This window comes from Phodopus roborovskii, unplaced genomic scaffold (genome assembly GCF_943737965.1).
Source record: "Phodopus roborovskii unplaced genomic scaffold, PHOROB, whole genome shotgun sequence".
Classification (NCBI taxonomy): Eukaryota; Metazoa; Chordata; class Mammalia; order Rodentia; family Cricetidae; genus Phodopus; species Phodopus roborovskii.
In genome coordinates, this window is record NW_026126446.1 from 539,504 (window position 1) to 668,177 (window position 128,674).

Genomic DNA, 128,674 nt, shown 5'->3' on the forward strand with positions numbered 1-128,674 from the left:
CCACAGGTATCATTTTCATTAGCTCATGGGTACTTTTACTGCTGTCTTATGTGGGTAAACACTTGTATGTTCTCTTAGTCTCTTACACAAAGTTAGCATGTTACATGTTTATTATTACTGATTTAATTTGATTTATTTATTTACTTATTTATTTTGCTTTAAAAAAAATACCTGAGAGATGTCTCCATTTGGAGGTTTGTGTATTGGGAGTAGATAGGGTGTGTTTGTGTGGACACATATGTGCCTGCACATGTGGAAGCCAAGGATAATCTGTGTCATTCCCTGGGGGCTGTTCACCTTGCTCTTTGAGACAGGGTCTGTCCCCTAGCCTACTAGTATATCAAGTGCCAGGCTCTAGCTATCTATGCCTCTCCACACTGGGATTACAAGTGCATGCCACCATGCCCAGATTTTTTAAAAATACACGTTCTGGGGACTGAACTCAGGTCATCATGTTCGTGGTTGAGCTGTCTTCTCAAACCCCTCATTTGGTTATTTTTAATTCTCCAGCCACATTGGATAACCTTTAACCATTTGCTCCCCCTTTTAAAATTCTGTCTTGATCCATGTGTTCACTTTGAATTCTCTGTGTGTTCAGTAGCTGAAGTCCCTGGAGCAGCTGCATGACAACTGTGGGCCTGGCTCTGAGCCCCAGTGTCTCACTTCCTCAAATGTCCACTGACCATTGAAATGTAGTTCTTAATAACAATGAAGCTCTTGAGGCTCTAACAAGAGATTATTTCCTCCAGAAAGTCCACCAGGATCCAGGGGCAAAGGGTGCTGCTGATCCACAGTAACGTCAGTATTATGTAAGATCTTTTTATCCAAGTCTCTCATCTGCCCCTGCTCCCCAGGCCTCTCACAGTGGGACCAGAATTTAGGTCTATATGAAAGTCTTGGCAGGGTCGCCCTGAATACGGGTCTGGACTTGCATTTAACAGCTCTGCTTCGTCACCAGCATCAATATATTTCCTGCAAGCTTATTACAGTTTACCACCTGGTAGGAACCCCCTTCTTTCCTTTCCCCTCCAAAATGTTCTAAGTTCTCCACAATTGTTTCATATTCTGAATGAATCCTGAACCCTTAAATCTTGAATTATTTTACGTTATCTGCTCTGACTTTCTCAAAGTGAAACCATCTGTGAGGATCAGGGATGGCACGTTAGTAACCAGACCCTACACCAACACCAATGGGAATGAACCGAAAAACAAAGAATAAGGAAAGCGACTTGGTGTTATAGGAAGCAAAGGTCCCAGTGTTGTGTTACATGTTCTAAGGAATCCAGCCAGATAACACTTGGAACAAATCAAGGGAGTCTCATGACCTTACTCCGACCTCTAGCTCATAAGCACAGGACAGTGCTGCAAGTCCTAAGAGAAAGAAATTCCAAATGCCTTGCCAATGTCAGAGCTGTGAGAATGAGCAAGTCCTCAAAGAGTAAGACATCCCCCCCCCCCCACACACACACCTTGGAAGCCACTGACTCACCATTGATCATTGAGGAATGTTGTTTTGCAGGACACACTGTCCTGCCCAGCACAGTGTACCCATTCTACATCAGATTATGGTGCAGGCTGGAGGCAAAGCCTATTACTATCACAGAGTACTGAGCAATCCTGTGCTGACACAACTGGAAAATGTAAAATAGTTCATTCCTATAGTCTAGACACTGTTTTAAAACAAAGAAAGGCCATCTTGCCAATTAACAAGAACCAATAAGCTTCTGTTCCCTGTAGACAACACACAAAACAAGATGAGAGATAATGTAAACTGTTGCCCCCAAGGAGTCCAGGAAAAGGAGCAGGCAGGGAAGATGGGCCCATTGGTACAATAGTGGCATCACTGTCGGGGGTGGGGGAGGTAACCACTCACTTTCTGACCAGCTCTGAAGTCTGCTCCAGGAGAGGGAATATATGTCTGTTACTGAAAACCTGGTCAAAAGCTTATAGCTAAGTTGCTAGAGGTGAAGCTACTGCTAAGGTTATGATAAAGGAACATCAAACTGCCTTCTGAGTGTTTGTGCTTACATACCCTGATTAGTGGTGTGCTCAGCCTCGGTCAGAGAAGCTTCTCCTTGCAATGGGCCTTGATTAATACAGAGACTCAAAGGTGATCAAAGTGCTGAACAGTGGCTGGTGAATGTGATATACATTGTATATGTATATGAAATTGTTAAACATTCCAAAAGAAAGGCAGAAAGATCTTTAGTATTAAACAAGCATGTTTATTGGCTAATGGAAAAAAGGAGGGCATGTTGCAGGATAGCAGACTCTAACCCTGCTGTGATTATCTTATCCCTTGCTCTAGAAGAAAATTTTTATATCAATTCTTATAGGAAACTATGTGGGTCCCAAACAGATGAATGGGTCAGATACCCAAATGTGGGTTTTAAATAGCTTCTTTTGAAGTGTGGGCTCTGTACACCTTATTTCATCCACATGACCGAGCAAGAGTCACAAGCCAGTGGATCCAAGTACATAAAGAATCCAAGTTTGTGTGTGGATTAAAGTGACTTGTGTCTGACAAACATCTTCGAGGTGACCTTCTCCCAAAACTTGAAAGTACAGAGAGCTTGATTCATCTTCCCCTGCAGTTCAGTTAGGTTTTTGTGAGTGATTTAGGGAGATTACCTGATTGTTAGTGACTGCCTTAGGAGCCACCAGCAAGACAGCAGCCCTGACCACAAGCTGTCATACAACAGCTTTTCCAACCACAGTGATTAAAAACAAAAGCCCAGGATGTAGATATAGATGGAACACCATGTCTTCCCATGGAGGTGCCACACTGTGGCTGCTCAGAATGCTGGGCCATCTCTTTGAAGATTGCTATCCTAGTTTGGAGTATGTACACACCTTCTTGTGTGTGTGTGTGTGTGTGTGTGTGTGTGTGTGTGTGTGTGTGTGTGTATTCTACATCTACATGTGAACAATACTTCCCAGGTTGTATTTTTTTGGAAAGCAGATAAAAGCAATTTGCCACATACGTTTAGTTGTAGAAGAAATGTCCAACCAGTCAAATTTAAATTGAATACATTTTTTTTTGTTCGTATATTGTGTTCTCACCATATACAGGGAAACAGAGACAGTTTCCTGAGGCAATAATGCTGACCTTCATTTGTGCATCATAAAGATATTGGGAAGGCAATTACCAAAGGGGATCTCTCAAGGTCTTTTTTAATAGTGCCACTGTAATAAGTGTTTAGTCTGTCTAAATGACTACTTAAAAGGACAAATACAATTTAGATGGATATCTAGCATGCCTGAAGACAAAGTCTCATTAGTCATGTTTTCTCTCTCTCTCTCTGCCTCCTCCCTTCCTCCCTCTCTTTTTTCCCCCTGTGTCTTCTTGCATTGCTGAGGATTGAACCCAGGCCCCTGTACATACTAGGTAAGCACTCTACCACTGAACTTGGCCCTGGCCAGATGTTCTCTTTAAATGTTATTTGGAAAGGCTTAATAAGCAAATCTTCTCCCCCCTTTTCCTACCTTCTGGCCTCCTCCAATGAGCAACCCAAGGAACCTGCACGTTGTCTTTGCACTGGTGATATTTCTGCTACATTAGTCCTTTCTTCTCTAGCTCCTTGGTTTTAGTCTTTTATAGTACTTTTCTTACAGCTTGGTGCTTTTGTTTATATTCTTATGTAGACTCACACACACTAATACACACTGCCCCAGGTTTCCCTTCTAGTCTTTGCCCAGTTAAATTCTACTAGTCCTTCAAAGTTGGTTTAGATTCTGCCTTCGCTGGCCTCCAGCCATGATTCTCTCCATTTTTTGTGTTACTCTACCCTACCCACAGTGTAATAATCCCACCAAGGGGGGGGTGGGGGGAGATAAATACCAATTGAATAATGTGAAATAAAGATTAGATCAATTTCCCAATCACAAGGGGGAATTCAGAGTTACAATTAAAGGAAATTTCTTTTAGTTACCAGTCCAGTTTGCCAAGAATGCATGTAAAATCAACAAACAAAAAGACTCAGTTTTAAGCTTTCTTTGGGACCTATATTGGGAGCTGCATGGTGGTACTTGTCTATAGTCAGGAGGCTATAACAGGAGGATTGTGGGTGAGGCTAGTTTGGTCTACATGACAAGTTCCAGGGCGAGCTGAGCTAATTAATGACACACTGTCTCAAAAGAAAAAGAAGGAGGGAAGGAGAAGGAGGAGGAGGAGGAGGAGGAAGAAGAAGAAGAAGAAAAGATAAAAGAAAAAGAAAAAAAAAAAAGAAGCTGTGCCAGAAAGCTTCTGATAAGTCAAGCATAAGAAGTAAACACATCTGGTCTTCATTTCTGTGGAGGAAAAAGAGCCAGAAGAGATGTGGTCAATTGCAAGTCATCAATTAGAAAACAAAAGTATTGACACAAAAGAAAACAATGCATCTGAGGGCAGAAAGGGCGGAGAAACATCCTTGCCAACCAAGGTGAAAGCCACCAGCTTTTCATCTCACCCCTACTTTAGACCCCATGCTCTCATCCTCTTCATTTATCGCTCTGTTGTCACCAGTACAAGAAAAAGAAAACTGAAGCTACAATGCTGAAAGTCATAATGTTTTCTCTCTCCCTTAGCAAAACCTTCAAGATGTGATTTGTCAAACTAAAGAGTTTCTACACATCAATCAACGAAATGATGAAAACAACACAGGGCTGGGGAAAAAAATAGTCGAAAACTATAAACCCAATAGAAGTTTGACAATAGTGGTGAAACTGGTTGTTTTTAAATGGAAAATGATCTAAGCAGATATTTTCCCCCCATGAATACATATAAATGACTGGCAAGTGTATAAAGATGTGTTCAACATTATCGATCACCAGGGAAATCAAACCACGATGAGGTTCACCTCAGATCTGCTCTCAAACCAAAACAAACGTTAAGCACTGTCGAGGATGCAGAGAAAGGAGAAGCCTCGGCCAGGTGTAGTGACCCATGCTTGTATTCCTGGCATTTTGGAGGCTGAGGCAGCAGGATTCCCATGAGATCTAGGCCACCCTGGGCTAGAGCAAGAACCTGTCTCCAAAAGAAAGTTTGTTCATGTTTGCCGAGAATTGGTGTCAGCAAACACATTACACAATATAATAGGGAAATTTCCTTAAAAATCAAATAGAATTTCAATATGACCCAGCCATTCTTCTTCTCAGTTTACATTCAAAGGAAATGAAATCCTGATGACAAGCAGATCTCTCCACCCCTGTGGTCTTCACAGGGTAATTCACACAAGGCAGAATATGGAAGCAATCTGAATCCTCACCAACTGAGGAATGGGTCAAGAAAATGTAAGTCAGTCGCTAGGATGCACTGCAGAATCATCACATGTTTGTGCGATCTAGAAATGAATGCACAGAGACAGAAATGAGAACAGCGGTTCTGAGGGCAAGAGTGGGAAAAGGGAAGTTGCTGGGCACAGGAAGGGGGCGCAGGAAGATAGATTAGTCTTAGCGATCCGATCAGCAGAGTTGTTGGGTGATAACTCATTTTATATTTGAAATTTCTTGTGAAAGCACCTTTAACCATTCTTTCCTGTGTGTGTGCGCACGTGTGTGGGTACATGCGTGTGTGGAGGGGTGCGCATGTTTATGTACATGTACCCGTGGAGACCAAAAATCATCATCAGATTTATTCATTCCTCCATCATCCCCTTCTTTTTTATGACAAAGTCTCACTGAACCTGGAGCTTACTAATTCCCCTAGCTAGACTGACTGGCAAGCAAATCACAAGGATGTATCTCTAGTTCCTCCCAGCACTGGGATGATAGGTACATACCACCATGTCCAACTTTTTATGTAGGTGATAAGGTTCCAAACTCAAGGCCCCCAGAGTGGTAGCTCATTGGGTAGAGTGGTTGTCAAATGTACAGGAGACGTTGCTTTGATCTCCGGCACTGCAAAAATGAAGTGTGGTGGCATACACCTGTAACCCCAGCACTTACTCAGGAGTTAGAGATAGGAGGGTCAGAAGTTCAAGGTCATCCTCGACTACATAGGGATTTCAAACTAGTAAGACTCTGTTTTATTGAGTGAGTGATTGATTGATTGATTGATTGATTGATTGATTGATTGATTGACAACCTAAATTGTATCCTGGGCTCATACACTAAGCATTTTACTGAGCCATCTTCTTAGGCTCTAATTCTAAGTGCTCTTTCTATATTAGCTTGACTATAGTCATTATTTCACAATGTATGCATGAGGGACATCAGCAGTTGTTCACTCTAAATACACACAATAAAACTAGGGGAAATGACATCCAGAGAAAAATATCAGTAGCTCATTGTAAAGTATATCATTTTCCCCAACACAAACAGAGAAGAAGATCTTACAGATCTTGCTACCTGAAATGTGAAATAGCCCATTGACTCTTCATTAACCACACACAAGTTATCTTCACATGATTAGACACTCTTGTGTTTCCCTAATAAACCTCTATTTCCCACAGATGTGAAGATGCCTCAGGTTTTTTGCTTGTTGTGTACTTGACAAGATAAAGGATGATGGCTAGCAATGCACTTCTTCAAGGGCAGATGGGTTCCAGCTGCAAGCTCAAGTGTGGGCCTAGAAGAACCACAAGCCAGTTGGATAACATCATCAGGAACCCAGCACTTAAAAAGGAAATAAAAACTGTTGATGATTCAGTAAACTTATTCCTGGAAATAATAAAAGACAATAGTCTGCACACTGGCCTCAGAGCACATAACATAAATATTGAGTTTGGGCCATTACCAATGTCTAATCTAACTTTGACTTAAACAATGATCCCTTCACTGTGCGCCTCTGTGTATTCCACAAGGTGTCATAGGAAAATAACTTAGGAGACTCTAAGGATCTTTGTCACCTTTGCAATGGTGTTCCCTTGGACTTGGATTGAGAATTTGTTGAGATCAGAGACTGTTTGAACACTGGAGGGTTTGGCATGACTAGATTCTCCTCCTTATGCTCAATTTCAGGGACTCCTGTCACTTGGGAGTATCTGCTCAACAAGTCCTTTCTGTTGCTCAACATGCTACAGGGGTCTAGAAGTAATGCCCACCTTATCGTTTTGGGAAACCAGTGATGCCCCCACACTTGAAAACAATGACCTAAGAGGCCAAGAGGCTGGCCAATAAAACTCCAGCCAGTTGAAAACCAAATGGCAGAAAGAGCTGAGGCAGGTCAGCTGGGTTGGTCAGTCTTAGAAAGCCAGTTGATGGATGCAAGGAAGTTACATGGCAACTGTAAACATCCTTAGCCTTGTACGGAGTCCTCCAAGGTTCCACCAGCCCTCCGAAGCTCATAATCAGCTGTTCAAGGCTTTCCTGTGGTATGTGTTACCCCCCTCTTCCCTCTCACCCCATCTTAGTTACTTTCTTATTGCTGGGAATAGATGCATGGCCAAGGCAACTTAAAAAAATGAAGTGTTTATTGGGGCTCATGGTTCCAGAGGGTTTGAGTTCATGACCATCATGGTGGGGAGCATGGCAGCGGGCAGGCAGGCAGGGTGCTGGAGCAGTAGCTGAGAGATTACATCCTCATTTACAGGCATCAAGGTCGTAACTAACTAGAACTGTGTGGGGCCTTTTAAAACCTCAAATTCTACACTCGCAAACATGCTCCAACAGGCCATACTTCCTACTTCTTTCCAAACAATTCCACCAAATGGGAAACATGTATTCAAATGTGTGAGCCTATGGGGGTCATTCTCATTCACACAATCACACAATTTATCCAAGAAAGGCAGATTTCTTCCTCCCCTCACGTCTTTCTTTCTGCTGTAGTGAGAAGCCTGATCTCACCGATGCTCCCTCAGCAGGATCACCAGTGCAGGTTCCCGCCCAGTACCTAGCCCCTACCTTGAAGGACCTCTCTACAGGAGGTGAGGTGGGGTGGCAGCAACTTCCGTGTTGAAAGGGCAACAGCCAGTTGCATGCAGAAATGAGAGAAAGGGAGGCTGGAAAATTAGCCCGGTGGGTAAGAGCATTTTCTGTTCTTTCAGAGGAGCAAGGTTCAATTCCCAGCACTCATGGTGTCTCATAACCATAATTCCAGATCCAGGGGATCCAATGCCATCCTCTGAACAGTAAGGGCACCAAACACATAGGTGGTACACAGTCACACATGCAAACCAAGCACCCAGGTACATAAAATAAAAAGTAAATTTAAAAAGTTCTTTCATGGAACGAGGGAAAAGGGGAATAGAGTGGCTGACACAGGAGATGCTTCGCACATGAAGATGAGGAGGTTGGATGTCTGCAGATTATGATGGGGGCTGATCTTTTCTCCTTGATGGGGTTCCTCCAGTCTCTGTCTTATCCAGGGAACTGATTCAACCACACCAGGCTCAGACTAACATTGAGACCAGATGGATATGAGTCAGTTTGCAGCACACATAAAAATAAAGTAAGAATGTTCATCAGAGCAAACCACAGGACGCCGAGTCAGCCTCAGGGAACAGCAGCCCAAGTCTCTGGAGGCAAGGACGAGGAGCACTGGTTAGTTTCCAAGGCTGTCAGTCACATGTTCTCTCTTACAGGGCTGCGTGCAGTGTGGATATCTGTCCTCACCCTCTAGCCAAGACAGTCTGCTGCTCAGTGAGCTTCCTCTGCCCATTCTCTCATTTTTAGTGGCCTCTGCTGTGGATCCCCAACACTAACTCTCCCTTTGTAGGTGCTGCCCTTCTCTAGGCAGAAGACAGTATGATGGGGAGTCCTCTGTTATATCCTCAAACCATCAGCTCATCTGCTGCTCCCCAATACTGGTGTCCTACCTGATGTCTCAACCCACAGTGGCCATGCCAAGACAGCCCAGGTTCACTCAAGCCATTGGGTCCACCCTTCATTAGAAGCCACAGTGCCCTTGGATGGGCATTATGCTTATGCTCCCCACCCCACCCTGACCCTGTCTCTATACACAGCAACTGCCAGCATCTCTCAAAGGTTTGGATGCACTTAAAGCTGATCGGTGTGTCAAGCCCCCACTCAGGATAGTTCTAGGGTGGGGTGGGATGGGGGTGGAGGGGTGGGGCTTGGGAAAGAGCTTGCTCCTTAGAGCCACAAACCAAGGTCTCCTCAATTTGTGGAGCCTGAATTCTGATTCAAATGCTAGGGGACAGGGCCCACGCTCATGACTCAAAGGGATGGGGTGCCTGTCCCTGCCCCCAAATGGGTGATAGATATTCAAGTGAATTCATTCGGTCGAAGGTGACAAAGTCACTTTACAGAACTAGCATTGAGGTTGTTGGCTGCTCCCACTCCTGACAGTTATGGCAACCGTTCCCTTGCTAATCAAGAATCAAGCCCTGAGCTTGTGCTGTAAAACAAGCCACTCAGCCGAAAGAGCTCACAAAATCTTACAGGAAAATCGAAAGTTTACAACAAACCAATTCTCATGCAGCTTTGCAGGCCGGGTCAGAAAATGACCCTCATAAACCCTGTGCCCTGGAATGTATAGCTTTCGCATAAAATGCCCTTGGAGTATGATTTGCTTCTAACAGAATTGGCAAATGAAGGGATTTTTTTCTTTTTATTTTTTTCCTGAATGTAATTGAGATTCCAAATTAGCTCATTTTCAGCTAGTTCAAGAGGAGTCTTTCCGGGTCTCAGGAGACCTGACTTTGTCAGATAGAGATGACCTCCTCCCTCCTATCAGAGGTTCTTCTTTCTGACTTGATGATGTAATTAGTAAAGTTGCAGAAGCTCACATGGCAACCAGCAGGTGGTTTCTAGGATCTGTAGAGACATGTAGGTCATGAGGTCAACCTCTAGTTGTTCGCTGGTGGCTCTGCCCATGCAGGCATGGGGAAATGGGGTATGCCAACATGTTCAACAAGCACAGAAGGAAAGTCTCTCCAGATGACAATGCAGCCCAGCCATTGTCTTCATTGTGGCTTGTGATGTTTGAGCAGAAGGCCACTCCTGAATTCCTGATCCTCCCTCCCCAAAACACCAAGGGGCAAATAGTGTAATAGACTTTGTTCTCTGTTCTCTTGCAAATACTTCACATCCCCCAAAAATCGCATTCCCAAAGATGCATAAGTGATATTAAGATTTCTGAGTCAACAGTGCATACCAGGGAGGAATGTATTCAGACATCAGAAACTTTGGGAGAATTTCTGAAAGCTCAAAAATAAAAAAATAATTTAGGTCAAGCACGGTGCATGCCTTTAGTCCTAGCACTTAGGAGGTGGAGGCAGGGACATTTCTCTAAGTCTGAGGCCAGCTTGGTCTACAGTGAAAATTCCAAGCCAGCCAAGGATACAAAGTACACTGTATCTCAAAAAAAAAAAATTAAATGTGTGTGGTTTAAGTTAACGTCTGGAAATAGATGATGCTTTCTTAGAAAAGCTGGGTTTTGCTTGTTTGTTTGGAAAAAACACTTAGACTACTTGTACAACTGTTGCTTAGGGCATACACTAGCAAAAACTAAGATATATCTGAGCTTTTCTATATTTCAAGAATTTAGAGGTGTGACAGCCATTTTCATTAGTTCAATGTTATTATCCCAGAAAAAAACTGAATGTTTTTATTCACCTTCTTTTTTTATTTAAATAACATACAATATATGCTGCCACATCTTGGTTTTTCTCATTTAAACAATACATTTTGGAGGTCTGTCTGTATCCATACATAGACTTTCTTTGTGTCTTTTTTTTTTTTTTTTTTTTTTTTTTGCTACAGTATAATATGCCATTGTGTATGTAGAAGTACCATAGTTGATTCAACTAGTTTCTTCCCAGAGACATTTGGATTGCGTATAAGCTTTTTTTTTTTTTTCCTATTATACACTATGCAGAAGGAATAAATGCACTGCTTATTTTGAACATGTGCAGAACAGTCCACAGGACAGGTCCCAGAAGGAGACTTCTGGGTAGATGGATGAAGACATGTGGAATTATATAAATACTGACAAGTTCCATTCCTAAAAGTTGGATTTTTTACTCCAACCACCAATGAGCATCTGTTTCCCCCAGAGCCTCTAGGTATTATCAAACTGGGTTTCTTCTGGCTTTTAAGGTGAAAAAGACACCTCACTATGAGTAGGTTTTGTTGTTTACTTTTTTAAGAGATGCTTACAAATCATAGGACCATGGGAGGGACGGGTGAATGGAAAACAAACTGGAAGATGTACATACTGGAGTATTATTCAACAACTAAGACTGTAAAATCCTTTATAAGAAAGTGAATGGAACATGTTATCATGATGAGAGAATTAAACAAGAATCGGAGAGAAAAGTGTTAAATGTTTGTGTTCATGGATAGACTCTTTTTTTTAAAAAGGTGGGGGGAACTTGGCCCAATTTTTAGCTTATGTAAATAAACACCTATAAATAAATATGTTAAAAAAGCTGAGAATCCTCTGGGGGTAACAGAAAGAATGGCACTATACTTAGTATTTTTTAGAAATCTATTTTAAAGTGACAGAAAGTCATACTGGCACAGGGCAGATTAACAGAAGTTTCAGATGAGGAGGAAATCAATGGACATGTGGAAAACCAGTTAGCAGCAATAAAAATCATCCTCCCTGCCACTCATCCCCATGCCCAAATCAATTCCTAGTAGATTAAAGATTTAATTTTTGAGATCTCATTTTTTATTTAATATCTTGAGTTTGGAGATGCTTCTGAGCATAGCAACAAGGCCATTTAAAGGGAAAAGACCAGTAAATTTGACTTCACAAATGTGGAGAGTCTGTGTGACATGTAGAATCCAGTTTTAAAACAATACTCTTCCTTCTAAAAATGACACACTAGAAAAAAGTTAACAAAATATATAACAAGTAAGCATTAAAATCACACTGATATAAGGAGTTTTTTGTTGGCAGGTGGGGGGGGATGCATGTGGGGAGAGGGTAGTCCATGTGAGTGCAGGTTTCCATGGGGGCCACAGGCATCAGATTCCCCTGGATCTGGAGTCACCTGTGATTGTGAACCACTAGATGTGGGTGCTGGGGACTGAGCTCATGGTCTCCGCAAGAGCAGAGAGTGCTCCTAACCACTGGGCCACCACTCCAGCTCCATAAAGAGCTTGTTCAATCAGTATCTTATGGAGAAAAAAAAAAAAAAGCAATGGTTCTCAAAGACCAAACTACAAAGGGCCAGCCAGCATGCTAAACTGTCAAGACATGCAAGCAAAACATCAAAACATTGTTTTCCACCAACCAGAGGCATCGAGATGAATGGTGTCTGTAAGGATTCAGGCATTGTGCTGGCCTGTCCCTGTCCCCTGGCAGAATGCACTCAGGCAGAACCCAGGGTTCCATGACTACTAGTCTGCTCACAAGGCAAAGGACCCCTTTAAAAGAAGGACCCGTGCCCACTTACACTCCCGTCTTTCCTTCTCTTTTTCCCGGCTGTTCCCCTGGGTCAGACAGTACTTTTCCTGTCTCCCTCTTCTGTCCTGTCTGCCTCTGTGTCCCTTTGCCTATTCTCCCTTTCCTTCCCTCCCTCCCCTCTCTAATAAAACCTCTCACTTAAGCTCTGTCTGCCTGGCATGTTTGTCCCCCCACCTCGGTCACCTTCACCTGCCATGGAATCCTCCAAGGATTCCCTCGCACTTTATCACAACAGTATCACAACAGTGTCGACTCCAGCTGCTGGAGTTGAGGCTTTCTACTGGTGAGCGCATAAATTGACTTCTCTGTGAAACTTGCCCAGCAATGCATAGTTCAATGCAAAATACATAGTTTTCATTCCAACAACCTTATACCTATGAGTTTAATCTAAGTAATAACTGCATGCCTTTATAGACTTGTATAAGGAAAAATCAGGAAACACTTCAGATATACATGCATGGTAGAATGCTATTAAATAAATCACAGTATAGACTTATAAGTCAATCACTACTGACAATGTCCAGGAAATACTAATGAGTGAAAGCATACCACAAACACACTCATAGCCTGAATCCTTTTTGAGGAACCTGAATGATGTTCTCAAAAGGTAGGGGTGTCAAGACTCATACCACCATGGGCACCATAAGTGAAGTGACCCATTCTCTCTGCGCCCAGAGCATACAGTGCTCAAAGCTTTAAAAAAAAAAAAAATTGGATTTGCTGTGGGCTGGAAAGATGGCAGGATTAAAGGGTTAAGAGCATTTACTGTTCTTGCAAAGGACCCAAGAATGGTTCACAGAACCCACATGGTGACTCATAACCATCCAAAACTCTAGTTTCAGGGGATCTGATGCCCTCTTCTGTCCTGCACGTGGTACACATGCATACATGCTTGCAAAATACTCATATACATAAAGTAAACCTTTACCACACTCTCCTTCCCTTCCGAAGCAAGCACCTGGCCTTAGGCAATGACCATCATAGACTGCTATGACTGGTTCATAGAACAGAATGGAAAAATAGATCTTGAAAATCAGAATGAGGGTTTAGCCATCAAAAAGGTTCACTGAGCATTGCTTTTTACTTCCTCTAAAATAAATTTAAATATTAACTTTATTCCAAGCTGCCGTGGAATTTCAAGATAATCACCACTGCTCTGATATATCTCAAGTGCTCTGCTGCAATCCCAGGTCTTAGATGGAAAACACTGTTTTGTTTTTCCTAATCTGCATTCATTTGCTTGGCTGTTTGCAGCTCCTTCTAGAAGTGATGGGTAGTGGTACGTAACTGTCATAAGATAGGCAAGGGGACTCATGGCCAGATAATATAGAGACTAACCATAAGGTAATAGAAAGTTGATGGGATATTATGCAGAAATCTAAAGACATGGCTTCCCCAAAACCAAATAGGCAGTCTACAAATTGCCTCAGTGGCTAATTCAAGGGCTAGCAAATGCCGGGGGGGGGGGGGGGGACACTAGATTTACATTAAAAGATTCAAGTCACAACTCAACCTACACCCATTTCTCCCTTTAAAATGGGAACCTGAAACCCCTGTCTTCCTACTACAGAGAACCTAGGGAGGATGGAATGAAAGAGGTGCCTGTTGCACAGCTAAGGGTGTACTCACAAACTATAAACACATACAAAGAAAACAACAACAATAACATCCCAAAGCCAATGTGTTTGTTCCATGACTGAGCAATACCTCAATTCTAATTCCCAGTCTGGAAGATAATTTAAAGCCAGATCTAAGCTGTTCCCAAGGTTGGTCATGTGGGGGAAAAAAAAACCTTCTTCCACCCCACATTAAGATCTCACTATATTTTAAAAATTACATTTATTTCGTGTGCATGCATATATGTGTATATGTGTGGGTGTGCACATGCCAGAGAGCACATGTGGTGGGCATTCAGGGAACAATTTACAAGAATCTGTTTTCTCCTTCCACTGCATAGGACCCAAGGCTCCATGCGAGGTCCTCAGGCTGAGCCATCTCTCTGGCTCCAGATCTCTTTTTAGTTAGTGAACTCAGAAGCCAGCTCAACACTGTGGTCTACAGACACCCCTTGACCCTCTACTAATTGGGAATCCAGTTAGAGAGGTGAGTAAAGTATTATGGTGTAAAATTTAGTGCTTTCCTCAAGCTTATGGGAAAACTAAAAAGAACAGCAGGGAAAGGAATCGCAAATGCCCACCACCTGCTCCTGCTGAGTACTTGCATAGAGCAATTCCATACCATAATTTGGAACAATCAGAGGAAATAACAAAGCCTGTGTGTTTTCTATTTTTGTATCTGTAAATGAACTGTTTTTACATTTCTACAAGCTGATAATTTACTTAAGGAGATAATTTACTTGAAGGAGAGGCTTTTTTATTTTTTATTTTTTCATTAGATAAGATTTCTTTCTTTCAGTGGTAATTATGCCAAGTCCCCACATGGGCAACTATATCTTGGACAGTTATCCTAGAATGCAAAATTCGGGAACTCTAGAAATATTGGTCCTACATAACTCAGTGAACAGAGAACTAGCAAGGTCTGGCAGCTGCCATTGCATATACAAGCCTGGGTATTGCCTCCCTCTGCCTGACTTTTCCCAGTTGAGTAGAACAGCAGGATCCACCCCCCCCCCCAGGTTGGAGATACTTTTTGGGCAGTTCGATCATGTTTTAGTCTGTTTTCTGTTGTTCTAACAGAATAGCTGAGTATCAATGATTTATAAAGAACACCGAAGCGGTCAACTTGGGCTCCTGGTTCAGGAGCCTGGGAAGCCCAAGTGCATAGCATGGGCGTCTTCACAACATCTGATGAGGTTCTCTAGATGTTTCAGAGAACAGTGGGAACTAAGCCAGTCCCAGGAGAAAGAAAAGTACTAACACCTTGTAACATTCAACTCAGCTTGTAAAGGTCCCACCCCAATCAAATCCCACCATGAATTTTGTGGAGACAAACCACATATAAACCATAGCACTGGCCACTCACCTATGACCTCCACCCCAGACACCCCCACAAGCCAGCAGAGAACACACCAGCCATGGATGGGCCTGGAAAGATGGTCTGTCTTCCTCAGGACCACAGTGGTGCACAGTGCCAAGGCCACAGTCGCTGCTCCACCCTGAGGTTGTACCGTGTAACCACGCCCCTTTTCTTTCCCATGCCTTTGATTCTGTAGGTCTAGCAAGGGAGGGAGGGAGGGAGAAGGAAGAAAGAAGCCATAGCTTTGGAGTCGAGGTGTCATTAAAGGAAGCTGAAGAATGCCAAGTAGGTTTTAAAAGTCAAACTGAATACACCCTACCTGTACATTCACTGAATGGACATTAGGCCAGCCCTGCCCATCTCAGTCATGGTTGCTGAGGTGGAGATAAGGTATGTCAATCACCATTATCCCCCCTCCCCCAAAACTCACGTAGATGCTGGCCATGAACTGGGTGGATGTTGCTTCAACCCACTGTTTCTGTATTGCCACCAAACCCAAACTTCTCAAGGGAGGCAGAGAACAATTTTACAGATGGTGAGTAAGGAAAAACCAAAACCAGGGGCAGAATGGTCAACATTACAGGATGGGTTCTACTGGAAAACAGACATTACTTGTGATCTCACATAAACAACTGGAATTGTATCAAAGCAATGCTGCCTAGCAGTCATGCAGGGAGCCTGGGAGAGTGGCCAGGCTACTGCTATAGTTTCTAATTGGCTTATGGGTTCACTGAGGGCAAGGGCTACTTCTAAAATGCTTGAAACATTTATTCACGCCTGTGTTCTTTATCTAATAGCCTCCTTCATAAAGCCAGATTCCAGCCCATCTGACTACCTACTGTGAAAGAATGGATCCTGAACTAATTAGCGGGGTACATAAAGGAAGACCGGTGGCTTCACATCCAGTGTCTGCAGGAGCTGACGCTCAGGGCTGTGGCCTGTGGTTAGTATTACATTGGACATGAGTGTCAAGTTCATGGACACACACTGACTCTGAAAACAGGAAGCACATAAACAGTTGCCAAGTTTTCTCCTTTTGGAAGATTCCACAGAGATGGTGCCATCTTGAATTCAGGAATGAGCCATGCTGGGATGGAGAAAGTTCCAGGTCCACACATGGGCTCTGGATGGGAGCCACACAGTCCAGGCTCCTGAGAAGCTGTAGGAACAGATGTTCATCCCCAAGGCAGTCTTCCCATGCAGCAGTCACCAGCCATCTACACGTAGAAGAGGAAGAAAAGGTACAAACATTGCACACTCGTCTGTGTCTTCACTGCAGCCCCTACCCCACCCCCCATGTGCGGCTCATACGCATGTCCACAGGGTCCCAGCCGTGAAGCTGCCTGCCGGAGTGATCAGGGCTGTCATCGCTATCCCTGCTTCCCCCTGGTCAGGAGGGCATCCCCTTCCTCCTTCCGAGTTAGTCACACTGGCTACCTGCCACCTGTGCCCTGGCCCTCCTCATGCCCAGCTGTTCTGCATGACTCCCGCCCCAGCCTCCCCTCCATTCCACTCATTTTTCAAAAGTGACAGTCTCACATACCACACTGCTGAGAAGGACAGGAATGCAAGAATGGTCACAAAAGCCACGGAGCCCAGTCCAACACCCACCATCTGCTGCGGTGTGAGTGACGAATCTGTGGGAAGAAACCGCATGATGAGCCCAGAGCTCATCCCATCACGGCCTTCCCAGGAGCTCTACATCCAAATGTGAGCATTCCATCTTAACCCAGAGCAGGGCTTCATTTAAGAAAGAATCCCAAGAATGCCCCCACAGTGCCTCTGTGTCCCCAACAGGTCCTGCACATGTCAGACCTCAGGAAACCACAGTTTCAAAGTATTTCTAAAAAGCATGCCTAAAGCCAGATCACGTTAAGGTTACAAGGGAGAGAAGAGCAAAAAGCCGGCGGACACACCAAAGCTACGCGACACATGCTGTGTGTAGTTCTCTCAGGCCAGCTTATGCTCGGCAGATGTTTATGAGCCATAGCCTTTCACATGGAAGAAGTCACCCTGACATCATTTGAACTTGGGCTGACTGTTAGTCATATAAACTCGTTTGCTGAGCAGAGTTGCCTCCATTTCCCTGCATCCTAGGCAGGGCAGTGCCGCTCTACTCTGCTCAGCAGGCTTCTCTGGGGACTTTTAAAAGTCCACATAAAAGCATTTGGAACACATGTTCTATTTGGGGGAATGTCACATGATAATTCCAGGGAGATCCCTGATTACAAACTGAAAACACTCACATCTGTGGTACACATTTCGGGCCAAGAGACTTAATTCAGAGCTTCATGACTTCAGCAAAGGCTCATTATTATTGTTGTTGATGTTTTCATTATTATTATTATTATTATTATTGGGAAACAGCCATCACTGTGCGGCATGCACTGCTGGAAGGACCTCACACAGGTTAACTCAGTCTCCTGTGGCAGTTAATCCTAAATGTCAGTTTGATTGGGTTGAGAGACACCTAAGGGAATAGGAAACTACACTCCTGGGTGTGTCTGTGAGACAGGAAGACCTACCCGGATATGGGCATCACCACCCAATAAGCTGGGGGTCTAGATGAACAGATGCAGAAGGGGGCTGGCTGGCGTGGGCTTGCCTTCTCTCTCTTTGCCCCCTGGCTACCATGAGGTGAGCAGCCTCCTCTAGCACATTTTATGCAGCCTCATTCAAGCCGAAGCAATGGAGCTGGTTGAGTATAGGCAGACACCCCAATAAATGTTTCACCCATGGAAGCTGTTTGTTCAATTACTGTGTTACTATGGTAAAAACACCCATATATCTCCTAATGAATAGTTATACCAAAAATTTTATTATTCCCTCTTTACAGATGAGGGTCCTGAGCACAGAGGAAGTAAGCACAGCTCAGATGTCTATGATCAACTTAAGGGAAATTTGGTTCCAGTGGAAACTCCATAGGATCCCAGGCACCTACAAGCACAGCCATGGACACACCACCTTTAATAGTCAAGCAAAACTCATTGTCCCAGGATGTGTTGCCACAAGACTGTCTAGAAAAACATGAACTGGCCAGGTATGTGGTATACATCTATAACCCCAGCACTTGGGAAGTTGAGGCAGGAGCATCATGAGTTTGAGGCCAAACTGGGTTGCATAGTAAGACCCAATCTCAAAGTAACAACTAATAAAAGAGAAAGAATTATACTTTGTGTATTCAAACCAAGAGAATCGTGACACTTTATTGAGTGGAAAGTGGAGCAGTGGGGAAATGGAAAGTTACTAGTATCTTATATATGAGAAGACCCAATCCCCGGACATAAAGGCAGTAGAATGTTAGCACAGGGAAGAATATGCTAGAACAAAACAGAGTGTCTAGGAACAAAGCCAACTCCATGAAGCCATTTCACAGCTTGAACACTGGAACGATGATGTCCAAGTTTTTATCTCAACACCACCCCTCTCTACCAGTGGAACTTCAAGTCAGCTCATCAAGCATGTGTGTTTCGGTTTCCACTCTGAGGGATACTCTCAGCAGACAGAAGCTGTAACATTAGCACCTTCCAGGGCTACTATGAGAAATAATGATTTCCCACACAGCACCAACCATCCAGTAAACAATCAACAACTATCAGCTACCGTTACTGAGTGAAATGATAAATTACCTATAACTGGTAGGGAGAAAAGAAGCGGCTAATTACTATAAAGTGATTTTGACCACTAAAGCTTATTCCTATATTACCAACACAAAATTCAGTAAAGACTTAAATTGAAATATAAAGTAACAGAAAAATGTTGGTGAATATTTATATACTATTAAAGTGGGTGAGACTTGTCTGATTATATTTATTAAATCGGGGGCCTTATAGATTTAACCACATTCAAAGGCATGCATTTTCTATACATGAAACTGCCATTAGGAGGGCTAAAAGGCACCATTTGCACAATTAGTGAAGTTTTAGGTTTTTAAGAGAAAATGCTGCCTTTAATCCCAGCCATTGAATAGCAGAGGCAGGCAGATCTCTAAGTGCAAGGCCAGATTGCTCTGCAGAGCAAGTTCCAGGACAGCCAAGGCTACACAGAGAAACCCTGTCTTAAAGAGAGAGGGAGGGAGGGAGGGAGGGAGGGAGGGAGGGAGGGAGGGAGGGAGGGAGGGAGGGAGGGAGGGAGGGAGGGAGGGAGGAAGAGAGAGAATTCAGCATTGGAGATGGGGTGGGGTGAGGGCTGGTACTTTCACAGTGTGTCATGCAGCTAACTCCTCTCCAGTTCTCATTATCAGTATTTTCCCCATATGCTCCCTCTACATTTTAATCTTTGATAAATGAAAACACGTACTGGAGTCCACGCTCTGTGTGTGTCCTGGATCTGCTATTCGTTCATCAGAAGTTACTAGTGAGGTGATGTCAGCTTTGCATCATTATCCCACCCATTTCTAAGCCCATATGCAGCCTTCCTACCCCCACTGTGTTCACAGGAGGGGGGTGGGGGTTGGGAGATGGAGGGTAGGGGTGATAACTGTTAATAGAAATCCAAACACACAGTTTCTCCACCCTGCTTCCTTGGCCAGTGAGTGAGTCTGTGGGAGAAGGAGAGACACCCGAGTGATCTCATGCTCGGTGCTGACTCACTAGAAACACTGTCACTGTTGCTATCAGAGAGCCAAGCCATCACCTGATGATCTGGCCTGCCCTTGACCTCAAGCCACGCTCAGGAACACTTGAGGTGGTTCCTCCTTTGTACAAAGTCCTTGTCCACTCCCCAGCCCTAGCGTTCTCTTCCGTATCTCACAAAGGTCACCTGCAGTTGTTTATCTGTCTTATTCGAAAACTGTACGAATCTGCTCTGATGGGCTTCAGCTAGGTGGAAAGACATTACCCCTTCACAATGGAAAAGGGCAGAGGCAGAGCAGGAGCTGCGGAACCAGCATTCCCTGACCGTCCACCTGCAGCATCCGCCTCAGCAGCGGGCCCAGCTATCCTTTGCTGTAGACATTAGTATTGCAACGTGACCTTCGGGGCTGGTGAGGATGACGATGAGAGGAAAAGACCACAGCGGCACACACCCAGCCATACCTCCAGCTCCAGGGCACCTGACACTCTCATCTCGCCTCTGAGGGTACCACGCTCAAACGGCACACACTCACAGACACAGATGCAAGCAAAAATAAAAAGAAATAAGGAGTGGCCTTGGTTTATTTGCGTAACATAATTTGGACTTGGGCTCCCAGCATTTCAAGTTCTGGGTGACAGGTTTTTTCAGTTCACTCTGCGTGCATTCTCAGTCTAAGCACGCTCAGGGGGTGTAGCCTCGCGGCTTCTTCCTCCGAGAATGCCTTACTAATAACATTTACAAGTGGTCAATTTGAATTATAGTATTTTCATAGTCTTGCCATTCTCTGGCTCCCCTCCCTTCCACAGTCTCATGCTGTGGGACCTTTTATTTCCCTTCTGAATCATCTGTAGAATATTCTCCTGGAAACTCAGCTGAGTGAGTCATGCGCTGTGTTAGTCATTCTGAGAGAAAGTAAATAGCTTTGAACTGTAACCCTCTTCTCCACAGAGACTCTACTTAGGGAGCAAACAGTAAACGGGCCTCTCTTTAATCCTTTACTGAGAGACCACAGGTGCTGAAGAGGAAGTTAGACCTGGGACACCCTTGACAACTTCCTCTGGGTGTGGACATGTTGTTTTCAGAACTGTACACAGGTATATGGTCATTTCCTGAACGCAACTGTTGTCCATCAAATGGTGCAAATAAATTGGCACCATGACTCGGGCTGGCTTGGGACACACATGCAGAGGGCATTCAGTGCCTCAGTTTGAACACGGAAGAACAAGAGTAAAAATTCAATGTGTTTAGCCTATCTTTGTTACCTAAGGCCTTCCTTCCTATTTGAGCTCCCCCCCCCTCCACTGCAGGGACGGACTAGAAAGGGGTTGCAAAGCAGGAAATAAATTCAGAGGTAATTAATGTTTGATAAAGCAGCAACAATGCTGTATTTGTCCAGTGATTCGCTCACAGACCCGTGGTTCCAGGTTCAGATACACTCTGACAGGCTTTCCCCTCAGTACCTTCCTTCACAGTGCTGAAAGCCCTGCCTTTCCTTATGGAGGCTCTGGGGAAGAATCTGTTCCCATGTTCATTCTCACTGTCAGCTAAATTCACCCCCTTGAAGTTACAGAACTATGGTCTACATTTTCTTATGGTCGTCAGCAAGGGCTTCTCTTCTGCAGGCCACCTGCAGCCCTTGCCATGGGGCTTTTCAACACTAGCAGGAAACTGCCAGTGTCAAACCGGTCTCATCCTTAGGCTTTTCCTAGCCCCTGACCTGTAGGCCCAGGTTCAAGGGTTTGTGTGATAGGTTAGGCCTGTTGGAACACTCCCCTTGCTGAAGACTCAACATCAAATCGCCTCCCCAATAGCACCACTTAGAATAATAGCGTTCGAGACTCACCAGGGTCCATCGATGTAAGAGACCACCTTATAATTAATTCTACCCACCACAACTTTGAGGGTGTTTTAATGAATGTATGTGTGAGAGAGAGAGGGGACCAGGGAAGATCCCCCAGTATCCCTAGGGGATTCATTCCAGAAAATCCTCCTCTAAGATGTCAGAATTTTTAAATGTTAAAGCTTCCCATGAGATGTGCTTGCACACCTGTCTACAACTTATTTCGTACTTTTTATTTGTCCCTGCATTACTTAGAATGCTGAAAACAATGTGAATGCTACACAAATAGCTGATGTACTGTATTGTTTTAGGAATAAGGACAAGGGAAAAGGCCAGCCTATTTTCAGCACAGCTGCCATAGTTTTCTGGAATATTTCATCTCCACAGATGCAGAACCCCAGACACAGGTGGCTGACTGTATACCTGCATCTTCGATTTTTCTCTATTTATGGAATTTGACAAATATTAACTCTATGCTTCCTTCTTCATAAAACTGATGGCTGCCTACCTGCTGGATTCAAGGCACTGTGAGCATCTAATGTACGCCAGGCAATGATCCAGTTTTTTTTGTTTTCAATATCCTCTCCAAGTGTCTGAAAACCTCGTAGGAAAAGATAATTGCCAGCTGCTTTTCAGTGTGGGAGAAGAGCTAAAGAAAAAGAGAGAGGAAGGTGTGATCCTAAGGAGTTCTAAGGAGCTTCGGGAAGAGGGTGTTTGGTTTTCATCTTGAGCAGGCAGGTGACAACAAGCAGCAAGTCACAGGTAGCTGACAGGGTATTTGGGTGGGAGTCATCAGGTCATTGTGTGAGCAAGGACCTTAAAGAGAAAGGCAGGGAACAGCTCGGACACCTATCTGGATGGAGAAAAAAGACAGAAGGAATCATCAGTAGGTGTGCTGGTGTCAAACTGAGGCCTCAAGGCGCAAGGCTGCAAGGCAATGGAAGAATCTAGAAGAGCTACTAAAGGAAATGCTAAAGTGAGTGGTATACTTCAGAAGTGAGTCAGGTTAGCAGGAAGGCTAGAAGAGAGAGGGGAAACTCGAACTCCCGTAATGGGAGATGAACAAGGAGGCTTTGCCATCTGTCCATGCAACAGGGATGGAGGTGTGAGCTCTGCATGAACAGAGATGAAAGCCAGTGCAACATGCAGGCTGAGAGAGAACTGGGGAGTCACCAACCACTTGGGTTCCATCCCTGTGCCTGAAGAATGCTCCCTGATTATAGCTCGCCATCATCTCAGTGACTCAAGAAATCGCAGACTCCCAGTACTTTGTGGCTGGATGGAATCTCAGACCAGGAAGAGGCAACTGAGGACTAGCCAAGTTAAATACCATTTCAAAGACACTGTCTGAGCAGGAGCTTGACTCAGGCCAGGAAGCCCAGGCCTCTGCAGTACCCTGGCTATAAAGCTTTCTTAGTGGTGGCACTGTGCAAAATATAAATACAAAACTCAGCACTGAGCAAAGGCTGAGGCAATGCATCAAGGACCTGGAATGATCTGGAGACAAACCTGGATCACACTTCTCTCTGAATTACCTTCTGAAATGGGAATAGTCCTAGTTAGGGTTTCTATTGCTTTTACGAAACACTATGACCAAAAAGCAAGTTGGGGAGGAGAGTTTATTTGCACTTCCACATTTCATTGAAGAAAGCTAGGGCAGGAACTCAAACAGAGCAGGGACCTGGAGGCAGGGGCCATGGAGGAATATTGCTTACTGGCTCGATCACCTGCTTAGCCTGCTTTCTTATAGAACCCAGGACCACAATGGTCTGGGCACAGTCTTATCAATCACTAATTAAAGAAATGCTCTCTGGCTTGGCTACAGCCTGATCTTACTGTAACATTTTCTCAGTTGAGGCTCCCTCCTCTCCAGTGACTGCAGCTTGGGTCAAGTTGACATAAAATTAGCCAGCATAGAAGTCTTTGCTTTTTATTTATTCATCATCACCATTATTATTATCATTATTTGGGTTTTTGAGACAAGGTCTCACTATGTAGCCTTGGCTGTCCTGGAACTCACTATGTAGACCAGGATGACTTAGAACTCAGAGATTCACCTGACCCTCCTCCTGAGTGCTGGGATTAAAGGTTCTAGGTACTGATTTTTAAGAGTTGAGAGAGGGAAGGACACTTGCAAAAGCCATTCAGATGTTCTCAAACCCCTTCCTAGTCACCACAGAAGAACCACAGCCTCCTCTTTGGCAGTTTCTCCTGCCTGATTTGAACATCAAATACTTCCTGGATAGGGTGGATTCCAGAAGCTGGGGTGTGTGTGTGTGTGTGTGTGTGTGTGTGTGTGTGTGTGTGTGTGAGTGAAAGCTTGCATATCTGAATTCACAACCCTTTTCCTTGTGAGAACTCTATTCTGTCCCTGGAGCCTCAGGGAGTGGACTGCCTGAGAGTGTTTTGGATGTTGGAATGTGTGATTGTTTCCTGTACCCTTCATTAAACCGCTCCAGAAAAGAGAGCCCAGCCACGCAGCACACGTCTCTGCTAAGTTGGCAATCTACAACACAAGCAGGCTGCCAGATAACTCACCTGGCCCAGACCCAAAATCAACTTCTCTACCCCTGTTGAAGAAAGTCTGAGCAGAGATAAAAAGGTGAAGACAGAGGCAGACAGACAGAAGCCTCAGTCCCTCCGCCCCTCCTCCACTCATCCCACTAAGGCCCCTACTGGCAGAATAACAGAGCACCATTGTGAAGTCCATCTCTGGCAATCCTGGAAGCAGACATACTTCAAGGCCTCGCCACTACAACCCATTGTCTCTTGTGGCTGTGCTCAGAAGTGCGGATGGGATATAAGGAGTTAAAGTGACAGTGTGGCCCGAGGGCAGAGGGCAGCATTCCTCAGCCGGAAAAGATCCATACTCAAAGGTTATAAATTTAACAAGATTTCTGGAATTAGCTACAAACTAATGAGATTCCTGGGAATCAATTCCACTGGCTGGCTGCCCACTGGTTTTAAAGAAGTGTCCTGCCAGGGAGGCCTGACAAACAGGGATCTACAATTACTCAATGCCAGAGGGAGGCAGTTTCCCACCCCCTTAGATAACTCTGTCCACGGAAAGGGAAGGTTTAAAACGCTTAGCACCAATCAGCAAGAGCCAGCTCTGGAGCTACCAGAAGGGAGGCTGGACTGCCCCATCTGGCAGATATAAGCAGGAAGCCTGACTCATCACGTGCTGCCACTAGGTGGTCACTGTCAAGGGCACTGCTGTTTGCCATTTGATGTCATGTAAAGTTTGGGAATAATTATGTTTTCCATGTATCGTGGTTGCACATCTGGATCTGATCAAGAAGAACGCACAGCCCCTGGATTCCTGGCCTTGGAGCTGGATGCAGCAAGCAACCTTCGAACTGCGTTCTTTTCTTACATTCCTTTTGGGCTTTTGTTTTACTTACTTTCTTTCCCTTATATGTAGGATAATTCTATTTTGTTAATAAATTATTTTTCTTACTATATTACAATTATGCATCATTTAATAGTGGAGACAATTCTGAGAAATGTGTCAATGGGTAAGAAATCTTCATTGTGAAAATGTCACAGAATGTTCTTTAGCAAAATAACATGAATGGCTATGTCTCCAACTGACATTAATTTTTTTTTCCTTTAGGCCGGGTCTTGTTATGGATCCCAGGCTGACCTCAAACTCATCCTTTTCCTACCTCTGTCCCCTAAGTGCCAGGGTATGGGCATATAGGAGCCACACCAAGCTTTAGGAGATGCAATCTTGTGTGCCCTCCCCTACATTTGTGGTCCACCACTTGACTAAACTGTCATTATGTTGGTATGTGACTGAGGATGTGCATGTGTGTATACATGGTGTACAGCCAAATAGCAGGCTTCTGTAGCTCTTATTCTGGTCTATAACCAGTGCCCTTAAACTCGATAAGTCTTTCCTCCTTCTCAGAGCCACTCTGGTGGAACAACTGTTCACACTGCTCTGTCTGCAACAAGCCAAAAACACAAAACTCAACCAAGACTGATCCCTATCTCAAATCCACAGTGACTCAGCCAGAGGTCACTTAACATAGGATGAATGACTCCTCTAAACTGTAAAACATTGTCCCCACTGACGGTGCTCATGTGGAGTACCTTGGGGGCCCACCTCTCCTATCACATGGCTACAGTAGACACAGGCCAGCTGACACAGCAGAGACAAGATGCTGATAGCAAAGATGGTCCCCACTTGTGGCATTGAGTCCAAGTTGAGACATCTTGAAGCTGGTGACACAGCTTTTTGTATAATTCCACAAGCTCCCACCTCTTTGGTTAAGGCTTTGAGCTTAAATATGTCACACCCTGAGGCAGGAGAATGTCTACATTATCCTGATGATACCTTAACTGGTATATTGTTGTCACCTATCACAATTTTAAAAAAGTCCTCAATATGGAGTTAGTGCTGCAGCTTGAACATGGGAGAATGACAGCATGCAGAGAAAGAACATGGTTTTACCTTTTACCTCAGCCCAGACGGCACAGGAATATCTTCTCACCTGGAAGGGAAACAGAACCCTATCTAAGTAGGAGGCTCAGGACATCATCGTAAACAATGTAACACAGACGCTAAAGCCCTCCGAGTCTCAGCCTTTCCATATCGTAATTTGAAATCTTTCAAGTGGCATCTAGCTTTTATAAGCATGTGTGTTTGTTTTGTGTTGCTGAGTAATAAACCCATGGCTTCACACATGCTACGCAAGTGCTCTACCACTGAGCTACATCCCCAGATTCACCTCTACCACATCATGATTCAGCCACACATCACCAGTGTTCAAGGGCTGTCATGGCTGACAGGTATAGGAATGGTTCTGAACACCACTTCCATAGGTTTCCAAAAGATCCCGGAAAGATCACACCATGCATAGACGACAGAATGTCAGAGACATTATCCTTGCTGCTAGATCAGAACAACTGGCATGGACTGCTTGGGGACTATGTTGACCACACCTAAGGTCAACGAGAAGCAGTGATGTGTGCTACAGGCAAGCAGTGAGAAGCTCTGGTATGTAATAATATTTTGTCTATATCAAAATGTGTCCAAAAATTAGGAGGAAGTCAACAGGCAGAAGCAAGAAACCTACAAACTCACTGGAATGGAGTGCCTTGGCAAACTATGGACGATGCTGGCTTTGGGGCGGGGGAATGATTTTAAAATATCATTCAGGCGACAGAGCTGGCCCAATTTGGTGACAGAACAGGCAAGAAAGTGAGAAAGAGGGACAGGATGAGAATTATTCTTAGCATCCTCTCTTGGCTACAGGACACAATAGGGCATTGATTAGGACACATGTGGAAGAAAAATGAAAATGGAGATGTTGGAAGACTTACACTTTCAAAATATGCTGTGAGGATAGTATAATACTAGCATGAAGACAGACATACAAGTCAACCAAGCAGACTATAGCATCCAGCAATGAATCCTGCACGTATGTCAAGTGTTTTTGAAAGAAGCAGTTACAAAGTTGGTTTGGTCAAATCAGTGCAATCTAGAATCACCTAAAAAGAGTCTCAATGAGGGACCATCTGGACCAGGCTGGTCTATGGGTGTGTCTGTATGCACGTATGGGTGATTGTTTTTATCATTTTAATCAACAGGGGGAAACCCAGCCTCCCATGAGTGGCGCCATTCCCTATATTTGGGTCCTGGACTACCTAGTAGTAAACAAAATGTGCTGAGTAATAATATGCATACACGCACACATGCATACATGCATTCTCTCTCTGCTCTTGACTGACTAGCTACTTCTGGTTTCTGCCTTGACTTTCCCGAAATGATGTGCTGGAATTGTGAGCTGAATAAACTCCTTTTCCCTCAAAGTTACTTTTTGTCAGGTTATTTTATCATCACAGAAACTAGAACAAATACCAAGAACTCAAGTAGTGTTCTCATATAAAAGCAAAAACAAAACAAAACAAAAAAAAAAACCCAAAACTAGGCTAGACTGTTACCTAATGCCAGATGTAAAAATTAATCAAAATGAATCAAATGGCCAAAAGTAAGACTTAAACCTACAAAACTCTTAGAAGCCAACACAAATGAGAAGTTTCATGTCAATGGCTTCTTGTGACTCCAACAAAACAGGAAACAAAAGAAAAACAGACAAATTGGACTTCAACAAAATTTAAATTTTTGTGCATCAAAGAACATTTATTAAACATATAATGGAAAATATTTCCAATTTTAATCTCATAAGAGATTAATATCCAAATTATGAGAGAACTCCCCCAAACAGTAGCAAAAAAAATATCAAAATACTCAATTTAAAAATTAGTAAGGTACTATGGATGTCAGTGGTAGCACACACCTTTAATCCCAGCACTCAGGAGGCAGATGCAGGTGGATCTCTGAGTTTGAAGCTAGCCTGGTCTACAGAGCTAGTTCCAGGACAGCCAGGACTACCCAGAGAAATCCTGTGTCAAAAAAAAAAAAAAAAAAAAAGTAGAGTACTTGAATAGACACTTATTCTAAAGCCACCAGGCACATGAAAAGATGCTGAGCATCCTTAATCTTAAGGGAAATGCAAAACAAGACTATGGAGAGGAACTACCTCACACCCATCAAGGTGCCTGTTACATTAACATTCTGGGCTTTAGCTTCCCAACTCTTAAGCCCTATATTATCCTCACAAAGTAGTCCTCGGCCTCTCTTTTCCTCATAGTCTTAAAAAGTAAGCCTTGGTTTGCTGTCAGCACACCAGCGCACATCAGACTTCTGTGCCTGGCAGAGTTTAATAGATGCCTGTTATAAATAGGAAGAACCTTACAACTGAGATGGCTATGTACTTTTGCTTCAAAGGTATCACTCAAGTTGTTTTGTTAGTTTTTATGTAATTTCCTAGTTTCCAGCCCAAGAGGTTTTACACCAAGTGCAGCATTCTCCTAGCTTGTCCAGCTCATGACATTTGCTAACTATTGAGAGAAACACAGCTTGTGGAGATGAGGCTTGCTGAAGAGTGGGGTGGGGAGGATGCGGCCTATGAGAAATAGCACAGTGCTCTCTTACTTTTGTGTCTGCCACTCCTCCTGCTTCCCTGGAAAATTAGGGAAGGCAGCATCCTGGGAGAGCACAAAGGAAGCAGTGCTGTCGGATTCTGGTTCTCGTGACGCCTGAGACACACTCAAAGGAGATCAGTCCTGGGGCAGATGCAGTAAGACTCCAGAAGTGTGGGCTGTCATCTTTGCAGGTCTCACCCACCCACACTTTAGAAAGCCAGCACTCATGAGGGGAGAGTCATGAGTGCTGGTTAGCCCATGTGGCATCTACTGCCAATCATCACCTTAAAAACTATACCTTATTCCATTCGCTTGTGATCCGTAACAGAATGCAGTAATCATGTCCTGGTTTCAAAGGTGCATTGTAATATTCCCCATAGTACAGCCTGTCTCCGATAGGTATCTCCAACATGTCATCTGGAACATCACTGGGCAGTATTTCTGCAGCCACATATCCGGCAGCCAGAGAGGTGTTGCCGAAAAATGAAGTCATGCCTTCAGAACCACAGGAAAATGTGCTTTCCAAGGACAGGGGAACGACCAACACCTGATATGAACTAGGAGAGGGGGGAAGAGCAGAGAAATCGGCAAGGGCTTCGTTAAGATGGGACATTTTATTCATCATCAGGTCCTTAGCCAGATGTGCATTTTATAAAGCTACTATACACTCCTGTTTGGAGGACAGTGTGCTTGGGTTTACTGAACTCATACTATGCAATAAGCACTTTGGAAACACCAGAGACACAAGAGTGGGCAAGAAAAACTGCTGGCTCACACTGATTTAGTGTCTGGCAGTCACAGACCTCCCATTTACCTACAGGCACATGAGAAGGTAAGTCCCAGCTTCCCCATCTGGGAGAAACTGGTGCTTGCATCACCTACTGCCTTGTGTCTGTCATATGGCAGTTCTTCACGTGGGCAAGCAGAGCAGTAGGGAGGGTTTAGATGTCATGTGAAGGCCAAGCACCTACAACTGTGAATGTGCTAAGTCCGAGAAACAGCTCCAGACAGTCATGTGGGGACTTAACACAGAACTCATATGATTTACATTCCCTGCAGCTCAGAGCCTCACACCAAAGTTCATGACAAACCAATGAGCAGCCAGGAGTGAAAAGTCACCACTGAGTTAATCTAGGCTGACAGGATCCTGAGAAAGGAAGAAGTTGTATGGGTCTGGAGGAAACGTCCCCTAAATGAGGACACAGGAACACACTAGCAATTGGGTGTCCTTTTGTCCCATATTTTAGCAGTATCTATCCACCAAAGAGGAAAAACCAGCCAGTGGGGAGAATGAGACACACTGATGGAATCATGCCTCCCTTTCCATCCCCACCGGCTCCGCCTTCATCCCCCACCTCTGGCATCATAAATGTGTGAACATCTGTCTCTACCGAACTTGACAACGGCGGTTTGCGGAGCTACCTCCTACATCTTCCGGTCCTTTCACGTTTCTTTAGCCATGATCGACTCCCCATAATTGCTTGTTGAGTTGAATTTTCAATAAAGGGAAAAAATGCCTGGATCAGCATCAAATATGATTAGGGTGATTTCCAAAACTCATTAGGCCACGTAATTCTATTTCACCACCGAGTTTGTGCTTCCTGCTCCACATTCCTAATGCCCCATTTCCTGCTCCTGAAAAGGACATGAATCACCAGGTTCGGAGCGGGGGGGGGGGGGGGGGAACCCTCCCCACAGTAGCTGTTGTATTTGGAAAGTCTCCAGCCACCTGCTATGTACCCAACCATGTTAGGTGTCCTCAGGACCCCAATTTCCACAGAGTCTGGCTCACATTCAGAAAAGAATTTTGAACAAAGGAGATTAAGTAAAACCTGCAGGGTAACACGTAGTCACCAGCAGCAACAATAAATATTGACTGAGTTTCCACAGCCCGTGGGGAACACTAGTGACAGTTCTTCTGGGGACTTGAAAGTATGATGGCCATGGGCAAGAAGCCCCACGCTGTCGAGGCGCACACTCTCGACCTGTCTCATCCTGCTAGGTATGTGATCATGGAGAAGTTCAAGGTTTCCCTGCACCCAGTTGACTCTGTACACTGCCCATTACAGGGCAGGAAGTGGCCTCCTGTGTAGCCAGGTAATTATAGAAATAAATTCCCAGGTCCTATCCCAAACCTACTGGATCAAAGTCTCCGGGACTAGAGTTGGGAATGTTTACTGCTGATGAAGCATGCCAGCTGATTCCTGTTAGTAAAGATAAGAGACGTTAGCCTCAAGGGAGCCCAGGAACAGGTCTGACCATCCGCCTAAGCTCTGCATGCTCCATGCCAGGATTCACACAAAAGACCCAGAGCAGACTCTGGCCTGGGGAAGCTGCTACCTGCAGCTCTAGCCAGGCAGCCAGGCTGGGGAAAGGCATGCCCACCTTCTGGTAAACAGCCCTGGTGAAGTAAAAGAAGCAGCTGCAGTGGTTTGGATCCTGACCACTTGACCAGTTTGCAAGGACTCCTCCCCATCGCCCTCCCTGGATGACTCACAGGTCTCTACTTCCTGTTTTGAAAGCACTGGCTGATACACTGCCACAAGGGTAGGCTGTCATTTGGCTTTTCTTTTTGCCTTATGCAATTATTTGGCTTAAGTATCACATCTGCCTGGCAAATTCATTCAGGCTATGATACCATGACTTCTGTTCCTCTTGCAGCAACAGAATTACAATACTTTCCAGTAACTTACCAGGAATCAAGAAACAGAGCTGTCTGGGCAATGTCTGTCCCTAAAAAGTCGTGAACTTAACCCAGTCTGAAAGCAGGGCAGCCCTATCTCCAGAATTGCTTGCCTTTCCATACTTTTGGAATATCTCATACTTATTTTTACCTTGTTGCACTGAAAGGACCACTGCACTGAAAGGTCAGGAATGACAAAAGGCCCTGCAGGTCAGACCGTAACTCCCTGACCGGTACTGCTGCTCTCATCTGTAGGCCAATCTTAACCGTCCTCTCTGAGAAGGGGGGTAATTCAACTTCCCCAGGTCCTTCTATAACCTTTGTAAATAAAATGCAAAACTGAGCAAACTATGGTCCTCCAACAGTGGTAAATTAATTCCATCCTAATGCCATCTGGAATCCCAGCAGGTCACTAACTACACAGTGTCTTGTCTGTAACTCAAAATGTGAACAGGTAAAAAGAGTTCTCTAAATGACCTTTTCAGAAACCACTACACATACCCTAAGATCAGAAGAGAGGACGTCCTGTCTCTGGGAAATGAAACAATCCTGTGTCCCACCATGGTTAAAGTGAGAAGTGAATCCAAGGGCCTGTCTGTGACCACAGTAACACTTAATTTCTTGAGCTATGCTGCCCAAATGCTTGCCTCTGGTTCCTCATAAGTCTCATTCTTGACTCAGAAGAATGCTAGTAAGATGAAATGCCCAGCATGCTCAAGGAAACAAAGCAAGAGGTCCTGCTGCATTGGGCAGTGCAACTACCCAAGTTCAGCCATCCACAGAGACGTCTTCTCACATAGTGGGACCACTGGTACTCACCTGATAGGTCCATTTATCTCCTTGGCTTTCCTCAGCCTGAAGTGTGGTAGAGGCCCTCCTTGAACAGTGAAAAATTCTACTTCTGGAAGTGGGGGCTCTGAAAACATTAAGAAGGAGAAAAGACAAGGGACGGGAGGTCAGATGAATTAAAAAAAAAAAAGAAAGAAAGAAAAAAAAAAAAAACACAAAGTGATCCTCCAGGATGCCATGAAAATTTTAACCCAGAAAGTGAAATATCCATACACAAAAAAAGACAAATATTATATGAGTCCACTTTCGTGAAACATCTAGATTAGTCAAATTCAGAGAGCGAGTGGCCAGGAACTGATGGGTGTGACTCACTGCTTCTGTGCAGAGGTTTTGTGTGTATTGACAAAAAGTTTGGAAAAAGTAGTGGCAAGTACCCTAGAGCTAATAAAGTATGTATTTAAAGTAGCTAATAGGTTACATTTTATGATATATATATATACACACACACACACACACACACACACACACACACATATTCACAATAAAAAGAAGTGATGAGCACTCCAACACCCACAGGGGATGGTTCCTGGGGTTTTGATGTTTGCTGGACAAATTCTTATTTGGTAGGTGCTCTGGTTTAGAGATGGTTTAAAGCATCTCCCAAAACTTCGGACATTGGAAGCTTTATTCCCAGAGTGATGATGTAAGAGGGGGTGAATCTTTTAGATGCAGAGCTGATGGAAGGGAAGGCCTAATTGGTCACTGAGGGTAATGCCCCTGGGAGTGATTGGTACTGGTTTCAAGGAGCGAGTTTGTTCCCAAGAAAGCAGGTTGCCATAAAAGAAACGAGACAGGACCCACCCTGTATGTGCTTACTGCTAAGGCAGGTGGACACTTCCCTACATAATCCGTTGTGAAGCCATTTACCATGGAGCCCTCACCTGGGGCCCATCCCATGCAGCGGCCCCACCTCGAACCTTTAGCATCCTAAAGTGTGAGCTAAAGAAGCCTGTTCCTTTTTCAGCTTTGCACATTTTATTATAGCAATAAAAAGAGGACTAATGTGGTGCAAAAGGCCAGCACGTCAGACTTCTCTATCCTTTATAATCACGGTGTTTGGTGTGTCACCCTCCCTGCTCCCCAGCCCCTGACAACCAGACTCCTGGAAGTTCCTCACTGACTGAGAAAAAAATGCCCTGACTGGCTGACCCCAGTGTTCTACCTGGTCCCTGTAGCTACATCCAGATGTCAAGGCACCAGCTGCCCGTTTGCCCAAGTGCAACAGAGGAAGAACAAATTGGGCACTGGTGTTGCATACAAGATGTCCTGTTGGTGTTTCACTTTAATGGCGCTCCTCAGTAACAGTACCCAGAGGGCAGCATGTATGGACACTGTCATCCCCCCCCCCCATCTCTGCAATGGGAACTTCTGTCCTCTCCAAAGCACAGTGGCACTTGCCTTTCTATCCACGTGATTCCTGAGACGAGCTATGTCTGCCTAGTAACCCCCTCTGGTCCCACCTTTTTTATTTTTTCTTCCTTTTGGGGTGTCGCCTGGACACAGGACAAGTGTCTTCACTCCACTTCCCCCATCCACACACTTGACAAACAGAGTCAAGACAGGTAAGAAGCAAGTGAAGGGGCATATATTCAACTTCTCCATGAGTGGAGTTCCAAGTTTAAGGTAGCAGAGTTCCAGGAGGGTTTCTTTGATCACACCAGCAACAAAACCCGTAACCGGGTACTATCTTACATTTGTTTGGTTTTGTTTTCCTAAGACAGGGTTCCTCTGTGTGGCCCTGTTTGTCCTAGAATTCACTGTGTAGCCCAGGCTGGCCTCGAATTTGGAGATTCCCCTTTCTGTGCCTCCCGAGTGCTGGGATTAAAGTGCCGGCCTCTATCTCACTCTTACGTATATGTTTAAGTTGTCCTAAACTCAGAGGTGATACAAGTGTGATTAATACTCTTGGCATCTGTACTTTTGACAATTTACATATGAGGAAACTGAGTGTAAGTTCTTTGCCCAATAATACACACCCTATGGCAGAGGCAGGGTGGGAATGCATTCTCTGTTAGTCTCCTTTCTCCGTTCCCCTCCCTCCTACAGGTCTCTTAACTACCTGGCTCCACCAAATCTTCCACTCAGTGAATTGATAATATCCATTTTTAATACACTGAATGCCAACCCCAGGGAAAGAATCTGTTTTCAAAATTACACTGTAGTAACAGAGGTCTCCCCAGTGTGACTCACATTGGAGCCCAGACGGAGTGAACGAGCAGAAATAATCATCTATGCAGTGGATGCGACCAAGGGCTTATGCTTCTGTGATTTTCATCTCTAGCTGCCCATCTATAAAGTAGGAGTAGGAGCAACATTGAAGAATCAGTGCCTGTAATGCTGGGTGCCTTCAAGGGGCCACGGCTGCTTAACCAAGAAGGTCACCCTGGAGGAGGCCAGCACTTCGTCTTTAAAGGTGATTGTCCGCCAAGGGGTACAGATAGCTTAATGGAACTTGGTACAGAAAGGAAGATCTGTGTCATTGATGCTGTTGACTAATGACATCCACGAGAGCCTTCATTAACCTGCCGTGGTCAAGTTAGGGGTATTCGGATGAAAAGTTCTGAGCATTCCCCTCTTCATCCCATCAAAAATCTGAAATACAAACTCTACTGAGCTATCACACCAATTTAAATGTGTTATAAACACCTTCCTTGTGTTATGTTTAAAACCCACTTTTCTTAGAAGCAGCCCCTCCCCATCCCACACAGTTCCTGTGGGGCTGTCACTCAAGATTCTCCAAACCCTGTGTGGCCTAGGCCCTGGAGACCATGGATCACCACACTGAGGACTAACAAGAAGAGTGGTCTTTTCATCTTTGAGAGAAGACAGCACCTTGTCCTTACTCTTGGATGACAGCTTAAGTACCACATAAGCCGGGAATGCCCATCTTTCCACGTCTCTGTGAAAGACCTCGGGCAAAAAGAAGGCAGAACAGCTGAGGAACAGCCACAGGAAGGACACTGGCAGCCCATTTGTGGCTGGATCTCACTGTGCTTCAAAGTGAGAGCTCTTCCTGGACCTCCATCTGCAACCCAACACGTTCCACAGGCTTAATCTGTTTTGAGTTGGTTCCTGTCATTTACAACCCAAAGAGCCTTGACTAATTTTAGAATGCTTCCAGCCACCCTCATATTCTGCTGAAGAGCAGAAAACACAGCTGCGTGTGCATTTGAGGGAACGCTGGCACCAGGCCAGAAGGGCTCTTACGTGTTTTGTGAGAACTACTGTGAATCTAGGCATATCCTTGGCTAACCAGCTGAGTGAGCTCTGGCAGGGAAAGGGTAGGTGGGCATAGGTCAGATCCGAGGTTCAGGAAATAAGAAGTCACTGAAAGAGCTAAAGAAGATCTGAATTAGAAATACAACGTTAAGAGCACCAGAGGGGGTGAGTTGGAAAAGAACAAAAGTCAGTGGTCTAGGTAAGAAATGCTTGCAGTCTGAAGAGGGCCAGTATAAGAGACACCAGAGAGGTAGGACAACATGCAAGCCAGACAATGGAGGAACATAGGCTGCTACTATAGCTACTAAGTCAGCCATGATGTCACTCACCAGAGCTTGGAGAAAGTTTTGAAGTAGCTCATGGCTAGTCCCTAGTGCAGAACTGCCAGGCAGCGAGGGAAGGCAAAGGAAACAGCCCAGGCCCCTTCATCTGAGACTCTGCCCTCCGGCCTGAGTGCATCAGCAAGCTAGTGGAAACAGTGAAATAACTGTCCCTTATCTCACAACTCCTCTGATTCAGCCCAAAGGGAGAAACTGATCATGCTTATTGATCAACCTTTCTCATGTTCTGCTCAGTTGCTCCTCTGTTCTCCTCCAAGACAAACGATCCTAGTTCTGCTCATCTCCTGACAACCCTTTCAATCCATCCAGTCTCTTCACAGCCTCAAGAGGAGCAGAACCAAGTTCACTGGGCTTGGAGAAGGCAGGTCTAGAGCAACAACAGAAAGGTTATCCCCATTGTGTTCTGAGCCACCCAGCATGGGATACAGCTTTCAGTTTCAAAAGTGCCACTGTCATCTGGGAGCCATTCAACATGCAATTTCCAGGTAGCTTCCTGCTTTGCTTACACAAGGCCTTCCCCCATGCGCTACAATTCCTATTCAGTGTAGAAGCCTGAACCTCATGCTGATTCTTGCTACATTTTGAGGTGAAGTAACCTTGACTTCCTGCTCTGTGAACCAGTGTTGTTCCTCAGCTCCCAAGTTACTGTCTGGGGCAAATCTGCTCCTTTCTGTGGTCCTTCTTACTGATCTAAACTACACCCAACTCAAAGCAAAGCCACACAAAACAGTCCTATCTGGGGTAGGAAACAGTCCTTCACCCTGGGTGCATGACATGGGAGCAGGACCAGAGGCGGACTTCCCATGCCATTCAGAGGCTCCAGTAGTTCAATCCTCTGCTAAAGCAAACCGCCAAAGCTTAGCCGGGGTTACCGTGTGGGAAAACCTTGAAGATTCCAGAGAAAAGTAATGACAAAATTACAAACAGAAACAGTACAGGCAGGTGACCGAAGAGCACAAAATCCAGGAAGGCCACAACCCAACAAGCTGAGAATGTAATAGACACCATTTCAAAAGGCAAGTGAGAGGTGCAGATTCTGCTTCATGTCTTAAGTCAGACACAGTCTAACCAAGCCCAGATTGTTACAAAGGTAAGAAGAGAACAAAGAGAACAGAAATTACCCTACATTTCAGAGATGGGACACCTTTTTTTTTTTTTTTTTTTTTTTTTGTTATTGTTGGAGGATGAAACTCTAAGACATCAGTAGAATTTGTTATATGAAATTTTCAAGTATCTGTTTGGCTAGAGAGATGCTCAGGGGCTATAACACTTTCCCCATTGCTTGAGAGTCTGAATTTGGATCCCTGATGCCCATGTAAAAGCCAGATGCTGGCATTGGCCCTGAAGTCAAACATAGAAAATACTTCCATCCTTCCATCCTTTTTCCCTTTTCTCCTCCTGCTTTCTTGGTCCCACAAGAAACAACTGACTCCAAACAACAACAGCGTGCTGTGTGGAATGACCTCAGTACTGTATCATCACATCCAAAGTACACTTACTTTTGTTTTCTCCTCCTCCGCCCCCCCCCCCGCCCCCCCCCAGCACCCATCCCCACCACCACTTTAGCCTTCTCTGGCTTCCTGTCGTGTCTCTATGAAAAGAAAATTTTGCTTATAAGCTTTTAGACTCAACAACAAAACAGTACAAACGATGTGTGAGAGCTCTCCCTTCTGCCTCTTTGGGGTGGACATCAAAGATAAAAGCCTGTTTGTTCTCTTCTCTGCCCTAAAGAGGAGCATGAAGGAGCCTGTTCTAAAGAATTCCGTTCAATGCCGCCTTAGGCCACACAAGAGCCAGAAACTTCTGCTATCTCCACCCCACCCCCACCCCACCCCATGCCCCATGCCCCATGCCCCATCCCCCCTCCCGTAAGCACCAGCTGTCAAGCTTTCTCCTGCTTCTTCCCTCCACTTTCCTCTTCATCTCCTCTGACTGAGGTCAGCAATATATTTAAAGCTCTTGTTTTCATCCCGTTCCCATCAGTAAGATTTAGTTTAATGGGAGGCTCGCCGAAGGGAAATTCCAGCTGCTTTTCTTCTGGGAAAGCATCCGCTCTGTTTTCCAGATCCAAATCCTTAACCTAACATTTCTGGTAACATTTGAAAGTTCCTGGTTTTGCTGAAACAATGCCACACACACATCTGGAGTATCCTTATACATCAGCATATCAGGTTGTCTTTTCTCTCACTTTTATGGGATGAAAGGGTTTTTCTTTCTTTCTTTATCCCCCCCATCAACTCTTTAATAAAATCATGACAATTTGAATTTTCATGCAAAAAACAAAAAACCCAAAAGCAAAAACAAAAATCCTGCCAAGTCTAAAATCAAGTTCCTCCAACAACGATGGTCTCAATGCACTTCAACTGCTTGGCTGCCTGTTCCAGTGAACTTGAACGGCTCAACAGTGTCCCCTGGTGGCTGTGAGCATAGACACAGGACGTTTGCATGACAGCCTCAAAACAAGGTGAAAATACACAAATAAAGTCAAAATACACATCGAAAGCTGTCCTCTGACTTACACATATATCCCATAGTCAGCCCCCTCCTGCTCCACACACAGAAAATAAAAATAATAAAGGGTAACTGAAATATTTTTAAACCAGTACAACCCACCCAAGTATGACAGGGACCAGAAAATAGGAGATGGAACAGCTACTCTAGTCTATAAATATTCCATTGGACATCACTTGTCTCCCCCACAAAATACTCAGAATTTCTCTTGATATAATACCTAACTCCTCAGCATCAATTACCCCCTGACCATTATTCAACAAATATGGATTTATCGTGTAAAGTGTCATTAGCATTTGTTGAGGACAAAGGAAAAAAAGAAACTTTGCTTTCAAAAAACTCCCTTTTAGAGGGTGAGGAAGATTTAAAAAAAAAAAAAACAGTTTTTAAGCTCCAAAACCCAAGTTCTATGAATAAATTCAAGAAAGTAATAGAATGGGGTTGGAGAGATGTCTCAGGGGTTAGGAGCACTGGCTGCTCTTCTAGAGGTCCTGAGTTCAATTCCCAGCACCCACACGGCAGCTCACAATTATCTGTAACTGTAGTTCCATGGGATCTGATGCCCTCTTCTGGGATGCAGATGAACATGCAAACAAAACACCCATATACATAAGTAAAGAAATCTTTAAAAGAAAGGTAGAGAGTGAGGAGGATGTTTTTGGAAGGAAGGTCAGGTGAAGCTTCTCTAAGGGTGTTATGGCTTAAATATGTTGCCCTGATATCATGTGTCAAAAGCCAAGACCGTACATTAGCAGTATGTGAGAAGCAGGACTTTGGGGAGGCGATGGAGTCATGAGGGTCTTATCCTTATGGTGAGCTAACCTATGGATTCCTGGGTTGTCGGGAGAGTTGGTCTGAATAAAACCTAGCTGTCTTGTTATGCTTTCTCCGCAGGCCATGGCCCAGGTGAAGGTCCTTGATACCTCTAACCAGATGCTGTCCTCCAGTCCACACTTACCAACATCCAGAACAGTGGACTGAAGGAAACTATTCTTTGTGAATCCCCCAGTCTGTGCTCAGTTGTATTGACAGAGAGCAGAGTGAGACAAGGTGGTACCAATCACACTGAGTGCTCATGGGAAATCACAGAGAGATCATGCAGGAAAGAGTTTACAGCAAAGCCTGGAGCAGGGACAGTTCTGACCCATTTCAGAAAAAGCAAGAAGGTGAGAGAGGAGGCAGCTGGCACCTGGTGAGGAAGAAGGAAATGAGGGAGGGCCAGTTAAAGGAGGTGGTGGTCCAGGGTCAGAGTAGATTCCCTATGCCAAAAAAAAAAAAAAAAAAAAAAAGGATTCTAGTCTAGCTTTAGAACTCGCTGGAGACCTTTGAGTGGGCACTGTCATGTTCTTACTCTTTAGAAGACACCATAGCTGCTGAGTGATCCTTTTAAAAGTATGGTTAAAGCTAAGGTTAGAGTTTGAGATGGAGAGCGACAGCCATGAGTGACAGCAGGAAGACAGCTACAAAAGCCAGGCATGGTGGTGCATGCCTGTAACCCCAATACTTGGAAGAGTGAGGCAGGGGGATCACGAGCTTGAAGTCAGCCTGGGCTACACAGAAAGTATGATGGGAAGCTGAAGAGGACAAAGTAACTGGGGGTAGAGGTGGGAGCTCATTGCTAAATAAGACGTTGCAATGGCCTTAGTGGCATTAGGAATAATTCTGTGCTGGATGGAAGATGGCAAGATGGGATGGGATCCAGCACGCACTTGAGGGGATGGCAGCTTTAGACAGGTACAGGGACATGAGGGAAGGCGATATATATGGAGGGAAAGTAGGAATGGAAGGTGTGGAGAAATGAGTCTCCACCTCAGCATTTTTAATTTCCCATTGAGACAAAAAGCAAGAAGCTACATTCAGGCTGGAGATCAGGGCTCAAAGATTTGAAGACATCAGGGAAAGTTAGCAGAAGGTGAATTTGCTGGGGGTCTAGAGGGAGACGCCTAGTATGCTCCTGGCACTAAACTACACCTAAGGCAGTTGTGCCAGAAGGCCAGCCTATTGATACATTCACTGCGTGGGTTTGTGTGCATGTGTGCTCATGCCACAGCACTTGGGTTTGAGTCAAAGGCCAACTAGGGGGATTGATTCTATCCTTCTATCATGAGGGCTTCAGGGTCAAATCCCAGTCTCAGGCTTAAGGGCACTTAGAGGGGAATCATCACCTTATTCTTTGAGACAAGGTTTCTCACTGAACCTGGAGCTCACCCATTCAGGTAGCTACCTGACCAGCAAGCCTTGGAATCTGCCTGTCTCCAACTACAGCACTGAGTTACATGCCTGACTTTTTTAATGTGAGCACCAGGTCCCCCAGTGTTTGTGCAGCGAGCTATTTGACCACCGAGCCATTTCACTACAACGACAACCCTAGTTTAATGTGTTACTAGAAAAACAATAACAAGAAATCTTTTCAGGTACGAAATGTTTTAGACTTGTTGGTTGTTATCATCGCTGCTGTTGCTGTTTGATTTATTTGGGGGTTTAAAGGCCCAGACTGACCTCAAACTTGGTATGAACTCCTGACCCTCTTGTCTCCATCTCCCAAATGCTATGACCATAGGCATGAAGGAAGCATCCTGCCTGGCTGGAATGTTTTGAATGTATCCGACACCAAGAAGGGACTTAACTCCCAGGTTTATACTATTTAAACTTAATTGACATTTTGTTTCAGATAATGAAACAGTACAGACACAGCTGTCAGCCTCTTCTTAACCCTCTCCAATCCCACATCCTTCCTCCCTTCTCTTTCAAGCTTTATCATGACAGAATGCAACAGTATTCCTTATCTGGGCTACCTACAGCTCTGTGGTAACTCCATCAATACACATGCTGTTGTTCAAGATTTACCTGTTATCTGGGTTGTCAGGTAAATGACCACAGGAAGTGCTGAAGACAAAGCCTGCAGGCTGACATTGTAGTTGGTACCTGGATGCAGATCCAGGCATATCTCAGGGGCCTGACTGCGGCTGCTGGTATTGAAGACTATTTCCGGAACAAATGTCTTCTGATACCATCTCTGGCCCCAGATGTGGAACTGAAAGATAAAGGGCTCACAGGGTGAATTACTGTCTTGAAAGTTCTAAACGCCTCAAGACCTGTACTCTTCCAGGAGCTTCCTCCCCACCCCTTCTCTCTCCCTCCTATAGAGTTTTTGTTTGTTTGTTTGTTTGTTTGTTTGTCCTCTGCAAGAAGTAAATGCAACAATAAGCTAATAGTAACTTTTCAATGCTATACACATTTCGTACATATAATGATTACAATGCCATGAATATAATACATATACTTTATAGTAAAAGTACACCAATTGATCATTATGGTTGATAGCTGGAATCGCAGCCCTCGGGAGGCTTGACTTATCTATATTTTTATATTTTATTTATGTGTGTAAGGAGTGGGTATGTGTGCCTCTGTGCAAGTGTCCACAGAGGCCAAAAGAGGGCACTGGATCTCCTGGAGTGGAAATCACAGGCAGGCGTGAGCTGCTGGGTGTGGGTCCTGGGAACCCAACTCTGGTCTTCTGCAAGAGCAGCAAACACTGAGTATTTTATGTCATGAGGGTCTATAAAGGCCAGCCTAGGCTACATAGTGAAACTGTCTCAAAAATAAGATAAAATTCCCAGCACTCTCTGGAGGCAGAGGCAAGTGGCTCTCTGTGGGTCTACAAGAGCTAGTTCCAGGACAGCCTCCAAAACCACAGGGAAACCCTGTCTCAAAAAACCAAAAACCAAAAACAAAAAATAAGATTAAAATAAAAGAGCAAAGCTCAGAGGCCCCTACACAGGCAGCTTTCTCTTTTTTTATCCTTGCATACACAGTGTGGAAGCCTGCTGGCTAAAGCACAGAAGGAAGACCGAAGGACATTTTCCTAGACAGAAAGTTAGGAAGCTAACCAGGCATAACCTGATTAGGGGCTCCTTTTGGTGACCTCCCAGTAGCTGAAGTTGGAGACCTTTTTCTTCCCGTGACCACCTTTCTTTCAGTAGTCATCTAACTTCACATATCCTCTTTGACTGTCCGGGCAACACACCCAGACCCTGGGCTCCGTGGAGACACCAGTGTGGCTACAGACAACTGGAGTCCTACCATAGACTCTGCACCAGGAGACACACACAACTCAAGAAACTTGCACGCTTTCTTAGTACTCCTAAGGAGTCTATCTGAAGACAAGCAGCAGGAGTGGCTTTTCGGTGTTTCTTATTCAGTCGCCATGATACATCTTCTGCCAATGGTGGCTACAAGTGTATTTTTTAGTCTTATAGGTTTAATTTATTTAAGATTTATTTATTTTATATGCATGAGTGTTTTTACCTGTGTGTGTGTGTGTGTGTGTGTGTGTGTGTGTGTGTGTGTGTGTGTGTTCATGGGATGCCTTGGGCCCACAGAGGTCAGAAAAGGTAGTGAATTTTCTGGAAACAGAGTTATAGATGATTGGGAGCCGGTCATGAGGATGCTGGGAATTGAACTGAAAGAGCAGCTGAGTCCTCTTTTAACTGCTGAGCTGTCTCTCCAGCTCCTAGACAGGTTTTTAACCTACTACACACATCTGCAAGTAAGGTAAATTTTAGGAACTCACTAAATACATCTCTTCTACATTGGCCATCTTCAGACTCCTCCATCTGAGGCAGGTTTCATTGTATATTGAAATATTCGTGATGGTCTGTTTTGCTGCAGAGGGGAAAGAAAGAACTGAATTTACACTATAGGAAAGGGAAAAAAAACCCACAAAACCACAACTTTTCACTGAAATATTTTCCTAGGAAAAGCATTTACATAGGATGAGTTCAGCAATATTTTAATTCAGAAGTCGGTGACAGCAGTTTTCAAGAAACAGCACGTCCATGTTTAAGCAAATGAGACCTGGTGAGGATTTAAGAACCAAACATACCCAGTCAGAAGATCCCTCTTAAAATATTTTGGCTAGCCACTGCCAACCCACTTGGCTTACTAGGTTTAAGTTAGTAAGCCATTATTGCCATGGATGGCCTTTGGAAATCATTTGAACAAAGTAGGCATCAGTCTGAAACCCTGAACTAAAGGGGATGATATCTCAGTAGAATTGCTCTCTGAGGAACTGAAGACTGCCTACTCAAGCAGCCCGGCCTTTTGTGATAAAGTGGGATTTCCCTGCCTTGGATGTCCACATCACGTTCTTGAAATCTGCTCACTTCCATGCTCGTGGATCTAAATGTTAATGCAGAACCTCATGTGATTTGTTCCAGACGCGCAGCTCCCAGACAGGCTTACTTAGTGCAAACCCTGATATCAGAGATGACTATAACAATGCCTGACCCTAGACTGGAAATAAATAGCTGAAATGCTAGGCAGTTTCATAGGAACACTGCAGGCACCTGAAAGGAAAGTTCCATGGGTAGCAGGGCTTCACTGAGCAAGACAGGCAGGGAAGGAAGTACCCAAGCCCACTGCTGGGTAACTGATGGTGGTAGAGAGTAAGAGGAGTGTGACCTAAGTCTCTGGACACTTCAAACTGCAAGTAATACTTAGTGCCATTGCTAATGTTATTGCTTGTTTTGTTTTGTTTTTGTGGTGCTAGGGTTCACCCTAGAACCTCACACAGGCTAGCAAGCATCCTACTACTGAGCTACATGCCCAGTCAAAATGCCAGCATGAACAATACTACCCCACTAGTTCTTGATCATGAAAAGTAGAAAGTTTTCCAGTTCACTCAGTACAACCAGATGACTCACAACACCCAAGCTGTACAAGGGATGGCAAACTAAACAGTCTATGCCAAACTCACTTGCTAATGTACACACAGGAGCACAAAACAGTAAATAGGAGCTGGAGGAGATGGCTCAGAAGTTAAGAGCGCTTGTTGCTCCTGCAGAGGACCTGGGTTCAGTTCCCAGCATCCACAGGGTGGTTCACAATCATCCATAACTCCTGTCCCAGGGAATGCAATACCCTCTTCTGACCTCCATGCACACCAGGCACACACATGGTACACATACATACATGCAGGTACAAAACACTAATACACATAAAATTTTAATTTAACTTTTTTGAGATAGGGTCTCACTATGTAGACCAGGCTAGGCTGAAACTCATATCTGCCTCTGCCTTTTAAATGCTGGGATTGAAGGTGCATGCCACCACACCCAGTTTCTTTATTTTTTATTTTATTTTATTTTATTTTTTTACTTTTGAGTAAAATTGTATGCACATATCAGCACACAGAAGTGGGTAGTAGTTCACAAAACAAAACATCATAACCAAGAAAAATTGATTCCCAGAAGCCACACTCATTATTGGAAAAGCTATTAGTAGAATAAAAGAGATTACGTGGTTACTTTTATATTCCTAATGGCTACTACATCTAAATATATTCCGTACTTAAAATCCTGGTTTACAAGGACTCTACTTCTCAGAAACCCTTTAGCTTAATCATGTTTATTAGACTTTACCATGCTCGGTGGTAAAATAATTAAGCAATTCCTTGTAAAAATTACCAACAATACAAGGATGTGTGGTCTCAAGGCTATTATTTGGCATTAGTCAGGACACTCTAGACAAGAAACAAGAAAACAATGAGGTACAAATGCCAAAAGGAAAGCGCGCAACTGCCAGTAAGTCTGGGAGAATGAAGAACACACCAAACTGCCTGCAGACAACAGAGAAACAAGACAAAATCACTGGATCTTGGCAAAGGTGCCTTCAAACAGATGAAGCACAAAAGCAAGCCGTTTTCTTTCTGTGAACAAGGAAAAGCCCGATTGCCACAGATGTGAGATTCCAGCCCCTGGATGGATGGTTGTGTGACCTACAAGGCAGCTGGCCTGGTGGGGGTGATTGAGATAGGGATTCAGTGGAATAACAAGGATCTTTATAAAACCGGATCAGGGTTAAAGAAAGGTGTAAAAACGGGGTGGGGGCGCTCAGTCAGTGAAGTGTTCACTGTGAAGACATGAGAGCCTCAGTTTGGACCCCCAGCATCCATATGAAAAGCCAGATGAGTGTATCAGTAACCCCAGCACTGGGAAGGCATGGGGAAGAGATAGGCCTGTCCCTGCAGCTCATTCAGCCCGTCCTGCAGTGAGCCCCAGGTTCAGTGGGAGACTCCCTGTCAAAACCTAAGGTGGAGAGTGGCTGGGGAAGACACTTGATGTTGACCTCTGACCTCCACATGCATGGCCACGCACAAGCACACACATGTGCGCCCATGGGCACACCCACACACCCCATATGGGGAGGAAAAAAAGGGATGAAGGGGGGACGATGAAGAGAAGGAGGGAGAGGAGGACTGAGAGGAGAAGAGTATGGTGGCATACGCTTGGAATCCTGGCGCATGTTTAAGGCTGAGGCAGAGCAGTGGGAACTATGCAGTGAAACCTTGCGAGTGGAGTAGAGGACAAACTGGTGCAAGGCGGGCCCACAAGCTGGAGCTAAGACACATAAGCAGACTCTGGATGCTGAGAGCAAGGAGATGGGGTCTCCCGTTGGACCGGTGACGGCACATGGGCTTGTTCACAAACTGGCTGCAGCCCATGGGACAGATGTCAAGGTCTGACCTTCAAGAGCCTGACCTCTGACAGTCAACCTGTGCCGTTTTTAACCCTAACCCTATAAGCCACCGGGTTTTCAGTGACTTACCAAACCAGCAGGAAAGTTGTCCAAAGCAACAAAACACAGAACTGAAAAACCCAACCACATGAAGATATTACATCATAACCAACTCCAAGTAGCCTAAAAGAACTCTAACAGAAATATTAAAAAAGTCAGGCAGGTGTGGCGGCACAGGCCTTTAATCCCTGCAATCAGCAAATTCCAGGACAGCCAGAGTGGCGCAGGGAAAGTTTGTCTTGAAAAAGAAGAAAAAAGGAGGAGCAGGAGGAGGAGAAGAAGGAAAAGAAGAAGAGGAGGAGGAGGAGGAAGGTAAAACATAAAGTTGTTAAGGATTATAAAAGAAAATAACACGCATAGAGAAATGCCGTGAATGGGAAGATAGAGGAAACCACAGGAAGAAATAGAACCAGCAGAAGCCAGCTTGCCACACTCAATAAACAGAAAACAGATAGCTGCTCAGTTTTCTTTGGGGAGAGTAATGGAGGGGGGGAGGTGTTAATCAATTGACAGGGGACATGCCCAGACACAATAAAACTATAAGGGCCAGGCAGCTCACAACAGCCTATGACTCTAGACACAGGGGAATCCAACAAGCTCTTCTGGCTTCTGAGGGCACTGCACTCACGTGCAAATGCCCATATACATACAAATAATTACAAATAAAGTCTAAACAAAAATACAGCAGTATCTTTCCGTGGTCTTTGTGACGGTCCCAGCAAGCAATTTTTGATTATTTTGTTTTTGACACAGAGTTTCTTTGTAGCTTTGGAGCCTGTCCTGGAACTCACTCTGTAGACCAGGCTGGCTTAGAACTCACACAGATCTGCCTGCCTCTGCCTCCCAAGTGCTGGGATTAAAAATATGCATCGCTACAGCCCAGCTCCAGCAAGAGATCTTTTTTGATATTTTTCCTAGTTGCTTATCTCATCCCCTATAAAATTTTCAAACCATAGATGTTCTATATACTGTTTGTCTATTCTTTATACTTTAAAAAGGGTATCCTGGAGCAGGGTGTTGGTAGCACAAGCCTTTAATCCCAACACTTGGGAGGCAGAGGCAGACAGATCTCTGTGAGTTTGAGGCCAGCCTGGTCTACAAGAGCTAGTTCCAGGACAGGCTCCAAAACAACACAGAGAAACCCTGTCTTGAAAAACAAAAACAAACAAACAAAAGAATATTCCCCCCTGTAAAAAGTAACCTTTGGGGTTTTGTGGAAGGTTTTGCCCCTCTGGGAGTGGTATCAGCCATAATCAGAATGCTGGAGTAATTGAATAGTTTTTGTTAGTAAAGCAACAAAAAAGCTGATCAATGGAAAGAGAGGAATCAATAAGTAGGCCTCCCACTCAGGGGAGGAGAAAACAGCACTTCAATTCAGTGGATAAGCAATAGTAGATTTCTATCTTGATATAATTAGGGAAAAAATGTTCTCAACTGGAGCAAAATTTAATTTAAGACATACTATAAATATATGGAAGAATAGTTCTATAATCCTAGCTAGGAAAGACATACTAAGAAAACAGAAAATCTAATTGTAACATTATTTTTATTGTATGTGAATGCTGCCTGCACGTATGTTTGTGCACCACATAAGCACCTGGTGTCCACGGGGCTCACGGATGGTTGTGAACTGCCAGGTGGGAGTTAGGAAACAAACCTGCGTCTTCTGAAACGTGAGCCAACTGCTCTTCCGCACTGAGCTATCTCTTTGACCCCTAGATATTCATTTTAAAGATGTGACATAAGAAAGTTAATTTTCCTGTGTGGCAAAAGATATAATACCCCCATTTGAAAGGTAAGACACTGGCAATGGCGGGACGGGGTTGAAAAAGTGATGACTTAAAATTTGGATCTGAAATGACGCCCACGGCTCTCGTTCCACACATTAATCTCCAACCGCTGGTGATGCTACCAAGCTGGCTGGGCAGGCAATGAAGGCACAGTCCTTTAAACCCAGCGCGCAGAAGTCAGAGGAAGTGAGCCAGCCTGGTCTACAGAGCCAGTTCCAGGACAGCCAGGGCTGTTTCACAGAGTAACCCTGTCTCTAAAAACCAACCAACAACAAACAAACAAACACTGGCTGGCTGAAGTAGGACATGAGGGGTGGATCTGTGTAAACTGTAGCCTGTCCCTTCCTTCCAGCTGTTCTCTGCCCTAGTCCAGCCGCCTCCACATGAACAGCTGCCACCACAACTCCCACCACAGTAGATACTGCTCTGCCATGCCCTCCCCACCAGGAGGAACAGAAACTTCTGGAACCATAAGCCAAAAAACCCTTCCCTCCCTTAAACCATCTAGTGCATGTGTTTGGTGACGGGCACTCAAAAGCCACTAACCCAGCCTGATAGCTAGAGTGCTAAACACAACACAAAGATGGGAGAAAGCAGAAGGTGCGACTCTCAGGGGAAGTCTACCAGGCCGTAAAACAACAAAGTTTCAAGTTAAGATAGTAAGGGGCTGGAGTGTAGCTCAGGGTTAGAGCACTTGCCTAGCCATATGCAAGGGTCTAGGTTCAGTCCCTAGCACTAAATGAAAGCAGTTATTATTTACTGGATTCTCAAACACTAAGAGTGGTCATACATGATGTTAGTGAAAATGTTTTCCTAACAAGCTTTCATTTACCATTGGTATTCGTGTAACTGACACAACCTCTGTGAAGGTGATTTATAAGGACCATATCTTGGTAGCCCCACTCCTGAGACACAATTTTACTGAGATATGGGGCCCACCTATGTATACAAAGATCAGCCATAACTCATCAAATTTAAGATAATATTCTTTTATGAGACACCAGTATCTCGACTATATAGTATTTAAAAAAGAAAAACTTCTACCCAATGAATAATCACTAGCATTTTCTTATCAAATTATGCTGCTTGAAAGGGCTTTTTCAGACCCATGTAAACACTACATATTTTATCATGTTCTAAACAAAAATGTAACGAAATTTGAGTAAATATTCTACAATGTCTTTATATTTTCTATCTAAGATGTCTCACTTTTTAATTGCAGTACCAGTGTCTGTGCTGGGTGCACGGTGAGGAGTGTACCCATATGTGTGGAGGTCATAAGAGGACTTCAGATGCCTTGCTCTATCAGTTTCCACCATATTCCCCTTGACAAAGCTGAACCCATACCTACGATGGCAGCCAATAAGCCCCAGTAATACTCCTGTCTTGGCCCCAGCCCCCACCAGTCTTGGCCCTGGCCCCCACAGTGCTATGCTTATGGGAACACACACGGATATGCTGGCTGTTTACATGGGTTCTGCAGACTTGAACTCTGGACCTCATGCTTGCACAGTATGGCAGTTTGAATGAGACTATCTCCTACTGGCTCCTTGTTGTGGTGCTATTTGGAAAGGTTCAGGCAGTGCAACTGCCTCATGTCACTTCTAGCTTGCTCTCTCTGCCTCCAGCTTGCTTTGGAAGAAGCGCTCCGGCTTCTTGCTCCGGCTACCATGTCTGAGGCTTACTGCTCTCCCTCCCCACCACAATAGACTCTTGCCCCTCTGGATCCGTAAGTCCAAATAAACTCTCTCTTCCATAAGCTGTATTGGTTATGGCGTTTCATCACAGCAACAGAAAAGCAGCTAGGACACACAGCACCCTAGTTAGGGCTTCTATTGCTGCAATGAAACACCATGATCAAAAGAGTAGAAGTGCGATGGCTGTTCTGGGTTGTCAACTTGACTACTTCTGGAGTGAACCACAATCAAGAAACGAAGGGCACACCCATGAGAGGCTTTTGCTTGGTTTGAAGTGAGTGAATCCACTTCTAGTCCAGACCTTTGAGGTAGGAAGACACACAGCTTTGATCTGGATCTTAAGGCAGGAAGACACAAGTCTTTAATTAGGATCTTGAGATGGGAAGACGCACCTTTAATCTGGGCCACGCCTCCTGCTGGAAGCCCATGTAAGGACGCGGAAGCAGGAAGCTTTTGCTCTTTGCCTGCTTGCCCTTGCCTCGCTAGCAAGTTCATTCTTTCACTGGCATTCAGCCTACTGCTTTGGAATTCATAGTCTACCACTGTTGAATTAGTCAGACCATAGACTTTAAATGATTCTAATAAATCCCACATACACATACATTCTAGAAGTTTTGCTACTCTAGAGAACCCTGACTAATATAGGGCGAAGGCAATTATTAGTCTTACACTGCCAGATCACTGCTCATCATCAGAGGAAGTCAGACAAGAATTCAAGTGGGGCAGGAACCTGGAGGCAAGAGCTGATGCAGAGGCCATGGAGGGGGTGCTCCTTCTGGCTTGTTCCCCATGGCTTGCTCAGCCTGCTTTCTTATAGAACCCAGGACCACCTGCCCAGGGGTGGCCCCACCCACAAGGGGCTGGGCCCCTCCCCCATCAATACCCTACAGGCTTGCCTCTAGACCCACCTTATTGTGGCTCCCTCTTCTCTGATGACTCTAGTTTGTGTCAAGTTGATATAAAACTAGCCAGCCCACACAGCAAGCTCTTTTACCCTCTGCCCAGCCCATGTGCTATCGTTATATGTACTATCTAGAGTTTTAGTGAAGGGCCCTTTCTTCCTTCCCTCCCTTCCTCCTTCCTTTCTTTTTCCTTCTATCCTTTCTTCTTCCCGTGTGTGTGTGTGTGTGTGTGTGTGTGTGTGTGTGTGTGTGTGTGTGTGACGAAGATGGAACCCAGGGTCTTCTGCGAATCATGCAATCACTCTGTGATGGAGCTACATCCCCAGTCCAGGGCTTCTTTAGTGCACCCCACATTTCCCGGCTTCTCCTGTGAGCCCTGACAACCATTCTGATGCTGGCACTTGATAACACACCTTGCTGTTTTTTCTATGATTTTCTATATGTAGCATGTATTGTTTCCATGTCAAACCACTTTGAAAATTTTTTTAAGATAGCAATGGAATTCCAGACACAAACATCACTAATGTCTGTAACTAAACACATTAAATGACACCATAGACAGCCTGAAAATGCTGTTAGGACCAATTTGAGGTACACATGGGCAAAGACAAGTTTACAGCAGACAGACACCTGATGGTAAGGCAAGTCTAGGAGTTTACAGATGTCAAAATGTGAAAATGAAGATCTTAAAATCAGTAGGACATACTATACACATGCATATTAACAGACATACTATACACATGCATATTAATAGAAGTGTTTCCCAAAGGGGTTCCCCTTCAATATCCTTCAATAACATGCAAGTTAATAAATTAGCACACCTTTACACCGTAGGATTTTATCCTCTCAAAAAGAATGAGATGAAAATATATGAACTTGTAAGAAAGTATGCCTATAAGAATACTAAAAGGACAAAAAAAAAAAAAAAAAAAAAAAGGAAGGAAGGAAAAGAAAAAGCAAGATGCCCCTTCGATGTCTGCTACTGGAAATGCTGTCATGTGCCTCTTGCTCATACAAACCTCTGGTCCCTGGCAACCCCTCCATTCCCCCTCTCCCCACGCCCTGGGTCAATTGAATGTAGACTAATGGAGCTGAAAAACCAGACCTGCAAGAATGTCTCACAGAAACCTGGCTCTCTTCAGCACTCTGGAAGTCTGCCTTCCTTCACACTGGGGAACTCAGGTATTCCTCGCTCTGCTCAGCAGAGCCCCACAAACTTTACACAGGGGATTGCTGGTCTTTGTCAATGGTCCTCATTAAACTCTGGGGTTGGGGCCGGTGGGTTTCTTTGTCACCTTTACCCCCTATCCACCCCCCCCCACACACACACACAGGTGAGGAGGCGCTGTTCTGGTCATTTAAATGAAGCCATCAGCAGTAAGGAGACTGTCAAGCAGCTGACATTAGCCTGGCAGAATAGAGGTGCTAGGATACTTGGTATCTGCCTGGTGATGGCTAGTGATCATTGCCAACTTGACAAAAGCGGCCTAGAGACTGGTCCGAGGAACTGACCTAGCTACTGGGCATGCCTGTGAGGGACTGTTGATTAAGTTAGCTGGTAGGGGAAGACCCATCTGAACTATGGGCAGGACCACTGGATGGGCAGAGCCCCTCACTGTATAAAATGGAGAAAGCGGGCTGAATGACAACGGTATTCGCTGCTCTGTGCTGCTGGACTGGGGTGTGATGGTCCAGCTGCTCCAAGCCTCTGCTGCCTCAGCTTCACCACCATAATGACTATACCCTTCAACTGGAGCCAGAATTAGCCCCTTCTCCCTTAAATTGCTTTGGCCAGAGTGTTTTATCATGGCAACAGCAACAGACGTTAATACACGCTCTTAGTTTTACTTAGGACAGGAGTCACTCATTACATAAGTGTAACAAAAATACAAAGAGGCATGTGACAAATCCAATTAGATAAAATTAAGTAATGCTTAACATTTGACAGAAACACGTGAATTCCACGTGAATTAACCCATGCAAGTGCTCATCACAAACCCACCATGTAAGCACATCACTCCCATAGTCACGGCTGAGGTAACAAAGTACAAACTAGTTAAGTAACTTATTCGGATACACAGATTTGAATTTAGACAGTCTGGTTCCAGGGAAATGCTGCCAACCCAGCTGAAATCAATAGTGGGAATCCAGAAAGAAGAAGACTTATGTAAAGGAAGCAATATATGAACTACAGAAAAGAAGGAGGGGTTCAAGGTAGAAAAAAAATTGAGGCAATAAGACACAGATCAGATGGAAAGTCCGGCTTAAAAACATATTATAGGTCAAAATTCTAATCAGTCCAAGGAAAACCTCGGTCCCTTGAATCTGAATCTCTCCACATATTCCCCAAAATATTCCTCAGGTCAAAAGGAGAAGCCGATGAAACAGCACAAAAAGCAGTGATGGTGGGGCTGGGAACATGGCTCAGCGGGTAAAACGTGCACTGGGGACCTGAGTTCACATCCCCAGAACCCATGTAAACGCCAGCATCAGTAGCTTACATCTGCAACTCCAAGGACCAGGTGCGGGTGGGAGGGGGCAGAGGCGGACACTGAGGCTGCAAGAGTGAGCTCCAGTTTCAGTGAGAGAACTTGTCTCAAAAAAGAAGGTAGAGAATGACAATCAAAGACATTCACACTAACCCCAGGTCTGCACACATGCAAATACAAGTGAATACACTCCCATGCACGCCCAGATGCATACACCACAAACACACACCCACAGCCACCATTCTAACTGGAAAGCAGAGAGGACACAAGTTTTAAACAGAACAGTAAGTACCAAACTCCTGCCAAGTTCTCTCAACTTCCAAGTGGTTTGTGCACAAAGCTGTGTGTGTGTGCACGTGTGTGCGTGCACACACACACACACCGTGGGCAGGGTGGCACTCAGTGTGAAATGCCACTCAGTGTGAAAACATAGGAAGAGAGACCAGTGTGTCACTAGAGCCCTGGCTGCAGAGAAAGGGCATTGACACATGAAGGTGCTCGGGAGTAGTTGAGGAAGTCACTGCTCCTGGAAAGAAAAGGTGAAGAAGGAAGAAGCATGTGCCCGTGGCCTTGGAGTTTGTCTCGATAGGAAGAAACATGAGCATTAGTGCAACATCCCATGTAGCAGTAGAACCCCACACTAGAACAGAGGATTCGTGCCCAACCAAAGCACAAAACACAAAAGAAACTTTTCCAGCAACAGCACTTCACCCCAGGACTAAAGAGGGCGCTCTTAACCTGGCTAAGCTCATTAGCCACCACTGCAGCCATGACTGATAGATGGCAGAAGTCTGTCCAAAAACAAGGTTTTATAACCACAACCTTGCAGCTTGGACGAATTATCTTTGTTTTAAAACCCACAGACAAGAAAAAAACAATACACAATAAATAATCATTTGAGGATATGGAGAAGATGTCTCCAGTCAGGAAATCAAAACTAAGGACAGAAATGGACATAAAGTAGGAAGGAAACGAAACAGAAATGGCTGAATTCAGGAAATCAATGAAAGGAAGGGATGAGAGGGCATTGGGAACAAAAGCTAAATTTCTTGATGTCTATGAGAGAATATATTTGATTAAAATTTAATAAAAAGATAGTACAGAAAATTTAAAAGCAAAATGAGATTTTCCTCCTTCTCCTCCTCCCCCCCCCCCCCCTCCTTCTTTTTTCTTCTTCTTCTTCTTCTTCTTTTCAAGACAGGGTCTGAGTATGTAACCTGGCTGGCCTAGAACTCACTATGTAGACCAGGATAGCCTCAAACTCACAGAAATATGCCTACTTCTGCTTCTAAGAGCTGGAATTAAAGGTTAAAATATGTTGAGTTTTTCTTTCTTTAAAAAAAAAAAAAAAAAAAAAAAAAAAAAGCACAAAAGACCCAAACTGAAGTGGCTGAAACGAAATACAGGCAAAAAAAAAAAAAAAAAAAAAAAAGTCCACATATGCATAACTAGGGTCTCTGAAGTGGGGAGAAAAACATTGAGGCAGAATTAATATTTAAAAGTATAATTCAAGATAATCTTACAAAAACCAAACATACATTGAAATGGTACTCCAGGTACCCAAGAAAGCTGAGTCAAAATGACCTCAAAACTTCCCCAAATACAATGATTACATTTTAAGGATAAAGGAAAAATCTGCAGGTGCTCTACTCAAAGAAATAAAAAGACTGGAGGGTTAAATGACCTACTTCTCAGTGAAATGAAAAGATTAGACGTTTCTAAGCGTCATTCCCTGGAAACAATGGCAGCTACCACCTCTTTTAATGTGTCTAAATTTTTATCAAGCTTATTCTAGGAATAGTTAAACACATATAAACATGTATGTCCCTGCTGAAGAGAGTGAGAGGACAAGCATGTTCTTAAACATACATGACGTGGCCTTAAGGAACCTGAAAGTAATGTGAATTACTTTCCTAACGTAGATTCCTGGGGTGACCATGGATATCCGTGTTCAAGCCCTGACTGACGTTCAGCACCATGAAGGTCAGCTTTTGCTCAAGTGTGCTAAGGGTGACCACTTACTTCCCTGTCACATTCATTCCACAGAGGAAGAGACAATTCCTCACTCAGTCAACCTCAAGGAACAGTAAATACAGGACCTGACTGACAGGAAGCTACCATTCTTTGGGTCACATTTCCTATTGCACAGAGTTTCTGTGTTACAGGTCACTGAGCAAACATGATGCAGACTGCTGATCTCTGCAGCCTGTGGTATTTCACGTAGCCCTAGCCTCCAAGAAGTGGGTAATAGGTTATCTGCCCATAACTATTCCTCTGCCATTCAGCCCAAGACAGATTGGACACGCCCATTATCCTCCTCCTCTAATATAACTTCATGACAGAATCAGTGTTGAGGGCCATTCTGAGAATTGTCCAGAACAGTGAAGATGATACTTTGTTTACTAATCCTGTGCAATCCCATGGGGAAAGGAAGATTGAGACTTGCTTTCTCACTATAAAATGTGACTACCCTGAATAGACAAAGACAAAGAACTGCCCCAGCTACATGGCAGCCGTGTCTCTGAATCAGGAATGCAGAAACAGAGTGAGTATTTGATCATCGGGAAAAGTGCATAATCAGACCAATTCTACACCAGCTTCTTAGACATGAGCATATAGTACTGTTTTTTGTTATTCCTTCCTCCCTCCTTCCCTCCCTCCCTTCTTTCTCATATCCCTCCCTACATGGACCTTGCAATTGCCCAGAAGTAGCTAAGTTGCATGTGGCTAAAGCAACATGCAACTGAGATGTGGACTAGCAGAGTCAGCAGGGCAGAGCTGACTAGAAATTGGACTCTGGGTGCACACCTGTACCTACTGACTTGGAATTCCTGGGACAGAGCCTGTGAACTTACTTTAATATCTCTCCTGGTAATCCCAAGCTTGCCAACTCATGAGGCAGACGGTGAGAATTATAGTCCCCTAAATACAAAGGCCAAACTACCCGCCCCCTACCCACTAGGAACAAAGGGGAAGCAGAAACAGAGGTCCCAAGAAAACGGACACACCCTTCATTCTGCTGCTTCCTTCAGAGGGGCAGCCTCTTTCCCCGGATGCCCCAAAATATGACTATTAAGCCCAGAGAATGAAAGAAAAGGTAGAAGGGGCCTGGCAATGTGGCTCAGGGGGGCACTTGCCTAATTTGTGCAGAGTACTGGGCAGCTGGGTTCTCTAAGGAAAAGAAGAGAGGAGAGGGAAGGAGAGGTGGGAGAGACCTTGTGACCCTCGGCACTGGCCGGGAGCAGTGTGGTTAACACTGTTGGACTCTGTGTGGCTTCCAGGAAAATCCACAAAGGAAGACAGACTTTCCAAGGAGCCTGAGTGTCATACTGCTACTCTGAGTCAGGTTGTTGGAAGTAAGATAATAAAAACACAAAGCAGTTTTTAATATATCATTCTGCAGAAAAGGCAAAAAAAAAAAAAAAAAAAAAAAAAGGCCTAATCACTGATCTGGCATGACAGTGGCTTTTAAAATCCTTGACAAATCTTCTCCTATAGTTTAGAAATTGTACCTCTTCCAAACTGCCCATCTCATAGACCTGGGACACAAAGCCTCATCTCCTTTTTGGATCCTGGACTCAGTCACATGGAACTTGACTAACCCTCAGAGACCTGAGACAAACAGACCCCTGCCACCAGCTAAGGGAGAGAAGGAATGAATGCCTCCTGGAACACCCAATACATTCATGCTTACCTCATACTGAAAATGGACCCTAACATTCTTTAAAAGTGTTCATGCCCCTGCAGGGCCCAACTGTGAGCCCCTTAGTTCTGCCAGTGCTGGACAGAGCAGGCATGCTATTCTGTCTCGTGGAATGTTTCTCGTTGTCTCTATCAACATCCTCAGAGCCAGAGCCATTTTGAATTTGAAATGAGAGAAGGAGGCTTCCAGAATTCTTACTCTAAGGTTGTCTGAATCTCCCGTATGAAGCAGCATCTCCTTGCGTGGACCCTCTAGAAGCCAAAATGCTGCACAAAGGAACTGAATGGCGAGATTAGAGCATCCCGAACACAAAGCAAAGTTGGTAGTTTGTTAAAACTAGAACACAGGGCTCTTGACCCTGTCCTGTGTGCTCCCCACATTGTACTGTTCAGCTCTCGTAGCTAATTTGTTGTCCTGAGGTACAAAACAGAAAGGCATCATGCCTACCTGTTAGTGCGGTTGTTATGGTTATTTGGGCCGAGCATGGCTCAGTGGTTCGCAGAAGGGTGATATTTATTGTATAATCTGTGGCTGGGTACAGATCTAAACACACTCTCGGAGTTCGATCTCTTGTTGTGAAGTTAAAGAAAGTTGCATGATGAAAGTTCTCCAGATACCACCTCTGACCCAGAACTTTCACCTGTCACAAGATGAAAAAGGAGTGTTGCATTAGCTTCCTGTCTGCTTGCAGATTTCTAGACTATATAAACCAAGTGGAGGTAGCACAAGAAACTTCCTTCTGTTGATCTTCTTAGAATTATCTTTTAGACACCAGTGAGCTAAACTGAGAACAAGCTTTACAAAGCCACTGTACATATCCTACCCAGTTTCCCTCTCAGCCAGGTGTAGGACTAAGATTGCATAACCAGTGACTGCTAGAAATGAACATATCTCAGATGAATAAGATGGCAGGCTATTCTAAAGCAACCCCTTAGTGCCGCTCAAGTGAAAGAGACTGTACTGAAGCTACTGGGAAAAATTCTTTCCCCTTTTCTTATCATGAGAAATCCACAGACAAGCCCCGCCATGTAGGTACTTAAGCACAGTGAGAACTAACCCAGGCTAAGCTTTTAAAGCAACAGTGCAATACCCTTGCTCCTTCCTTTCCATCAGAGCTTGGTAAAAGCTGATGACATCTCACATCAGTGAGTCAAAAGGAAAACACTTTTGTGATGGTCCCAGAGTAATAGGATCCAACATGCAGACAAAACATACACATTAAAATAAAACATAAATATTTTTTAAAAATTACACCTGAGAATATGTACCGTGCACATGCTAACACCACACACACACACACACACACACACACACACACACACACACACACACACACAGAGTCTCATTCCATTATTTATTGCATTTTTATCAAAGACTCATTGTACCACACTACAGTTGCTTGTTTGTTTGTGCATTTTTATTTATTTGAATTGAAACTTTTAGGTCATAGTATATGATATTCTCTTACTAAATATTTATGGAATGAATTATTATTAATTTTAACTTTATTCTACACTGCCAGGGTTGCCAGACACTAAATATGACACCAAAGTAAATCCAGTATCTTTCCTAAACTTGCTTATGATTTGAGTTTGGATGTAGAAGAAAACTAAAGTTAAATGAGAGCCATCAGCCACACAAAAAGCTTCTTTAAAGCATATGTCCAATGTGTAGATTTGAAGGCAAAGTAAGATATTAAAATGTAATCACAGACAGGAGAGTGATAGAAAATCACCAAGTACCTTCTTTCAACTTAGTCCCTCCTTGTGCCATCTAACATTCATTCATCTCTAGAAACAGCATCACAAGCAGTGTAGACAGTCCTCCCATCAGGAGTCTTTAAATATTCTGGACCATCCATTGGAGATAGCCCGAGTGTTTTGTAAGAAGAGTTGTGGTTTTACTAAAGATATTGTAATGCAGACTTGATGCTAGGACACACCCAAAGCATGGGCTCTGCAAAGGACAGTCACAGTTCCCGGGAAAAGACGTGTTATTAAAGATTTTAATAAAGATGCTCAGGGAAAGAATAATGCACACCCTGAGCAGGAATGAATCACTCAATTCTTTGAACGACGAATTCTGTAACAGATAAGAATAAGGGTCCATCTTACTTGGTACGTTTGTTCCGATCCATCCTTCCTAGAATGCCTGTTCAACTTCAGACAAGTTTCATTAAATATTGAAATATTGAAAATTCCACCATCTTCTAAGAGATCACCTTCTAAAAGACAAAATAACATATAAAAAGGTCAAATCACCAAGGAGATAAATCATAGCTGAATATAAGTGCAGCACGTGCACACACCTGTGTGTGTGCGTGCGTGCGTGCGTGTGTGTGTGTGTGTGTGTGTGTGTGTGTGTGTGTGTGTGTGTGTTCTCAATTGCTCTCCACCTTATTCTTTGAGGCAGAGTCTCTCACTGAATCTGGAACCCCCTGATTCTGTAGAAGCCCCCAGGATCCTCCTGTCTCTGCCTTTCCTAGGGCTAGGATTACAGGTGTGTTCAGCTTCTCCTGGGTGTTTTACATCGGCTCTAAGGATCAAACTCAGGTTTACATGCTTACACAGCAGACACTTTAACTACCGAGCCATTTTCCCAGCCCCCGTCCTTTTTCTGGTTTTTCATTTGTTTGGGGTTTGATTTTATTTTTAAGATTTATTTTCAAGCTGGAGAGATGGCTCACTGGTGAAGAGCACTGACTGTTCTTCCAGAGGACCCAGGTTCAATTCCCAGCACCCACATGGCAGTTCACAACTGTAACTCCAGTTCCAGGGAATCTGACACCCTCATACAGAAATACGTATAAGCAAAACACCAATACACATAATACAAAAAAAGTAAACCTAGAAAAGTTGTGATCAAAATGTGTGTGTGGTTATGAAGTAATAATTTTTTAAAAGGTGTATTTATTTTCATTTTATGACTGTTTGTTTTGCCAGCATGTATGGCTGTGTACCACATGCCTGCCTGATGCCCTTGGAGGCCAGAAGAGGGCATCAGATCTTCTGGAACTGGAGTCACAGATGGTTGTGAGCTGCCACAAAGGTGCTGGGAACCAAACCCAGGTTCTCAGCAAGAGCAACAAAAGCTCTTATCCACTGAGCCATTTCTCCAGCCCCTTCATCTTGCTTTGGGAGACAGGGTCTCACTTTGTAACCCTGGCCTCCTTGGACTTGCTATGTAGCCCAGTCTGGCCTCTCCTCTCACTCCTAAGCCGTCTTCCTCACTCTCTCCCAACTGTAATGACAGGCACACTCCACCACACCCAGAAATGCATCTACTCCTGAGTTGTATGAACTCAGTGAGGTTCAGAAGAGTTTCTTATAAACTTTAATTTTCTCATTTGTGGACAATTTGTTTACCTACATCATGGGCAGTTGGGAGAACTGAGTGAAATATTGCTACTACTAAAGCTATGACCTTTGTAGCAGGTGTACTTAGATGGGCCATGCTAAAATGCCCTGAAGCCTATCTGTGGACACAGGTTTTGAGAATGAGGGAAACAGTGAGTAAAACTGTGGGTTAGGCACCTCAGAGCTGGTCTTTCCAACAGAAAAATGACCAGAAAGTAGATGATGTAGCAGAAGATATGCTCTCACAGCAGACAGCACATCTCCAGCTTATCGGTGCCCAGCTAGGGCAATTAGCAGTCAGGAGGCAGGCTTGTCCTAACCATTATCTAGAAAAAGTCATCCCTACCTCCTGCGGGTGGGACATTTCTGCAATCCTTTATTTTCTTAATGCAGTCAAAAAGAAGAAACCCCACAGGATGAATTAAAGAACTCACTTTAAGTCCAGGAGTCATCTCTACAGAAAAGCAAATTTCTTAACAAATAAGCCTTTACATTCTCTACCAATGAAAAGGGAGTAGTTTGTTTGCTTGTTTTCTTTCTAAAGTGCTGGGGATCAAACTCACAAGCTCATGTGTGAAACCATGCACTCTGCCCTGAGCTACGTCCACACCCCAAACAAAAGTTTAAACATCTATCAGGGATATTCTCTTTAACAACAACTTTTAATATGTAAGTCTCCCCTGGGAGTCTGTGTCACCTAAGATAATGGCAAATTATTCCAGTCAGAATGAGGATTGCCCAAAGCATTTTAATATTGCTAACACATGCAGCACAAGGCAAATAGCTGAGAGACAATACTCCTGACTATAACCGGGAAATGTGAAAATACGGTTCTAAGAATTTGAAGGCCTGTCATAGCTCCTTTATCTTCACAGTGTTTAAAGTTTTCACAAGGACATCAGAGGGGGAAAACAGCCATGGGATTTTGAGAAGCATCAAATGCATATGTGTGTGAAATATCTGGAAGAAACAGCACATAATGCCTGACTGTATACAAACAAAACCCAAGCAGAAGTGCTGTTTGCAGGTTCCCATGCAGCATAGCCACTATAGTCTGAATTCAGAGGAAGACAGTGCTGGGAACAAAGGCATCTGGCTTTACTTCCCACGCCCACTCCTGACAGAAGTGACTGAGAATAACTAAAAATGGGTCAAAATTTGCATCTGGGTCGGAAGGAAAGGTTGGTTGCCATATGCAAGGCAGACACACGAAGACATCTACACTCAGCCCAGCATGAAAGAGACCATACTAGGGGAGGTCAGAGCAACAATTTGATCTGCCTTCCCAGCAAATGTTCATGATCTCTGAATTTCAAAGGAAGGACTAGAGAACTTGAGCCCGTGGAAGAATCTGGGCAGGACACTAGTGACAAGTGTCCCTGTGGAGCCACCGACCACTAGCCCCCAAATCTAACTGCACATCAGAACACACAGACACTCTAGATGGTGTTGGACACCTAAAGGGTGTCTCAACGCTCACTAGGCAGTTTTCACGACCAAGGACTAAGTCAGTCCTGCTTAGCTTCTCTGACAGATGAGACCAGGCACATTCTGGGTGGTCTGGCTGTAGACTCACCTGGCAATTCTGAGAGGCAGCCAGGGCAAAACATGCATTCACTACCATTGCTAAGGCCAATGGTCATTCCTTAGCACACTGGAGAACCAGCGACAAGGAAGAACATCCAAGTGGTGACCCAGGACCATGTGACAAAAACCCTGGGTTGCCAGGACAGCCTGACTCTGCTGCTGCAACCTGAAGCCAGGCAGTAACCCAGCGCTCAGCAAGTCAGAGAAACCGGGGAGGCATGGAGTCGGCAAGCTACTGGCCAGATCACAGACACACAGGGAGGCAAGACTTAATCCTCCATTTCATTTCTCTCTTGCTGCTGCTTCTACTGTTCTTTCTCTGTTCCGTTCTTCTTCCCTGTTGCTCCGCTTCTTCTCTTAGTTTTCCTTGCCCCTTTTATGCCTCCTAATACAGAGAGTTCTACGCAAAAGCAAAAATCACAGCCACAAGTGACATCTTTTCCAAAAACAAATTAGAATCACAGTATGATCACAAGGTGGATGTTTTTCTTGGAAGCCCACAGGTAGTTAAACATTTTCTTTTGTATTAATTCTCCCACCATAACATCTTCATCTCAAAGCAATGACTCTTTTACTACTGATTAACAGAGTTTTAAGCAATCCAGTATATTTCATCCATTTCCTTTTGGACTAGCAGGCTGCTCTTTGCAGTTTCAGTGTAGCAGATTCCTACAAAACTTTACTCAAGTGGGCTAGCTAACCATCTATTTTTCTTTACACTTTTTTTTTTTTTTACACACAATAGGGTCATTTAATTACCTTTCACAACTTCATTTTCTTGTTGTTGTTGCTTTTTTTTTTTTTTTGATGCATACTGAAACCTGTGATTAATTCTGTAAGCTACATGACCAAGGAATTCAGCAGGCCTCACCTTGGGTGTAGGGACATAATTGCTTTCTTTGATCATCAGCCTGTTTTTTCCACAGGCAGAATTCATGGGTCTATAATGCATGAAACTTTTTTGTTCTTATTTTCCATCTTCTGTAAATCTCACCTCTAACAAAAAGGGAGGTAACTTATAGCCGATTTTTGCCTTTTCTGTATCTCTACTGGAGCAATTGGCAGAATAACCTAAACCATTTTATTGATCATCTTTACTAACTGTCCTAACCACCTGTATCTTTTAGGCTGACTCACTCATCTAACTAATCATCATTGCTCGTATAAAAACCATTTCCATTATGTTCTGCAAGTAAATTGCCCAGTGGGGAGTGGGATTTTTGCATGAAATAATCATGCTATACTAGATACAGCGGGACCCTTTCACATAGTAATCACACCAGGCCAGCTACAGCAGGAACATAACACCAAAAGCAGGAGAAAGTACAGCAGGAACAAGGGGCATCCTGGAGACAACCCCCACTCGCCCCCCCCCAGTGACTCTCCATGGTTTTATTCATCACAGCTCTGCTATTTGGTGAATTGAGCTCCATATGGTGCTCCTGGACACCGACACAGTGCACAGCTGGCCAAGACTAACTGCTTCACAAGTGAACAGAACAAGTGGCTCAGAAATTAAACTCAGGCAGGTGAGCATCCCCACAGCTGTTCCTCAAAGGGGGCAAGCTCACCCGACCTTCATAGGAAGGCCTGAGATTGATCGGCACACTAACATTTTCCAGGGAAAAGTAGGGTCAAAGGGAATGATGTCCATCCTATGAGGAAGCATCCATTTAGACAGAGCTTTATCATCCTGGATAAGTAATCTAGGAGCCTGGGAGACAATGGTTCTATCGCACTAAGTAGAAGAAGGCATGTGTACGTACGAGGTCCAGGATTTTTGTTGCTGTTGTTTTGTTGTTGATAGTGAGATCAAGCAGTACCCACCCATTCTGCACTTTCCATAATAATTTCTTTAAAACATCTGAAATGATTCTAATGAAAGAGGAATGTGCTTGAAAGGAAATATTGAAAGAGGTGGAAATAAAAAAGAGAACTAGCTGAGATTCTTTGCACACTCCTCAAAGAGGAAATGTCCAGGGACCTACAAGACTGACCCCAACTAACATTTGAGCATTGACACTAGTAATCAGAGAAAAATACAGCCACATAGGTTCTTTTAAAAAATGTGGTCAACCCCCTCCAGGAAGGCATCACCCTACATGTGGAGTGGGGGGGGGGAGAAATGGGATGGAAAGGTGGTCAGGGGGCCATGGGAGGGTGAAAGAGAAGGAGGGAGGGAGGGATGGGGAGGGAACTGGGATCAAATAAGAATAATTAATTAATTAATTTTTTAAAATGTGGTCAACTAGCCAGGCAGTGGTAGCACAAGCCTTTACTCCCAGCACTCAGGAGGCAGAGGCAGGGGGTCTCTGTGAGTTTAAGGCCAGCCTGGTCTACAAAGCGAGTTTCAGGACAGCCAGGGCTGTTACACAGAGGAACCCTGTCTCAAAAACCTAAACAAACAAACAAAAAAAAAGTGCCAACTGTAGAAGAAAAACAAAATCTGTACTGTCCATGTACTGTCCAACTCACTGAAAAAAGAAAGCCATGGAGCTGATAAAAACGAAAGAAACAAAGACATGGGGAAATGCCGTGAAAAAAGAAACTAAAATGTTAGATGGGAAATCATAGCCCAGGAAACAATAATGCAAGCCTGATTGCTTATCTGCTCAAATACAAGCCTTTCCCCAGAAATGTTGTGTGTGTTCTGATTCCTAGAATTAGTCAAGGCAGCCTCATCCAGACATCTTTGGAGTATAGTTAACCCAAGTTATGCAAAAGCAAAAGCACAAAGAAACTGAGCCGGTCAGTACTGCACCCAAGTATAGTGTAAGGTAAAGGGTGTTAAGCAGATAGAGTGGACCATTTGCTGCTAGTGAGTGACTCTGTCCATGTGTCAGGAACACTGAAATCCATAGCATCAAATCATGCGAGAGAAACCAACTAGCATCTACAAGAGAAATGAGGGAAACAGAAAACAACCCCTGAAGTCCCGACTCATCTGGTAACTCAGACATGAGGCAGATCTCACTCCACCTACATGCCAACACTCCACTCTCTTACCCAGCATCCACTGCAATGAAAACAGCCTGACCAAGCACACAGGTGGCCATGACTCCTCAGAGCATGGTAAAATGTAACACGACTACAAATTATCATTGAAGTGTAATTATTAAAAAGAAAGGGCTGGGGGGGGCGCTAAAGAGACCCCTAAGTGGTTAAGAGTCCTTTCCACTCTTCCAGAGTTCCCAACACCCACTTCAGATGGTTCAAAACCATCTGTAACTTCAGCTCCAGGGGATCCAAAACATAAAACAAAAAGCAAAATAAATATAACAATAACAATAAGAAGAAGACTGGAGGTGTGGCAAGGAATTTACTAGAAGAGACAGACAGGAGATAACCAACAAAAATAAACTACATAAAAATACCACAAGGAAACAGGCAACTCCATATACTAATTTAAATATGCATGTATACATTGTAGTAGTTTGAATGAAAATGGGAGTGGCATTATTGGAGGCGTGGCCTTGCTGGGGGAAAGTGTGTCACTGGGGGTGGGTTTTGAGGTTTCAGAAGCTCACGCCAGGCCCACCTCTCTTCCTGCTGCCTACAGAGCTTGATGTAGAACTCTCAGCTCCTTCTCCAGCACCATGCATGCCTGTGTGCCACCACGCTTCCTAGCGTGATGATAATGAACTAAACTGTAAGCCCCAATCAAATATCTTCCTTTAAAAGAGTTGCAGTGGTCATGGTTTCTTGTCACAGCAATACAACCCTAAGACATATCTATCAAACTAATAGTGTGATGTGATACAATTATAATCCTTAAAAGGGGAAAATCAGCACAGCAACTGCACAAGTAATGAAAGAGCAGAGAGGACATATATTGGCACATTTTAAAATAATTATTTAAGTCAAAGGGAAACCAGCACAGCGATTAAGTCATTCCTTGAATGCAAAGACAAGGGAATAACTGACAATGTCTCAGGGACTCTGTCAAAACTTAAATCCACAAGGGAGAGGGGAGCCTTTCATTATTAAATAGGAAAATGTGGGTGTATGTTGAGTTTTGCATCCAATTCCAAAATTTGAAACTGCTCTGGGTATGATGGTATATCTATAATCCCAGCACTAGTGAAGTGGAGGCCAGAGGATCAGGAGTTCAAGGCTAGCCTCATAATAAGTTTGAGGATAGCCTGAGCCACATGTCTCAAAAACAACAATCCCAAGAATTTACGAATGTATCAATAAAATCAACTTAAGAGAAGCATGGAAAGGAGACAATAAAAACTAGAATGGATTTAACAAAGCAGAAATAGAGAATACCGTTTAGAAACCAGAGTCCATTCTCTGGAAAAGACAATAAACAGATTGTCTTGGGCTTGTGGTTAAGAGCACTGGCTGCTCTTCAGAGCAAGGCATAATAGCGCACACCCTTAACGCCAGGAAGAGCTGTCAGTGAGTTCAAAGCCAACCTTGCTGTGTATGTAGTGAGCTCAGGACAGCCAGGGTTACACACACAGTGAGACCTGTCTCAAAAACACCAGAAAAGGTGGAGAAAAACGGAGGAAGACACCCAAGGTCAATCTTGGGCTTCCACACACGTACATTCAAGTAGGTGGTTACTCTAACACACACACACACACACACACACACACACACACACACACACACACACTCATACATACACATTTTTAAGAATTCTAAAAAACTTGAGCTGACAAAAGTCATGAAAGAAACTGACAAAGGGGACAACAAATCAACTTCCTAAAGGGGTAAAGCTTAAATAATCCTATGAGCAACTTCGCCTAGTCATAAATGAAGAGGAAAATTCCAGAACCATCAAACTTTCTCAGAGCAGTCTGTGTGTATGTGTGTGTGTGTGTGTGTGTGCTGTGTGTGGTGCATGTGTATGCACGAGTTGTGTGTGTGTGTGTGTGTGTGTGTGTGTGTGTGTGTGTGATACATGTGTATGTAAGAGTTGCATGTGTGTGTGTGTGTGTGTGTGTGTGTGTGTGTGCTGTGTGTGGTGCATGTGTATGTACGAGTTGTGTGTGTGTGTGTGTGTGTGTGTGTGTTATATGTAAGCCAGAGGGCAACACTGGGTGTTCTAAATCATTTATGTTTTGAGATAGTCTGTCACTAAGCCTTCAAGCCCCAGGGATCCTTCTGTCTCTCTGTGCTGAGATTCCAGATGCATAACTACTCAGGGTTTTTAACGTGGGGGCTGGGGATCTGAATTAGGGTCCTTGTCCTGAGTGCCCAGCACTTTACCAACTGAGCCACCACCCCAGCCCTTATTCCTCCTTCTCATCCTCCTCTTTCTTTTACACAGGGTCTCACTATGCAGCCCTGGCTGGCCTGGAACTCACTATGTAGATTATGCTGGCCTCAAACTCACAGAGATCCATTTACTTCTGCCTACAGAGTGCTAGGGTTAGAGGTGTGCACCACCACATCTGGCTCCTGTTCCTACTACTTAAAGCTCCTTTGGGTCCACTTCCCCTTTTGCCAACATGGACCTTTCTGCACCCTAGCGCTGGCTCTGGCTCCCACTTAACCACTCTTGATGCCCCATCCAGAGCAGCTCATGGAAAATGAAAAGGTGACCTTGAGCCTCTGTTCCTCCTCTTCCTTAAGTAAGGGAAAGAAAGGCCTGTGGGGCTTCCTAGCAAACATAAGCCTTGAGACCTGCTACTCCCTGTACACCTGCCACTCCATAGCATCACCATCTAATGTCCCTTCTGTTGCTGCCTGCTTCTCTCCCAGGACTCAACTGAGAGATAGTCACCAGTGCCACTCATCTGGATGACAATAGAATAACAATCCATCCTCCCATTGCTCTGGCTCTACACACGGAGCAGCCGCACCCCTCCACTCACACCTGCAGAAATGCGCTGCCCTGCTGATTTCCCACGTCCTGTGCTCAGAATTCTCCAGAAGGAAGTGCCTTCCTTTCCACCTACCAGGAGTCTGGAAACCAAGGATGGCGGGCACAGAGTGCCAGGGAGGGGCTGCAGAAATGCTCATGGTGTAATTGGCACCTTGTTGGAGGTGAAGGCACACTTCTGGGGTCCTGCTGTCTGTGCTCACATTGACTGTCTCCTCATGAACGGATTCCACAGCATCTGGCTGCTGTCTTTCAATGTGTATCTTTAGAAAAGGAAAGACAAGAGAATCCACCATGACTCCCGTCAGACCAAGACTTCATGGTGCTGGGTGCTGTTTCTCTGCTGTCCCATTTCAGACACTGTGTAACCAGGGAGGAGAGATAGGTCCAATTCTGCGACGAGGGACCTGAGGTCAGGGTCTAATCATCCCAGGACCAATGGGTCCTAAGTTATGACAGAAGTGAGAACTCTACTTGGGAGTGCTCTCCTGACCACAAATGACAATAATTAAAGGAGTCCCTAGTACCAACTCGGCCTATGCTTCCAGCCTTGCTTGGGGAGAAAAGGACAAGTGCTTGGAAACAAGCACTATGAGGATGCCAAACATAAATGCATGTTCCACAGCCACACTCTATTGGATGATATATACATTAAACCTAAGTCTGCAAGTGCCTTAAAAATCCCATCCACTTTTGAAAGAAGCCCTGGAACTGGAAAACAATAACACTGACAAAGTGCCTTCCCATTTCTCATTCAAACCATAGAGTTGACAGATGGCAGCATTAAACAGTATGGCTTGGGGTTGAACCAACTTATGGAAACATCACCATTTTACCTTCATGGTTACTTATAGAATAGCATATAAGACCCATAAAAGAAAATGATTCTTCTCTAATGAGGGAGATTACAAGTATCTTCTAAACTTGCTTTAGCTTTGTGTTGGCTCTAGCTGAAATGTCAACGGGTGTTTTCAAGAATCTTCGCTTAAGGAGGTATCCCAGGAAAGTTTGCAAAATGAAGGAAGTTCACCCAAACTTAAGCATGCAAGCATGCTTCTGCACCAAGACATTGACTCTGCTACTTCATGAGGTAAAATAGTGGTAGCCTGTTGTTATACATTTGCAAACAAATGTGATTTCACTTTATGTGACCTGAGGGAGGGAGGGAAGGAGGAAAGGAGGGAGGGAGCAGAGGGGTGTGTGTGTTGGGGGTGAAGCTCCTATGTGAGCCATGGCCTTCTGGCTCACTCATTTCTGCACTGGAGGGTAAAACAGCTCACTTTACTTACCATGTATACGATCTCAGAGTTTATGCTCTCTGGGCTTATTTGCCACCTCACACAGGTGTCATTAAACACAGACACATCATGAATTTCTATCATCATTTCTAGAATAGAAAAAAGAAAAGAAAGGAATTAACTCATGAACTGCATCAATGGGCTTTGGGAAAATCCTGGTGGACTGGGTGCATCTGTCCAGCTGGTGTCTCCCCTGCTCCCCAGTCACACTGTGATTCAGATGCAGAATTGAGCAATCCAAGCAATCCCAGATGGTAAATCATGAATGAGCCTGGCCCACTGCCTGGCCAGACAAAAAAGAAAAAGATTACTGCCTGAGGGTAGGGAAGAACTCCAACTGTGATTAGTCTGATGGGCCACTGGATGCCACTGGTGTTCCACTAGGTAGGCTGGAGCAAGGTCCAGAACTGAGTTCCCTTTGGAAGCCTCCTTAAAACCACACAGGGAAGATGGTCATCTGACCCCATGTCCCCAACTTACCCAGGGTGGCAGAGCATTCATTCAAGCCACTGCTGTTCCCAAAAAGGGAGAGGGCATGTTCACCATGAAGGATGATTTTTCAGAAGCTTGGGATGAACTGAGGAAGTTCCCCACAGAGTCCCTGATCAGCCTGGGACTATTCTAGAAGAAACCATACAATCTTGATCTGTTGAGAAGCCATGATTGCACTGGGGTCTGCTTATTCTAAATAACCTGCATTTCCATTTCAAGTGATGTACCTGGCAACGTGGGAAAACATAAGGGCTCCCTTAACTGACAGTTTCCAATGGACCCAGCCAGCCTACTACTCACATAGTTGTTCAGCGCGGTGTGGGGAAAATCTACCTTTTCATTTCTTAAGATAAAATTTCCCACAAATATGTAAAGCTATTTCTATTTGCAAATGATATGGTCTTATTTGCATATACTTCTAAGGAAATAAAACTTAAAAAATAAATGGAGGCTAAGAAAAGAGGTCAGCAAGGCTGAGGTTGATATGCGTTTCTGTACAAGAGACAAGAATGATTCAAGAAAATAAAGTGATTTCTTTTACAATAAAATCAAAAAGGAGGAAAAAACAAAACACTTTTAAGTTGGGCATTGCACTCTCATCCCTGGAGACAGGAATTCCCATTTCATCCAAAAAGAATAAAGACTATTTCACGGCCCTGTTCCAGCTTTCCTGTGGAGCCAGACACATAGGTTCCTGGGTCCAGTGTGAGCCAGTCCTGCGTGCACTTTGACAACATGACTGTGCCATGCCTCCTGACCTGGGGCTTCCTTGCTGTGGCTCACACACTCCTAGAAGGGGACAGGGGCTACCGTCTGGGGACAGGAGCTAGTGGACTGGTCACTGCCTTTTCCTCAGAACGCTGTCCTAGCAGTGGAGTGGTCCCTCCTACCAAGGGGAGACTGAGATGTGGCATCCTCACACAGGTTCTTCCTTTCCTTCTTACCTCTCTTGGTCCCCAATTCTGCTTCCTGGGACTTTACTCCCTGTTACATAGTAATACAAATTCCTGGTTCTGTTTTGGGAGAAATTAAAGGTAAGACCTGCATCAAGGTAAGTGAGAAGGGCTGCTTACCTCATAAGTATGAGGACTTATGCTTGGTCCTCAGAAGCAACACTTGTTTGTTTGCTTATGTATTTACTGTGGTTAGCCTAATGGGTCACTGGATACCACTGGTATTCCACTCAGGGAGGCTGGAGCAAGGCCCAGAATCAGGTTCAGTGTTATATGCTTATAACCCCAACATGAGGAAGGTGGAGTCTGCTGCGTCCCTGTCCCATCGAGTAGGTGAGCTCCAAGTCAGTGAAAGATCTCATTTCAAAAGCCCAAGTTTGGCTCCCAGCACCCAGAGCAGACAGTTCACAACCACCTATAACTCCAGCTCCAGGGGATTTGACACAGACACCAGCAATCATTGCACACCCACACAGACACATAAAAATTAAAACAGAGGTCTCCTGTGGAAGAATATCCACAGTTGACCTCTAGCTGGGCATGTGTACATGCTTGTGTGCATGTGTGTGTGTGTGTGTGTGTGTGTGTGTGTGTGTGTGTGAACTATTGTTTACCTTGGGGATAGCAATACTCTAAGTAACCCCTGTTCCTTCCCTATAGTAATTCTCAGTCACCACAAGGAAAAAGGAGCCTGAACCTTAAACACCTGCAGAGCTAACACAATTCTCTTGTACAGAACCAAGCTCAAAGCTGAATTCACCTGGTTTACTGATCTTATGCCCATCAATGCTTTTATACATTTACTAAATCTTCCTATCCTGGCATTACCTAGGTTCTACTTCCGACCATATTTGTGTCTGGATAAATCCAAGCTGTCTATAAATAAGTGAGAATAAATTGAGGTAGAGACAAAAACACAAATTTCTGTAGAGATATCAGCGTATCGGGTCTCTACATCGATGATAACATGAAAAAAAGAATACAGTTGCCAGCACGAATCAGCAAAGATACATGAGGACCTTGTTGGTTCACCTCCTTGGGTGGAAAGATGATGTTGACACCGGTGTGACAGCCTGGATAAGCTTCAATTACTACTGGCCACTTCTGCTGCTGCCCTTCAAAGCCCCAGAACTTCCAACATCTCTGCTCACTCACACAGCCTTCTGATGATAGCTTAGCAGCTGGTCCAGGGAAACAGAAGTACCCCGCCCCCAGTTTCGCCCTGAATTGCCAATAAAGCAAACAGCCTTCCTGTTCGGATTGCCTGTGTCACTCAAGTAGAGATTAGAAAAGGGTTTCCTTTCTTGGTCTTCCTTTTTGCTCATTCACTATGACAACTGTAAATGACGTCTCAAAGATGCCATCTGCCTCTAGCCTGTGCCACGCTCTGCACAGATGGGACCCAGATCTGATTATAGAGATGCCAGATATTCCACCCCAAAGAGAAGCTGAGCAAAGTTGGTGACTCTTCCCACCATGTACCTACAAACAGGAGGAAAAGATGTTTTTATAAAATCATCAGGTGTTAACTGTCGGCATCAGTGCTGCCCTTTGAAAATACGACACTGGTACGCCAATTCTAACTATGCCAGCAACTGAAAAACACATACAGGCTGACAAGATGGCTCAGGGGATAAAGGCAGTTGCCAACCAAGCCTGCTGACCTGAGTTTGATCTCTGAGCCCATAGGTTGTCCTCTGCCCTCCACATGTGCAGTGGCATGAATGCACACACACACACACACACACACACACACACACACACACACACACACACACAAATGCCTAAACAAGTGTCATAAAAATTGAAAAGAACGAAGAAAAGAAGAAAAACACGTGGAAAAGCCTTTGAAGCCACCTCATTTCCATTCACTGCTCACTATGTACAGAACCGCTACCCAGTGCCAAGCATCCTAGCGTGTCAAACACTGGGCTGTGAGGAACACTAGGCTTGAGTTTTTCCCTCAAGGAGCATGTTGCCTAATGGAAGGGGCAAACACAGATGCAGACAAATCACAGCTCAGTAGCATTATCACAGGCTCTGCACAAACGTTGAAGGGTACGGAACAGGAAGATTAACAGCTCTAACCAGAGGACCTAGGGAATTCAGTTTCATGGAGAGCCCAGCCTAGGTAGATAAATGGCTGCAGAGTAGGGAAGACATGTGAGCAGAAAGAACAGCAGGTCTGAATAGCATGCTAGTGGAAGGGTGAGGCGGTAGAGTAATGAGGGGGATGTCAGTTGTACAGAAGGGAGGCTGCAGAGGAAGCACGGGATGGAACAGGGGAAGGGCTTGCTTGCCGGATTCAAGACAGACACTCCTCCAAACTGAGACAAGCCGAGGATAATGATAGGGGCAGTTTTCCCTTTGGAAGGAAGTACTAGAGTGCAGAAGGACCGGAGGTCATAAAATAGAGTGTAATACTATTTACTCCATGACAACTACATGTCAGGCTCAGACTGCTCTCGACAGGCTTGATCTCATTTTCCCAGCAGTCATAAGGAGCAGTAATAAAAACAGTAAGAGTGAACACTTATTGAGTTATAACTATGGACCAGTGAGTGTGCACAGGACTTTAACCTTCAAAATAACCTTACAACTAGACATCACCATGTCCATTTTTTAGACCTCAGACTTGGACACTAAAGGATAGACAGTATGAGGGACTGAGTCTGGACTCAAAATTAGACATATCACACCCTACCACTAAGAGCTCTGCACTGGAGTCTGCACTGAAGTAGATACTCCGGCAGGAGGTTAAGGCATGAAATTGGGGTGCTGTATTATGAAACGAGAAACAGTTCTGAGGGAGATGGATGGGAGGTGAGGGAGCGGGAGCAAAGAGGAGTCCCGGCTGACTGCCAGCCTTTGAGCTGAATGAAGGGCCCTTCACTGCTCTCCAAAGAAACACGAGCGAGTGGAGGCAGAGCCGGCTTGTAAGATGTGATGATGAACTGTGTTGAGGACCTGCTAGGTGCCAGCTGTCTGCTAACCGTCCAACGGGAAAATAGCTTTAAAAGCAATGGGTTTGTGGTTGGAAGTAGAAGACATGGGCGAGTGAAAGCAAGACATGCAAGTAGGTCACGGAGAGGGGCTTGGTGCAGGGAAGAGGAAGGGGAGTGGCTATAAGAAAGTATGCCCAGGAAGCGAAGGAAAGGAAGGGCATGGAGGCATGACTCTTTCTTGAAAGCAGCTTCCCTTCATTCTCACTCAGCTCCCTCTCTCCATCCAGGTTGGGTTAGCATATGTCATTAGGCCCAGGAGCAAGGTCAACCTCCCTCTCTCCCACCCTTTATCATTTCTCCTTGATGAAATGCCCACTCAGTCATGCTTAGACTTGGGGTTTGACCTTGTATCTGTCCAGTTGCAGGACATATAGGCATGTCCAATTTGACAAAAAAGAAGGACCCTTGACTATAAACAGTCTAATTCTTCCTTTCTTTTTGTTAAATCCTAAGTCAAAGTTATGTAAAATGGGTAAAAGGGGCATACCTAAATTCCTAAAATGAATTACATAGTTTAGGTGATTTTTTGTGGCATATAAATAAATGTTTATATGTTCATTGGGTGTTAATTTTTTGTGCACATTAGGAAAAATACATCTAGCTCATCAGCATCATGATATACCACATACTATTAAGAATTCTTGGTTGGTACATTCAAATTACAAATTTAAATTGTTCATGAGATGCCTTAGTTATGCTTTCTTTTGCTATGAAGAGACACCACAACCACAGCAACCCTTATAAACATCTAATCAGGGTGGCTCCCTTACAGTTTCAGAGGTTCATTTCATAAACATCATGGCAGATAGCATGGCAGCATGTAGGTAGATGTGGTGCTGGAATGGTAGCTGAGAGCCCTACATATTACAGGCAACAGGAAGTCAACTGTAACACTGAGCAAAGCTTAAGGAAAGACCTCACAGCCTGCCTCCACATGACACACTTCCTCCAACACGACCATCCCTACTCCAACAAGATCATACCTCCTAGTAGTGTCTTTCTCTTTGGGGGCCATTTTCTTTCAAACCACCACATCAGGCATGGTGATATAGACTTAGCTGCTTGGGAGGCTAGGGCAGGGAGATCCGAGAACAGGAGTTCAAGACCAGCTTGAGCAATATAGCAAAACTCCATCTCAAATGTGCCTGTGTGTGTATAAAATGTGCGTGTATATATATGTATATATAAATGTATATGATATTTTAAAAGAACAAGTGATGCAAATAATTCTTTATTCAAAGGTCATCAGGGTGGTATGCAAAGAATTCAAGCTTAGAAGAACATGAATAGAAAGTGTGGGATTCCAGGGCCCCCAGACTTGAGTTCAAATCATAACTCCATCAAGTACTAGTTACAGAATGACCCTAAGAAAATTGCTTAACTGCTGAGTCTCAGATCACTCAGCTATGAAATGAAAATATTTGCTTTACAGATTTCTCTGAGGATGAAATGAAACCAAGCATTAAGGTCCCCAAGAGAACCCTGGGTGTGCAAGCTGGTGTTCAGTGAACACAGCAATGATGTTGATAATCCAAACGTTATACACATATCCAGACCCAATCCAGCTGTATCTGTTGTAGTAATGTGCCAATTTACCCCAGCCAGACTTTCCTGTCCATTTAAAATGGACAGGGCTGCAAGTGAGCACTCACTGGGCTGGCGAGGAGGGTTGGCAACCAAGGAGGGACAGAGAAAACAGGAGCTTGGTAGCATTTGCAGTAGTATGCAGCAGAAAGGATCCTGGCAGATCAGCAGTCTGTGTTTCAACAGAGTCATTGCCCTCCCAAGAGCCTGGAATGATGGAGAGCCAGAGCATGGAGGGTTAACCTTGTAATTATTAACCCAGACTCTAAACATAAAAGCTAAATGACCTGTGCAGGATGGAAGCTGGGGACAGCCTTATCAAGAATGAATCGGCCTCTTTGATCTTGAAGTAAACTGACTCACTAAGGCAAAGCTTCCACCTCGGGTTTTTCCAGACACTAAAGTACTTGCCTAATTCCCAGCTGTCTGGAATTTCTAGTTCAAACTGGCCTGAGAGAAAAAAGTCCCACCACTTGGGCCTTAGGGAAGAAAGTCCTACCACCTTGGCAGAGTTCATGCTCCATGAAAAACATTCCAGCTCTGGGCCACTAACGCAGAGGCATGGGGGCTCCAAACACATTTGACAGTAAATAGAAACAAACCGTGTACGGATAATTCATTCCACCCAGCTCAGAATTCGACATAGAAACATAGAAAGAGGAGTGAATGGAGTGGGAACAAGGGAGGGTAATAACAGGGTAAGAAGCTAACCGTGAGCACTGAGGGAAGCAAACACAAGATGAACTGGGGGAGTCAGGCTGGGGGACAGAGACATTGATGAAAACCAGGGGAGAGAAAAAAAGAAGAGGGGGCAGCCAAGCAAGAGCCATGACAACCAGCATCTCTCTCGCTTTTCCAGAAGCTTCTCCAGCCTCCCCTTCCATGAATTAATCAGCATGTAAATCACTCCCTTTATCTGTGAAAATCGAATTTAGCTGCCAATCCTGATGGAGGGCACACAAGCCTCCTCACAGAACGAGCCTAGCTCCCAGGGAGAATGCCTTTTTCTCTCCTTAAATCAAAGCTTGCATAAGCCCATGGAACAGCGGCAGCTGGAGCCACAGCCTTAGTGAAAGGTAGAAGGCTGAGGACAGCAATTATAATTAGCCGTTACATAACATGTTTGTTCTTCAAAGTGCTGTACAAGGATCAGCTAATTAATAGCTCACTGTGCCCCATGCAGATCCCCTGGTTTTTCATGTACTGAGTAATCCTTGTGCCCCCACTGAATTCTGAATGGTGGTAGCAGAGGACCTTGAGCAACGGGGCAAATGGCAAAGAGGCCACAGCTATACCTAGCTCTCTTTCCTGGGGAAAGCTGCCTTACCCTCCAGGTAAGTGTTGGAGCTGCTGGCAGAGATGTGACAGAGACCATCAGCCTAGTTCAGTTTGGTCTTAGAGAAGCAGGAAGACCAGGCCCTGGGGTCCTCCTTGGTGTGTGCTATAGACTTGGCCTTGCTTCTCTGCTCAGCCAGCGAGACATCTCCAGAACAAGCTGGCCTAAGTCTCTGGGTCCTCATCTTCTTTTTTCTCCCCACTTTCTAGGCTACATAATTTGCATGTATGATGGTGATAGCTGAATGTAAGAATTTTCTGTCTACTTCAGGGAGTCTTTACCCACAGACTTCAGCAGTCTGTGATGATTTGAATTTATTTATAAAACATTACAAGGACATATGAACATGCATTTCCTTGGGGAGAGGTCTGATTCTTTTACCACACTGTAAATTCAAAAAAAAAAAAAAGTAGTGCTTCACACACAGTACACACTACATAGATATGGGATGAATGGATGGGTAGGATAGATACCATCAAATTCCATCTCAGGGATGGGGAGATGGCTCAGTCCATGAGGTGCTTGCCACACAAGTGTGAGGACCTGAGGTCAACACCCAGAACTCTCATAAAAAAGTAGGGCATGGTGGCCTACTCTTGTAGTCCTAAGAAGACAGGTACAGACAAATCCCTGGGGTTTACTGGCCAGTCAGGTTATTCTTATTGGTGATCTCTGAGTCAATGAGAGACCCTGTTTCAAAAAAATAATAATAAGGTAGATGGATCCTGAGAAACAACATCTGAAGTTGACTTCTGGCCCCCATGCACACACATGTACATGTACAAATGCATCTGCATAAACACATACACATAAAGAAAGAACAATATAATTAGAGCTGTAGTGTTGTGAGGGGATAATCTTTCCATACACTGTGAAGATGTGTCTCTGCCAAGTCAAGTTATGATTGCTTTAATAAAGAGCTGAACAGCCAATAGTTAGGCAGCAGAGTATAGATGTGACTTCTGGACAGAGTTAGGAACTCTGGGAAGAAGCGAGGCAGGGATTTGCCAGAAAGACATAGAGCAAGTCAGATGTATAGTATGGAGGAGACAGAATGGCCCACATGAACAAGCCTAAGCTAAGGCCAAGCTTTCATAATTAATAAGAAGTCTCTATGTCATTGTTTGGGAGCTGGCAGTCCAAAAACAACGTCCAAGTACATAGTGTTTTGTGTGTGCGTCTGTGTGTATACAACAGAATATTTCTCACCTTTAAAAAGTAGTGAAAAAGGCATATCCTACATTGTTGGTGTATCTTCAAAATAGTATGCTAAAGCGGGGAGGTGGCGGTATACACCTTTAACCCCAGAACTTAGGAGGCAGAGGTAGGTGGATCTCTGTGAGTTGAAGGCCAGCCTGGTCTACAGAGTGAATTCCAGGACAGCCAGAGCTACAAAGAGAAACCCTGTCTCAAAAAACAAACAAACAAACAAACAAACAAACAAAAGTATTCTAAGTGAAATAAGGCAAGCTAAAACCAGACAAACAAAAAACCAAAATAAAACTTAAGGACCACATGATTCTACTTCTATGGAATGCCAAAAGTGGTCAAATTCCTTCGAGATGGAAAGCACAATGGAAGGGTCTATGGGGAGGAAGGAATTCCAAGTTCCAGTTTTAAAAGATAAAAAGTTCTGGAGATTGGCTATACAAAAATATGGATGAACATAATACCAATGAATTGTATGCTGAAAAAGAATCAATACAGTTTTTGTATTTTGTGCTTTGACACAATTAAGTAAAACTTAACTCCTTGTATGTTGCTGTCTTTTGTCTGAAAAGCTGTTGGGCCAAAATATGCTAAGAGTCTGAGAAAAAGGTTCATAGACTAGATTGTCTCAGCTGGTTAAGATGAAAAGGCAAAAACAAACAAACAAAACATAGTGAATTATAATATTTCAAAACATGAACGTGTAAAATTCTCTATACATCTTATTTTCCCAATGTACCTTCTAAATCATCAAGATTAAGCTAATACATCTAAGCACAAGAGCCCACCCATATAAATGGCAGAGGCAGGCACAATCCACAAGGAGGCAGCTTTATACTCCACGCTCCTTCTGCTGTTGTGTTCCCAGGTAGGAGGAGCCCAGCAGAATGGAATCTGTACCTGTGCACAAGTAAGTGATTTCACTCCAGGAGCCTTTCTCTGTGCAAACAGAAGAGATCGTTTCTCCAGGACCCTCAAAGCCTTCCTGACAGACGTAGTGAGCAACACTGCCCAGGCTGGAACTGTGATTCCCCACCAAGATGGCGTTCTGGACTTCGGGAGGGCTACCACAGCTGATCTCTGCAACGAGAAGCAACAGTACACCTGCTATGAGCCCTGACTTCCATGCCAGCAATTAGGATCTCAGAAATAAACATTTCATGATGACAAGGGCCATTCATCTGGGAAAAGAGAAAACACAAACTCCCTCAAATAACTCAAATACAATTATATAAAATTAAGGTTGCTCAGAAGTACAGGAAACCGGTATGTCTGGATCTAATGAAATTTTCAAACGTGCACACAGAGAGAAGAGCCGAATTATAAGATGGCTTACTTATAGAGCTCCTTGTCCGTGAAATAATACTTCTCAGGGTTCATTTGCATACTAAAGTTCCATAGAACGTTTTACTGTGTATCGTCAGATCATTAAATCTTGAGTCAGTGATAGGGCATTGGAGCAACTGTTGTCAGCTGAATAGTAAATAAAATATTACAAGATCCTTGACATTCTTAAAGCAAAGTGATGCAGAAAGTGTTTATCTTTCTACATTCAAGGTACAGGCTATTCTCAAGGGGAAAGGACATTTGCAGAAAGGCAGATTGGAAAGTGTTAAGCTGGTGTAAAGTTTCTCTTCCACAACCTTAAAAGACAGGCACAGAATTTTGCGTGGAAGAAAGAGTATGATGTAATCGTCTTAGTCCATCCATCCAAACCAGACCTCAGAACACAGGCAGTCGCCTTCAGGTACTTTTAACTTTCAAAACATCCTGTGTATCTTTTCTGACAAAAATTCAAAAAAATCTAATAAAATATTGACTTAATAAATACTTCTAAGCCCAGCACTTAACCTGGACTGCACAGTGAAACACTGTCTCCAAAACCAAATACTTGTTGAATGAACAGATCTTTTCTTAGCCTCCTCCTCTCACCCTCTGGCTGCAGACATTGTTCATGGCCTCTTAGCTTTCCTGTTTTCTTCTTGAAATCTCACTGATTGGGTGGCATCAATGACGGAGTTCAGCTTTTAGATCTATGCCTACTTTGCCAGCATCCTTTGCCCGCCTTTTTAATCATTTCAGAAAAAAAAGGACACAAAACAAATGCAAATAAATATGAATAGATATGCAATTCTGTCTTTAATATTGAAACATCAGAAACTATATTTATCAAAAGAGAACTGGGCTTTATGTGTGGTGGTCCTGTCTACAATGCCAGCACCCGGGAGGGGAAGGCAGGAAGAAGAGGCATTTACAGCCAGTCTTGGCTACAAGAAGCTCAAGGAGAGAGAGAGAGAGAGAGAGAGAGAGAGAGAGAGAGAGAGAGAGTGAGAGAGAGAGAGAGAGAGAGAGAGAGAGAGAGAGAGAGAATTAGGCAAATAAACCACAAACACTGCTGAGCAAGTCATAGAAAGAGAAATATTCTCACACTGATGTGAAAAGACACCCATGATATAAAGACATGGTATTGAGTCAAACAGCGGACTTCATCTACATACATAGAAGACTCTTTGCATGTTTTCCTTTCTTTGATTCCAAAGTTAATTGCATACATATGTTGAGAAATGGATGGAAAAAGTGTGTTTCAAAAAATATATAGGAACTTGGAAAATACTGGTTAATGTCTGTTAATAGACTCTTATAGTTCCTACTCACTCTCCAATCAAAAGTAATCTAGTCTAATAAGAAAAGGAATCAGAATAGGCATATCTTAAGAAGTAGGGCAGGGAGCCAGGCAGTGGTGGTGTACACCTTTCATCCCAGCACTCAGGAGACAGACACAGAAGGATCTCTGCAAGTTCCATGCCAGCCTGCTCTACAAAGTGAGTTCCAGGACAGGCTCCAAAGCTATAGAAAAACATATCTGGGTGGGGGGAGGACAAGGAAAGGAAAGGAAAAGGAAGGGAAGGAGGAAGGAAGGAAACAGGAGGGGAGACAGGTATTCACATGGATGAACACTGAAATTGGCAAGGTACACAGGTAACTCTCTGTAGCCATTTAAATTGGATCACTTGATACGACACTATTAAATGAGTCTAAAGGTTGAGCAACATCAAAATATTAGTAACAGAAACACAACTCCAAAGTTTTCCAGTAAATCTTGATCAGTGAGGCTTAGGGACCAGGTAAAAGTAAGTCTGTCACTGAGGTGACAGTGAGCAGTTCACAGGAACAGTGCTACTCCAGAAAGAACGGCGAATGTAAGAGGACAGGGGATGCAGCCCAGTTCTAGAGCATCCTCAAGAGCACACCACTAGACAGAGAGTAAGGTGCCTGCCTGCACCCCCGCATGGAGGAAGAAGCAAGAGAATCACAAGTTCAAAGTCAGCTTTTAATCCCAGCACTTGGGAGGGAGAAGCAGGATTTCTGTGAGTTCAAGGCCAGCCTGGTCTACATAGTGAGTTCCAAGACAGCTGGAGATAGACTGAGAAACACTATCTCAAAATAAATAAAAAGTTCAAAGTCACACACACACACAGCACAAGGGAGAACTACAGTAATTCCACATGTAATCAGTAATCTCAGCTGTACCTAAAAATGAAAAGTGTGTGTGGGGGGGGAATCCTTATGCTATTCATTTTGATTTTTAGTTTTCTGTGGAAAGTCAGAAAATCTGCCATTCCTGACATCCACACCACTAAAATAAAAGTTCGCTTACTGAGCTAAAGTATTCAGAACAACAACAAAAAAAAAATGATACACTGTGTCCCCACAGCCCCATCAACCATGCTTGGTCTTAGAACCCTTACCAAGCATGCTGATATAAGCTGTCAGCTCAGGTACACAGGAGGCTGAGGCAAGATCTCAAGCCCAAGACCGTCTGAGCTGCACTGTCAGCTCAAGGACCGATGGGAAAATGCAGTAAAATCTTGTGCAAAATCAAAGTAAAGTGGGGGACAGGGGTATAGCTCAGTGGGACAATGCTTGTCTAGCATGCACAAGGCCCTAGGTTCAATCCCCAATGCTACAAAAAAGAAAGGAGGGTGGTGGTGGGGTTCTCTTAAGTCCTTGATACAGAATTCTGGATCTAATGAATTTGATGGTCATTTCCTAGATCAGATTCTCATCTGCTGCCGTTGGAGTTATCCAAAGAGCTATATTAAATACAACAGCCCAGCCAACCTCATCACGGGTAGCTTCCGGTCAACACAAATTCAAATCACAAGCAGTTATGGCACCAGAATGAAGTGGTCACTTCATAAAGTCCCAGCTCAATCTACTTATGTCCCATGTTTGCTTACAGGGCTCTGTTCTCTTTTCATACATGTTTACCAAATACAAGACCCCTTAGCCTTCAGATTGTTTTCCCAGCATCAAACCTCTACTGGCCCCAAACATTGCTAGCCATTGGTATTATTTGTGTGTAGATGAGCAGTCAACCAAACAAGTAGTTAATGTTTTCTAAGTCTGCCTAGTCACTTGCATATAAAATTTCTAGTTTAAGCTAGGACTCAGTTACAGCAAATAGAAGAGGAAATAACAGAGAAGGGCTGGAAATTGAAATACCAATGAGAACTGAAGCTGAAAATACAGCTGTGTGTACCTTGAATATGGGCACTCCTAAAGATCTCAGTGGGGAGGTTAGGAAAGGAATCCAGCAATAGAAAGCTGAATTATCAGTGGACTGTAGGTTCTAAGAGAACAAGGAGACAGAAGACAATAAGGTGGCTCCCATCTTAAACACGTCCAAGAGCAACGGAAAGCCTGATAACTTTAGTACTTTAGTTGTAATTGCAAGAAGTTTATAATTTATAAAGTAGTTACCAGATTGATGATAAATCATTGGTTTGGTCTCTCTAAAGTGGAAAATTCAAAGGCAGATAGTATCCACAGCTGTGTGAGTTCCTACTACAGACATATTCAAGTTGCACAGTCCCTTGGCAGAAGATATTTAGAAATGCTGTGTGATTTGGATGAAGCACGTTGTTCTAAGCCCTTATCAATAAGTACCACACAGGGAGTGTATGAAAAGCATGCACGTTGACAAGTAGGGCTTTAGTGTGCAATGGGCTCCATGTTTAAGGACTTGTTCTCCAGCCAGTGGCACTGTTTTTGGAGATTGCAGAACCTCTGGAATCTTCACGTTGTGGTGACCCCAAGCATAGAATTATTTTTGTTGTACTTTGTAATTGTAGATTTGGTAATGTTACGAACCTAATGTAAATATCTGATATGCAGGATATCTGGTATGTGACCCCTGTGAAAGGGTCTTTTGACCCCCAAAGGGGTCACAGCCCACAGGTTGAGAACTACTGCTGTAAGTAGCACTTAATGGGTTCTGGAAAGATCAGAACCACAAGAGCAATGATAGTGAAGGCCCAGCTCATGAGGCTTCAGAGAACAAGGATTCTGTTGGGGATTAGGCAAGGGGCTGTTTGTGTCATGCTCTGTCAAAGAGTCCAGTTGTGTTCTACCTGGCTCTTCAAAGTCCCAGTGAGGCTAAATCTGCAAGTATTATGTTAACTTGTTTGATAGAGGAAATTTCAAGATGTCATAACATTAACAAAAAACATGGTCACTGTTCACTTCTTCCAGCTACATTTATAGTGCCGATAGGGTTTTAAAAGAACAGAAAGAAGCTTTTTTTATGGACTTTTTTTTTTGGGGCAGGGAGAGGAGCATGCTACAAACAAGACAGGTGTGGGCAAAACGGTAGTTGTTACATTAGCACCGTTGAAGGAAAGTCGCAAACTCTGAGACATAAAGACACAAACTATGGTACTGTGAGAGTAAGAGCCCACCGAGTAAAGGCCCTAGGATGTAAAAACATAAGCTAATTTCCACTGCAGGGTTCCTGCCCCTGTTCAAATAGGACTGCCAAGGAAATATTTTGCCTGGGGTCAGTCAGGCAGGCACTCAGAGACCACTACATTGTGGTAAATGAAGGCCAGGAATGTCTCCAGTTGACAGTGAAATTTAGTGCTAGTCCTGTAGGTATATAGAATGTAAATACTCAAGGGTTAAGACTTCAGAGGGGGAAAAAAGGCACTGAAGTCAGGCAATGTGTGGCAGGGTTGGGTTTCTTACATGGGGCTCCTGAGTGGGCTGTGCACGAAACTGTGATAGTTACAGTAGACATGTCAGAAGCTCTAGGTACCAAGCAGAGCTGACCCAAGAGAAAGGATGTGTGTACTTCAGACAACAGAGGTGTGTGGGGTGAGGTTACTCAAGGCTGGAGCGCCAGGTGATGCTACCACAGCCCTGGATACTGGACACAGAGCTTCAGAGGTTGGTGCTTCCCCTGATGGGTTTCAGTCTTGTTTTGGCCAAGCCTTTCCTTTCTATCATCCAATTCCTCCCTTTTGGGATGGGAAGATTTACTCTGAGCCAATGTACACTGGAATGCATAATGCATGTTTTGACTTCACAATCAAAAGTATGCCTATGGCTCAGAAAAGACTCCTGACTACAGATTGTTGACCAGTGTTGAAACTGTTAAAACTATAGGGACTCTTGGAGTTGGGCTAAACATACATTTCATTCTGTGATAGCCATGAGCCTATGGAGGACAGCAGTAGAGGATTATTACTTCAGTGTGACATAGGCTCAGGTGTTTGAAGACTTAGTTCCTAGCTGGTGGCACTGCTTTGGAAAGCTGTAGAAACTTTGAAACGCAGAGCCTTCCTGAGTGACATGAGCTACTAGATCTTGAGGTCTAGCATACAGACTGTCCCTGATTCCAGCTCAAGCTTTCTGCTTCCTCACCTTTTCAGATACAGGAAGCTACTTCACAAGCTCTCACTGTTATGAATCTAGACTCTTCAGCCACCATGCCTTTGTCCCATGATGGACTTTATCTCCCAAAACATAACCCAAAAGAAACGATTTATCCTTGGAGTTGGTTGCGACAAGCATTTTGTTAGAGCAATGGGGAAGAACTCATATGAAGTACTTCCCCTTTCTCTACCTCTGGGTCAAAAGCTCTTAGTAGGGGTCTTAAACACCAACATTTTTACAAAACTCAACTGATTTTGATGTATATCCCCAGCTGGAATTTGGGGTGAGATTTTTGTTTTAGCATTTGTTGTTTTGATTTTTCTTGTGGGATGGTTTGTTTGGAGTGTGTGTGTGTGTGTGTGTGTGTGTGTGTGTGTGTGTGTGTGTGTTTACAGTGTCTTGCTGTGTGAACCAGGCTGTCCTGGCTGGAACTCACAGCAATAGAATCTGAATGAAATGGTGGCGTGAATGTTTACGTTTAGTCATCACATGAATTCCAACAGGGCTCAAACACAGTGACCCTCCGCAGTTAGGAACATTTCCCACATCATACAGGTGGAGATGTCTCAAGTGGACAATAGACATTCAAAGTCACAGAAGTAATTAGTGGGTGCCCCAGAGCTTACTCAAGAATTGCTCCAGGTCTGAAATTGTCAAGTATTTTCCTCTCCACCTGTCCTTACCCTTCCAGAAGTACTTTCTCCCTCGGATTTAGAAGAACCCTTCTCAGGGACTAGTGTTCCATGGCTGACAGAGCTGTACATGATAAAAGTTCCCTCCACTCTTGTAGTCTGTGCTAATTTGTTCAACTGTGTGCCTGTTTGCTGAGTAACTAGTTCACGCTGGTAGCTACAGCAGTGAACACATGGACAAAGTTGTCACTCTCACAGAACCCAGTAGACAAAAACATCATGAGATAAAGTCAGACTGTGGTAAAAATCAAATGTTAAGTGAGAGAATGATGGCACACAAAAGTAGTTTCCAACAGAGCATTGGGAATAGCCGGAACTCTCTGGAGATGTAACCTCTTTATTAGGACCCGAGGGATGATCCAGTCCTGTACAGAACTGAAGAACATCTCAATCAAATAAAATAGCCCCAAGACAACAAATGCTGACTAGGATGCAGGGGGAGGAATCATTATGCATAGCTCACTGCTGGTGGGAGTGTAGCTTAGTACAGCCAACATTGAAATGAGTTCAGAGGTTCTTCAAAAAATTAGAACCAGGCACCATACGATCCAGCTATAACATTCCTGATACGTACACTATGAGAAAGCTAAGTCAAAACGCTACAAACATAATTGTTTGTGTTTATTGATGGGCTATTTATAACAGACAAGTAGGGAATCAACCTATGTGGTGTAAACACACACAAAAAAGACAGATTTACACACTATCTGGAGCATTATCTGGCCTTAAAGAACAATTAAACCATGCAGGCTCCAGAGGAATGTCTGGGACTACAGATTGCCATCTTAAGTGATGTAAGCCATTCTCAGAAAGCACATCATGTCCTCCCTCAGAAGTGCAATCTGCATATTTTGTTAAAAGATGTAAAAGTAGAAGGGAGACGATCTGAGAAGAGATGATGGGTCAGGGAGAGAAGGGGAGATCTTTAAATCCAGGCAGCAAACAACCAATGGGGCTCACTCTAGGCCCTGATGAGTACAGACCTGATAGGGTAGCTAACTCTTGAGATAAAATCACATGAGAGTGGATTCATATACAACTACAGGGACTCTATAGCAACCCTCCCAGTCCAATGATGTCTCTGAGCAAAAGAGACCTCCTAGCCACATAGACTTTCTCCGCCAGAGCTGTGAGCTGGTCACGGTTTCCTCCCAGCTGAAACACTGCCTCCTAGAGGGAGGAGGGAAGCTGACAAGACTTATGAGGCTTCTGCCCAGGCTCACAAACACAGGGACATGGCTGTGAGAGCAGATCTTTCAGTGGAGTGGTCTGCAAGTTAGGTGGGACTCAGTGTTCATGGGTTGTTGCCTATCCTGGGGGTGGGGGTGAGTTCTGTGATGTAGCTACCTATGAGTCATCTGTGGCCCTATATAAAACACCTCCTCCTCCTCCGATTTCATTCAAAAAGAAAAACAAAAACAAAAAACACCTCACTAGTTCACCAAACTGGACTTGTTATGTCATGCCACAGATATCCCCATCAAACTTAAGGTTATTCCTATGAACAGTCAATCCAACAAAGGTAATAAAGACAAACTTCTATATTAAAACCTTCTAAAGCCCCTACTATGGCAAGGAAATAAACATTAAAACCATTTATATGCAAAAGGAAAGAGATTAAGAGCACAAATTTGCATGGCAGATTCATGGAGTTGTTCGTTAAAGTGAATGTTTCTCTGGCTAATTATATTATTAAGTAATGATGCCCAGACCTGCTCTAGGAATAGAGTCAACTAATTATGAGCATGGCTGGAAATTTTCCCTTAGCCTCCCATTGTCTACAATTTTATTTGAATAATCAACTTCAAAATAGGTCTCCCCGGTGGGGGTAATGTATCGTGAAGTTCCAAAGACCACGTGAGTAGTGGAAATTCGAATCTTATCTTGAGGTGTGATCATCTTCCTACCCATGGAAACAGTGGAGAAGGAGATCTGTGTGATAAAGGCACAGGCCATTTGCGGCATCTAATCAAAACTGACCTGATGCATGTCAGTGCCCCCCCACACACACATTGGCTGCTGTTTATTATAAACGCAGAAGCAGCAGCGTGAGAGAAGGCTTCACCTAAGACCGTTTAGAGATCAATGTACAATAAGCTAAGAAAACAAAGGAAGTGGCCAAGAGTGACTATAAATTGTGGCAGGTGTCTCAACAATACCCAGAAGAATGGATAATAGAATCATTCCACTTAATTGATTCCAACTCCCCACCCCCAAAAACATCTTCCCCCAAAAAATAAGTACACATAAAACTCCACAAAAGAGCAGACGTAAGTGTGCAAACTGGAAAAAAAAAATCATATTAAAGTCGGTTTTCCTTTTTATCCAGCATTAAATAGAAATGGCTCTATCATGCTCAGGATCAAATCAAAAGTTTAGAAGGCAGTGGAATGTGAGGGTTGTAAGGGCACAAATGATCTAGGCAGACTACACTACCCTTGTATTTTGAATCCGATAATACCACACAATTCCTAGACTCTGTGGGCTATGCCTACCATCCTATATTTCTAAATATCCGGTGCAGGTGTGAGTTAAAGACACCGTTAAGGTCATTGAGCTTACTATGTTCAGACACAAGTGATAAAGCCAATGGAAAGACAGAAAGAAGGTAAAGTCTGTAACCTGCAGTACAGTTTCCCATGCTGCCCAACATGTTCTGAATTTGGTTAAGTGTAGTCAGACCTTCCCAGAAGGGCTGTTTGGGAACTTCAGGTGTCTGTCATTGGGTGAGGGGCTTGGAATATAATGGCTCAGTCTGGGGCAAGGATTTAGAAAATGTTATTGTAACTGTTGGAGGAAAATGGAAGAATTATTCTATGCCACGATGCTCTCTGTACACAGTAGCTTATTAGTTGCTCTGCCTAAGCTAATGAGCTCATTAGTACCCAAAAGGCCACTTGCCCTTAAGGCAGGGAGATGACATAAATTTCTTTTTGATGTATTTTGTGACCTGAAGTCTTCTCTCAGCTTTAGCTCTGACAAACAATATATTTTCATGTTCATGGAGAGAGCCCGTCTGGAAGAAAAAATTCTATTTCACACAATGGCACGTACTGTCAATAACTGGTGTCTAGTTTGGAAACAGCTAGAATTGAAACACTTCAGAAGCTGCGGAGGAGGTGACAGGGTGGATAAGAGCATGAGTGTTAGGAGGGAGAATGGAGGTTATCTGCATGCTTGTCAAGATCTTCTATTTGTAGAGGTGTTAATCATTTTTAAGGCTTTCGGGCTGCCGTGTGGGTGTTTCTCTTCTCAAAGGATAGCATCAGAACCCTTCATTTTCATTTCCAGTTGTAAACAGACTCTGAACTGACAACAAATAACTGAGGTAAAGTGAAGATTGAAAAATTTCACATCAAGCCAGGCATGGTGGCACACACCTTTAATCCCAGCACTCAGGAGGCAGAGGCAGGAGGAGCTCTGTGAGTTCGAGGCCAGCCTGGTCTACAGAGTGAGTTCCAGGGCAGGCAGGGCTCCATAGTGAGAATCTGTTTTTTTAAAAAAAAAAAATGAATTTCACACGTGTTCACTATATGATAGGTAGATGTAGATTTCCTTAAAAATATGGCCAGCTGTGGTGGCACACACCTGTAACCCCAGCAATTAGAAGGCTAAGGCAGAAAAATAGGGATTTGAAACCAGCAATGAAGCAGCCGCTGAATTTGAGGCCAGCCTCAGTTTCCAATAAGACTCTACTATGAGGCTGGCTAGGAAGGTAGTTCAAGAGTCTGGCTCTCCAGAACCTACATAAAACCAGGTAAAAGTGGTGGCCCCCAACAATCCAAGGAATCCCAGAACAAGCAGGCTAAGCACACTTGTCCAAACTGCCAGCTCTGGGTTCTGTGAGAGAACCTGTCTCAATATATAAGGGGGTGGGCACTCAAGGAGGACACCAACACCAATCTTGAGCCTCCATAGACACATGCACACACATATGCTGACACAGATACGCACACACACACACACACACACACACACACACACACACACACTGCTGAAGAATGGCCCTCTAGTTTGTGAGTGCAACACTAATCCAGCAACATCTCTGAAGCAGGCAGGCCCAGTGCTGTGATTCTCTCATCAAAGCCTCAGAGGGTGTTAAAAGGAAAAAATGCATGGAATGAGATGTATCTTATCCCTCCTATGCAGGGAAACCATTTAGAGAGCTTCCAGCACATGCATAAACCACGAGTCACAAAGGTCTCAGTCTCCAAAGCTCCTGGCTCATACTTTTAGCAGTTTCATGAGCAAAGCCATAGCTCATTTGGCACAGTCAGGCAAACCCAAAATACAGTCATAGTTTAACCACATCTACTTATCAAAAACAGTTTTAAAAGGAAGAAAGGCAATACAGCTTATTAAATTTTTTTAAAAATAGTATACATTAAGATACCAGAAAATACATTCCAAATGAACTAAACTTCCCATCACCTGAGCACAGGCCATAGACACCAGATGTGTGCACATCTTCCAGCATCCCTGCTTGGTACCATTAGCCAACAAGAGCACTTTCCATGCTAAATTCCAATGTGGTCTCAGAATCCCTTCCAAAGCCAAAAGCAGCGATGCATGCCTGTAGCTCCAGCTACTTAGGAGGCTGTGCATGAGCTCCTGAACCCAGGAGTTCAAGATCAGACTAGGCAATAGCAGGATCATCAAATCTCATATACACAAAAAAAAAATTCCTTCTACACAGCCATAAGTGCTCGGTACTCAGAAGCAGATACACAGTGAAGCTAATCTGTGGTACAAACACAGATTGTACAAGATTGAATTGTACAAGTTCTCAAACTTATGTGAACTTTGTCAAGATGAGACAGGGCGCCAGTAAGGAAACTCTGCACTTTGATAGGAACGGAAGGGAGGTGGGGAGAATGGGGAGAGAGAAACCGGAATGCATATACACTCAAAGGCCACAGTTAGGAGACAGATGTCTTTCTAAATTCAGTGGTCATTTATATGACTTACACTTTAGGAGGTTCTTTTTTGTTGCAGTGTGGGGAAGGCACTGGAGAAGGCAGAGAAAACACAGAAATGGGGTCTTTTGTTTGGAAATCCACTTTTTTTCACCTTGGTACTAGGGGTTGAACCCAGGGCCTCACACACACAAGGCAAGCACTATACCACCAAGCTACATCCTCAGTATCAGACACACCAATGGTGAGAAGTACCATCCTAAGGATAGATGATTAAGTCCCATAAAAGAGCAACCCAGTAAGCAGGTCCCCTCTATAGCCTCTGCATCAGCTCTGGCTTCCAGGCTCCTGACCTACTTGAGTTCCTATCCTGACTTCCATCAGTGAAGAACAGTGTAGTGGAAGCATAAGCCAAATAAACCCTTTCCCCTCCAGCTTGCTTTTTTTGGTCATGGGGTCATCACAGCAATAGAAACCTGTGGAATATTTCTGAGTCTTGTACACTATGTGAATATATGTCATTGTGATTGGTTTAATAAAGGAGCTGACTGGCTAATAGCTGGACAGGATAAGGTTAGGTGGAAGAGCCAAACAGAATGCTGAAGAGAAGAAAGGTAGAGTCAGAGGAGTAGGGAGAGATGCAGAAAGATGGACATGCCCGCACCTGAGCTATTGGCCAAGCACTTATAATTAATATTAAGCTTCCATGTTGGTTATGTGGGAACTGGCAGGCAGGAAAGATAAGTCTGCCTATAAAACCCTAACTTGGAACCCAGTTAAAGTAATCCTTTACTTCTGTTCATCACTTGGTTGAAATTCAAAACTGTAAGTTCTTTAATTTGCCTCTGACAGCTTGTATCTTCTCTGAAGAATAAAAAGTAACAGACTTATGGGAGGTTGAGCAGTCAATTCTCTTTCCTATTGAGTTAATGGAAATGTGTGACAGGCATTTCAATACACTATCACCTCAGTAGGAAGGGGGACCATAGAAGATGCCATGGAAAGCTTTCTAACTTCACATCCTATTACCATTTCAAGTGCAATGGAATAGAAGTCTCCATACTTCAGTGCTGGCGCCCATAAAAGTGGTTCCATCCATCTTGACTTAAGGTCAGAGAGTTTGAGCCCATTATTGCTCCTCCAAGGTTAATTCCACAGTATGGTTGGCCTAAGGTATGACTATTGTGTGGCTTGCCTTAACAATAGATAGTTGACCTAAAGAGCAGCTAATGGATGCCTCACCTTGACAGTAGGATATTTGGTTTAGGGTGTGGTTACTTGATGTTTTGGTTATTGAGAAGGTAATTATGCTTGTTTGTTCTTTGTATCTTGGTAAGGAAGTCTTCTGCCTTCCCTCCTTTAGATTGAGGTATATAAGAGCTTTGGGTAATAAACTTGGGGTTGATCCTGGTATTCACTAGGTGCCCTCCAATCTCTGTCTTTTGTATATTTCTTTCCTCAACCCACACTCCCCCCTGTCAGGTACAGACCCAATGAATGATGCCCCAACAGATGATGCCCCGAATGTGGGTCATGACAAATGGCACCTCAGTGTGGGTTACTGAATATAGGTGACCAAAAGACAAATGTCACGGTCAACTATTCCTTTTCTGATAAGGGAAGCCCACAACCAATCCCAAAAGCCACAGCCTGTGGCACAGCTGTCCCCTTCACAAGCACCCTGCTTAAAAACAGCCAAGTTCACAGTTTCAGGGTGCATTTGGTGGAATTCCCAACTCCTGTAGCTTTAGAACATTGCTAAAAATACAGTGTTGGCTGGCACATGGCCCAGATTTGAGAGCCAAGAGAAGGCTGAAGGGTAAATAAGGGGTGCTTCTTCTATAGGAGCAGACGAGGCAGTGAGAAACTGGGGCCATGTGACTTGGGGGAAGGGGAGAGGAGCTCTGCCTGCAGAGGGAAACAGAAGTGACTATTCTTTAAATAACAGTGGCATGGGGAATGGAAGGGACTCCCTCCTCTCATTTACCTTCCTTTGCTCTCAGTCCAGACACCGGCACCAGAGTCCTCTATATATGGGCCCAACTATATTTTATTCTAAGTGTTCTATCTTAACTGATCCATTAAAAGATGATTTGAGAACTAAAACGTACCCTTATAATTAATTTTTTCCTTTTCTTTTTTCTTTCTTTTTTGTTGTTTGTTTGTTTGTTTGTTTGTTTTTCAAGACAGGGTTTCTCTGTGTAACAGTCCTGGCTGTACTGGAACTCATTTTGTAGACTAGGCTGGCCTTGAACTCACTGAGATCCCCCTGCCTCTGCCTCCCAAGTGCTGGGATAAAAGGCTGGTGCTGCCAGCACCTGGGCCCCTTATAACTTCTTAACTCTGAATATGGTAATAAAGTATCTACATGTATTTAAAACCCCAACAAGTAGAACAGCAGCAAGATTAACTTAGTCATATTCAACACAACTTCTTAGCTGTGCAATAAATTCAATGAAAATTGAGATTTCTCTTTTTCTACCATTGCTATATTAGATACTTTTCTTGTGATAAAACATGTGACAAAAGCCACTTAAAGACAGAAAGGGTTTATTTTGTCTCACAGTTTAAAGGGATACAATCTAAGCAGCAGAAGGCTTGACAGCAGGAGAAGGCGGCCAGCTGCTCACACTGTAACCACAGCCAGGAAGGAAAAAGTGATGGATGTTTGTGCTCAGTGAGTCCTCTCCTTTTTATACAGTTTAAGACCCCAGCCTAAGGAATGTGCTCCCCAGAGAGTCCTCTCACTTCAATTATCCTAACCTAGGAAAATCCCTCACAGATACAACCAGATCTGTCTCCTTGGTGACTCAAGATCCTGTCAATTGACAGTTGATATTAACTATGACAGTTACTTTTTTTTATTTTTTTGGTACATCAGGTGTTAAGAGCACTGACTGCTCTTCCAGAGACCTGGGTTCACTGGCAGCTCCCAACTGTCTGTTAACTCCAGTTCCAGGGGACCATGGCGAAACACCAATGCACATAAAATAAAATAAAAATAAAATTTAAAAGATATGAAGATCACTTGGGATTGCTGCCATTGAGATGATCCTTTGGATTGAAGTTTTAAAAATACTTCAGGGGCTAAAATGTGCCCCAAAGTGTCATATCCAGATGGCTTTCCAAATGAAATCTCCCAAATCTTTAAAAATTCTACAGAGCAAGGAAAAAATGCTTTGGTATTTTTAAATTCAGAATGTCATTGATACTAAATATAACAAAAATGGCACCCTTTGGGTATCAGTGAAGAATTCTAAGTAATATTTAGCAAATACAGTCCTGGTTAAAATAATAAGAAGCCAAAGCCTCAAGATAATTCATCCTAACAATATTAATCATTATCAGAAAATCTATTAGTGAAACTCACATTACTGATTAAAAGAAAATGTATGTAGTCATCTTTATACATGCTTAAAAGAAATAAAAATAGCTAGTGTCTGATTTAAAAAATAGTAAAATGAACATGGATGGACACTTCCTTAAGATTATATGGAAACCCAAGATCTGTTAAAATGGAAATTGCTAGAGACAGAGGAAGTAAAAAGTACAAAAATAATCACATTAGTAAACAAAAAAGCAAATAATAGTGACTGAAAATCTAGTTTCTGAATCTGGCATCTCTGGCTTCTACTGCCAGTTCTAGTCCTGGTTGTGTGTGTAAGGATTCAGGCATTATGCTGGCTGGCCCTGTCACCTGGCAGAATGCACTAAGGTAGTACCCTGGTCAGCTACCATGGAACTAAGGGTTCCATGACTTTGTAGTCTGTACAAAGATGCAAAAGACCTTTTAAAAGATAGACCCCGCCCATTTATGTTTTTTGTTTTTTTGGGTTTTTTTGTTTGTTTGTTTGTTTGTTTTTTCCCCAGATAGGGTTTCTCTGTGGCTTTGGAAGCTGTCTTGGAACTAGCTCTTGTAGATCAGGCTGGTCTCAAACTCACAGAGATCCGCCTGCCTCTGCCTCCTGAGTGCTGGGATTGACTCTTTCTGCTCTCTTTCTTGCTATTCCCCTGGGGCAGACAGGACTTTCCCTGTCTCTTCCTTCCTCTTCACCCTTTCTAATAAAACGTCTCACTAAGCTCTGTCTGCCTGGCATGTTTGTCCCCTGCCATGTTCACTCTCACCTGCCACTGTATCTGCCAAGGTTCCCCTCATGTATTATCATAACAGTGTGATCTAAACAATTTAACCTCTTGATGCCTGGAGAGGGCAGCCTTCCCATCTGTTCACATGGATCCTCTATCATGGTTTAATAAGGATCAGGAGAAACAAAAAGGCCGAATATATGTTTATTCAGGGAGAAACAACTTACAACAGAGACAGATGAACACCAACAGGTTCCTGGTCCCAAGGATGCCTCCAGATGTACTCCGGTCCCCATGCTGCAAGCAAGAGAGCACTCCCGGGCTCCTCCTCAGACCTAGTTCCCCCAGGTAACTTCTGCCCCTGTCTCCACCCCCAATGGGCATGGTCAGTGCCACAGATGCAGACAAAGTGAATATCTCACTACAATCTTCTAACGACTAAATGAGTCAATTTCAGAAAATTGGCTTAGAACGTACTTGTCACATAGTGCTACATACAGAGCATAAAACATACACACATATAAAAAAGCTGAGATCACACCAGTGACATGGCTCAGTGACCTGATGACTTCAGTTGGATCCCTGGGATTCACATGGTGGGAAGGAGAAAACTGATTTCATCAAGATGTCTTCTGACCTATATGTTTACATGCATACATACAGTCATATATGCATATATACACATAAATAAATAAAGATAGCTTTACATTTTTTTAAACAAAGCTGAAATCATGTTGAAACACCAAAATCATTTCAATACAAGTCAGAAATAAGATTAAAGCAGTCCATGTTCCCGGGCAGGTCTACAAAAGCTAGTCACAGGACAGCTTCCAAAGCCAAAAAACCATTCTATGTTAACTCTGCTATTTAGGTTTTCATTCTGAAAACACTAGTCAAGACCCTGCAATAGAAAAAGAGAATTTTATGAATGCAGATGAACCAAAAGTAGGCCATTGCTTACAGACAGGATACTGAGCCTGAACATACTGGAGAGCCAAATAAAACCCCAACAAAAACATGTTGGATTTATTAAACACATTTACTACCCCAAAGGGAAACTGGAAAAAGCGGCCTCGGATACTATAACCAGGAGCCTAACTAAAGCTTTTGAAAACTCACCTTGGCACTGTAATTTTGGAGATTCCCACATGCCCAGGGCCGTGCATTGTGAAACCCCATCTCCTGAGATGCTGAGAAACCCTTCTTTGCAGCTGTAATGGACCTGACCACCCAGCCTGGAGCTGTAATTTCCTGTGATGTAGCCACCAGGGACTTCAGGAGGGGTGCCACAGTCTATTTCTAGGAAAAAAACAAAAAACAAAAAAACATGTCAACTTCTTTATGAATTCAAGTTTTCAGAATCCAGCATCTTTCCACCCATATCTCACACCCCAGGCCCTATTTTAAGAAGAACACTGATTCACTTTCATGAGGCTTCTGAGTAATTTCCAATGATTTTCCTAATTCTGTCCCTCCATACACAACAGCATCTACACATGCGCAAAACAGAAAGAATTAGCAGTCAACTCTGACTCGTGTTCATTCACTAAAGAGATGCCTTGCCCAAGGAAGTAAAAATCTGATCTCATTTTTGAAATGCTGAGCTCTCACCAAACAAGAGTTAATAACAAAATGTCTATGCTAACCCTTGAATTTGGCTGTTCAGTTTTGTTTTGTTTTGTTTTGTTTTAACATGACTCTATCTTGATTAGGTCATTTATTTTATTTCATAAAAGTATGTGAAGATGAAAAACAGAACAAAACAAAAGTTTTAAAAGCCAGGTGCACGCCTTTAGTCCCAGCACTCAGGAGGCAGAGGCAGGCAGATCTCTGTGAGTTCAAGGCCAGCCTGGTCTACAGAGCTAGTTCCAGGACAGGTTCCAAAGCAATACAGAGAAACCCTGTCTGGGCGGGTGGGGGGGGGGTTATGTGAAGATGATGTCTACTCATGTCTCTAATGCATATCTACAAACATCTGAACATGAGAAAATAATGCCCATCAAAGCTCACCCTCAGACACCTACCTGTGCAGGATGTGTCATCTGTGCTTGGGTGGAAAGGCTCAGGACCATTCTTTGCCAAGTATCCTTCCATGCAGTAGCATTCAAAGCTCCCAGGAGTATTGACACACTGGCCTCCATGCCGGCACAGGCCAGAAACTTCACACTCATCTATGTCTTGAGGCCAATTCCAAAACAGAAAAAGAGGGGAGAAATACAGAACAGAAGGAAGGACATTGTAGTAGTCACTTTTCACATGCTTGCACTTGTTTGCCACTGTATTGTAATTTTATTTTGCTCCTTATAGATTCTTTGTGTAAATTCTTCATACCAAACACACTGAAAGCATAGGAAATGTTCAATAATAAATACTTGTCAGAGAGTTGAGATTTTTTTTTTTTGTTAATTTCCAAAATGGGACTGAAAAAACAAAACACAAACTCTATTAGAAGGTTCGGGATATAGCTCAGTGGTAGAATGCCTGCCCAGCATAAATAAGACCCAAGACCCAATGCCTTACACACCACAAGCTAGCTCTCTCTCTCTCTCTTTCTCCCTCTCTCTCTCTCTTTCTCCCTCCCTCCCTCCTTTTCTCTCTCCCTCTCTCTCCCTCTCCCTCCCTCTCCCTTCCTCTCTCCCTCTCCCTTCTTCTCTCTCTCTCTCTCTCTCCCTCCCCCCCCTCTCTCTCTCTCTCTCTCCCCTGTGATAATAATCTGTAACTCCAGTGGAGATTCAACACTGTCTTCTGGCTGAAGGAGGCACCAGGCACACATGTGGTGCACACTTGTAATTCTAGCATGTGTGAGGCTGAAGTAAGGGACATGAGCTTTAGGCCAGCCTGGACTGCTAAAGGAGATTCTGTCTCAAATAAAACTAACTGTGGAGTTGGGATACAGCCCATTGGTAAGGCTTGGGAGGCTGGGGCAAGAAGCTTATACATTTGAGGCCAGCTACAATGCAAGACTCTGTCTTTAAAAGACCAAAAGCTAATGCTGGAGAGACTAGGAAGTGGTTAAGAATGCTTGCGGCTCTTGCAGAAGACCTGGGTTCAGCTCCTAGCACCCACACCAGGTGGCTCACAAATCTTGTAACTAGTTCCAGGAGATCCAAGGATGTTCTTGTCTGACTTCTGAGGGCACTATATATACACAGTGCACACAGATACAGGCACATGCGCGCACACACGCATAGAAATAACAATAAGTAAATTTTAAAAATCCACACACCTTTAAACCCAGCACTCAGGAGGCAGAGGCAGATGGCTCTCTATCCACTTGAGGCTAGCCTGTTCTACATAGTGAATTCGAGGCTAGACAAGGGTACATAGTAAGATCCTGTTTCAAAAATTAAAAATTATGTTTACAAAGTGGTGGGATACTTGCCTGGCATGCACAAGGCCCTGAATTTGATCTCCAACGCTGCAAACATTAATAATAAATCAAATAAAAGATCTAAACTGGGTGTTGGCAAGCTGGCTCAGTGGTTAAGAGCACTGACTGCTCTTTCAGAGGACCTACATGGCAGCACACAATTGTCTGTAACTCCAGTTCCAAGGGATCTAATACCCTCATACAGGCAAATCAATGTACATGAAATGAAAATAAATAAATCAGTTTTTAAAAGATCTAAACTAAAGGAATAAAATATCTCAATTGAACTTCTGGGTATAAAACAAGTTACTGAAGAGTTTTAAAAAATGCTAGGAACAGACAAGCATGGCTTTCCAGCCCATAGGCTCTGTGTGTGTGTGTGTGTGTGTGTGTGTGTGTGTGTGTGTGTGTTGAAGAAGGGAGTCACTGATTTTTTTTTCTTTCTGTTATTTTTCAGTGTTGGAATGGAGTTGGATCCCTGACATTAAAAGCATTAGGGAGTGGAGCTGAAGATACAGCTCAGTGGTTAAGAGCATTTTTTTCTCTTTTTGAGACCTTGAGTTAGGTTCCCAGTACCCATACCAGGCCACGCACAACTGCCTGTAAGATCCATCTCCAGGGAATTCAATAGCCTCTTTTGGCCTACAGAGGAATCTGCATACATGTGGCATATATTCACACATACCAGCATATTTACATAAATAATAGAATAATTTTTTTTTAAATAATAGGATTATCTAGTCATGTCTCAAGACTTGCTTTGGTTGACAGAATAGAGGAAAGAGAATACAGATCCTATTAACATGGTATCTTAGTGTTTCTATTGCTGTGAAGAGATACCATGACCACAGAAAAGCCTACAGTTTCAGGGGTTCAGTCCATTATCATTGTATCAGGGAGCATGATGGCCAGCAGGCAGCCATGGTGCTGGCTACCTCTTGATCAGAAAGCAATTGGAAGTGATCTGTCTCAGTGGGCATGGCTTGAGCATATGAAACCTCAAAGCCCTCCTCCACAGTGACACACTTCCTCCAACAAGACCACACCCACTCCAACAAGGCCATACCTCCCACTAATGCCACTCATGGGAGGGGTGCTATTTTCTTTGAAACCAGCACACAGGGTCTATAAGAAGCCTGGCAGCTTCCTTTTTCTTTTTCTTGGAATTCTGTGGATATACTGTAAGAAAGTCTAAGCTATTGTGCTTAGGAGAGGCTTTCAAAGAAAATCCCTAGAGGAACTACCATGGGAATAGAGAAGCCACGCGGAGAACTATAGTGACCAAGCCATTTGTCAGTATGGAGGTTCGAATACATGAGAGGTCTCCTTTCGTCTGTTATCTAAGTCACCAGTTCCGCGTCTGCGTAGTCACTCAGTGCATAGCAGATAAAAAGAATCATATGATCAAACCAGAAATCGTAGGAAGTGTGTGTGTGTGTGTGTGTGTGTGTGTGTGTGTGTGTGCATGTATACGTGTCCATGTGTGTGAGTACAGGCATGCATATGCCATGGCGTGCAAGTGAGCCAGAGAACAACTGCAAATATCCATCCTTGCCCTCCACTTCATTGGGGGTAGCATCTCTCTGTTGTGTCGTGCTGCATACACCACACTAGCTAGCTCAGAAGCCCACAGGGGCACATCTGTCTCCACCTCACGTCTCAGCATGAGAGAGCTACATAAGAGCTACTGTGTGCTACCACATCTGGCTTTATATAGATCTGAGGATCTGAACTCCAGGCTTCACTTCACCCAGGGAACCTTTTCCTCAGCCCATAAAAACTCGAGGGGATCTTTGGGTGGCAGCGATAAACAATCAAAATTCTCTGAGTACATGAAGAGCTCAAATGAGTGCCATTAAGAAAATAATACATCAGTTTTCAAGGGGGATTTTCCAGGAATACAATGAAATCTTATAAACTGAAAACAAAATGGGAATGCCAAAATTAGAAACCTCAAAAAGGCATTAAGCAATGGAGAGGCTACTGCTGAAAAACAGGTTTGCAAATCCCAACAAGACACAATAGAAAAGTTGGTGTGAGGCAGAAATCGTGAGATAAAAAGCAAAATCTGACAGAGACAGATGAAAAAGAGCCAACAACGGTTGAAGAGAAACTGAAGAAAATAAGGGGAGGCTGTGCAAGAGTTCATCTCGAAGTGAGGGGCAAAGCACCCCAGCCCACACAGCACAATCCAAATAGAGCTTTAAGGTCACAAGCATGAACATTGCAAACAAAAGCCATTCTCATGGGGAAAACACAGCACACTGAGCATCAGGGCTCACTCTGAGCATCAGGGCTCAGGAGTGCTGACCACACCCCTCCTGCTGGTTCTCTGAAGCTCCCTTACATGGTCTCCTGGGCCCAGTCTCAATCCTTCCCTGCCTCGGATACAGGGCACCTACTACAACCCTATCCCCACATCCAGGGGGAAGACAAGTACGCAGCTGGTAGGGATACAAGTACCAGAACTACTTCAAGATCCCAGGATATTAAAAGGGAGCAGTGCTGTGACCATGTTCAAAAGCAATCTCCAGAAGAGGCAAACTACAGAGACAAAAGTGGTTTCTAGGTGCCTTGGTCCATAGGAAATGGGGAGACAATGGAAGATCTTCAAAATCAGTGGTGATACTGTGGAATTCTACGAATATAATAACCACCAGTGTACCATATAGTTTAAGTGGGCAGGCACATTTTAGAACACTTAATGAAGCAGATAAGAAAGAGGAAACCAGGTACGGTGCTGCATACTTGTAATCCCAGCACTTGGGGAGCAGATGCAGGTGAACCACGAGTTCGAGGCCAGCCTAGGCGACTTAGTAAGTTGCAGGCCAGCCTTGGCTACAGATTCATATCCAGCCTAGGAGGGAGGGAGGGAAGGAAGGACAGACAAGCAGACAGGAATATACAAGGCCCTGGGATGAATCATCAGAAACAAACAATAAACACACAATTATGTGTGTATGGGTATTATGCAAATGGTAGTTGTTAAAAGAAAAGGAAAAAAACATGAAAGCCATTCTGGAATACATAAATAAGAGAATAAGAAACCTCCTGAGAAAAGGAATGGGAACCAGTGAGGAATCATTCGACCTGACCTAGGACTTCCTGTCTGGAACACTGGGCTTCCCAGCAACTGAGTAACATTTAGAGTTCTAAGAAAGGGAACAAAACATCACGCTCTGCCCAAGCAATGAAATGATAGTTCAGAATACGGCTGATTTTAGGAATTGCACCACTGACATTTCTTTTCTAAAAAAGAAGAGCTGAGAAAATACTCCAGGCAGTGAATCAGACCAGAATAAACAGTGTCAAGAAGGAAAATGGTTGGGAGCATCGCTCAGAAGCAGAATATGCACTTAGCAGGCAATGAGGCCTATGCTCACTTCCCAGCACCACCACAAAGAATAACAGTACAAAACCAGTCAAACAATGATTGACAATACAACCACAGAACTAGGAGCAGATGTTACGAAGAGTCTTTAAATATAAATAATATAAAATAAAACTAACATCAATCTAGATCAATTTATTTCTTGAAAAAAAAGATTTATCTGTTTTTATTTTACATATATGTTTGCCTGAGTGTGTGTGCATATGTACCATGAATGTGCCTGGTGCCCAAGGAAGCCAGTGAGGGCATCAGATCTCCTGGAACTGGAGTTACAAATATGGTTCTGAGCTGCCATGTGGGTACTGAGAATCAAACTCAGATCCTTTGCAAGGGCCACGAATGCTCTTAACTGCTGAGCCATGTCTCTAGTTGTAAAGACAATTTTTAAGATGATTTTGTCCCTGGAGACATCAGCACCGTTGCTAGGTTTGACTCTTTCTAGCTTGACGAGATTCCTTTGCCCAGTTAGGAATCTGCCCTTACTCTACTTCTATTCACCTGTCAATTTAATGAGAAACATCTGATACTTTACCCAAGCCCCTGGCAAAGCTATTCAAGAGACCACAGTAGTACAAACAGTCATCCCACCCTCTCTAGTAGACATCTCAAAAAACACTGAGAACAAATGCAGGGCTTTTCACTGGGCTTCCAAACGTTGGTAAGGAGAGAGGGCATGGAAAAGCTGTGGGACTTCTGGATGCTGACCAGTGTTATAGGAGTCACCACAGTCATTACCAGTTGTTAGCTTTGTGTACAGTCACTCAACAACCTAATAGCCATAATTCTCATAATTATGGCTAATAACCATAATTGTCATGTGTCATCTTCCACACGTCAAGCACTGTCCTAAACGCTTCATTATTTATTAAATACTATATTCATTTTATTTCCTTTCCACAATCCCATTTTGAGGTAACTAAAGCAGACAAAGTGATAAAGCAATTGGGCCAGACAGCAATGGAAACTCCAGGATTTGAAGCCAAGTACCTACCTGGAAGTCCATATTCAAAATCACTCACTGCTGTCACCCAGGTGTCCATCATGCTGCCGATGGTTCTCTATCTTATGGAATTGAAGACCTAATAAACGCCTTAGCTAATTAAGTTCAGATGTACCTATCACATACAACTGAGATTACTGTGACATGACTTTTCCGTTTTTGCTTTTTGAGACAGGGTTTCTCTGTGTAGCCCTGGCTGTCCTGGAACTCATTCAGTAGACCAGACTGGCCTCAGGGATCCATCTGCTATTGCCTCCTGAGTGCTGGGATTAAAGGTGTGCACCATCACCACCCGGCAATCTTATTTTTTTTTTTTTGAAAGATATATTTTTATTTGTGTGTATGTGTGCATGACTCTGTGTATGTGTGCCACACGAGTGCAGTCCTTGAAAGGCAGAAGATGTTGGATCCCTTAGAACTAGAGTTATGGGCAATTGTGAGCCACCCAACATGGGTGCTGGGACCTGAACCCAGGTCTTGTAGAAGAGCAACAAGTGCTCTTAACTACTAAGCCATCTCGCTAGCCCCATGATTTTGATCATGGGGCTTGTGATGTTTAGGAACTATCCCTTTTCTAGTCCATTCTAGAATCCCAACTGATTGGCCTATCAAGCTTATCAGAATGACCTCCTCAGGTGGAATAGATTCTATGTCATCACCAAGATTTTGTGTTTAATGGCATGGTTGATAATTTGTACTGCACTTGAACATTGTAGCTGAACATATGAGTAAATATTTAACATTTTAATGGTGTTAAAATAATGTAAAAATTATCATCTTAGCCATTTTTAAGAGTACAGTGCAGTGTGTTAGGAACATTCACAGGGTCGTGCCACAGTCCCCAGTAGCCACCTTTAGGACTCTTTTCATCTTGTAAAAGTGGAGCTCTATGTCCATTAGATATTAATGCCATCAGGTTCCCCTTCCCCCATCCCCTGGCAAACACCATTCTATTCCTGTCTCTATAAATTGGGCAAGTTTGTTCCTCAGTGGAATGTTCCCTCAACATCACGTCCTTAACTTTCATCCACACCACAGCATGTGTAAAATTTATGTGTGTGGGGTGGGGGTGCTAGGATTGAATCTAGACCATTGCTTATGCTAAGCATGTGCCCTGCTGTGTCCCTTTTTTTAGCTGAACAACACTCCCTGGTGTGCACTGTCTCTATCCTTTATCTTTCATCTGCAGGTGAACAGATGGACAGGTGATACTCCTTGGCTGTCCTGAGCAATGCTGCTGTGGACCTGGGTATACAAACAGCTTTTTAAGATGCCACTTTTAATCAGGTGGGGGCAAAATGTCCAGAAGTTGAATCATAGAACCACGGAGTGATTTTATTTTTAATTTCTGAGGAAACACCATACTTTTCTTTCCACACTGGATACACTATTTGACATTTCTCCTTGGAAACGTTCCTGGAGGAAACCCTAAGGCAGAAACAAGCCAAATGGGTGGTGGCCCACAGAGAGCAGACAGTGCTAGTGTAATGACACAGTTGGGCCCAGGCCAGGCCAGGCTCAGGCACCAAGCAGCAGGAGCAAAGAGGCTGTAGAACAATCGCTCTCTTAGAAAGAGGCTCCTGCTCAGGCAAAGCCCCATAGACCTGATCTGGATGAAATGGTTAAGAACAGAGATCTAGGTGTTGTGGAATTTTATTTTAAAATGTGTCATGTTTGTTTATACAGCATTGCATTCTGTCATATTTGTTTAACTCTGTGAAGCTGTGTTACTTTGCCTGTCTAAAACACCTGATTGGTCTAATAAAGAGCTGAATGGCCAATAGCTAAGCAGGAGGGGGATAGGTGGGGCTGGCAGATGGAGAGGATAAATAGCAGGGAAAAAGGGGGATCAAGGAGAAGAGGAAGATTCCAGGGGCCGGCCACCCAGCCACACAGCAAGCCACAGAGAAGGAAGTAAAGAAAGGTATACAGAAATAGAGAAAGATAAAAGTCCAGAGACAAAAGATAAATGAGACAATTTAAGAAAAACTGGCTAGAAACAACCAAGCTAAGGCCGGGCATTCTTATGTAAGAATGAGACTCCCAGTGTGCTTTGCTTGGGAGCTGGGTAGTGCCCACCCCCCTCCAAACAACAAAGAGCCAAATAGCAGAGCAGAAGAGTGAAACCCCAGCTACATCTAGGCATGAAGGTGTGAGGGAGTCTGGTAGGACCCCGGTGAGAGAGAAGTCCCCAGGAGCTGCTGAATGACAACACTCCAGGTTCTTTTTGGTCACCTTTCCTTTCCAAGCCAGGGCTGCTGGGTTTCATTTCTCCAGAAGCAAGAGCACAGCATTCTAACAACGCAAGAAATCCCTGTGACAAGGTTGTTGCTGCCATTCGAGATGGTACACAAGACTTGGGGACTCAAAGGACATGGGCAAGTCACCTGAAGCTTTCAACAGACCCTAGGAGACCCATGCCTACTTGCCCACTAGGAGGCCTCTGGGTAGGGAAATGACAGTCCCCAGTCTGCCATTACTCCACATGGGTCTCAGGTCTCTCCTCTTCCTCTCAGACCACTGTCACATTGCTGTTACTGAAGACCTTGCCCCGGGGCAAGGTTTCTGTGACTTGCAAGAGTCATTGCTGGGCATCTCTGGATACCAGAACATCCGGTTCTCCAGAATTGATTGGCATCAGCCCATACTAGAACCACTGTAGCTCATTCCTCCCCTATCACTGGTCTGTCATCAGCTCTTGAGCCTGACTTAGACTCTGCAAATTACAACATATTCCTAGACGATCCCCCAGAGTGCAGGGATCAGGGTGCAGGGACATGGCTCCAAACACTGGATAAAGCCTGATACCTTCAAAACTTTAACTCTACCCCAACTACATCCACTCATGTCTCTCTGGCAACTGATTTTAAAGTGTTGGGCTTCTCAGCACCAACAAGAAAAATCACCCATCAGCGTTTTCAAGGGGCCAATAGAGGCCTCAAGACGAAAGTCAAGGGAAGGACTGGCAATGAATACGGGCTTCTCTGTGGGGTTGTGGCAACTGGCAATAGTAGCATGACTTTGTAAATACACTAAACTCACTGATTTAAACACCTCAAAAGAAGGGAGGCTGGTGAATATGAATTGTCTCTCTTTTTTCAAAAAGGGAAAGATCACCAATAATTGCAAGAAATAGAATAAATACATCAGGGCCTACAAAGGATTTTGTTCTAGACAGGTTGGTTTTTGTTTGGCTGACACCTATTTGACCCTTGCAGAAAATATTTTCTTCTTTCCTTTCCTGCCCCGGCACTTTATCTTTTTAACTTCTGCTTGTTTGGTGTGCAAACAAGACATCAAACCCAGGACCTTGCTCATGCTAGGTAAGTGTTCTACCACTGAACTACAACTCCAGCACCCCCTTCCTTCCTTCTTTCCTTCCTTCCTTCCTTCTTTCCCTCCTTCCTTCCTTCTTTCCTTCCTTCCTTCTATCTTTTAGTGTTTGTTCTGTTTTGTTTTTTCTTTTTGAGACAGGGACTCACTGTGTTGTGTGGCTCGTATCTTCTAGATCATACCCCAGGCCCCTTCCTCACTGCTAAGACAAGGGCCACCCTTAGATTCCAGATAACACCTTTGCTTACCTTTCACTAGCACCATGACATGAAATTAACTGTCTGCCTGTCACCTCCCACTGGCTCTGCCTTGGCAGAGAGGAAAAACCGTGAGAAATGTGTCTGAATAAGCTAGATAATAGATAATCATCATAGGTTGTTTTTAAAATTAGCATCTCACCAGGCATAGTGGTGCATACCTTTTATCCCAGCACTAATAAGACAGAGGCAGGTGGATCTCGGAGTCTGAGGGCAGCCTGGTCTAAAGAATGAGTTCTAAGATAAATTCCAGGACAGTCAGGGCTACACTGAGAAACCCTGTCTCGAAAACAAAAACAAGGAGGGAGAAAGCATATCTTTCTTGCGATGTGCCTTACATAATACAGCAACATCACAGTTTTAAAACTACATATAACCAGGAACCTCTTGCAAGGACAACAGGACACTGGATGCAATGTGTTCTCCCAAACAATATGTTCATTCTTGCTAACAAAAAGCTGAATGTATGAATGTATCCTTCCAGGAATTTCATCTTGGCACAGGTCAAGCAGAATGGCAGAGGCCAGAAGCTGCGGTTCCTACCATAGAAAGATAAAACATGCTCTATTTTCCTTTCTTCCTGAAAACCTTGAAATGCCACAAAGCTTTTACGCCGTCATAGAGTCTGTGCCAAGCATCTCTGAACCAGGAGGAGTTTCTGGCCTCTCCCGTTGTGACCGTTCAGGGGCCTGAGAAAGCTGAAGAGCTGTATTATCAGGATATGCTACAGAAACAGAACTCACTCAGAGTCACGAACATCAGGACAACTCGATCGTGGCTTCCATTCAACCAATATATGATGGGAGATGTCATTCTGTATATGTTTCTCATACTGGTTAATAATAAAGCACTGTTGGCCAATAGGAAAGGAAGATAGGAGGGACTAGGAGACAAGGAGGAAATAGGAAGTAGGAAGGAGGAGTCAAGATGGAGAGTCTGGAGAAAGCAGTATGCCGCCGGCTCCCCGGTAAGAGAAATACATAGATCAGCAGAAATGGGTTAATAATTAAGGCAGAGCTAGCCGATAAGAAACAAGTAACCGGGCCAACAGCATAGTATCAAATACAGAGTCTCTGTGTGTTATTTGGGGCTGGCGCGGCTGCGGGACAAGACCAAGATCAGGCAGAAAAACAATACTCGTTACAAATGGCGCCCAACGTGGCTAATAAGAATTTACACTTACGTTAAAAAAAAAAAAAAAATGGTTTTAAAGAGACAAAGCCAGGATTTCTGCATCTTCTTAGGATCCCCATGACAGCGCCCCCTATCAGCAGGAAGTAGTTTGGAAAGAACAACGCCCAAATTCCCAAACATTGTTTATAAATGTTTGTTTTCATTTAAATGGACTTGGTTATAAATGGGTAATGATCACAGCCAATTATTTTTAAAGGTAAAAAGGGAATTATGGTATTGATATGATTACTTTGTTTTGGAATGGATTTTCATTTATTGATACAATTTAATGTCAATTTTGTGAGATGTGTATTTCTCTTGTTTAGGTATTGTGTTTATATAGAAATATAATGTAGTACAGATTATAGATAATTACCTATGATAGTCAAAGCTTAGAGTTAAGTTAGTTAGGTTTTTCAAGATACACAGAGATGTATTTGAGATAGATAGGAATTCTTCAAACCTTTCAAAGACCTACAGAATATGGCATTTAAAGTGGTTTAGGGTTTTTGTGACAGTGAGACATAATTGCTCTTGACAATACCACCTGCACCAGAAAGGAAGATGGACATCGAAGAAATGCATTATGAAGTTTGCTTCCAATATGGCAAGACTAGCCATTTGGACAAGATACTGCTCTTGTCTGGACTGTTTGACTTTGTGATGTATAAACTGGACATGCAGGACCCACAGAAAAGTGACTGCTGATTCAAGATGGACATTGCTACAGAGTTCCTGCTTCATGGAAGAGTCTGCCAGACAGTCTGCAGGACACAGAGAAAAGTGATTGACAAACTGCCAATACAAGAAGACAGTTTAAGGTTTCCTGCTTTGCTGAAGGGTCTGCCAGACACACTATGGCCTATGGACTAAAGATGGAAGATTACAAAACAACTTCGGGTGACCAGGCAGTGAGTTGTCTCTGTCATATCTAGAGCTTATATATTATCCTTCTGTGGTCTTTAAAGGAGTTGAAGACAGATAGTTATGGTTATAGTATTCCTTAGTTAAGCTTAAAGATAAGTTACATATAGGACTTTGGACTCACAAAGATAGGATAGATGATGAAATATTTTCTTAAATCTTGCTAAATGTTAATGGACTAAATATTGTTGACTGTGATTCTTATTTGATAACTGTTATGTGATATATTTTGCTATGTTAAGGTTAAAACCCTTCTTTTTATTTAGACAGAAAAGAGGAGATGATGGGAGATGTCATTCTGTATATGTTTCTCATACTGGTTAATAATAAAGCACTGTTGGCCAATAGGAAAGGAAGATAGGAGGGACTAGGAGACAAGGAGGAAATAGGAAGTAGGAAGGAGGAGTCAAGATGGAGAGTCTGGAGAAAGCAGTATGCCGCCGGCTCCCCGGTAAGAGAAATACATAGATCAGCAGAAGTGGGTTAATAATTAAGGCAGAGCTAGCCGATAAGAAACAAGTAACCGGGCCAACAGCATAGTATCAAATACAGAGTCTCTGTGTGTTATTTGGGGCTGGCGCGGCCGCGGGACAAGACCAAGATCAGGCAGAAAAACAATACTCATTACAAATATATGCCTAGGAATCTCACCAACAAGGCTACTTGTCGCCAAAAGCCACATTCCTCACTCCCCCTTCGTGGCAATGTTAACCCTCCTCTGAGGCACAGAAACCCTCAGTGCTTAGTGGTTGTTGTGCTTGGTTACAAGAACATATAGCTGACACACTGTCCCCAGAGAGGCCAGCCTCATTTTTCATTGTGAAAAGGTTTAAATACAGACAGGCAAGATAGCTCAGTGAGTATATGAGCCTACTGCTCAAGCCTAATAACCTGAGTTCCTAGTAACCACGACCTGCAGTGAAAAAACATAACTCCTGAAGATAGATCTCTGACTGCAGCCCCCCACACACATACTGTGCATACACACACACACATACACACACACACCATATATGTACACATCATACATGCACACACAAACACACATACTCATAAACAAACATTAAAAAGTTTAAATGTTTAAACACATAAAAACAGTACAATCAATTACCAGGTGACCACCCTCCAATAAAATTATTCAATTGCTATTCATGTTTTGTCATTTAAGACATCTCACAGAAATCATAACACAAAATACTTCATAATAATGCCCCAGTCAATTCAGCATCTCTCAAAATGATAGCATTCTATAGGCCACAATAACATTATCCCAACTAACCCATCTTTGTTGGGGTTTCTATTGCTGTGATAACACAGCATGGCCACAAACAACTTTGAAAGGAAAGCGTTTATTTTATCTTGCAACTCTCAGGCCACACTCCATCACTGAGAGAAGTCGGGAGAGGAACCTGGAGGCAGGAACTGAAGCAGAAGCCGTGGAGGGATGCTGCTTACTGACTTGCTCTTCATGGCTCACTCAGCCCGCTGTCTTACAACAACCAGGAACACCTGCCCAGAGGTGGCACCATCCAGTGTGCTGGTCCATCCCATATCAGTCACTAATCAAGAAAATGCCTGACAGGTCTGCCTATAGGCCAGTCTTACAGAGGCATTTTTTTCAATTGCGGTTTCCTCTTCTCAAATGACTCTAACTTGTATCAAGTCGACATAAAGCTAGCCAACACATGATATTAGCACTAATTCTCTAATAGTACTTAGTCTATGTCCAAGTTCAAGGCTTCCCACCACGACTCTGTCTTGTCACAAGTGGTCATCCCCACATCACAGCTCCGTTTAGTACCTGTACAGAAAGTGCCATCGTTGGGAATGAATGTCCTGTTGTTGTTTGTAGCTCGATAGCCTTTATGGCAGACACAGTAGAACCCTCCAGGTGTGTTGTGGCAGGATGTGTGGTTCCCACAGATCACAGTGGCTCCGAATTGGCACTCATCTTTATCTGCAGATGGATACATAGAAATGACTCACACAGAAACCTCCTATCCACATCATGGGTCTTACCCAGAGTTCTCTCACAGAGTATCCCTACTCTGTGACAACAGCTTTCCAGACTAGAAGGATCTGGACCTAATTATGTACCACACAAGTTTGTTTGTTTGTTTTTTAATGTGAATTGGTGTTTTGTCTGCATGTTTGTTTGTGTGGGGGTGTCAGATCCCCTGGAACTGGAGTTACAGACAGTGTGGGTATTGGGAATTGAACCTGGGTCTTCTGGAAGAACAGCCAAAGCTCTTAACCACTGAGCCAGCTCTCCAGCCCTGAAACACAATTTTCAAACCATTTCAACAGCCCCTCTTTTTCCCTTTTTTTAATATGACCTTTTAGAATATATTGTTAGAGCTGGAGAGAGCTCTGCAGCTAAGAGCGCTTGCTGCTCTTGCAGGGACCATAGTTCAGTTCCCAGCACCCAAAACAGGCAGTTGACAACCACCTGTAACTCCAGCTTCAGGGGATCCAGTGCCTCTTTCTGGTCTCTACAATCACTGCACTCATGTATACAAACATACTCAGATACACATGTACACATAAATAAAACAATAAACCAAAAATGTTATTGTTTTGTTTTTTGCTTTTTTGTTTTTGTTTTGAGATAAGATCTTGCTATGTAATCCATTACATTAAGACTTCAAATCATCCAGCCTTGGCCTGCACAGCACAGGGGTATGCTACTATAACCAGCACCCTTGTAGTTGTTCAACTGAACCTAGCACACAACTTACAGGTACAATTATCTGTGTTAAGATTTGCCTGAGAGATCGGGCAACTGAACACTCAAGCCACAGGTAGGTCAAGTGCACAGCCCAGCTGACAAATGCTACACAGAACTTTCAGGAACAAGCCAACCTGTGCCCTGCCCCTTTGTTGTTATTTCTCAGAACATGTCTTCGTTATTAATTTCCTACTCCTGCAATAGAACACTGTGACAAGCCAACTTAGAAGAAGAAAAAGTTTATTTCACTTTATGGTTTCAACGGTGTAGAGGCATGGCAGCAAACAGCCAGCATTGCTGCTGGAGCAGGAAGCTGAGAGCTCACATCTTCACAAGCATGAAGCAGAGAGAGAAAACTAGAAGATTCCTCTCTTTGAGGGTACAGCTACGAACCCTCAAAGTCCACCCCCAATGACAGACTTCCTCCTGCAAGGCTGTACTCCTTCGCCAAAGAGCACCAACAACTAGGGACTAAGTGTCCAAATACCCAAGCCTAGAGGGGACATGTCTCATTTAAACTAAGAAAGACAATATTTCCCTGAAGGTTTCAATTGGGCTACTTAGGTTTGTAGAAAGATCTAGAAGTCTTAAGTCCTTTGACATAATGCAATATGATGGTACCTTAGGCAACCTTAGGTAACCTCACTTACAACCTTCACTGTGCACATAGCAGTCCAGGTACTAAGACAGGCAGTGACCAGTGGGACAAATACAGAGAAGTCGTGAAGCTCTCTCCTAAGACATGCACTATTGCTTAGAAGTTAAAGGGCAATCGAGAGCACAGCTAGCATCCAGGAGACGAAAAATCCCTTACAACTGATGGGAGATGTCATTCTGTAAATATGTTTCTCATACTGGTTAATGAATAAAGCACTGTTGGCCAATAGGAAAGCAAGATAGGAAGGACTAGGAGACAAAGAGGAAGAGGTGAGGAGGAGTCAAGATGGAGAGTCTGGAGAGAATAGGATGCGAGCTGGCTCTCCAGTAAGAGCACGTGGAAATATTAGATTAACAGAAATGGGTTAACAATTAAGACAGAGCTAGCCGATAAGAAACAAGTAACTGGCCAACAGAATTATATCTAATACAGAGTCTCTGTGTGTTAATTGGGGCTGGTGCGGCGGTGGGACAAGACCAGTGGCGGGAGGAAAACCTTACTCCTTACATACAACAGTGGTTCTCGCTCTTCCTAATGCTGTGACCTCTTAACACAGTTCTTCATGTTGCGGTGACCCCCAACCACACATGATTTTCATTGCTACTTCCTAACTATAATTTTGCTACTAGTATGAATCCTAACGTAAATGTGTGTGTGTTCTAATGGTCTTCAGCAATCCCTGAAAAAGGGTTGTTTGATTCCCCCCCAAAGGGTCACAACCCACAGGTTGGGAAACCATTGCCTTTGAGGAAAGCCTGCCTAACTCCTCAACTTCAGCTGCTAGCAAAGGAACAAGAACTGGTGGGGGGAAAGTAGAAGAAATTCCCTAAGGAACCTGACCGCAGAGCAGCCACAATATTATGGGAAAATATAGAGGGAGATAGACTGGTCACAGCACGTGAAAACCCACCTGCAGGATGGGAATGGTGGGTCCCAGGGGAAGCTTTGATCTGTGAAATGGAATGTGACTCACCCAACTTTTGGAATATGACTTAATGCAGGATTGAATTGTTATTTTTCTTTAAGGAGTTAAAAAAAAAAGAAAGAAAGAAAAGAAAATTCACATCAGGACAAAGGGCTAGGGGGATGGCTCAGCAGGTTAAAAGCATTTGATGACAAGCATGAGAACCTAAGTTCAAAGCCCCAGCCAGAATCTCCGTAAGAAGCTAGGCTTGGCCAGACCTGGTGGTGTACACCTTTAATCCTAGCACTCAGGAATCAGAGACAGGTAGTCTACAGCCTGGGCTATGTGGTGAGTTCTAGGACAGCCAGGGCTATGTAGAGAGACCCTGTCAAAAAAGAGAGAGAGGGAGGAAGGGAGGGAGGGAGGGAGGGGGAAGGAAAGTCAAACATGACCATGGAGGAGGACTAGTGCTTCTTGGCTGACAGCCTAGCTCTAGCTTCAATGGGAGACTCTGTCTCAAGATGGACAGTGACAAAGAAAATCCAACATCTTCCTCTAGCCTCTGCACTTACCTCTCCATACACATACACATACATGTGCATACACCAGACACATGCAACACACACACATACTCACTCACACAAAAATCAACACAAAGGTATTATAACAAGGGTATAGATACTGCCTATCCACCGCTAAAAGGTCAAAACTGAGAAGTTACTGTCACATTTATTATAATTAAGTTGTTATGACATTCTCTCTGAATTGTGCTTGAATCTCAGTGTTGTGATTGTCCTGGCATGGACACCAGAAGGAAAAAAAAAAAAAGAATCTTACTTGAATCTGATCTAATCAACCTTCAAATCAACCTTCAAGTCATCTTAAAGTATTCTATAAGTCATCCTAAAGGGTCACAACTACAAAATATCAGAGAACAGGTGCGGATAAACATAAGATATAAACATAAGTTACTCATCTTATCCACTAATCAAAAACTCCCAATAGAAAAGAAGGCTTCGTTTTCTTCCATGGAATTAAGATAAAAAGTTCTACATAAAAACAATCTGAGAAATTAAGAAATGTAATATTTGCTTTTGTTGTTAAGTTAAACACAGAACATAAAACAGACTTCAAATCTGTGTAGGCCAAAGAGTTTCAGAGAGTTCAGGTCAATAACATCTAACATGAGGGGTTCTTCCTGGGAAGCACCAGGAAAAGGATACATCTAAACAATAAAACCAACTAGCAAAAATCCATTAAGAAAAACATGTGAACAAAATAACAATGTTTGCCCTACATGGATACTGACTCAAAGCAGAACCTTTGGTTTTCATTCAAATTTTTAGCTTAAGCCACCACTGAAACTTACCAACACACCGTGTCCTCCCGTTGCCCCAGAACCCATAGTTGCAAATGCAGATCCTCTTCCCGTCTCTTTGCTGGCATGTGGCATGTTCATGGCAAGTGGCACAAACATCTAAATCTGAATCAGAAATCACAGGTTTCAGAAACAGGAAGTTAAAGGAGAGATATGTGTAGTCAATAGACTAAACTTGAATACCAAAATAAAACAGGTCAAGTTCAAATCTCATCCTTAAGACTTTCAATAGTGATTCACTGCCCACAAAAAATAAAGAAATTCCTCTGTCAATCAGCACTATTCACCATCTGTCTCCTCATCAACTCCTCCAGCTCCATGTTCCCAAACTCCAAGTGTATGGGACCTTCCAGGCGGAAGGGACAACTGTTGATCGACGATCTGGTATCTACTGTCATCCTTGTTGTCACGGTCACGATGCTCCCTTCACCTGGAATGCATATGCTCTCTTCTCTACTTGTCTGGAACCCACTCTTATTTTCAGGAGCCAGCCAAAATACCTCATTCTCTCTGAAGTCTTTCCCACTCCAAAGGAAAGGTGTACATATCTTCTAATCTCCCACAAAATATAAATACTCCAAACAATAATGTTAATCTATCAATATGTCTAATCTTCTCTTGGAACTATGAATTAAACACTCAAGGATGAGGATTATGACATTTGTTCAATATGATTTTTACAGCACAATACAGACACTCAACATACTTTTAGCGGCTGGATAAAGAGATCTAAATAGGGGCTGGAGAGAGAGCTCAGAGGTTTAAAAGCACTGACTGCTTTTCCATAAGATCCATGTTCAATTCCTACAACTCGTATGGTGGTTCACAACCACCTGGAACTCCAGTCTCAGGATCCAATGCCCTCTTTTCTGGCCTCTGTGAGCATTATACACACATGGTGTACACACATACATGCAGACAAAACACCCATACATATAAAATAAATCTAAAATGTGGTTTGCTACAGCTCTAAAAGCAAACACAAGGGAGGGGGATGCATCTGCCTGTTACTCTATCTCTTTCTCTTTGGGGAAGAAGTCAGTGTGTTTAAGATATCAGGGAGATAACAACCAAGTCCCAACAGAACAAATAGACCCCTATTATTTAGATAAACAACAGAAATATTTGAAGCCAAAACTCTTAAAACATCTAAATTTACCGAATGGAGAAATCAAACAGAATTTCTACTCAAGGCTACATAGAATATCAAGTTTCTGCCTGTGTCTCTGTAATTTCAGGAGTGGCCTAGTAAGGAAAATGTTCCAGCATAGAATTTCATCCTAGTCTTGGCTTCATCCCTACTCAGATAATACAGCTAGCCCTCAGGCTGTTCCAGGCAGGAGACCAACAAAAACTGGGAGATTCCTAAATACTCTCATTCATGTTCCTTGCTTTTGTTTTTTATTTTACTAACAACAACAACAAAACAAAAAACAAACAAAAAAAAAAACACATTTGAGGCCAGTCCAGGCAAAATGAAAGTCTATCAAACAAAGGCTAAACAATAAATACAAATAAAACCAGATAACATAGAAACAAATCAAATAACTAATGGTTACTGATACCGAATTAACCATGGAATATCTATACATATCTCATGACCATAAAAATGAAAAAAGAAATATTATCTGACCATCATGGAATAATGGAATAAAACTTTCAAAGCAAAATCTATGTCTAGGGGTTGGAGAGATAGCTCCACATTTAAGAGAATTGGCTGCTTTTCCAGAGGACCTGAGTTCAATCCCCAGCACCACATGGCAGCTCACAACTGTCTGTAACTCCTGTTACAGGGGATCTGATACCCAGCATGCATATGGGCAAAACATCAATGTACATAAAATACAAATAAATAAATTAAACCATATGGAGTTGCTAAAGAAAAAAGAACACTATCTGATGTGGTACTAAATGTACATGTAAGGATTTTTTTAATTATTATTATATGGAAAAAAAACCAAAAATCTACATCTAGCCTCCTCCAAAGAAAATCACTTACGCATTAAGGCATTCACCAGACAAAGATGATGTCCAAACTGAAATGCATAATGGTATACATAAAACATACTGCAGAATATTTGAATTTCTTATGTTTTCTTTCTTACGTTTTGCTTTGTTTTTCGAGGCAGGGTTTCTTTGTGTAAACCTAGCTGCCCTGCCACTTGCTCTGTAGACTAGGCTGTCCTCCAACTCACAGAGATCCTCCTGCCTCTGCTGGGATTAAAGATGTGCACCACCAATGCCCAACTCAAAAGTATAAATCTTAAAGTAGGTGTTGAGAGCAAACAAAGGAGGAAGAAACAAAGAGTCCCTGGGTACCTGGAAAGACATGTGTAGGAGACAGGAACGGGATATTCACCAACCTGCTTGAGCAGATGCAGTGTTTGCTTTAAAAAAAAAAAAAAAAAAAAAAAAAAAAAAAAAAAAAAAAAAAAAAATGACTCCAGGTCAGAGAGATAACAGGCAGAGCAGCAGTATCCCCTAAGGGGTTAAATACATTTAACCATTTTAACAGATTAACACTTTCACAGAGCATTGTCCCTAATTCCAGCCCTATGAGATGTGCCTCCTTCAGACCTTGATATGCTGACAGTATATTACCTATACGATGTGAAGGGAAGTGGAAAATAAGAGAAGGAAAATGAGAAAAATAATAATAACAATTGCTGAAGAACTGGCTCATCGATTGATTAACGACACTTTCTGTTCTTGCAGAGGATCTGAGTTTGGTTCTCAGCACCTACGGTATGACAGCTCAATTGGTAGAGTATTTGCCTAGCATACCTGAAGCCCTGCATTTGATCTCCAGTATACTTAATCCCAGGTGCTCATGCTGCAACCCCAGCACTCAGGAGGCCGAGGCAGAAGGGTCAGGAGTCTAAGGTCATAAAGTTCAAAACCAGCCTGTGCTACATACATGAGACCATCCAGCAAAAAAGGAGAAAGAGAAAGGGGGTAGAGAAAAAAGGATTAGGGGAGGAATAGGAGGTGAGAGATAGAAATGTTGAGTGAATGCTAAAGCATTATCAAATTAAGAGATAAATCACACAAATATGTCCATGTCCATATAGTGTATTATTTCTAGGGACAGCCATGTAAGGTGTAATGCTGGTGTTTAGCACAGTGGTTATAAACTAGGGGATACAGTTCAATAGCCATTTGCTAGCTGGGTTGGTCTTGATAATCTCTATATGTTTGTTTTCCCATAAGTGAACATGATATCAAACCCATCTCATGGTTACTGTGATGATCACAGAATAAATGAGCTAGCATGTGGAAAGCCATATGCTCATTCAATGCTGTAATATTACCACTCATCTTCTACCAACAGGAACTAGCACCAATGGTTAGTTAGCCAGTAGACAACCAAATATACTAAGAGGAAGAGAAACGGATGACTACTTGAAGCAGAAATCCAAACCAAGACCTTGTGTAGACAGAAGCCTGCCTATCCATGGACTGGTGGGTTCTACAAACTATTATATCTGAAGCTATGCATTCATTCCTTGCATTACACATACCCTCCCTTCCTTCTGAGCACAGCTTGACTGGGATGCTGGAAGTTCATCTTCAGTGCCTTCTCCACCCTCTTGCTTCTTTCCTGCCCTCCTGATCACATCATCCAAGAACAGCTATACCTCAGCCCAGCAACTCACTCTTGCTCTTGAATACACCAGCTGTCTTAGTTAGGATGTCTGCTGCCATGATAAAATACCATGATCAAAGGCAACTCAGAGGAAAGGGTTTATTAACATCGAACAGCTTGTGGTTTATCATCCAGAGAGGTCAGAACAGAAACACAAGGTAGGGTCTGGAGCAGAGGCCATGGAAGAATGTTGCTTACTGGCTTGCTCCTCCTGGCTTGCTCAACCTATGTTCTCACAGCATTCAGGATCACCTGCCCAGGAATGGCACGGCCCACAATGGGTGGGGCCTTCCCACATCAATCATTAATCAAGAAAATGCCCCCATGGACTTGTCTACAGGCCAATATGATGGAGGCAATTTCTCAATTAAGATTGCCTCTTCTCAGATATGTCTAGATTTGTATCAAGTTGACAAAGCCAACCTGCACAGCAACCCCTTAAACACACCCGAGAGATGCTATTCACAGTCACTGCTTCAGCCCACTCTATTCTTCTGTCACACTGCCTCACACCTGACACCTCCTCCAGCACGCTGTGAGTTTTTACATGTTTTTATTTTTGGTGGTGTTGGGGATGGAACCACACTGAGCTACACCCCTAGCCCGGCACACTGTTTTGTAAATCCAACAGATAGCTTGCTCATCATAGCTGCAGACATCCGGGAGCCCATCTTAGACTGAACGGGAAGAGCATGGCAGTTCCTGGGAGTGGAAGGCAAGGCACTGTGGAAGTCCTTCATCAAGTCTCATCTCACTCCTCAACTTAAGCAACTCTCCACCACTCTGACACCATCCACTCTAGCCCCCTGTGTTGCCGACACTCATGAGGACAGAGTGGTGACCACGCCTACGAGAAACACATGACAGGTGCACTTCATGCAGTGGGCTTTCCCCAGTGCTGGCCGTCATTCCTCCACCATGGTCCTCTGGAACCCAGCCAGGCCTGAGCCAACAAGTCCCACAGCCACTCCCAGACTAGGAGCAAGCCACGGAAAGGCTGAGAACAGGACAGACTGGTTCCACCCTTCCTCACCCACTGCCAACCCCTGACATCCCCTGGGGCCAGGTACCCCACCCACTCACCAACACCCTCCTGCTCCTCGGTTTATGCTTCCCCGCTTCACTCAAACTCAGGCTTCAGCTCACTCCCCCCAAAGCATCTTCCACCTACTAAATGTAACTCAGCACAGGCTACTAGTGGGGGATCTTCACGAGCAACCAAGAAGCTAGCAATGGCAGCACATGGCTCTTATCTAGCACTCGGAGACAGAGGCAGGAGAATCGGGAGTTCACAGTAGCTACACTGGAAGATCCTGTCTCAAGAAAAAGACATGTGTATATACACATGTATACACACACAAAAAAACAACACACACATACACAAACAGTATACACATCCGCAATAACACACACATAAGCATACACAGAAAGAAACACATAAACATATGCACACATACATACACAACCACACACATACTCACAACCAGACCAACCAGAGAAAGACAAATACCTATAAATGACTACTAGTAAACAGCCACCACTTCCCAGGCTAGACATCCCCAAAGCCCTCCCTTTTATGGTCCCGTAAGGCTCTCCCACCCTAATTGCCAGCTTTGCAGTCACCCCACCCCAAATTCAGGTGATAGTGGCTGACTCCCTTGCTACAGCCATTAACAGTCTTCATTTGCTTGCTACCATTTGGGTGGTTCTGTTTTCTCCACATCACATTTGAAACTTGAACCACAACCCCCTTTTCACAAGGGGTTCTTGCTCTAATAACAAAGTCACACTCAACAGTGGGCAAGAGATGCATGGCCACGGCATCCAACAGAAGTGGACAGTGCTCAGTGGACTTCCAGGAAGCGAGAGCAGCCAGCCTGGTTCCGAAATATAACTCTGACGCGTTAGTAGATGGGCTTGCGCTTCCCCAAATCCTGCACTGGCCTGGCCAACCCAGCTGAAGGGTACACCTCTTTTCTTTCTAACTTCTCCAAGCAACCCTGTGTTGCCAGCCAGAGTCACCAAGTCCAAAGGCTTTTCTCTCTTCTGATTTCCTCAGTGCCATATTAGGCCAGGCTTCCCATTCATTTGGCTGCTGCATCTTTCTCCATTTATTACATCTACCATCTAAACTAGCTCTGCCCCAAGAACCCATCCTTGAGCTGGACATGTGGCACACCTCTATAATTCCCAGCACCTCAGAGGCTGAGACAGGAGGATCATTCCCACCCACCCCCATGCTTTCTACCTTCAGAAAAGGAGATTTTTGTAGAACTGGATTCTCTGTTTGTGGATGAAAGGAAACCTAATAAGAGGAGAACAATGAGGCAGCCCTGAATTCATGTCCCCAAATCACCCAAGACCTTCCAAACGCTTAGCATGCAAAAGCCTGAGTTCAATCCATAGCACCAAACACATCTAAAAGAGAAGAAACTGTAGGTGATTCAGAGAGACTGACAGCTATGTTCAGCCAACTTAGCCCAATAATTCAATGAATCACACTTAATGCTTTCCTAGGCTGGAGTCTTCACACAGACCCTAAAACAGGTTTCAAGTATCTATAGGTTTTTCATTTACACTCTCATGGGAGACTGCTAGCTAGTCTTGTGTCAACTTGACACAAGCTAGAGTCAGACATTCAGGAAAAGGGGACCTCAATTGAGAAATTCTCCCACTAGACTGGCCCATGGACAAGCCTGTGCTGCATTTGCTCATTAATGATGATGTTAAAGGGCCCAGCTCACTGTGGGTGGTGTTACCCCTGGGCTGCTGGTCCTGGGTCTTACAAGAAAGCAGGCTGAGCAAGCCACAGAGAGCAAGTCAGTAAGCAGCACCCCTCCATGGCTTCTGCCTCCAGGTTCCTGCCCTGACTTCTCTCAGTGACTGAGTGTGACCTGAGAGTTGTAAGTTGAAATAAACCCTCTCCTCCCCAAGTTGTTTATGGCCAAGGTGTTTTGTCACAGCAACAAAACCCTAACTAAGACAGAGACCAAGTGGGGGAAGGAAGAAAGCCTACTGGAGTACCAGGTGTTGTGGGCGGGAGGGAGCCATTCTAGAAAACTGAGCCATCAAAACACCCAAATTGATGGTGAAAGTCACCAGGCAGCCTTTAATCCCATCACACAGGAGGCAGAGGCAGGCAGATCTCTGAGTTCAAGGCCTGATCTACAGGGAAAAGTCCCAGAATAGCCAGGGATACACAAAGAAGCCCTGTCTTGAAAAGCCAAACTAAACCAATAGTGCCAGACAAGAGAATTTGGGAGGACAGGAATGTGCTCCTCAAAGTCCTCTCTCATCCCACTTCCCTTCCACTTCTAGCTCATGTTTGGGTTTTGTGTGTGTTTGTTTCTGAGACATGTCCCTCTATGGTCCAGGCTGATCTCAAACTCATAGCATTCCTTCCTTTCCCCCCCCCCGCACCCCAAAGTCTAGGATTCCAGGCATGAACCACCACTCTGGGAATTCAGGGTTTGGCTTCATTAAGGGAACAGTAGTGAGAGACTGGGTGTTTGACATGGTGTCCCACACTGGCTCCTGGTGACTTCCCACCATGAAGCAACAATAAAACCCAAGCCCTATGGTCTTCCAGTTAGTTATATGACCTAGTCCCTCTTGTGAAATCCAGCCTGTTTTTCCATCTCTGGTTCCTGCCTTCCATGTTATGTGCCCTGCTTTCTCACATTGTCCCCAGTCTGGAATTCAGCCATTGCTTTGTTGTTTTTGTTTGTTTGTTGGCTTGGTCTCACTCTGTATACCAGTCTGATCTTGAACTCACTCTGTAGCTCAGGCTGACCTTGAACCCAGGGTAATCTTCCTGCCTGTCTCCCAAGTTGAATTCACTCATTTTACACAAATCTGTTTAAAAAAAAAAAAAAAAAAGAGCTGGCAGTACTCTTCTCTAAAGGATGGAATGCCTTTCCCTCCTTTTCCTAAATCCAAGGATCACTGGTCCCTATAGCTCAGCTTACCTCATCTCATGCATAATGGCTTCCCAGTAAGATACAGTTGTTCCCTCTTCTAACCGGTATACCTTCTAAGAGCACTTATATGGTTCTGCTTTTGATTAGGTTTGTGGGTAAATGGCGCCTCGGGTTCTTGTCTGAATCCTCCGTGTCAGATAAATCTCACCATGTCAACACTGCATTTTCAATTTGTCTAAAACACGGACAAATTGTCTCGTCGTGACTGCGCACTGCTAGAGTCAACACTGCATGTTTATATCTGACACTGGAAAGATATCAAAAGGCTTTTCTAGGATGGATGGATGGATGGATGGATGAATGGATGGATGGATGGATGGATGGATACACAGATGCATGGATAAATAGATTAATGAATGAATGACTGAACTAAAGAATGACCTCTATTCCTATAAACTTTCTTATACTTCTTTCTTGGCATTCTTAACATTGAGTTCTTCGTGGAAGTGAAAAATATGAAAAGAGCGAGAGGGGGTGGGGGAACACAGCTATAGATCAAGAATTTGTCCTGCAAAAGCCACCACGACGACAGAAGCTGGGGCAACAAACAGCTACCCTCCCGCACGCTCCCACCCGGAGTGCTGCCCATACCGGAGCCATTCCCCACATCCTCACCCACCCCGGGAGGCGCGAGCTGTAGCAAGGCCACCTCCACCCACGCTCCAATGTCCCCCGAGTGGGCAGCCCTTATTGCTCCCCGCCGCTCCGCCTCCGCGATTACTCCACGCCCAGACTCCGCGCCGCCAGGCGCTAAGTGGAAAGTGTTCCGCACGCCCGGGTTCTCGCACTCACCGTCGGTGCCCGGTTCTCCGCTAACGCCGCGGGCCAGGCCGAGCAGCAGCAGGACCTGCAGCAGCCGCAGCACCTGGTGACCCAGAGAGCGACGCGTGCCCCGGGGGCCCCGGCCCATGCCGCCCGCTCCCTCCCGGCGCCCGCCACTCCCCGGAGGCCCCTGTGCACAGAGATAAGGCCAGCGGCTCGGAGAAGGGGCGGCGCAGAGGCTTCCGGCGCAGGCAGCGGAGCGCGGGGTCCCGGCAGGGAGCGGGACCGGGGTCCCGGGATGTAGATGCGCCTGGTGCACCGGCTGCGCGCGCGACACGTCCGGGGGAAGAACGGACTGTGCTAGGGAGGAAACGTCGCGGTGCCAAATGTGACTTGTAGGGTCTCTGGGGAGACAAAAGAGGGCGAGGGCCACACGAAAGGGTCTCTTCCTGAACAGGACTGAGAGCTGGGATGTGGTGGCCTCCGCACTGAAGGGCGACAAGTCATGGGCCAGTCCACCCGGGGTGAAAAATACTTGATCGGGTGACAAAATAAAAGTTACAGCTGCTTGATGGACACCCAGTTTAGCACGTTAGGATTCGAAAGAGGAGAAACACGTGATGAGAAAGACGAAAATGAAGGAACACAGTGTGTTCTAGAAACTACGTGAGGGACTGCTTTCGGGAGAGGACAAAAAGTTGGAGAAATATATTTTACTGCAGAGGTAAAGGTCTTTGTAGTGAGAGTAAGATCAGCAGCAGGGCGCAATGGAACCCAACCCTGAGCTAATGCAGGAACCCAGGAAATACAACTCTTTGGGGGTGGCGCACGTGATCTCTGAACTTTGGAGAGAAGCAGAAATTGAGTGTCCAGGAACGGAGTCCACCATATGTTAACTCTAGTATAATATTAGAGAGACTTAAGGAGAAACTGCAAATGACACTTAGATCTGTGGTTTGGGCTGAGGGACAGTGGTGGGAACCATAGACTTAAGACAGGGAGTGTGAACTCATTGAGGGAGGTTGCAGAGAAGGAAGTAAGATCTGGTAAGCTGGCTTTCAGTTTTGTTTGTGGGGCTGTCCATGCGCCTGGGCACTCATCACTTTGACAGGTACCCTCGTTTGCTCTCTGACCAATGAACTCTACTCCCTGCCTCTAACTACAGGCAAACACACCAATAAACATTCTAGTCTCTTGTAACAAGCTTTCTTGAACATTATTTCTGTCCAACAAAGAGAGAAGCCTGTCTTGGGAAGAGACAGTGCTGAGTGCTAAGATGTCTCTAGTGACTAGACCACTTGTTGGTAAACTCAGCTCTTTGTGAACTTTGACATGCCATTGTTTCAACAAATCCACCATTCCAGACATTTTGAAACAACCTCTACCATGCCCTTCTGCGAAAGAAAGATGTATGTATACTTTTTAAAAATTGTGATGCCAGGGGGGAAAAAATGTTCAAAAGTTGGGAATGGCAAGAGAAAACACTGGGTGTCTTTTTAGCAAGGCTTTGGGTTGGGTGCTTTCTAATCCAGTTTCAGGGGATTATCCAATCAGAAGTCTGCTTTCAGGAATGTCCTATTGAGTAGGCTTATTTGCAGCTTTATAAGAGTAGACATTAACCTGAAGAACCCTGATGACAGTGTTAACCAGTCAGAGCTGGCTGAGGTCCTTTATCTGGATAGAAAACAATTGTGAGGGAGACCAGACAGGTGGTGGTGAATGCCTTTAATCCCAGCACTCAGGAGGCAGAGGCAAGGGAGTGTGCGTTCCAAGCACCTTGGTCTTCGTAGCAAGTTCCTGGACAGCCAGAACTACATAAACTCAAAGAAATTCTGTCTCAAAAAACCAGCAAAACATTGTGAGTACAAGCAGGGAGACTCTTCCTTCTTTGGTGCCAGAGGCATGAATCCCTGGAGCCTGGGGGCAGACTAATGGGCTGAGAGGCTCACAACTCCAAACTGATAGCTAGGGGCTTATTGCTTCATGCTTTAGCATGAGTAGGCATTCAAGCTGGAGGCTTATTGCTCTGGACTTTAACCACCAGCAAACCCCAGTATTTTGCAACTGTTGTAATCCTCTGCCTGCAGTTGCAGTTTGAGGCGGCAGTAGGCAGTTCCTGTTGGCGCTGCAGCTCCTGAAAGGGCTCTGGGTTTTAAACCAAGAGCTCCTTCAGTGGCCATTACAGCCCCCGGGAACAGGTAACCACTGAAGTTTGACAGCTCCCGTGAACTCTTCCTGTGGCTTAGGTACACAGGCTTTTGTGTTCAGCTCTTCCGGCTCTCCTTAGCTGTCTCCACTATCTCTTCTCCCTGCACTGTCATGCTCTAGACTTTGTAACCAGTTTATTACTACTGCTGCTGCTGTTTTCCTGGCATTGCAGCCTTCCACTGCTTCAGACAACCATCTGCTTTACCAGCTCACCGGACTCCAGGAATTATAAAGATCAAAAGTAACCAGGGGCTGGGGATATAGAGAGCTTGTCTAGAATGCATGAAGCCCTGGGCATAAAACTGCGTATAACCACGAGAGCTTGTGATCCCAGCACTCCAAGAGGTAGAGGCAGAGGCAGAAGGATCAGGAGTTCAAACTATAAAACAATTTTAAGGCCAACCTCAGCTACTTGAAACATTGTCTCAGACTAAGGTGGGCTTAGGGAGATGCCTCAGCGAATAACAACACTTGCTAAGCAAATACTAGTTAGAATCGCCAGGGTGAGTAAAGGCAGGCATGGCTGTGCATCTTTCTAACACCAGCACTGAGATACAGAAACATGCCAATTCTAGGAGCTCATGGGCCAAACAGCCTAACCCAAACAGCAGGCTTCATGTTCACTAAGAGAACCTGTCTCAGAGCCATAATGGAGGAAGTATCTGAAGGCTTCCTCTGGCCTCTGCATGTACACTTCACCACTTTTACCCACACACATGTGCCATATCTACACACACAGACACACCAGAGTCATAATGCTGATCAAGAAGCTTGTTTAGTTGAGTACAGTGACACACTCCTTTAGTCCCAGCACTGGGGAGGCAAGATGGTTTCTAGGAGTTCAAAGCCTGCCTATTCAATACATAGTAAATATCAAGCCACAGCCAGAACTATATAAGTGATACCCCCAACCCCCTGCAAAAAAAAAAAAAAAAAAAAAAAAAAAAAAAAAAAAGAAAGAAAGAAAGAAAAGAAAAGAAAAGATAGCTTTGAATGCCTGTGGGCTGATCTAAGAGTGAGCTAACAGACAGTATACATAACCAGAAAGGATATGTGGCAAGGCTGTTTTCCCCAACCATGACAGTCTTTCAGGCAAAGGACCATGTTTGCACCAATCGAGACACAGTTCTTCATTCAGACAAAGCTTTTGCCCATCACCAGCTATCTTCTGGGCCATCAGGAGAAAGGTTCCATCCTCTGACCTGGATGAGAATGGCCACTAGAGTTTTCCAGGCTCCTGACAGCAAAAAGATCTGGCAAACTATGAAACATCACATCTGGGAAAGTGCCTGAGATTCTGGAGCCAGAGATTGCATCACAGCATCAAGGATTATCTCATTAGCATTGTTTCACCAATCAAACAGAACTGTGAACCAGTTTTAAATTTGGAACAGTATTTAGCTTAAGAAAATTATTCCATAGTTAGCAGTGGTGGTACATGCCTTCAGTCCCAGGACCTGGGAGGCAGAGACAGGTGGATCTATATGAGTTCCAGGCCAGCCTGGTCTACAGAGCAAGTGCCAGCAGAGGCTCCAAAGCTGCACAGAGAATCCTGTCTCAGGAAAAAAACAAAACAAAACAATTCTTGAAGAGGGTGCATCGGACACACCCACACTTCCTAAGGGAAATTTGGCAGGAACCTTAATTAAATGACTCCATGAACTTACTTTAATGACTTCATGAATTTGTATCTTGGTTCCAAGATAGGGTCCTCAGTCCTGAAAATGCTCTACCCCTTCCTCCCAAATCCAAGTGAAATGACCAAAAGGACATTGTGGCAGACACAGTATAGGGATTTGTCTCATGTTCCCACAACAGGGCTCCTATTTCCTGAAGGTAGAAATACCTTTTACTATCCATAATGACCCCTGTTATAACAACTGACTTCACACTAATGAATTACTATGAGCCTCTGGAAATCCCAAATGTGAGGCCCCCAAAAGATGGCGTGATGACCGAGTCCCACTCACCAACCTCAGGGGAAGGTGATGAAGATAGAGCTCTACAAACACTCTCAGAAAGTGAGGGTTTGATGAATTTAAGGGTGGGCCATTAAGCTGGGAGAGGGGCAGGGAGGAAGATGTGTCCCCAGTCCCAGGCCTTATGTAATTCATCTGGTTGTATTATTCATGCTATCCCTCACAATAAACATAAGGTAAATGTTCTTCTGAATTCTGTGAACCAGCCTAGCAGATGGTTGACCCCTAGAATGAGAACATGAGACCCTGACTTACAGTCATAGGCCAAGGTCACAACCTGGGACTTGTAACCCTCATCTGAAATGGGGGGTGCAGTGGCGGAGTCTGTTGTCCATCTTTTGTCCGCTGAAGAGTTCCTTGGTGTTCAAAGTGTCAAGCCAGCCAGTCCCACAGCTGAGACTTCAGCTAATTCACTATGTAAACAAACTAAAAACCTGAGGAGTGTGCCTAAGTACTTGAGTCTGGCAGTCACAACAGCCAAGCTTCAATCAGTTATGTGTGCTCAACTGTTCAAGCCACATCAGACAAACGCCAAGCTCCTACCCATCCAGCTGTCTCTGTGCCCCATTTCCCCTTTCTGTACCCCACTTCCTTTGTCCACACATCAACTTCCATTTTCTGTCCCTTGCTCTCCTTTTCCTGTTTATAAATGTTATCAGACCACTGAAGTATCCCCGAACCTCTTCTGGTTCTGAGGGCTGCCCAATTCATGGCTCTTTGTTCAATTTAACTGCTTGATTCAATTTGCCCAGTGTTTCTCTTCTGATTGTGTATGTGGAAAAACTCCCACACATCTGGTCACAGCAGTGTTCTGTGTTGAATTAGAGAGTACAAAAGGAAATAATAGTTTGGGGTTCTTTCTTTCCTCTCAGATGCTCACAATTAAATAGGCAGCAGTGATTTTAAACAGGAAAACATGCCATCAACGAACCAGCTAGCTCTGAGGAATACACTAGACCAGCTTGACCACACATGTCCTCCACAAAGGCAGCTACTGGGAGGAGGGAAATAAAATAATGAACCTTATAAAAATAAAAACTACATGCACACTTTGTTATTTTGTGTACACATGAATGCAATGTACAAACTTCATAAGGTACTAATTTTGTTTTGTTTTGCTTGTTTGTTTTCCAAGACAGAGTTTCTCTGTGCAGCCCTGGCTGTCCTGGAACTAGCTCTGTAGACCAGGTTGGCCTCAAACTCAGAGATCTACCTGCCTCTGCCTCCCAAGTGCTGGGATTAAAGGTGTGTGCCATCACCACCGGACTCAAGGCATTAAATTTTAACTCAGAATTTTAATTCAGAATCACTGTGTAAGAATGTAGAAAATACAAAACACACTTCTTATCAATGCAAAATGAGTTTTGTTCCTATCTATATTGTTCACCACAGTCAGCGACTTCTTCAGTCACACAAATGCCATTTTCCTGCACCATTAAAATACCATTTTAATTTTTTTTTTTTTAGACAAGAAGGACTTGCTCAGGATGGCATGGAACACCAATCTTTGCTTTATTTCATATTTTATTTAAAAAAAATATACCTTTTCTATTTTCATTTACTCATCATGTGGTTCGATGAAATACTCTAAAGGCTGGGGAGCTGGCTCAGAAGTCAATGTTGGCTGCACAAACCTGACAACCTACATGAATTCAGATCCCAGTATGCTTGTCAAGCCAGGCTGAGCAGTGCACACTTGTAACCCCAAAACTGAGTCTCACAAGGGAACCTGAAGGCTCACTGCAGGCTCTAGGCTCAGTGAGAGACCCAAAGTCAAAAAATAAATAAATAAATAAAAATAAATAAAAAAAAAAAAAAAAAAAAAAAACAGGGAGAGAGGGCTAGAAGACATCTAACATTGACCTCTCACCTCTGCATGCCCATGCTCAGGCATGCACACATATAAACACACAATACTTAAAGCCCATCTAACAATATTTAGATGACTTACCAATATCTGAAAGTTGATCTTAAAGGACTCAGAACGATATATATGCTCAAGAAAGTTTTCCAAAGAGACCAGACAAAAATTATTATTCTACCTTGTAAGGTCAAAAAGGCAATTCCTTTTAATTCTAGAATTGCTAGTCATTGAGGCAAAAAGATATTAAAGTCAACTTTAATGCATATTTCTGTAAAACTGGAACATTGAGCGATGATGAAGATATTTGTGGACCCATGTCTAGAGCAGCATTATTCATGATGACCTAAAAATAGAAGCAAACATAGGTCCTTTACAGCTAAATGGGTAAGAATATATGGTTCATACATACCACGGGATATTATCAGCCTTTAAAAGGGAAAAATTCTGAAATAGGCAACATACTTCAACATGTACAGTAAGTCAGAGGTCACTCTCAAAGGACACTGCTCTATGTCAGGTCACTCATATGAATTAACTAAATATAGTAATAACATAGTCATGTTTGGCAGGGGGCCAGGGGAATAAGGAATTAGTGTATAAGGGTCTCAGGTTTGGGTTTTGTGTAGAGTTTTGTGTAGAGCTGTGGTTCATGGTGATAGCGACACTGCAATCCGCTGAAGCCCTGTGATGAACTGCATGTTTAACAATGATTCAGGGGTTGAAGAGATAACTTGGTGGTTACATTGTTAGCTGAAGAGGCATGAAGACTGGAGTTTGTATGCCCAGAATCCACAGACGTCCCAGAAGAGAATGATGGCCCCTACTAATTATAACTTCTGGAGGCAGAGGCACATAGTCCCCAGAGCATGCTGGCTAGTGAGACTAGCCACACCCAGGAGCTCAGGTTTGATGGCAGACCTTGCTTCAAAGAACAGGTGGAGGAGTGATGGACGATGATTCCCGTTCCCAACCTGGGGCCTCCCACACAGGTACATGTGTACCCATACATATGCAAAAATGTGCATATGTACACACACACACACAAATGGAAAGAACACAATGGCTCAAACAGTAATTTTAAAAATCACTGGAAAATTTACATACTAACTTTATTTCTATTTCATCAGACAGGCATGAGTATATAGGGCTTTACACATCTAGATTCTGAGAAATTAATATGGCCTCAGATTCACAAGAATGGTCCTTTGCAAACATCTACCTTGATGCCTATTTAGGTTCCAGGAGAACACTGAGTTTGGATACCAAGAGTATGAAGAAGGGCAGGCAAGAAAATAGAGGGATTTCATTTGGAGCACTGATCCTCTGTCTAGGATTTTCCCCTCAGGCTGCCATTCAAAATGTCTGCTGCCAATGTTGAGTCTGGAGTTTTTAAAATGGGTTCCCATCTGGGTAAAAGGCAGAAGGGAAAGGACACGAAGGATAGAAAATCAAAACCTCGGGGTCTCTCCTGGGAAAACCTACTGTTTAGTAACTATGCCCCTGATCAGAATTAATGTTATGCTTTTCCCAGAGAGCTGGGTGTTTCAGGAGTATTGCAACTGCCTAACTAAGACCGACCTAGTGTGTCCTTAGGTTCCAACTTTT

At 43.9% G+C, this 128,674-nt stretch overlaps 1 protein-coding gene across 1 annotated transcript; it reads right to left on the reverse strand.

Moving 5' to 3' along the window:
* Window positions 1-15,962: 15,962 nt before the first annotated feature.
* Susd1 (sushi domain containing 1) lies at window positions 15,963-121,287 on the reverse strand. Its single transcript, XM_051187877.1, has 17 exons — window positions 121,049-121,287; window positions 112,622-112,735; window positions 108,764-108,919; window positions 95,539-95,691; window positions 94,634-94,813; window positions 78,004-78,183; window positions 68,516-68,613; window positions 67,303-67,489; window positions 58,562-58,671; window positions 56,895-57,087; window positions 42,862-42,953; window positions 41,136-41,322; window positions 32,188-32,284; window positions 28,984-29,242; window positions 26,149-26,188; window positions 16,818-16,911; window positions 15,963-16,491 (listed from the first exon to the last, which is right to left on the reverse strand). Coding segments are annotated over exons 1-17 (2,259 nt in total). The 5' UTR covers window positions 121,167-121,287; the 3' UTR covers window positions 15,963-16,490.
* Between the last annotated feature and the right edge of the window lie 7,387 nt (window positions 121,288-128,674).

Coding starts and splice junctions, on each gene's coding strand:
- Susd1 (XM_051187877.1), bottom strand. CDS start 121,166: ATGGGCCGGGGCCCCCGGGGCACGCGTCGCTCTCTGGGTCACCAGGTG. Junction 57,088..58,561: donor GATCGGAACAAACGTACCAA/GTAAGATGGACC, acceptor ATCTTGTGACAG/GTGAAAGTTCTGGGTCAGAG. Junction 32,285..41,135: donor CCTGACAACCCAGATAACAG/GTAAATCTTGAA, acceptor TAATGTTTTCAG/AGCCCCCACTTCCAGAAGTA.